The sequence below is a fragment of the Microcaecilia unicolor genome, chromosome 4 (assembly GCF_901765095.1).
Source record: "Microcaecilia unicolor chromosome 4, aMicUni1.1, whole genome shotgun sequence".
In the NCBI taxonomy this organism is placed as follows: Eukaryota; Metazoa; Chordata; class Amphibia; order Gymnophiona; family Siphonopidae; genus Microcaecilia; species Microcaecilia unicolor.
Genome location: NC_044034.1, coordinates 39008043 through 39152221, shown reverse-complemented (window position 1 = coordinate 39152221; position 144179 = coordinate 39008043). Strand labels below are relative to the sequence as shown.

General features: G+C 45.1%; 1 protein-coding gene across 1 annotated transcript; it reads left to right on the top strand.

Moving 5' to 3' along the window:
- The first annotated feature begins 52600 nt into the window (after window positions 1-52600).
- CTSC (cathepsin C) lies at window positions 52601-131336 on the top strand. The gene is made up of 7 exons (XM_030200159.1): window positions 52601-52929; window positions 57648-57793; window positions 78574-78740; window positions 95883-96038; window positions 99448-99563; window positions 112260-112391; window positions 130573-131336. The coding sequence occupies exons 1-7, from the start codon at window positions 52755-52757 to the stop codon at window positions 131073-131075; spliced, it is 1395 nt and encodes a 464-aa protein (XP_030056019.1). The 5' UTR covers window positions 52601-52754; the 3' UTR covers window positions 131076-131336.
- Window positions 131337-144179: the final 12843 nt, after the last annotated feature.

Genomic DNA, 144179 nt, shown 5'->3' with positions numbered 1-144179 from the left:
GAGGCCTCCCACTCAGTTTAGAGGAAACAGTGGTTCTCAATGCCTGCAACTAGCTGTGAGCTAGAACGTATATAAACTATAGCATTCTATAATTCAAGTGCACTTATGTGCTGTGCTCAGACTTCACCCATGTGCATGCCCACTGCCAAAGTATATGCCATCAAATCATGACACTTAGTTGGCATTCTATAAGTGGTCATTTACACAGCTTCTTGTGGATTTGCTGCTTTGCTGTCTTGGGATGCTGTTGCCTGTGCTGATGGAATGCCTAGCATTACAGTCCAACATTGCTTCTCCCATTGATTTTAATGGAAATGAATGGAACAAATTAAACAAATGAGTTCCAGTGCCCCGAACATGAATGAACCGAATGAAATGAAAACTGATCTGAAAACTAACCAAGCCAAATGCATGCAAAGCAGCCCCTTATTATGCAACATGAATAAGCCAGCTTGTGTTAAACTTTGCAAGCTCTTTTATTCATTGAAAGTTAATATCTGAAGCAGTATTATTAACTTTCTCTTGGGAGCATGGCCTCGCTAATCCCGGGGTGCACTAAAGGATCTAGTAAAGATTTTTAAATGGTGCCTAAACAATTCTTTGGTTAAAAACAGCATCACTTGACCTTGATGAATCATTAAAATGCAAAGCCCATCCCTGAATTCATCCAACACCCAAGTGTCTACTATTAACATGCAAAGTCCCACTGGCCATCATCTCCTGTTTCCTCAGCACCTACCAGTATCTCCATGGTGGGTATGGGGGCAGGAACGATCCCTAGTCACTCCTGCCCTGGAAGCTCTCCTCTCCATGTTTCATGTTTTCTACCCTAGCCTGTACACCGCTCTATTCTGCCCGTCAGCTAGAGCGGTATAGAAAATTTTGCAAATAAAATAAAATTGGACAGCTAGCAGTAGAACTGTGAAACTGCCACTAGAGCCTCCAGGCATCATTAATGTAGAGATAGTTTACAGGGCAGAAGCAACCATGGATAATTCCTGCCCCTCACTACACACCAGGGAAACCCCAGTAAGGTGGGGGTGCTGAGGGTAAGGAGGTCAATCCAGGGGATAAGAGGATTTTGCATTTTAATGATTGGCAATCAGGTGTGCATGTGGTGGTGGGGGGGGGGGGGGGGGGGATCCAGAAGCTATTTTTAATAAGGGATTGGGATTTAAAGCTATTTTTAAACCTTGTCCAAGCCCTTTCAAAACATCCTTGGGAGCATTGGCTAACACATTAACAAGCCACGATCCCCAGGAGACAGTTAATAAAGCTTCCTGAGGTGTTAAATTAAAAAGAATAATGCAGCTTTGAAAAATGTAAGGGAATATACTCTTATTTGACTACCACTATGGGTGGGCAAGTACTATTTGCAAAGATGATGATGTCATGGCAGGCGTGACCAGGGATCGTTCCTTCCCCACTACCAACCGGGGGGGGGGGGGGGGGGGGGACACCTTGGAAGGTGCTAGAGAGTACAGGCTTGGTGTAGAGATATTTTGCAGTTTAATGATGGATTAGAGGTCAAGGTGGGGATGAATCTAGAGGAACAGGCTTTGCATTTTCATCAGGGATCAAGGACTGGTTTTAGGAAGTGAGTCTAGGGTGTAAATTTTATTTTTTTATTTTAAATGTGAAGTGGTTTACACTTTAAAAAGAGATCACATTACACCTAAAATTCCCCTATAACAAATCCCATTTTATCTCCCCATTTTATTGATGGAACATGGATTAGGAAGGAGTGAATTCGTGAGGGTGGACTTTGCATTTGAATGATGGATTGGAGACTGGAATGACCAGATCTGGCATTCAGGTGATGCAACCAGATGGCTTACACTGGGCCTCCATGTCACAGGGGTCCCACAAATCTGCCTGAAACTGAAAGAGGTACAGACTGATGGTTGGGTTTGGGAACCCCTCCAATATTTTTGCCCTGAGCCCCACTACATCTAATATCAGCCCTGGGAGTGGAGTGTCAGTCCATGGGAGAGGGCAGAACATAACTTTTTAATGATTGATCATTAATCAGGAGTGGGGAATGGATCTACAGGGGTGCTGTTGTTTTAAAGGGATCAGATGTGAAGGACAATTGCTGTTCCCCCTTTCAAAGATAGCATACCTGAATAGATATCCACTATCTTTACCAGTGGAATAATCACGAGGGTATTGGGGGCCTAGGCTCCCTCAGTTTGGGCTCAGACCACCTCAGTGGCGTCGCGAGGGCAGCTGACATCCAGGGCGGGTCGCCGCTGCGCACCCCCCCGGGTGCAGCGCGACGCACCCTCCCCCCTCCGTAGCGCAACCCCCCCCCCCCCCCGCGAGAACATACCTGGAAGGCGTTGAGGGGCGGGCGGGAGAGCCAATCCGCCGAGTGCACGCCGCTTGGGGGTGTCGGTGCCTCGCTGGTTCCTTGCTCTCTCTGACCCAGAACAGGAAGTAACCTGTTCCGGGGCAGAGAGAGCAAGGAACCAGCGAGGCACCGACACCCTCCAGCGGCGTGCACCCGGGGCGGACCGCCCCACCGCCCCCCCCCCCCTTCCTACGCCACTGGACCACCTCCAAAATTTCAGCAACCATTGCAGGGGCTGCCTGCTGCTTCTGCTATCCATTCTTCCTTTCTCAACCCTGTATCATTCTCTCCCTTCCTTCCCCCCCCCCCACCCCTCCTGTGATGTAAACTCCAGTGGGCGGACACAACAGAGGAAAGGCCTCGTCAAGACTACTACTACTACTATTTATCATTTCTATAGCGCTACAAGGCATACGCAGCGCTGTACACCATACACAAAAAGACAGTCCCTGCTCAAAGAGCTTACAATCTAGATAAGACAGGCAAACAGACAGAACAATTAAGGTTAAGGGAATAAATAGGTGAGGATAAAGGACAGGGCAAGTGAGTGGTGGTTAGGAGTCAAAAGCAGTGGTAAAGAGGTGGGCATTAAGTATGGACTTGAAAACGGCCAAAGACGGGGCTAGATGTACAGGCTCGGGAAGTCTATTCCAGGCGTGAGGTGCAGCAAGATAAAAGGAACGGGTGCAGAAGTCTGTTTCACTGCCTGTGTTGGTCACCCACTGGGACTCTGGAGAACTGTGGGAGGAAGGATGTAGTAGAGAGATGCTGCACCCAATGGGGGGCTAAGTGTCTAGCCCAGAGTCACATGGAGCTGTAGTGAAAACAATAAAATATTTTTAATTGTACGATTAATTGCAATTAAAATTTCCAACTGAAATGCAGCCCTAGTACTGATACTTTAGGACCTCACAGTAAAGCACTGCCTTTTCATATGTAAGATCCTTGTTTTGGAAGTGGCGTTTTAAATTTGGTGTAGTTTCTGAGTAACTTTTTTTTAATACAGATTTTTGTATTACTCCGCAATATGCTGGGACAGAGAGGGTTTATGATTCTGTTACTGAGATTACACTAGAATTAGTTTTAGGGGAAATGTCCTAGCTCTGCTCTGCATGTGTTGGGGGAGGGCTGGGGGTTCTATGGATGTGGAATTTATTTAGCTTTAATACCAAATGGGGGGATAATATATGTGTGTTAGGAGACTGGGGTTCAATGGGTGATGATTAATGTAATCTCTTGTATTTTCCATAGTCCTCAATGCGGCCTGCAGGCACTGAAGCCTACCCTGCTACCCTCACTACAGTTGTTAGGTGGAGTAGGAGCAGAGCAAGAGGTAGGGAAGATTTTTTCTCTTTCAATAAGTTGGCAACACTAACGTCCACACATCCTACCTGTTGGCCCACCAAAAGATTGCCTTCTGGCTATGCTACTGGGACGTTCAGCTTGGAATAAAGATGTTGGTATGTCAGCAGAGGCGCTTGTATTTCAGAACAAGATCTGGAATGGAACGGAGTGGAATGGGTAGACGTGAATCGTTTGTTTACTCTTTCCAAAAATACTAGGACTAGGGGGCATGCAATGAAGCTACAAAGTAGTAAATTTAATACGAATCTGAGAAACTTTTTCTTCACTCAACGTGTAATTAAACTCTGGAATTCGTTGCCGGAAAATATGGTAAAGGCGGTTAGCTTAGCGGGGTTTTAAAAGGGTCTAGACGGCTTCTAAAAGGAAAAGTCCATAGACCATTATTAATTGACTTGGGAAAATACACTGCTTATTTCTGGGATAAGCATCATAAAATGTATTGAGCTTTACTGGGATCTTGCCAGGTATTTGTGGCCTGGATTGGCCACTGTTGGAAACAGGATACTGGGCTTGATGGACCTTTGATCTGTCCCAGTGTGGCAATACTTATGTACTTAAGATGTGCCAATGGTACAGCCTGTTCTAAAATACAGAAGAAATTGATGTCCATGAGTTGATCATGTCCAGAATGAACATCTATTTAACATTCTGGAACATGTAACATTTGAATGGAGCAAAAACTGGGTTCATAGGTAACACTAGAGCAACATAGGAACATCCATGTAATAAAATGGCTACATAGATGTACATGTGCTGGGACTTGAAAATTTATACCACAAAGGTCCATATTTCCTGAAGCTGTGACAGAGCCTGGTATCCTTTGCCACTTTAAAGCATGGAGGGGGGGGGGGGGGGGGATCAACCATTGGGGAATTAAGGAGGTGATGGACCTTAATCCCACCAGTGGACCACTGCTCAATCAGAGCACCTTTCAAACATTTGTCGCAGAAAGTAGTTCTAAACGTCAACTTCCATCTTTTTGGACATAGACATCCCTCCCCTTTCTGAAATCAGAGTTGGACGTCCATATTATAATCTTTTATTACTCCCACCCAAAACATGCCTAGACCATGCCCCATTCCCATGTAGACATACTGTAGTTTTAGTTTTCCCTATCCCAGCATTACAAAATTGGTATGTAGATGTCCATGCAATATGGATATCTAAATGTTGGTTTTCAGGCATCTACAACAAGACCAGAGTTTCCAAAATAAAGCTTATATTATACTTCTACTGCAATTTGGAGTTCACAACCTATTAAGAGTCACATTTTTTAAGTATTACTATTTTTCACTTAAGAATATTATGCAGTATTTGTTTACCCAAATATGAAAGCGCAAAACCCCTAAGAGAGAAACTTCACTGGCTTCCACTTAAGGAGCGCATTGCGTTCAAGATCTGCACGATTGTACACAAAATCATTCATGCAGACGCCCCAATCTATATGCTCAACCTCGTGGACCTACCTCCCAGAAACGCCACAAGATCATCCCGCAAATTTCTCAACCTGCACTACCCCAGCTGCAAAGGACTTAAATACAAGCTGATGCACGCCGCTAACTTCTCTTACAAGAGCACGCAGATATGGAATGCACTACCTACAGACCTGAAAGCAATCAAAGAAACAACTATGCTTCGAAAATCTCTGAAAACATTCTTCTTCAACAAAGCCTACAATGAAAACCTATAACCTCACTAAGTCCACCCAATTATGAACGCACACCCTCTAAAACTACCTTATCACCTATCTTCCTTCTTCCCTCTCCCTTCCTTAAGCGATACACAGTACTAACTGTATCTAATATCCAACTATGACAATGCTATCAAATCTATGTAAGCCACATTGAGCCTGCAAATAGGTGGGGGAATGTGGGATACGAATGCAATAAATAATAATAATAAATACTTACCTCATTAACTGCTTCCTTTTTGCAATCTTACATTGAACTTTCCTGCTCCTTATGGCACAACTGAATCTATCAATGTTATTGCCTCTATTTCTGACAGTTCCCTTAATCACATGGCATATAACAAATGGACTACATTCATTTGATGCTGCGGCTGTGCCTCCTTTCAATCCTGTTGAGCCACACTGTATAATTTAAGAGTTACAGATCATTTGGATAAGCAGTACAGTTTGCAGTAAGGAAAAATGATCAACAGTAGTTATAACAAACTCAAGGAAAGAACAAGCCAAAGATCAGCTCTCTAATGAGAGAGGCTAGAAACAAGTATTCAAACTCCGTATGACCTGACAAAAAGTGAAACATAATCCTAATTGTTGATGTATAATACTTAAGAACATAAGAATAGCCATACTGGGTCAGACCAATAGTCAATCTAGCCCAGTATCCTGCTTTCAACAGAGGCCAATCCAGGTCACAAGTACCTGGCAGAAACCAGAAACCTGCTTCCCCCATGTCCATCTCATTAACAGACTATGGACTTTTCCTCCAGAAACTTGTCCAAACCTTTTTTTAAAGCCCAGATACATTAACCGCTGTTACCACATCCTCCGGCAGTGAGTTCCTGAGCTTAACTATGAGAGGAATTTAATTGGCTTCCTCTCATTTGCTGCATCGGGAATCACTAGCGCAGTTTAGTAAAAGAGATCCTTAATGCATTAATCGCATTATTAATGCACTAGTAAAAAAGGCCCATTTCGGTATGAAATGAAATGGGCGCTAGCAAGGTTATCCCTCCCTCGCTCTCTCCCTCTGTCCCCTCCAAGTCCCACGGCCCCCTTTCTTCCCTTCCGATTTCCAGGCCCTCCCTCTCTCTCCCTCCCTCTCTCTCCTTCCCTCTGTCCCTCCCCCGAGTTCCAGTCCTCCCTCCTCTCTGTCTCACAGACACGTCCTTGCGATGCCTCCACCCGCGGCCCTCCCCTCCCTGACACTGGCCCCGCCCATCCCCCTACGTGCATGTCGCCCCCCCCCCCGCTACCCTCCCCTCCCCCGCTCTTACCGGGGTCCCGGCGGCAGCAGTGAAGAGCCTCGCGAGTCTGCTGCCTTCCCTTCTCTTCGCTCTCAGCTCTGACTCTGATCCCGCCCTCATTTACTGTTTCCGCAAGGGCGGGACCAGAGTCAGAGCTGAGAGCGAAGAGAAGGGAAGGCAGCAGACTCGCGAGGCTCTTCACTGCTGCCGCCGGGACCCCGGTAAGAGGGGGGAGGGGAGGGTAGAAGAGGGGGGTTGGCGATTTTGGAGGGGGGGCGACGTGCACGTAGGGACGTCTCTGCCCGCTCACGCTGTTCTTCAACATGCGTCTCTCACTGGGATCGTAACCCCCTGCTGACGTCAGTAAAGCAGGGTTCTACTGCTGGCCGGTGACGTCAGCAGGGGGTTACGATCCCAGTGAGACACTTTAGAACGTTCACATAGCAAATTATTATATTAGATTGTCAGCAGCCCTACTTCCAAGAATCATTCATTTTGCTACGGATTATTATAGATCAAGTGACACCCCAGTTTAAAAGGGGTGATCATTACTCAGGTGCTTTCTTGCCAAGCAACAGCAGCGTCTCATGTTAAAAGGTAGCCTTATGCTACATTTGCAGTTAGAAAGTTTGGAGAACTCCACAGGTGCTTGTAACCTTCGGTTCTTAAATTTTCCTCTTACTCATTTCTTGTCTCTGATGGAAATGTTTTAAAATGTATATGAAAAATGTTATACAAATGGCTTTTGGAACTTATACTATTACTACTACTACTACTACTTATCATTTCTATAGCGTTACTAGAGCTTACAATCTAATCAGAACAAACAGGACAAATAAGGGAAATACTTAAGACGGGAATGATAAAACAGACATGGGTACTGAACAGGGATTAGGAGTTAAAAGCAGCCTCAAAAAGGTGGAGCTTGACGTACTGACTCAGGAAGTCTATTCCAGGCATATGGTGCAGCAAGATAAAAGGAACTGAGTCTAGAGTTGGCAGTGGAGGCGATAAGAACGGTTTACCCAATGAACAGAGTTCCTAGGGAGGAATGTAGGGAGAGATAAGAGTGGAGAGGTACTGAAGAGCTACAGAGTGAATGCACTTGTAAGTCAGTAAGAGGAGTTTGAATTGTATGTGAACGGATAGGGAGGCAATGAAGTGACTTGAGGAGAGGGCTAATATGAGCATAGCGAGACTGGCGGAATATAAGCCGTGCATAAGAATTTTGAACAGATTGAAGGGGAGAGAGGTGGCTTAGTGGGAGACCTGTGAGAAGCAAGTTGCAGTAGTCTAAGCGAGAGGTGATAAGTGTGTAGATAAGGGTTTTGGTAGTGTACTCAGAAAGGAAGGGACACATTTTGGTGATATTAGAGAGAAAGAAACAACAGGTTTGAGCAGTCTGTTGGATATGTGCAGAGAAAGAGAGATAGGAGTCAAAGATGACCCGAAGGGTACGAACTGATGAGACAGGGTGGATGAGAGTGTTGTCCACAGAGAAAGAGAATAGGGGAAGAGGAGAGGTGGGTTTAGGGGAGAAAATAGTTTCAGATGGCAGGAGACATCCAGGCAGCAATGTCAGGAAGGCAAGCTGATACTTGGGCCTGGATTACTGCTGAAATTTCTGGTGTGGAGAGGTAGATCTGAGAGTCATTAGCATAAAAGTAATATTGAAAACCGTGGGATGAGATCAGAGCACAAAGGGAAGAAGTATAGATGGAGAAAAGAAGAAGTCTGAAGTCAGAGCCCTGAGGTACAGCAACTGATAGTGGGATAGAAGTGGGGGAGGATCCACCAGAGTATACACTAAAAGTTCGCTAAAAGTTCAATGGGAGAGAAGAAAAAAAAACTGGAAAGAATACAGCCCTGAAATCCAAGTGAGGCAGCATGTCAAGGAGTAGGTAGTGATCAACGGTGTCAAAAGCAGCAGACAGATCAAGAAGGATGAGGATAGAAAAAAAGACCTTTGGATCTGGCCAGCAACAGGTCACTGGAGACTTTAGCTGTTTTGGTTGAATGAAGAGGGCGAAAGCCATATTGAATGGATCAAGAATAGCTTGCGATGAAAGAATGCCAAGACAATGGCGGTGAACAGCAAGTTCAAGTAGCTTGGATAGGAAGCGGAGGAGCGAGATGGGGCGATAGTTGGAAGGACAGGTAGGGTCTAAAGAATTTTTTTTGAGGAATGGTGTAACTATTGCATGTTTAAAGGCATCAGGAACAGTTGCCATGGAAAGTGAAAGATTGAGGATATAATAGATTGGAGAGATAACAGTAGGAGAGATACTGCTAAGTAGATGGGTGGGAATAGGATCAGAGGAACAGGTAGTCAGTTTGGAGGAGGAAGGAAAAAGTGCAGTTTCCTCTTCAGTGATTTCAGAAAAGGAAGAAAAAGAAGCAGGGGTTGAAGGACGGTTGAGAGAATGGACTGGGAGAAGGGGAGGTGGTGACTTGGTTGAGAACTCAAGGTTAATTTTGCAAACCTTATTATGAAAGCACTCAGCCAGAGTCTGAGGAGAAAGTGAAGGGGGGTTAGAGGCAAAGGTACTTTGAGTAGAGAGTTCAGTGTGGCAAAGAGACGTCGAGGTTTTGAGCCAAGAGAGTTTGTCAACTGGATGTAGTAGTCTTGTTTGGCAAGTGAAAGAGCAGCCTGGAAGGAGGTCAGCAAGAATTTGAAATGTATGAAGTCAGTATGGGCACAGGATTCAGCCAAAGGTATTTGGCAGATTGGACACAGGACTGTAGTTAGCGGATTCTAGAGGTCAGTCAAGGCAGGGGTTTGGTATGCCTTACAGAATGGAGGATGGGAGGAATGAGAGTATCCAGAGCAGAGGAGAGAATAGTATTATAGGAAGAGACAGCCTCATTGACTGACTTAGATAATGTGGTGGTTGAGAAAAGGTTTGAAACACTGGAGGATAGAGTGGAAGAGTCAAAAGCTTAAAGATTCCTAAATGTAGTGGTGGAGATTGGATGGGTGGAAGGAAGGGTGTTTAAGTGTGAAGGTTATCAGATGATGGTCAGAGAGGGGAAGAGCTGACACACAGAAACTAGAGAGTGCACAGCTGGAGAAGATGATAAGATTGAGACAGTGGCCATTCTGGTGAGTAGAGGTAGTGGATATGTTAAAGCGAGAAACTGAGAAGCATAAGAGTCTGAGGAATCATTAGCATGAATGCTAAAATCCCCAAGAGTGAGGGAAGGAGATGAAGGTTCAAGAAAGAAGGAACGCCACGAGTCAAGGTCAGTAAGAAAGGAAGAAAGAAAGAGACTTATCAGGGGGTTAATAAATGACTGCTACTCGGAGAGGTAGAGGAGTGAATAGACGGATGGAGTGGACTTCAAAGGAAGAAAAGCAGTGAGACTGAGGTGGAAGAGAGGTTGAAATCTACAAGAGGGTGAGAGTAGTAGCCTGACACCACCTCTGTGGCCAACTGAGTGAGGAGTATGAGAGAAAGGTAACCTCCATGACACAGGGCCACAGCTGAAGAAGAGTCTTCAGGGCAAAGCCAAGTCTCAGAGCAAGCAGATGGAGAGTATGAGAGATAAAGAGGTTGTGGATGTAGGAAAGTTTGTTGCAGACAGAGCAGGCATTCCACAGAGCACATGAGAAAATATAAATTGTAGAGAGAAAGTGCCTGGAAGGCAGCTGGTGAAAGCACTAGTCACCTGGAGCAAGGCCCTGGGTGGATCGGGGAGGACCTGGGAGTCACCCCAGAGAAGCCTGGGATGATATGCATATATGCGTGTTTCTTTGCATTTCCAGGACAATCCAATTACGTCATAAAGCCTTCTTACAACTCATGGCTAAGATTTTGGCTGTGGGAGGCACTTTCTTTCTAAACTTTCCCTGCAAATGCCTGGTAACATATGAAAGCAAATCATATATTTTCCTGGAACCTAATCCTTTGGAAATATTTCTGTCTTCTAAAGAAGACAACACTGAGTAAACTGTATTGTTCTGCCAGTTATGTTTGTTTTGGGATATTAGAAGAAAAAGTAGTGTAGCCAACACAACTCTTCTTATTTCGTTTTGGGATATTGAAATTTATTTCCAGGCCTACACTATTGTTTTTCAGATGGATTTCTTTATTGTATTATCTTTTGGTGACTTTAGCTGATCCTGTTATGTGGACTTGATGCAGATATTATTTGCCTGATGGTTATTAATTGTATTGCTTGGTGCATTTGCTTTTTATTTTATTTATTTGTTGCATTTTATCCCACATTTTCCCACCTCTTTGCAGGCTCAATGTGGCTTACAATACATCATGAGTAGTGGAAATACATGAGAAAATATACATTTAGTGATATTAGTGATCTTTATTGTGGATGATAATTCTATAAATCTAATAAAAATAAATAAATAAATAAATAAAAGGGGTGATCATGAATCAACTCCAGCTCAAAAAGAATTTGGATTTTTAGAACAGGCTCAACGTGCCCTGAGGAATTAAATGAAGCCATTGAATGGAAAACTATCATGTAATTATTGTATACATTTTTGTACTAGGTTCTTTTTGTAATAGCTATTGAATGACCCAAGGTTAGGATGATGGGCTTTAATTTAAGGTTCATTTGATTTCGTTTTATTCAGTTTATCTTATTTTTAATAGCTTCCAGTTTTGAATTTTTTTGAAACTCATTAACATGTAGTTTGCTTCTTTTTCTTAAATGTGTAAGTCTCAAGTAGAGCCTTACCCAGAGGGGTGAATTGTTTGCATGGTAAGATGGAAAAAGTAGAGGGAGCCCAGGATTTTTGTCTGCAAGATAACATGTTTCTGTGCGGGAAAACTGAGAATTTGGAAAAATATTATGAGAAGGGAGAATATGTGACTTGTGAGTCTATTCCATGGTCTGAGTATTTTAACTTTCCTGATATGGCTAAGGATACACAGAAAAAGAGCATAGACAGTTTCCATTGAGGGGCATAATCGAACACAAACGCCTATCTCCATGGGCGTTTATCTCCGAGGACGGGTACGCGAAGGGCCGGTCCAGACCGTATTTTCGAAAAAGATGGGCGTCCATCTTTTGTATCAATAATACGGTTTGTGCCGGGCAAATGCATCGCATTTAGGCGGATTTGAGCTGGGCGGTATATCGGTTTTCAGCGATAATGGAAACCGAAGGCGCCCAGCTCAAAAACGAACAACTCCAAGGCATTTTGTCGTGGGAGGGGCCAGGATTCGTAGTGCACTGGTCCCCCTCACATGCCAGGACACCAACTGGGCACCCTAGGGGGCACTTCTAACAAAAAAAAATTAAAATACCTCCCAAGTCCATAGCTCCCTTACTTTGGGTGCTAAGCCCCCCCAAAACCCACTGCCCACAACTCTACACCATTACCATAGCACTTATGGCTGAAGGGGGCACCTAGATGTGGGTACAGTGGGTTTGGGGGGGGCAGTATGGAGCACTCCCATTTAGCAGCACAAGTGTAACAGGTAGGGGGGGATGGGCCTGGGTCCACCTGCCTGAAGTCCACTGCACCCACTAACAACTGCTCCAGGGACCTGCATACTGCTGTGATGGAGCTGGGTATGATATTTGAGGCTAGCATACAGGCTGGAAAAAAAAGTTTTGACAGTTCTTTTTTTTTGGTGGGAGGGGGTTAGTGACCACTGGGGGAGTCAAGGGAGGTCATCTCCGATTCCCTCCGGTGGTCATCTGGGCAGTTGGGGCACTTTTGGGGTGCTTATTCGTGACAAAAAAGGGTCCAAAAAAAGTGACCCAAATTCTCGCTTCTGGCGCCCTTCTTTTTTCCATTATCGGCTGAGCGCGCCCATCTCTCCTTGGCAGATAAACACGCCCCAGTCCCGCCTTCACCACGCCCCCATCAACTTTGTCTGTTCCCACGATAGACTGCAGTTGGAGGTGCCCAAAATCGGCTTTCGATTATACCGATTTGGGCGCCCATGAAAGAAAAGCGCCCATCTCCCGATTTGGGTCAAAATATGGGCGTCTTTCTCTTTCGAAAATAAGCTGGATTGTATCGCTTCATGGTGTGTCTGCACCTTGAGTATTGCGTTCAGCTCTGGTCACCCTATCTCAAAAAAGATAAAGCAGAATTAGCAAAGGTTCAAAGAAAAGCGACCAAAATGATAAAGAGGATGAAACTCCACTCGTATGAGGAAACGCTAAAGAGGTTAGGGCTCTTCAGCTTGGATGAGGGGAGATATAATTGAGGTCTACAAAATCCTGAGTGGTGTAGAACAAGTAGAAGTAAATCGATTTTTTACTTGTTCCAAAAGTACAAAGACTAGGGGGACACTCGATGAAGTTACATGGAAATACTTTTAAAACAAATAGGAGGCAATATTTTTTTCACTCAACAAATAGTTAAGCTCTGGAACTCTTTGCTGGAAGATGTAGTAACAGCGGGTAGTGTATCTGTGTTTAAAAAAGGTTTGGACAAATTCCTGGAGGAAAAGCCCATAGTCTGCTATTGAGATTTCCTGCTACTGGGATTTCTGGTAGTCTTGTCATCATTGTTATGCTTGTAACACCAATTGTATCTTTGTACCCTGAAATGGTGATGCCATGACAGGTTTTTGTAAGCCACATTGAGCCTGCAAACAGGTGGGGAAATGTGGGATACAAGTGCAATAAAATAAATAGTATGGAATGTTGCCACGATCTGGGTTTGGAAAACAGGATACTGGGCTAGATTGACCATTGGTTTGACCCAGTATGGCTACTCTTAAGTTCTTATTCATTAATGAGGTTTAGTACCTTACAATTGGGTGCCACATATTTTCTTAAATTTCCATGCAAGTGTATGATGAGATATAAGAATGTTTCTTATGTGTTTAATGAACTGTCCCAGCTGACCTTGTTTCTCAGAGATAAAAGGGGGGTGGGGAGAGAGGAGCAATGTTTGCACTCCTGTGCTGTGTTTTCCAACATGTTCAAACACAGAAAATAAGACCTAAGTAAACAAAGGAAATCAAGATTTCATCCAAGAAATTCAGGATATTTCAGCATTATTGGAAGATTCAAAGTCTGAGGTGGCTCAACGGCGAACTTTAATAGCTTCGTTTGTATTTGAGCAAGATATGAATTCGGTAATGAAGTTATACTTTAAGAATTCCTTAAAAACATTTTGTGGTCAAAGAATCTGGATGTTTCCTGCTGTTACAAAGACAACACAAGATAGAAGGAAGCAATTCTTAGCTCTTAGAGAAGAGACAAGGGTTTTGGAAGCAACATTTCTTCTGGCATATCCATGCAAGTGCCTAGTAAAGTATCTGGGCAACAAATATGTTTTCTTTGAACCGGAACAACTTAAAACTTTTTTTGGATATGAAAAAGCTATCTAATAGACCGAAGGAATAAGAGACTGGACAACTGATTAAGTAGAGAATATAATGGGAATACTCAGGTCTGGCCATTTTGCAACAGTTATTTTTTTTTACTTCTTATAGATCTCATCTGTTAATCATTCCCTCCCCCCCACACTAAATTTGTGGTCTAAGGAAGTGATAAATTGTAATTCCTTAATGTGTTTCTTATTATTTAGATGTGTTCAATCTCTCACTGTATTTCTATTTGCAAGTTTATCTTGTAAAGTTTGTTAAAAATTGTTAAATAAATAAAAAACAAAGGAAGCCCAAGAATGAAAACAAAAAGACAGTAATTAAATCAAATAGGCAAACTGCCATTTTGAGCAGCCTGCATGTTTGATCATTCATGTGATAGAATCTGTACATTCACAGAACAAAATATATCACTGTTTAAAAATTCACACTATGGACAGGGTACGCAATGCATGCCCCTCAATTAATTAGCCTCCCCATCCCTTCCTTGCTCTTTTTTTTTTTTTGCTACCCCAGTCTCTTCCACTCATGATTGTATCACCGAGCACAAACCAATTACCAGATTTTATGAATGAGAGATAAATTTTATGTAGATTAATCTGGGGCCAAAGAGTGTTGTTTTATTCTGGGAAAGACCTTGTGTGACCCCCTTCCAATTTATGTCGAAAGATGGACGTCCTTCTCTTTCGAAAATGAGCCCCATAGCCTTTTAAGTTAATATTCATCACTTGTTGCCATGGGTTACTGCATAAAGAGGCCCTTTTACTAAGGCGCATAGGCACCTACGCGCATCCAACGTGCATCAAATTGGCACTACCGCCCAGCTACCGCATGCCCTGGATGCTAATTCCATTTTTTACGTGCATCCAAAACACGCGGTAGAAAATATTTATGATTTTCTACCGCACGGCGCTTACTCGGTGGTAATCAGCAGTTTACGGGTGCTGATGCTTGCTGCCTAGTTAACGCGTAAGACCTTACCACTGTCAATGGGTGGCAGTAAGGTCTCAGCCCGAAAATGGACGTGCGCTGGTTTTAATTTTGCCGCACGTCCATTTTCAGGCACAAAAAAATGATTTTTTTCAAGGCGTGTTAGAAAATGGATCTCTGTGCGTCCAAAACATGTGCCTACACCAGCGCAGGCCACTTTTAGGTGCGCCTTAGTGAAAGGGCCCCAAAGATAGGACAAACATTTATGCAGTTCCATTTATGCGCTAACCCTGGCCACTTAATTGCTGAATAATGCGTGCTTACTGCAGCTTATAATGGTGTACTGGGGGTGCAGAGGCATCCCGTGGTCATTTTTGCATGTGCACGCACAAACTGCACGCTAAAATGTTTTTTCAATATTTTTGCGGAGGGGGCGTGTTTGGGGGACAGGGGTGTGTCTATGCAAATTGGTTAGCATGTTGGCATTACTGTGCACTGACCAATTAGTACTGGTTTAGCACAAGAAGTCCCTACCACCTACAAAACAGGCGACGGTAGGGACTTAAACACTAATGTCCGCATGCTGCTTGGAAAATTAGCATGTGGCCATTAATGGACAAATCTGAAATTCAGCCCAGGGCCGTGCCTAGGGTCTCCGGCGCCCCCCCCCCCCCCCCCCCAAAAACGATCGCTACACTACCCGCCCTCTTCTCCCCAGATCCTTTTTTTTTTGTTTAAATTTACCTCTCCGGCGCATGGCAGCGTAGCGTTAGTGAGGAGGCGGCGCTCCCCCGCCCCGACGTGTCTTTTTCCCTTCGCTCAGTGTCCCGCCTTCTTCTGACGTCATTTCTGATGTCAGAAGAAGGCGGAACCGAGCGAAGGGAAGAGACTGACACGTCGGGGCGGGGGAGCGCTGCCTCCTCACTAACGCTACGCTGCCACACGCCGGAAAGTAAATTTAAACAAAAAAAAAAGGACAAGGATCTGGGGAGAAGAGGGCGAGGTAAGCATGGTGCGGCGGGGCGCCCCCCAGAGGATGGCGCCCTACTGCCATGCTTACCTCGCTTACCGTGTCGGCACGGCCCTGATTCAGCCCATTTTACCCCACTGTAAAAATGGTCTTACCACGCGGGAAAGACCCATCTGTGGGCATTATAAGGCCACTTTTTACCGCAATTTGGTAAAAGGGCCCTTACATTTGTAGAGCAAGGGATTTGAAATGCATAAAATTATCCTAAAAAATGACAGGGTTTTTTAGTAGTCTAATATAGGAAGCAAAAACAGGTTGCTGCATAATCTTTCCGTGCATGCTGAGATAAATACTTGTTTGATTAAGAACTAACAGTTTCCAAAAACAAATTCAGATACAGTGCCTCAGTGGTAAGGAGAACACAGCTGTCTGACGAGCCACGATATTCAGCCTGAGATTCAGGAGTCACATTGCAGCTGTTTGTGTTTCACACAGTGCTAATTTATTAAGACAAAAAAAATGGAAGTCAGTTTAAAATGTTAAAATTAAAGGATAATATCAGTAGACTGGTAACAATTGAAGGGCCTCTGAAATTTGGGTCAAGTTCCTACCTTGGCATCAGGAAAGCTCTCAGGGGCTCTTTTACAAAGCTGTGGCAAAAAGTGGCCTTACACAAGTCTTTCCTGCGTGCTGAGGCCACTTTTTCCGTGGCCAGGAAATGGCCAATTTACATTTTTGGCATTAATGGCCATGCACTAATGTTTGCCAGGTAGCAAAATAGAGGGTTGAAAAGTACACAAACACAAATAGCCAAAGAAATGAATCTGAGAAAATTTTTCTTCACTCAACGTGTAATTAAACTATGCAATTTGTTGCCAGAGAATGTGGTAAAGGCGGTTAGCTTAGCGGCAGTGGCGTGCTGGAGCCGACTTGCTACTCTGGCTCTCCTCCCTCCCTCCTCCCTCCCTCCAGATCCGGTCCCTCACTGACTCCTTGTCCTTCGATTCTTCGGGGCAGGCAGTCTTGCCTGCCCACTGCCAGCGCTGACTCTCCCCCGCTGCTGGTTTGCGCTTTAAAAATGGCCGCCGAGACTTCCAGAGGCGGCCTCGTGAGACTTCTGCTGAAGTCTCGGCAGCCATTTTGAAGTGCGATCCGGCAGCGGGGGAGAGTCAGCGCTGGCAGCGGGCAGGCAAGATTGCCTGCCCCAAAGAATTCGAAGGACAAGGAGTCGGTGAGGGACCGGATCTGGAGGGAGGGAGGAGAATTCACTGAACAACTCGGGAAGGGGTGGCAGGGGAAAGAAGGAAGTCGCTGGGCATGGGTGGATGGAGGGGAGAGAAGGGTCGCTGGGTATGGGTGTATGGAGGGCAGGGCAGGGGAGAGGAGGGTCACTGGGTATGGGTGCATGCAGGGCAGGGGAAAGGAGTGTCGCTGGGTATGGGTGCATGCAGGGCAGGGGAGAGGAGGGTCGCTGGGTATGGGTGTATGGAGGGCAGGGGAGAGGAGGGTCACTGGGTATGGGTGCATGCAGGGCAGGGGAGAGGAGGGTCGCTGGGTATGGGTGCATGCAGGGCAGGGGAGAGGAGGGTCACTGGACATGGATGGATGGAGGGCAGGGGAAAGGAGGGTCACTGGGTATGGGTGCATGCAGGGCAGGGGAAAGGAGGGTCGCTGGACATGGGTGGATGGAGGGCAGGGGAGAGGAGGGGAGAGAAAGTAGAAATGCTGGACATGGATGGAGGGGAGGGAAGAGTGAGAAAGGAGATGAGATGAGAAAAGGAAGAGAGGAGAAAAACTGCACATAGGGTTACCATTTTGTGTCCTCTGAAAAAGAGGACACATGTCACGCCTCATGTCCCGCCCCCGCCACGCCTCATGTCCCGCCCCCGCCACGCCCCCTTCAGGTCCGGGTTCCGCCCCTATTGCCCCCCCCGTCACATAGTCCCCTCCCCCCCCATCACATACCCCCCCCCTCACTTACTGGTGGTCTAGTAGAGTCTTCTCTTCGGGGCAGGAAAGAGCCCCCTCTTTCCTGCCCGGAGCGCTGCCTGCCCTTGCCTGCTGCATCCTCCTCGGTATGGCTGGGGATTCAAAATGGCCACCGAGAGTTGAAGCGGCCTCGCGAGAGTTCAACTCTCGGCGGCCATTTTGAATCCCCAGCCAGACCGAGAAAGATGATAGACAGGGGAGGCAGCGCTCTTTCCTGCCCCGAAGACGTCACTAGACCACCAGGGAACATGGTAAGGAAGGGGAGGGGACGGGAGACCAGGTCACCAGACCCACGGCGCCGATCACACGCCCACCGCACGCACGCGCCTGCTCGCACCCGCGCCCACGTTTGTCCAGAAATCCGGACAAACGTGGGCGCGGGCAAAATCCGCCGGACGCCCCGGACATGCCCTCAAAAAGAGGACATGTCCGGGGAAATCCGGACGTATGGTAACCCTAACTGCACATGGATGAAGAAAATAGGCAGAAGCTGAGGACCAGAAATGAAGAAGAAAGGAGGAAAGGAAAGGAAAGGAAAGGAATTAGTGGAAAGGAAGCCCTGGAAACAGAGTTAAGAGGACAGATAGCAGCAGAATCGGATACTGAGCCAACATGATCAGAAAAACAGTCACCAGACAACAAAGGTAGAAAAAAATCATTTTATTTTCATTATAGTGTTTGGAATATGTTCACTTTGAGAATCAGGTGCTCAACATTAAAAGTTTATATTTATTTACTTATTTATGGCATTTTATCGCACATTAAACATGAATTAGATTGGAACCTGGGATCATTTAAAAAATTTTTTCCTGGAGTAATACATTGCCACCCCCCCCCCTCCAGGCTCTCTCCCCAGCTATAGCCAGCTCTGCAATTTTTTTTTGGGGGGGGGGGGCAGTGAGGGGGACGGGGGGGCGCAGAGGGGGACCGGGGAGAGAGCCTGTTGTTAAACATTTACCAGCACACCACTGCTTAGCGGGGTTTAAAAAAAGGTTTGGACAGCTTCCTAAAGGAAAAATCCATAGACCATTATTAAAATGGACTTGGGGAAAATCCACTGCTTATTTCTGGGATATCACAAAATATTTAAACACACATGAATACAAGTGTATTGCTTCTTCAGCTTATTGAGAGTGGAGTAGTCTCATATATAACACACGATAAAGATTATTTGATTTTTCACCCAATGACTGGGTGTATTATCTGTGTGTATTGTCTAATCATTGACTTAACCTCCACCACCCTTTGCTAATCTTGTATATGAAAATATATTTCTGTTTATCAATATGCTATCATCTAATTTTATGCAGCACTTAGCTTGAACAAGTTGGTGCTCTTAAAACCCCGACAGGTCCCCGTTTCGTGGCTACTTTTTCAAGGGGGAGTCACCAGTTCTAAAACCAAAAACAAGATGCAGCACAAAGTTACTTACAAAATTATTCTAAAAGGCATATTAGTTGGATAATTACTTGTATTCTAAATAAAAATGCTGATGGCTTACCAAGTAACTGTCTCAAGTGCAACTGCAGCATTACTCTGTCTCTCTCAAAATGGCCACGGCATCTTTTTGTTAATGCTCAGCCGTGCCAGCTGATTATGAAGCTAACTTCAAAATAAAAGTCCTTCACAAAGACTTCTAACAAAATAAAAGGCTTGTGCCCTGTCTGAGACTAGTGTGGAAAACTACCACTGTTGATATTCATCTTGTATGTCTCAAGCAAACACTCCTTAGTTGACCATTTGTTTGTGGCAAAAGTTTTAACATATCAAAAGATTTTTCTATATGTTAGGAAATAGAGAAAATTGAAAAACATTGAAAAAAAAAAAAAAAAAAAATTATGTTAAACTTAGTGCCTGTTGATAACTCTAGAACTGATATGAGTATGTTCAAAAACCAGTGTGCGTGTTTATTACGAACCATCCAACCAGAGGCAAGAACTGGATTGCTCACTTCTTATATCAAAAGGGGAATATTGTGTTAGAAAAAACAACTCCATTGTGTGTAGGTATTCAAACCCCTTGGTTCTATAGTATCCAATGTAAAGATCCAAAAGGTTTCACGCTGTAAAATTTTTCTGTTTAAATCACCTCCTCTAGTGGAGGGAATCACTTGTTCAATAACCATACATTTAAGATCTTCGATGGTATGATTTTGCGATGTCCAATGTTGTACCATAGGTGCTCCAAAATTTTGTGCAGTAATTCGTGAACGGTGTTCAATCAGTCTCTCATGTAATGACCTCATTGATTTCCCAATGTAGTATTTGTCACATGGACATTTGATGTAGTAAATGATGCCCGTGGATCGGCATGTAGTTCTGCACTTTAATTTATAACTCATGCCGTTACAGACGAAATCTGTCCCTTCAATGGTTGTGGGGCATGTTTTACAACGAGGTTTCATGCATTTAAAGTGGCCAAAGTTGCCTGCGTTGTCAATGGGAACCATAGGTAAAACCGCTGGACTTAAAATTTCTTTCAGATTTTTGGAACGTGAAAATGCCGTCCTGATGTTGTAATTTGTGAACACTGGGTGTGCTTGAATAATGTCCCAATGGCGGCGAATAATAGCAGCAGTAGCCTCTCCACCCGGAGTGTATCTTGTCACAAAAGTCATAATTTGTCCATCATGTTGTGTCCGTGGTGGAGATTGGAGCAGTAATTCTCTATTGTTGTACTTGGCTCTGGTGTAGGCTCTCTTGATGGTTTTATGTGGATAATTTCTCTGCAACAATTTAGAGCCAAAAGATTCAGAATGTGCCTTGTAATCGGCATCTGTAGTACAGATCCGCTTGAAGCGGAGAAACTGAGAAAATGGAAGACTTCGTTTTAATGCTTTGGGATGGCAACTACTGTATTCTAAAAAAGTGTTCCGGTCAGTGCTCTTAACAAATACATTGGTAATAAATTGCTTCTCTACAAGGAGAATCTCAACATCAAGGAAATGTATCTTGGATTCTGACCACGTTAAAGTAAATTGGATTCTGGCATGACATTGATTCAGCCAACTATGGAATGACTGTAATTGTTCGATACTACCATACCACACAATGAATATATCGTCGATGTAACGTTTCCATGTACCTAGCATGTCATTGTAAGGAGATCTAGCCAACCCATTTTGCCACAAACAAATGGTCAACTAAGGAGTGTTTGCTTGAGACATACAAGATGAATATCAACAGTGGTAGTTTTCCACACTAGTCTCAGACAGGGCACAAGCCTTTTATTTTGTTAGAAGTCTTTGTGAAGGACTTTTATTTTGAAGTTAGCTTCATAATCAGCTGGCACGGCTGAGCATTAACAAAAAGATGCCGTGGCCATTTTGAGAGAGACAGAGTAATGCTGCAGTTGCACTTGAGACAGTTACTTGGTAAGCCACCAGCATTTTTATTTAGAATACAAGTAATTATACAACTAATATGCCTTTTAGAACAATTTTGTAAGTAACTTTGTGCTGCATCTTGTTTTTGGTTTTAGAACTGGTGACTCCCCCTTGAAAAAGTAGCCACGAAACGGGGACCTGTCGGGGTTTTAAGAGCACCAACTTGTTCAAGCTAAGTGCTGCATAAAATTAGATGATAGCATATTGATAAACAGAAATATATTTTCATATACAAGATTAGCAAAGGGTGGTGGAGGTTAAGTCAATGATTAGACAATACACACAGATAATACACCCAGTCATTGGGTGAAAAATCAAATAATCTTTATCGTGTGTTATATATGAGACTACTCCACTCTCAATAAGCTGAAGAAGCAATACACTTGTATTCATGTGTGTTTAAATATTTTGTGATATTTTGATGCTCGACAGAGCACAGGCACAATTGTTTATTTCTGGGATAAGCAGCATAAAATGTGTTGTACTTTTTGGGGATCTGGCCAGGTATTTGTGACCTGGATTGGCTACTGTTGGAAACAGGATGCTGGGCTTGATGAACCTTTGGACTGTCCCTGTGTGACAATATTTATGTACTTATGTAAAAAAGCACAACAGAGCCTTCAAGACTGGAACAATCAAGAGTCCTTTATTCGTAAAGACCTGACATGGGCTGTGTTTAGGTGTAATAGCACCCGGGGTCCAATAGTTCAGATGTTCTCAAAAATAAAGACAAAAAACAACAAAAAAAACCCCTCCCTCGAGCAGCTCTATAAACAGACAGGAAACAGGCAATGATGTCAGCGAGGGTGGGACACTGTAGATGGAAGCCTGCAAGGCCAGCGCAAGCAGCAAGGATGAATCGCTGCAGGAGCCGAGGATACCTGTACAGACCTTGAGGAGGGATGGAGTTCAGAGTACAGGAGCGCAGATGCCGGGACGCAGCAAAGGAGCGGGAGAAGACGTGGGGTAGGTGAAAAAATAACCTCTGTTCTTAAATATCTCCAGCAAGATATTTATGGTGTGGTGTGGTGTAGTGTGGTGTGTTTGGGAGAGGAGGGGGCATGTGCGTGTGGAAGGGCCCATCCTTCCAATTTATCTCTGGGCCCATCCAAAATATTGAGTCTGGCTACTCCTCTGAATCCAACTGACACTGTTTACTACGGAGGTTTTGGTTGCGCTGAAACACGGCCCATGACGGGTCTTTACGAATAAAGGTCTCTCAATTGTTCCAGTCTTGAAGGCTCTGTTGCGTTTTTTTCTTTTGCTACCCACGCACTAATGTTGTCATTAGCATGTGGCTGTTAGCACATGGGCTCTTACCGCTACCCATTGTATAGGAGGTTAAGGCTCATGCGTTATTCACGTGCTAATCAGCTCGTGTGTGGAAATGCTGATGTGCTAACTGATTAGGATAGCTGCACCCACTCTCTGCACCCCCTCGGTGAAAAAAATAAAACTCTTTTTTAACGCTGTATGGCTGGTTAGCAGATTAGCTAATAAGCTAATAATTGCTCTGGCTAGAGTTTCTTGCCTCGTCTGTCTGGAGTATGATTTTGCTCTAAAGTGGTCTCAAAACAAAGAAGGTTCTCACTAAAGTTTTGCTGGCAATATGAGAATGCCACACATTTGGAAATATATTACCGTTTATTGGAAATGTAATAGATAGATAGATAGAATAGAGAATAGATATATTAGGGGAGCTTTTACTAAGTCATGTAAGCATCTGCGCTCGCCCAATGTGCGCCAAAATGGAGTTACTGCACTGCTACTGAATGGCCCTTGTGGTAATTTTATTTTTGGCACGCGTCCACTACGCTCACCTGAAAAATATTTTTTTATTTTCTGGCGAGCATCAAGTACGTGCGCCAAAGTGGCATTTGGTGCACATAGGTCGTTACCGCATGAAACTTTACCGCTAGGTCAGTGGCTGGTGGTAAGGTCTCAGACCCAAAATGGACGCACAGCAATTTTTATTTTGCCATTTTCGGCAAAAAAATTTTAAAAGGCTTCTTTTTACAGGTGTACTGAAAAATGGATCTGCGCGCATCCATAACATGCGCCTACATTACTGCAGCCCATTTTTCAGCGCACCTTTGTAAAAGGATCCCTTAACGCGCCTACAGTTAGCGCGTGCTCTAACCATGTAGATGCCTATATGGATATTGTAGGCATGTACACGGTTAACGCACGTACATGGTTAATGCACGTTAAAAACGTTAATACGCGTTAAAAACGTTAATGCACCTATAACGCGGCTTAGTAAACAGGGCCCTTAGTATCAAATTATATTTGTATTTCTTCAGTTTGATATTTCATTTCAACTTCTGTCATAATCATCTTTAAAAAAAGCATTTATTGCAGGTGCACTGAAAAATGATTCTGCGCGTGCCCAAAACACGCGTCTACACTACCGCAGGCCATTTTTCAGTGCACCTTAGTATAAGGACCCCTTAGTATGGCAAAGAAACAAGTAAAGCACTGCGTAAGTCTAGTAGCGCTGTAGAAATTAGTAGTAGTAGTATAATGTGAAAGTTAAGAAGGCGCTACAGAGTATGCATGCACATGTAGGCATGTGCAAGTGGCGCGCAAACATGTTATGATGTCACACACACTTCCTGATTCACAACGTGCTACACTGCGGACATTATTGATTTTGCTAACAACTTTTTGCCAGAGCGGAGACTTGTGGAATGCCACCTAGAAGCTGGAAGCCCAGATTTAAGCCAGCTGATCTCCCTATGCTGGCAAGTTTAGTGTCACGGCACCAGGTACATAACATCAAGATTGGTTCACTTCTTAGTCACAGCACCAAAAGAACTAAACAATACAATGCAAACACTTTTCAAGGTACCACAGTGAGGAAAGCTTTAATTCAGTTCTCAATTAGGCTGTGGATTGCCAAATGAGATGCAGTCTGACAGATCAAAAAACTTCTTATGGCTACACGTGTATCTCTATATAAGGTAAAATTATGTATCATACCTGATAATTTTCTTTCCATTAATCATAGCTGATCAATCCATAGACTGATGGGTTGTGTCCATCTACCAGCAGGTGGAGATAGAGAGCAAACTTTTGCCTCCCTATATGTGGTCATGTGCTGCCGGAAACTCCTCAGTATGTCGATATCAAAGCTCCATCCGCAGGACTCAGCACTTAGAGAATTACACCCACGAAGGGACACTCTGCCCAGCTCACCACCGCCGAAACGGGGGAGGGGAATTAACCCAGCTCATCCCCACACAAGTGGGGGAGGGGAATCCGTCCAGCTCATCCCCGCGGAGCGGGGGAGGGACACCACACCCGCCGATGCGGGGGGATCTGGCTTATCCTGCAACCGCAACCGCGGGAGGAGCTGACTGACCCTAACACCGCCGAAGCGGGAGGGGTACAAAGCTGCCCTACAGCCGCACGAAGCGGGAGGGAGTGCCGGCAGAATTTAAATCTCAATCCAGCCCCGTAAAACGGAGGGGAGAGGAATGCAGCAGCTCACTGTAACACAAACTCGTCTCAACTCTTGAAGAATCCAAGTGAAAAAACTTGAACACGAAGTCTTTCTGAAGTAACTGAAGACTAAACTTGAACCTGAAATGCAACCAGAATAAAAACAGTACAGATATCTGGGAGGGGCTATGGATTGATCAGCTATGATTAATGGAAAGAAAATTATCAGGTATGATACATAATTTTACCTTCCATATCATCAAGCTGATCAATCCATAGACTGATGGGATGTACCGAAGCAGTACTCACCCAGGGCGGGACATTGAAATCCCTGACCTCAACACTGAAGCTCCAAACCGGGCCTCCGCCCGTGCAGCCACAGTCAAGCGGTAATGCTTGGAGAATGTATGAGCCGAAGCCCAAGTTGCCGCCTTGCATATCTCTTCCAAGGAGACGGACCCGGCCTCTGCCATCGAGGCCGCCTGAGCTCTAGTGGAGTGAGCCTTCAGCTGGATAGGCGGCACCTTCCCCGCGGCTACATAAGCCGCTGCAATGGCTTCCTTGACCCATCTTGCCACTGTAGGCTTAGCAGCCTGCAGACCCTTACGAGGACCTGCAAACAGGACAAACAGATGATCCGATTTCCGGAAATCATTGGTCACTTCCAAGTATCTGATGATGACTCGTCTCACATCCAGATATTTAAGAGCAGAGTACTCCTCTGGGTAGTCCTCCCTACGAAAGGAAGGGAGACAGAGCTGCTGATTCACATGGAAGCGAGAAACAATCTTGGGCAGGAAGGAAGGCACTGTGCGAATAGTCACTCCTGCCTCAGTGAACTGCAGAAAGGGCTCTCGACAAGAGAGCGCCTGGAGCTCGGAAACTCTTCTGGCTGAAGTGATAGCCACCAAAAAGACTGCTTTCAACGTCAGGTCTTTCAGAGATGCCCTCGACAAGGGTTCAAAAGGCGGCTTCTGCAATGCTCTTAGCACCAGGTTGAGATTCCACGCAGGCACCACTGAGTGCAGAGGAGGGCGCAGGTGATTAACTCCCTTGAGAAAGCGCACCACATCTGGCTGCGAAGCCAGGGAAGCACCCTTCAGGCGGCCCCTGAAGCAAGCCAGAGCCGCTACCTGGACTTTAAGGGAACTGAGCGACAGGCCTTTCTCCAGACCTTCTTGCAGGAACGCCAACACTGAAGAAATTGGAGCAGTGAAGGGAGAAAGTGAGCCTGCTTCACACCACGCTGCAAATATACGCCAAACCCTGGCGTAAGCAGTAGAAGTAGAGCGCTTCCTCGCTCTCAGCATAGTGGCGATGACCTTGTCTGAGAAGCGCTTCTTTCTCAGACGCTGCCGCTCAATAGCCAGGCCGTAAGACCAAAGGGGGAGGGATCCTCCATCACCACGGGACCCTGATGTAACAGGCCCTGCTCCACTGGCAGCCGCAGAGGATCGTCGACTGAGAGCCTGATCAAGTCCGCATACCAGGGACGTCTGGGCCAATCCGGACCCACCAGGATTACCCTGCCAGGATGCTTTGCCACCCGGTCTAGCACCCTGCCCAACATGGGCCAGGGCGGGAACACATAGAGAAGCTCTTGAGTCGGCCACTGTTGGAGAAGAGCATCTACTCCCAGGGATCGAGGGTCCCGTCCTCTGCTGAAAAAGCGCGGCACTTGGCAATTGGCCGATGACGCCATCAGATCTAGGCTTGGCTGGCCCCAGCGCTTCGTGATGTCCAAGAACGCCTGAGCAGATAGCTGCCACTCTCCGGGCTCCAAGGTATGGCGACTGAGAAAGTCCGCCTTGACATTCATGACTCCGGCAATGTGGGCCGCTGACAGCTGCTCCAGGTTCGCTTCTGCCCACTGGCATAGATTCATAGCCTCCTTGGCTAGAGGGGCGCTCTTGGTACCTCCCTGGCGGTTGACATAGGCCACAGCCGTGGCATTGTCCGACAGGACCCGTACCGGCTTCAACACCAGTACCGGGATGAACTCCAAAAGCGCCAACCGAATGGCTCTGAGTTCCAGGAGGTTGATAGACCACTTTGCCTCTGCAGGAGACCAGAGCCCCTGCGCTGTCCTTCCCAAGCAGTGGGCTCCCCAGCCCGACAAAGAGGCGTCCGTCGTGACGACAATCCACTCCGGGGTCACCAGAGGCATTCCCGCAGACAACTTGTCTGTCTGCATCCACCAGCTCAGCGCCTTGCGCACTGCTGGGTCCAAGGGAAGGCGCACAGCATAATCCTCCGACATCGGAGTCCAGCGCTGCAGCAGAGATTGTTGTAGTGGTCTCATATGAGCCCTGGCCCAGGGCACTACTTCCATCGTGGCCGTCATAGAGCCCAACAGCTGCACATAGTCCCAAGCCCGAAGAGGAGAGGCTACTAGGAACTGGTCCACCTGAGCCTGAAGCTTGACAATCCGATTGTCTGGCAGGAACACTCTGCCCACTTGGGTGTCGAATCGAACTCCCAGATACTCCAGGGACTGAGTCGGGCGCAGCTGGCTTTTCTCCCAGTTGATGATCCATCCCAGGGAGCTCAAAAGAGCAACTACCCGGTCCACAGCTTTGCCGCACTCTGCATAAGAGGGGGCTCGGATCAACCAGTCGTCCAGATAAGGATGGACTTGTACTCCTTCCTTTCGCAGGAAGGCCGCGATGACCACCATTACTTTGGAAAAGGTCCGCGGAGCAGTAGCCAACCCGAACGGGAGGGCTCTGAACTGGAAGTGTCGGCCCAGGACTGCAAAACGCAGAAAGCGTTGATGAGGAGGCCAGATGGGAATATGCAAGTACGCTTCCTTGATGTCCAAGGTTGCCAGGTACTCCCCTGCCTTCACTGCCGCTATAACAGAGCGGAGAGTCTCCATGCGAAAGTGCCGCACTTTCAAGGCCTGATTGACCCCTTTGAGGTCGAGGATAGCCCGGACAGAACCTCCTTTCTTTGGTACCACAAAGTAAATGGAGTAACGCCCCTTGCCAAGCTGACTTTCTGGCACCGGAACGACCGCACCCAGGCGGATCAGATTGTCCAAAGTCTGCTGCACTGCCACAGCTTTGACCGGAGACTTGCAGGGAGAGAGTACAAACCCGTCTCTTAAGGGTCGGCAGAACTCTAGCTTGTAGCCGTCTCTGATGACTTCCAGCACCCAAGCGTCTGAAGTTATTGTGGTCCACTCGCCCAGAAACGAGGACAGCCGTCCTCCAATCTGCACTGGGGCGTGGACCAAGGCCCCGTCATTGGGTACGAGACCCTGGGGGAGGACCGGAGGGAGCACCTCCGGGACGGCGGTCTCTGCGAAAGGAATGCTGCTTGGGGGAGAAATTCCTCTTAAAGGAAGAGGGGGCAGAGGAACCCGACCTGCCCGGGCGGTACCGACGGGCTTCCTGAAACCGTCCTCTGAAGGTACCGGGACGAGTACTAGCCCGAGCCCTGACCTCTGGTAACTTCTTGCCCTTAGACGTGCCGAGATCGGTCACGATTTTGTCCAGCTCGACCCCAAAGAGCAGCTGCCTTTGAAAGGCAATCTAGCCAGGCGGGATTTAGAGGCGTGGTCAGCAGACCAATGTTTCAGCCAAAGCCACCGCCGCGCAGAGATTGTCTGAGCCATGCCTTTAGCTGAGGCCCTCAAGACATCATACAGCAAGTCTGCCAAATAGGCTAAGCCCGATTCCAGGGCCGGCCAATCAGCCCTCAAGGAATGATCCGAGGGGGAAGCCCGCTGCACCATAGTCAGGCACGCCCTGGCCACATAGGAGCCGCAAACTGAGGCCTGCAAACTTAAGGCAGCCGCCTCAAAGGACGACCTTAAGGCCGCCTCCAATCTTCTGTCTTGGGCGTCCTTTAGGGCCGTGCCACCTTCCACCGGCAACGCCGTTTTCTTAGTCACCGCAGTGATTAAAGAATCCACGGTAGGCCACAGATAGGCCTCACGCTCACTTTCAGTCAAAGGATAGAGGCGGGACATAGCCCTAGCCACTTTAAGGCTCGCTTCAGGGACATCCCATTGAGCCGAAATTAAGGTGTGCATGGCATCATGCACGTGGAAGGTTCTAGGCGGGCGCTTCGTCCCCAGCATAATGGCAGAGCCAACAGGGGCTGAGGGAGAGACGTCCTCCGGAGAGGAAATCTTCAAAGTGTCCATGGCCTGTATCAACAGGTTGGGCAAATCCTCTGAGCTAAAAAGCCGCGCTGCAGAGGGGTCATCCGCTCCATCCGAGCGGGGATCCGTCTCCTCCAAGGAATCCGCAAAGGACCGTTGGGAGAACTCAGATACGCTGCCCTCATCTACATCGGAGGAGACAAAGTCCTCCAAGGCCTGGGAATCAACCCGAGGGCGTTTACCTCTGGAAACCTCAACCTCTTTACCAGACGAGGGAGCAGGGGCAGCGTTTTGCATAAGGAAGGCCTGATGCAGCAGCAAAACAAACTCGGGGGAGAAACCCCCCAGACTGTGCACTTCCGCAGCCTGGGCTACAGCCCTAGACGCACCCTCAACCGGCGCTCGCAAGAGCGGGGGAGAGACATGCTGCGCATCCAAAATGGCGTCCGGCGCGACACTCCGCGAAGGAGCCGCGCGGGAAGAACGGCGCTTAACTTTAGCCGCTTTTGTGCCGTCGCCCAAATTAAGGGTGTTCATGGCATTAATGTCTCCAACCTCAAGGGCGGCCCAAGAAGAAGCCGTCCGAGCCGCGTGGCCGGCCAAGATGGCGGAGGCGAGGAGCGGGGGATGGGCGTTTATGGCGGGAAAAACCGCCACTCCGGAGGAAGGACCGGGACATTCATCGGTCACAAAACTGTCACCCAACAAGGGCGAATCAGGCTTTAAGACCCCCGCATCCCCTCTAGAAGCGCTCAAGCGATCCGGGGAGCGACTCTTTGCGCCCTCGCCCTCCGACGCCATATGCCACGAGGAGAAGAATCGGGGAACCCCCTGCCCGCTATAAAAAGGTAAAAATTACCTGCTTGCCGCTCCGAGCTGTAACGACCTGGTGTCCCAGTGAGTAGCTGCAATAAACGTTTAAATAAACGTCGAAATAAACGCCTTTAAGGACGTTCAAAATTTTTTTTTTTTTTTTTTTTTTTAACGGAGCCAGCGGGAGGGGGGAGAAAAGGAGGGACCTGGCACCACCAGGTTTGCACTTGCTCAAAAGAGCCCTCAACCCCAGGCACTCAACAAAACCTAAGAATTAGGCTTGGAGGCCTAGCCAGAGCTGCTGCTGTGTGTGACCACCACCTGCTGAGATAGAGAACATACTGAGGAGTTTCCGGCAGCACATGACCACATATAGGGAGGCAAAAGTTTGCTCTCTATCTCCACCTGCTGGTAGATGGACACAACCCATCAGTCTATGGATTGATCAGCTTGATGATATGGAATATTATTTTATAAATGTGCCTAGTTACCTGACTGACACACTTGATTAATCCTGGTTGTGTAGCTAGCCTAAGTTACCATGAGTTAGTCTATTACCTGTATAGTCTATAGCTTCTTAGGGCCTGATCAAACTTTGACCTTTTCACCTCTGTGTTCTCCATGCATCCTGAGCCCCCGGCCTATATGTTAGGCTCAGGGTAGAGAGTTGCACGGGGACAGAAATCTTACCCATCCCCGCCCGTCCCTGCTGGAATCTTACCCATCCCCACCCGTCCCCGCAAAAATGTAACCCATCCCAACCCGTCCCCACCTGTCCCTGCAAGAATTTAACCCATCCCCACCCATCCCTGCAAGACTTTAACCCATCCCCACACATCACTGTAAGAATTTAATGATACATAAAAGAAAATTCCAGTCAGCTCCCTCAGTCTCTCTCTGGATTTGAGCCACAGCACTGTAGGCAAGGAAGGAATGGAAGCTGAAACTTGGAACACTCTGATGTGTACATGTAAGATTTTTCTCTGATTTACTGGCACTGTGTGCTGACAGGTCACCACATGCAAGCGTGAGTAGGTCAGGTGACATCCAATGCTCATGCATGTGTCAGAGCTGAGGTCTGCTCATCAGCCCGGTAGCAAAGAGGATTAATTGTAACATAGTAAGTGACAGCAAATAAAGACCTGAATGGTCCATCCAGTCTGCCCAATAGTCACACTCATTATCAATTCATGATTAAATCAACGAATGTGATATTATATACTTGATTATGGTCTTTCTTTTGTGTTTCTGGAACATAGACCATAGAAGTCTATCTGGCCCTATCTTTATGTTCCAACTGCTGGAGTTGTCGTTGAAGCCCACTGCAGTCTATGCGTCTTCTCATTTGTGGGACACAGATCATAAAAATCTGTCCAGAACTGTCCTTATGTTCCAGCCACTGAAATTGCTGTCTAAGCCCTTTCCAGCCCATCCTAAACCAGAATTCCATATATTAGACACAGACCATACAAGTCTGCCCGGTATTGGCCCTAGTTAATCACAGCCAGAGTCGCCATCCAAGCATTACTTCACACATCCACATACATGCAGCCATTTAAGGTTAGGTTTTTGATAACTTCCATTTTCTAATTAGAGATCCTCTGTGTTCATCCCGCACCTTTTTGAATTCCATCATCATTTGTGTCTCCACCACCTCCTTAATGGAAGACTTTCCACATTTGTGCTGTTAAAGCAAGGAGGAAGAGGAGGAGGAGGAGACAGCACTCAAAGAACTTGGTACTCGGTAGATGAGAGGCTGGTGCAGGTGTAGCTTACACTTCCACAGAACTGCTTCCATCCCCATGGGAACCCCACAGGAACTGCTTCCGTCCCCACAGGAACCCCACAGAACTGCTTCCGTCCCCGCGGGAATCCCGCCGGTTCCGCGGGATTCTCGCAAACCCCGTTCCCGTGCAGCTCTGTAGCTCAGGGTTTGGCCAGACCTTACTTCCCAATCCTTCCTATCTAATAAAGCGCACCTCCAACGTTCTGAAGCTGACTGCATGGCTGTCTGGCTGAGGCATTCGTGCGCTGCTCTGCTGTAAGGCTACTGAATGTCACATACTTCCGGGAACGTCAGCCGCAGCACTGACCAACCGCATGAGGTCTCGCCCCTGCCACCCTCGCCGCAACGCCACGCCACCAGGCTGGCCCTTCTCTCTCTGTTAGCTCAGATCCCGCCCTCATTTCCTCTTTCCGCAATGAGGGTGGGACCAGAGCTAACACAGAGAGAAGGACCGAGGCTGCACATCTTTAAACGCTGCTTTCCTGTGAAGATGATTTTTAAAACTTGGAGCGAGTGCGGCTGGAACTGGGAGGGAGGAAGGGAGGGACGACAACCCTAGAACTGGGAGGGGGAGGAGGACCCTGAAACTAGGAGGGAGGGGGGAGGGGCGGGGCAACCCTGGAACTCGGAGGGAGGGGGCAACCCTGGAACTCGGAAGGAGGTGACCCTGGAACTCGGAGGGAGGAAGGGTGGGGTGACCCTGCAACCCGGAGGGAGGGCAGGGGGGTGACCCTGCAACTCGGAGGGAGGGCGGGGGGGTGACCTTGCAACTCGGAGGGAGGGAGGGGGGAGCCAACCTGGAACTCGGAGGGAGGGGGACGACCCTGGAACTCGGAGGGAAGGGAGGGGGATGACCCTGGAACTCGGAGGGAGGGGGGACAACCCAGGAACTCGGAAGGAGGGCGGGGACGACCCTAGAACTCGGAGGGAGGGAGGAGGACGACCCTGGAACTCGGAGGGAGGGGGGCCCATGGCACACACTCTCATTCTCACACACACAGTCTCTCTCACAGACACACTCGCACCCAGTCTCACTCTCTGTCACACACACACACACACTCGCACATTCACTTTCTCTCTCTCTCTCTCTCACACACAGTCACTCTCACACACACTCTCTCAAACATACACACTCCGAGGAAAACATTGCTAGCGCCCGTTTCATTGTGTTCAGAAACGGGCCTTTTTTCTAGTCTTATTATAAACAGAAAAGTTTGGCCAGACCTTACTTCCCAATCTTATTATAAACAGAAAATTTGGGTCTGCATTCTTTCACTGCAGACTTCTCTGCTTCCTAGGCTATTTCTGGCCTGGCTCCTGATCTACTTAGATTAACCTGTGTTTCTTACATGAGCTAACATATTAGCTCCAAATCATTTCTAGAATACTAATTTTTTATGTTACAAATCGTATGCTACTGTTATATACACTTGGGTCATCCTCAAGCTGTGATATTGACCTACACCAACCACTGCTTATTTCTACGATAAGCCGCATAAAATCTGTTTTACTCTTTTGGGATCTTGCAAGGTACTTGTGACCAGGATCTATTTTTCAGCACACCTGTAAAAAAGGCCTTTTTAAAACTTTTAAAGAAAATGGACGTGCGGCAAAATTAAAATTGTCCAGCGTCCATTTAATTCTGAGACCTTACCACCAGCCATTGACTTAGTGGTAAGGTCTCTCACGTTAACTGTGCGGTAATCGCCTATGTGCATCAATTTGGAGTTATTACCTGATATTTGCCGTGCGCCAGAAAATGAAATATATTTTCTGCCATGTGTAGCAGACGTGTAAAAAAGAAAATTACCGCACAGGCCATGCGGTAGCCGGGCGGTAACTCCGAATTGACACGCATTGGGTGTGCGTAGGTGCCTATGCGGCTTAGTAAAAGAGCCCCTAAAAATGCTAATGCTCCTTAGTAAACAGGGCCCTAAGATTACCCCCTCTGGGTCTCCATATACCATCCACAAGCAACATCTGATCCTCCCTTTCTTCCCTCCCCTCCAGCACGGCCTCTGTTCCCTTCATCTCCAGCCATCCCACCAGTACTGCCTCTGTCCCCTTCTGCTCCAGCCCTCCCTCCATTCAGCGCTGCCTCACTCCAGCCCTCCCTCCCTCTAGCTCTACCTTTGCCCCTTCAGCTCCAGCCCTGCCCCCTCAGTTCCAGCCCTCTCTCCAGCACTGTCTCCTTCCCCGACGTGGGTCTAGCACTTCCCCCCTTCTCCAGCATGGGTCCAGCACTAACCTCTTCTCCAGCACGGCTCCAGCACTACCCACCCTTCTCCAGTTCAGGGCCAGCACCACCCCCCCCCCCCCCCTTCTTCAACATGGCAGTAGAGAATGACAGGGACCCATGATAATCCACGGTAAAATTTTTTGTTTACCAAGGTTTATCACTGGTGTGGGAGCAAAACCTTTTATCGCCCCACAGGGAACTGGTCCACCACCACCTATATGGTAATGAAGCCATCTGAGTTTGGAAGATCAGTGATGAAATACATAGCAAGATGAGTCCATGGTTTCTTGGGTATTGGAAGCGGTTGAAACGACCCCAAGGACAGCTACGAAATAGCTTGTAGTGTGCACAAACAGGGCATGATGTTACAAAGTCTTTTACATCTCTCTTCAAACGTGGCCACCAATAAGACCAAGAGATTAGCTCAAGTGTACCCTGGATAGGATTCCTGGGTGCCTGGCAATTTTTGATTTGTGCCCCCACTTCAGTACTGCCTCTTGATAACATTTGGGCACTATAGATTTTTCTGGGCGGGACTGGCACCACGGTTGCAGTCAAGATATTGGTAGAGTTTAGGTCAGGCCAGAGCTCGGAAGTCTCTTCAGTGGTCTCCAGGGATCGAGAGACGCCATCCTCCTTAATGTTCTTCTCCGCAGGCTAAAAACCACCTGAAAGTCAAATTGGGAGAAAAGGGACCACCGGGCTTGGCAGGGGTTAAGTCTGCAGGCTTCTTGGAGGTACAAGAGGTTTTATGATCCGTTGTCACAGTGAACAGATACTTGGTTCCCTCAAGCAGGTGATGCCATTCTTCAAGTGCCATTTTTTGGCTAGTAGCTCATGGTCTTTGATCATGTAATCTTTCTCAGCTGGTGAGAACTTGTGAAAGAAATAGGCACACGTCATGTCTGGCATGCTTATTTTAATGAAATTGAGCATGTGCGCATGCTCAGTTTCACTAAAACGAGTTTGCCGGATGTGAAGGGAAGAGAGAGCAGGACAGGAAATGCGGCGGGACCGGAGACCAGGGCTGGAAAAAACGCTTCAGCTGGAAGGGGTAGGGGACCCCCGACAGCCAAACCACGGGCACAGATCCAGTTTGGAGGGGCCCAGGCTGTAGCTACGCCACTGGCTTTAAGGAAGAGCAGTATATCAAGTGAAATAAACCATAATATGTATGTTAGAGCTGCTGTGTTATGTGTATACCACAGATTATATCACACTATACTGGTTTCACTTCTGTCTAGGACGGTAAGGGGACACTGTAATAACATCCCATGCTGACACAGAAAAAAAAAAAAGATGCAACATTTTCTATCCTTATTGTCATGCTACTGACAAGTCAAAAGACATGTGTGCAAACACAGACTGTGAAGTTGTGACTTGCATAATACATTTCAGTCACACTTCATTGCATGAGTTGCAGCCTGACAGCTTCCTAAATATATAGCCAAAATCTAACACACTTTTCATTTTATCTTGACTAGGTATCTGTACTCTCTCTTCTGGTAGACCAGGATCAAATATTGACTTATTTCCCAGTAAAATGAATTTGGTAGTCTCTGTTTACCAGTGATTGTTTGCTTATAAAAGCATTCCACAAGACAGTCTCCTAGGCCCAACACTGGCATAACTGGGGAAAGCCGTTCAGGGTTGCTGTTTTTTCTTCATTTATTTTTCTATTACAATTGATTACCTGCCTTACTGAAAAAAAAAACCACTCAATACAGCACCCAGCTTGTTAAAAACAAAAAGCAAATATGGACATGAGATTGAATGATGCTTACTACATACTGACTTTTCAGACAGTAATATGTGAGAAATAAAATTCATTCTAAGTAAAGAGAAAATCTTCTCCTGAAATAGGTACCACATCCAAAATGTCCTTCCCAAGTTCTTTAGGGCCTCTTTTACCAAACGGTGCTAGCAAACCCATCAGCATTGCAGTGCGGGAATCGCTAGCGTAGTTTGGGTAAGAGAGGCCCTTAATGTGCTGCAGATGCAAGAATTTAAAAACAACATTTTCTTCTTGGTCTGTAATGGTTCAATGTTGTTTTATTCATTGTATTCTGTAGTTTGGTTCCTTGGTTCCCATTCATTTTTGTTCCCATGTTTGATGACTTTGTTCCGTATTCTTTGTTGTATGACATCACAAGGGCTCATGGAAGTGGCATCCAATGAGTGCAATTAATTGAGCCCGTACAGAGTTGGCAATGTGTAGGATCTCTGCCATCATGCACGTCTTATTCTGCTATCCTACCTTGGTATTTTATATGTCAACATTTATATTGTTCTCTCCAACAAAGAACTTTAAAACAGATACAAAAAATACAGGCATAACATTCCTCACTATATTCTTGCTCTTTCTCCTTGCCTTTTGCTCCAGCTTTATCTATTAGGGATATACGTTTTTTTGAAACAAGTCAGAAAAAGTGGGAATGAACTTTGGCTTCCGAAGGACAAACAACGAGAACTCAATAATTTCCAGAATGAGAATTTATTAATAAATGCAGACTCAACACAGTACTGTGTTTCGGCTGTAAGGCCTGACTCAGGAGTCTGAGCACTACTATGAGGTAATCCAATGGTTCAACAAAGACATTGGTGTTTTTAGGCGGCACTTAGTCACAAGAAAATATTAACCTTATATCTTACCAAAGGTATTTTCAAGACCATCCTACCCAGGGGATTCATTTTCTGTAGATCAGTAGTCCTGGACAGGATCAAATATGGCCACCCTGCCCCTTTGAGGTAGTCCACTAGGGAGCATACTTCATATACTTGTTCCCTTGATGTTTTCATCACCATCTGAAACTGAAAGTGGTCAATACTGAGCATCTTATCTTTCCTCCTAAACCCACATCTTCTCATCCTTTATTTTGTATGTATGTGGATAACACTGTAATCCTTCCATCTCCTCAGCTTGTAATATTGGGGAAATCTTTGACTTCTCTCACTTTTTCTCTGCATATATCCAACATAGTACTAAAACCTGTTGTTTCTTCCTCTATAACATCACCAAAATTCACCACCCCCTCCTTTCTGAACACATTACCAAAAATCTTATCCATACTCTCATCTCCTCCCGCTTAGACTACTGCAACCTGCTCCTCACAGGTCTCCCATTAAACCAGCTCTCTTCCCTTCAATTTCTTCAAAATTTTGCTGCATGACTTATCTTTTGTCAATGTCACTACACTCACGTAGCTCCTCTTCACTAGTCCCTCCATTGGCTCCCTCTCTGTTTCCATACAAATGTATTACTAATTCTGCAGCTCCTCAGTATCCCTCATCTCTTCCTACAATTCTCTCCATGAACTCCATTCTTCAGGTAAGTCACTCTTATCTATATCCTTCTCTTCCACCACCAACTCCAGACTCCGTTCCTTCCAGCTTGCTAACGCTACACTTTGAATAGACTTCATGAGTCAGATCATCAAGCTCCATCTCTGGCCCTATTCAAATCCAGGCTAAAAGACCACCTTTTGTGGATGCGTTTAACTCTTAGGCCCCTAGTCACCTGCTTAATACCCATATTAGTTTAATCCTTCCCATAATAAATGAAACCAACTAATTCTTCTTTATTCAGTTTATCTTTCTTGGATAGACTGTAAACTCTTTTGAGAAGGGACTCTCTCTTACATAGTTTATTTATTTATTTATTTAATTGCATTTGTATCCCACATTTTCCCACCTATTTGCGGGCTCAGTGTGGCTTACAATACATTGTAGATGATGGAAATACAGTTTGTTACATTACGATTATGGGTTACATTGTGAATAGTTAAGGAAGACAGAGTCAGATCAATCACCTTTGGGGCGTAGAAACTAAAGGGTATGACGTTGGGGAAATACTACGCTGATCGAATAATAACAAGAGAGCGATGGGGTAGACATTTTTTATCTGTGGGTAGATTGTTGAATGGGAGAGAGTACGGGGAAGTGGAGTACATGGGGTAATATCTTGAGGCGTTGTTATGGTGTATATGGGATTTATATGTTATGTACAGTCCAACATATGCCTAGTAGCCCTATAAAAATGATAAGCAGTCGTAGTTTTCATATTTTCCATAGCATTCAATGTATTCAAATTCTTCCTGTTGACACCAGGTTTTGTGCTACTTATTTAAGTTCTCTGTTTGCTGTGTTCTTTCCTCTCCCTTTCCATAGATAGGTAGGTAATACTTCCAATAAAGCTACAGTCCTTATTAAGGATTTTAGCCCCTACCCCGACTTCTGGAAATCTCTTCATGCTACAAATGTGTTGCTTGTGCTTGCCCAGCTCATTTGTCTCCAGGGGAATGAGGACATCAGGTTTGGGATCCTCACTTTCTTCTCTGATTGCACTCAGTAGTTGTTTTGAATTCCTGCAAGCTTAGGACTATCGAAGGCATTTTACTCTGTTAGAGCCCTTGGACTGTGATCTAAAGAAAATGCCTCTGATAATCAAGTCTCCTTGGAGTACGACTTTTCTGTTTTGAAATGTTTTCTCTGCACTTTGGGGATCTTTTCCATTGAATCTCACTCTATCTCTGGCTCCACCTCAGGTTTCATGTCATAAGCAGCATAACATTTTAGTGGAGAAAAGGAATTTTGTAGGGCCAACAATGGGAGAGTGGAGGCCTCTATCTCACCGGTCATAATCTAACTGAGCTCAATGTAACCCATCTATTCTTGGGTTGTTTATTCTCTGTGGCAGTGGGGGTAAATTGGCCTGATGCTGTGTAATTCTAGAGGCTCTCTAATTACAGCCAATTTCTGTTTGAGTTGGGTGTACTCCTTTTATCAGAGCAAAATGCTGGAGACAGATGGGGCAATATCTAACCCCCAGATGGTCCATTTTAAGATTAAGATGCTACAGTTATTGCACTGAATGAAATCATGATTTGTTGGAATTAGTTAGAACAGCTGTACCATGGTAATGAATATCAAATACCAAGATAACTTGATTGTCATTCAGTAGAGGAATATTGATTATGTGTAGTGAGAATACTGTAGGAAAAGCACGCTAAGGAGTGGGTGGATGAGGGGTAGGGTGGGAAGGATTATAAGTAACAAGATATACTAGGACTCTCTAAATATTTTTGAACAAAGTTGTAACAAGCTAGATGTTTGAATTTCTCAGCCATAAACCCCTTCTGGGCAACTCTGTATTACTTGAGCCTACCTTGGTTACTACCAGCTACAGGCTAAGGTTGTTTTTCTAAAGCTACTGTGTATAAAGGTTGAAATTTGGGCAGTTTTTTTTTCTTTAAGCTCAGTGCATTTTTTCTAGCAAAATAGGTGCTGGTACTCAAATGCTAGTCCACCCTTCAAGGGTGAGGTGATCACTGAGGGACCCACCCCTCAATAGCCAGGCCCCCTGCAACCAGTCACAGAAACTGTGACAAGGCAGAATTGGTGTGTAGAGCCTGAGCTCTTTCATTAAAACTTGGAGTCCATGGGTTAATTTTAGCAGACAATGGAAAAGGTGCCGGTACTCAGTACCCCCTCAAAAAAAGCCCTGTTTAAGCTACAGATTCATCACAGGCAGCAAAGCTAGCAATTGTCTCCTGAAAAACAATGTTGGCCTGTACTTGGTAAATGCCAGAGCTGGGCTCAGGTAGTTCAATTACCAGCAGGGTCTCTGGCTCAAAAATTCAAAAGGAAAAAAAAATCCTAGTTGAAGCAGGCTCCTGAAATTAATAGGTTGTTGCCTAAAAGCTGAGGCAGAATGTGCACTGGGAGAATCAGTATGAGTAAGTTTGCTGAATTTTTAAATATGTCGGGACAGTCTGGTTGCATAAATTCACTTTCTGATTCTTTGCATTAGTTGCCAAAAACAGATTTCCTTCTTTTCTGTTGGTTAACCTTGTTTTTAAAAACTGCTCAAGTTTGCTCTGTGAAAAATCTGCCTAGCAGTTTGCATTTTTTTAAAAAATTGCCCAACAGTCTGTGTTTAGATCTTTCTTGCGATCTAGAAAATAGCTAGTTTTACTGCACTAGTGCTATGTTTGGAATGAAGGACCTGCCTGTGAACCATATGGCAGTAGATTTTGGAGGGACTCAGTTTTAACCATTGCTCAGCATGCCAGCAAACCATAGCATCAAGGTAGGAGTTAAGAGCCCCAAACTCAGAGATGGCCAGATTGGTATATGCAACTAGCTGAAAGTCATCCACATAGTAATATCCTCTTCTACAGAGGTTTTAGACTAATTTGGCTAAAAAAAAAAAAAAAAAAGATTAAAGAGTGACATGATGAATGGAGGATAACTCTCAAAAGCTTGTCCAAGAAACATTGTTACTCCAATGAAAAGGTACATAAGAACATAAGCATAGCCATACTAGGACAGACTGAAGGTCCATCAAGCCTAGTATCCTGCTTCCAACAGTGGCCAATCCAGGTCACAAGTACCTAGCAAGATCCCCAAAAAAGACAATACATTTTATTCTGCTTGAAATAAGCAGTGGATTTTCCCAAATCCATTTTAATAATGGCTTATGGACTTTTCATTTAGGAATATATCCAAACCTTTTTTAAACCCCTCTAAGCTAACTGCTTTTACCACATTCACTGGCAACAAATTCCACAGTTTAATTACACGTTGAGCAAAGAAATATTTTCTCTGATTTGTTTTAAATTTGCTACTTTCTAGCTTCATTAGTGTCAATATACCCTTGAGAAGGCTTTGAGGACCCTGTCACCATAAGTTGACACCCCAGAAGTTGGATACAGATAAAGAGGATACTTCTCTACACATGGTCTAAACTTAGGCGGCAAAATGATGCACAGTAAGTGCAAATTCTATATTAGCAGTTGTGTGTGCAATCGCCGTTATAGAATATTAGCATAAATCCAAAGTTAGGTGCCTAAAATTTGGTGTGTCACATAGAATGGACAAATTCAATTTATGCCTGTGCAGGGACCATCTATATTAATAAATCCCACCTTGAACGTTCTGAAGCTCACTCTAAGGCAGAGAAGCTCACTCCAAGGCAGAGAAGCACAAAAATCCTGTAGTCTTCATAGGCTAGGACCAGTCACCCTCACTCATAGACCCGCCCTCAGCCACGCCCCATCTCTCTATATAAAACGCACCTCCAACGTTCGAATGAAGCCTCACTTACCCAACGTTCCAAAAGTGAAGGGGGTGAGATCGCTTTGTGTCTGCCCCGCCCACGCGTCAAACTTGACGTCGAGGGCGGAGCGTCAGGGAAGGAGGCGGCGCTCCTGACGTCTCTAGCCTTCCCTTCGCTGTGTTCCGCCTTCTTCTGACGTCAAGGATGACGTCAGAAGAAGGATGACGTCAGAAGAAGGCGGAACACAGCGAAGGGAAGGCTAGACGTCGGGAGCGCCGCCTCCTTCCCTGACGCTGCGCTGCCGGAACCGCCACGGAGGTAAATTTAAAAAGAAAAAAAAACAAAAAGAGATGTTGGGGGGAGAGAAGAGGGTGGGCAGTAAAGTTGAACAATGGGAGCGGGAGGGCAGGGGAGAAACGACAGCATCGATGCGAAGGGGGGGGGCATAGATGCGATGGGGGGGGGAGAAGAGGCCGGGCCAGGCTGGGACATGGGAGAGAGAGGAGCATGGATGCGAGGGGGGGACATAGAAGGGAGAGAGGGGAATTGCTGGAAAAGGATGAATGGAGGGGGCAGGGGACAGAGGAGCATGGATGGGCATGGATTGGGAGGGCAGGGCTCAGGGAGAGAGGGGAATTGCTGGATAGGGATGAATGGAGGGGGCAGGTGACAGAGTAGCATGGATGGGCATGGATTGGGAGGGCAGGGCTCAGGGACAGAGGGGAATTGCTGGAAAAGGATGAATGGAGGGGGCAGGGGACAGATGGGCATGGATTGGGAGGGCAGGGCTCACACTCTCTCTCATATACAATGTCTTTCTGACTCACACTCTCACACACTCTGTCTCACACTGTATCACATTCACTCTCTATGTGCCACACAGTCACTCACACACTCGCTTGGTCTCATACACTCACTCTCACAGAGAATCTGTGTCTCACACACACTCTCTCTCTCGCACACACACACACACACTCTCTCTCACACTGTGTCTCACATACACACTTGCACACACTCTCATTCTCACACACACACACTCTCACAAACACACTCACACCCAGACTCACTCTCTCTCTCTCCCACACACACACTCACACTTTCACTCTGTCTCTCACACAGTCACTCTCACATACACTCTCCCAAACATACACACTCCGAGGAAAACCTTGCTAGCGCCCGTTTCATTTGTGTCAGAAACGGGCCTTTTTTACTAGTCTGTACATAAAACGCTACCTCAACATTCTGAAGACAACCTGCTGAAGCCATCTGCAAAATCCCTAAACAGTTCGTAAGTTCATGGTGGTGAAGCCATCCAACTCACCATGTCTCTCTGCCCCGCCCTCGAGGGCGGAACACAGAGAGTAAAGGGATCCATAAAGGCACCCCTACCAACTGGCAAACCCCTCCAACAAACAACGACCCAGGCAGGGGGAGTGTTTCCGTACTCCTCCCCCTGCCTAGGAATCGCTACAGACTGCTGGCAAACTCCCCAACCACATGACCACAAAAGCCACCCGCAACCCCCCCCCCACACACACACACACAAACACACACATACATACACACAAACACACACACATACACAAACACACACACAAATAAACACACACACACACAAATGCAAACACACACACATAAACACACACAAACGCAAACACACACACACATAAACACACACAAACGCAAACACACACACAAACGCAAACACACACACACACGCAAACACACACAAACACACACACACAAACGCACACACACATAAACGCACACACACATAAACAAACACACACACACACAAACGCACACACACATAAACAAACACATACACACACAAACACATACACACACAAACACACACACAAACGCAAACACACACACACACACAAACACACACACATACACAAACACATACACACACACGAACACACACACACATAAACACACACATAAACACACACACACAAACAAACACAAACACACACACACAAACACAAACACACATACAAACACACACACACAAACACACACACACAAACACACACACACAAACACACAAACAAATGCACACACACACACAAACACAAACACACAAACAAATGCACACACACACACAAACACACACAAATGCACACACACAAATGCACACACACACACAAACAAACACACACACATAAACACACACACACACACAAACGCACACACACATAAACAAACACACACACACACAAACGCACACACACATAAACAAACACATAAACACACACACAAACGCAAACACACACACACACACAAACACATACACAAACACATACACACACATAAACACACACACAAACGCAAACACACACACACACACAAACACATACACAAACACATACACAAACGCAAACACACACACACACACAAACACATACACAAACACATACACAAACGCAAACACACACACACACACAAACACATACACATACACAAACGCAAACACACACACACACACAAACACATACACATACACAAACACATACACACACACGAACACACACACACATAAACACACACATAAACACACACACACAAACAAACACAAACACACAAACAAATGCAAACACACACACAAACACACACAAATGCACACACACAAATGCAAACACACACACACACACAAACAAACACACACACATAAACACACACACACACAAACACACAAACACATACATACAAACAAACACACAAACACACACACACATAAACACACACACAAACACACAAACAAATGCAAACACACACACAAACACACACACATGCAAACACACACACAAACGTACACACACAAACACAGAAACACAAACACACACACAAACACACATACATACAAACACACACACACATAAACACACACACAAACAAATGCAAACACACACACACTCACAAACACACACAAACAAACACACACACACACAAGCACGCAAACACACAAACACAAACAAACACACACACACACACACACAAACACACACACACAAACAGCCTCGACGGTGCACCTCTAAGTGCCCCCCGCCGCATCGCCACAACAAACCGTGCAACGGGGCATCAGAAAGCCCCTACCCCCCTTCCCTCCTCGCCGCATCACCCAACCCCTGCCCCGCTGCTTCACCAAGCCCCTCCCCCCCCCACATCGACCGCCTCGCCACCCGCGACCGCTAATACAAACTGTGTCCAGCGGCTGCTGCTGCTGCTTCTATTCAGCAGCAGCAGCCCGTACATAAAGAAAACAAACAAACAAAAAAACAACCTCCTAAAACGCACCTCCGTGGAGAAGCATCTCACATTGGCTGACGTCTCTGCAGCCGCTCCTCCTCTCCCCTCAACGTCAGTGCCCCTGCCGGAAGACCCCGGAGAAACGCCGAGACGTCAGAGGGGAGAGGAGGAGCGCATGCTGAGACTTCAGCCAATGTGAGATGCTTCTCAACAGAGGTGCGTTTTAGGAGGATTTTTTTTTCTTTATGTACGGGCTGCTGCTGCTGAACAGCAGAAGCAGCAGCCGCCGGACACAGTTTGTATTAGCGGTTGCGGGTGGCGAGGGGGTTGATGAGGGGGGGAGAGGCTTGTTGATGTGCCACGGTGGGGGGGGGGGTCGGGTGATGCGCGAAGGGGGGGGGGGACAAGGGGCTTTCTTTGGGTGCTGCGCCGGCTGGGGGGGAAGGGGGGGTCTCGCTGGACATGGGTGGCTGGAAGGAAGCAGGGGGAGGGGAGGGGAGGGTCGCTGCACATGGGTGGCTGCAGGGGGGGCAGGGAACAGGGAGATAGGGATGGGGCTCCACACACCACATGGGTGCCTGCAAGGGGGACAGGGGATACAGGACGGACACTGCAGGGCAGGCAGGGGGACAGAAGGGTTGGTGGTCATCAGGGGGGACAGGTGGGTCGATGGACATGGCTGGCCACAGGGGAGGAACAGGGAAAAAGGAGAGGAGTGTCCTCAGACATGGGTGGCTGCACAGGAGAGGAGGGTCGCTGGACATTGGTAGCTGTAGGGGGGGGGCAGGGGGACAGAAGGGTCGCTGGACATGGCTGGCTGCAGGGGGGACAGGGGAGAGAGGAGGGACGCTGCACATGCGTGCCTGCAGGGGGACAGGAGGGATGCTGAGGGGGGGGCCTGAGACCACATGGGTGGCTGCAGGGGGAGCAGGGGAGACAGGAAGGACACAGCAGGGGGAGAGGAGGGTTGATGGGCATGGGTGGCTGCAGGGGGAACACGGGGAGAGGAGGGTTGCTGCACATGCCTGGCTGCAAGGGGGCAGGGGAGAGGGGGTTCCTCACACCACACACGCAGTCACTCATTCTCTGTCTGCCACATACACTCTCACTCACACACTCACTGTCTTTGTCCCTCTCTCTCACACAGTGTCACACAGAAACACACACACTCTCTCTCTCGCACAAACACATACACTCTGTCTCTCTCTCTCTCTCACATTCTCTCTCTGACACACACGCTCCATCTCTCACACACGCTCTTTCTGAAACATACACTCCAAGGAAAACCTTGCTAGCGCCCGTTTCATTTCTAACAGACACGGGCCTTTTTTACTAGTCAGATAATAATGCTTAATGAACCTTCCCAAGCACAAATTCACTTCTATAAAGCTATTATATATTTTTGACGGATCTTCAGAATTAATGCAACTGTACTGCTTAGTGAACAATTTTCAGGCATTCAAGTGCAAATCATCATTGATCCTGTATAGTATTTTTTTAAGTGATGAGTATTTTTTAAGTGATATATTATCAGTGCAGCAACATTTTCAAATAGATTTTTTTTAAATGTCCTTTTTTTGAAAAGTCGAAAACTCAAATAAAGCTAACTTCAGCGTTTCAAAATATATTAAATCACTTAACTGGCAGCAGTGAAATATAGACCAGGAACCTCAACCAACATGGCCAGGTTTCAAAACTTCGTCAGAGCGGAGATTCTCTATAAGTAACATTTCACTTCGTAACTGCCCCTGGAGCAGGAAGTTGAGATCGACTTCCTGCTACGCTGCGCTCCTCCGGGGACAGAGAGGAGAGAGGAGCGGCTGCAGAGCCAACAGCCAATGCCTGAAGGCTGCCTGTGGTGCCACGCTTTTTAAAAAATTTTTTGTTTGTTAGCTCTTTTTTTTTTGTAGCAGCTGCTGCTCAGGGTTGCCAGGTGGAAAATTTTTTTCTAGCCCAATCCAGCCCAAAAACCAGCCCAAAACCCGCCCAAACACAAACCCCGCCCCTGACGTCATCACCCCCGCCGTCACCGGCCCCGCCTCCCCCGTCATCGGCCCCGCCTCCCGCGTCATCGGCCCCGCCTCCCGCGTCATCGGCCCGCCCAAAACGTCACTAACCCCGCCCAAAAAACGTCACTAACCCCGCCCCCCCGCGGCCGAAAAAGGCAAAAAGCCGCCCGAAAAACCGCACAGAAACCCAAAAAGCCGCCCAAAAAACCGCAACCCGCCGCGGGCAAAAATTTCCCGCGGCGGGTCGCGGAAAACCGCCCAATTGGGCGGTAAAACCGCCCACCTGGCAACACTGCTGCTGCTGCTCAACAGGAGAAGCAGCAGTGGCCAAGAAAGGAAGATCTGGTGGAAAGAGGACTGGGAGGCAGGAGGTAAGATACAGAGAGTGGGGAGAGAAGGAGGGGAGATGGAGAAGGGCTGAAGAAAGAGAGAAGCTGCTGGTGATAAAGATGTGGAGAAAGGGGGGGATCCTGGCTGAGATCAGAAAGAGGGAAAGGAAGACTCTGGAAGGAAGGGTAGGGAGAGAAACAGAAGGATGGGAAGAAAGAGGGGGAAATGATGAATGTAAAATGGTAGAGAGAGAGAGAGACACTGGATGGAAAGAAGGGGAGAGGGGGGTAGATGGATGGATGGGGAGGGAAAGAGGGAAGACAGATGGAAGGATGGGGAAAGAGGGAAGACAGAAGGATGGGGAGAGAAAGATACTGCATGGAAGGATAGGGAGAGAAAGAGGGGAGATGGATGAAAGGATGCAGAGAGAAAGGGGAGAGACTGGAAGGATGTGGAGAGAGAAGGGACACTGAACAGAAAAGGGTAGAGAGAGACACTGGATAGAAGGAGGGGGAGAGAGAGACATTAGATGGAAGGATCAGAAGAGAGGGTAGATGGGTAGAAGGATGTGGAGAGAAAGAGGGAAGACGCTGGATGGAAGAGTAGGGAGAAAAAGGAGACACTGGATGGAAGAGTAGGGAGAAAGAGGAGACACTGGATGGAAGGATGCAGAAAGAAAGAGGGGAGACACTGGAAGGATGGAGAGAGAAAGAGGAGAGCTGCTGGATGGAAAAGGGGAGTAGCACAGGCGGTCGGTGGCCCAACTGTTTGGGGAGGCTAAAGGGGGCGGGGTTAGGGGTGGGGCCAGGGGTGGAGCTTAAATCCATAAATGACTGATAACACACAGAAAAAATAAATAAATAAAAATAAAAGTCACAATTAATACCTTTTATTAAATTTCGATATTAGCTATGTATCATATGTCAAAAAATAAAGTGGTTGCTCAAAGCATATGCTAACCACAATCACTCAACTGCAAAACACTATGCACAACTTTGTGCAAACACGCACTCAGAACCGTACTGTACCATAAATATTACACTGGGCAGAACCTAATACACCAATATACCACCCATACGGAAAATGCAGACTGTCAACAATATGAAACAAGGGATCATAATACATCACAATTCTCATGTAGAGCCACAAAACATCCTAATTCATGTTTAATGTGGGATAAAATGCCATACATAAGTAAATAAATATAAACTTTTAATGTTGAGCACCTGATTCTCAAAGTGGACATATTCCAAACACTATAATGAAAATAAAATGATCTTTTCTACCTTTGTTGTCTGGTGACTTTGTTTTTCGATCATGCTGGCCCAGTATCCGATTCTGCTGCTATCTGTCCTCTTAACTCCGTTTCCAGGGCTTCCTTTCCATTTATTTCTTTTACTTTCCGCCTTTCTTCTTCATTTCTGGTCCTCAGCTTCTGCCTATTTTCTTCATCCATGTGCAGTTTTTCTCCTCTCTCTTCCTTTTCCCTCATCTCATCTCCTTCTTCACTTTTCCCTCCCCTCCATCCATGTCCAGCATTTCTTCTCTCTCCCCTCCTCTCCCCCTGCCCTGCATGCACCCATGCCCAGCGACCCTCCTCTCCCCTGCCCTCCATCCACCCATGTCCAGTGACCCTCCTCTCCCCCTGTCCTGCATGCACCCATGTCCAGTGACCCTCCTCCCCCCTGCCCTCCATCCACCCATGTCCAGTGACCCTCCTCTCCCCTGCCCTGCATGCACCCATGTCCAGCAGTGACCCTCCTCTCCCCTGCCCTGCATGCACCCATGTCCAGTGACCCTCCTCTCCCCTGCCCTGCATGCACCCATGTCCAGCAGTGACCCTCCTCTCCCCTGCCCTGCATGCACCCATGTCCAGTGACCCTCCTCTCCCCTGCCCTGCATGCACCCATGTCCAGCAGTGACCCTCTTTCCCCTGCCCTCCATCCACCCATGTCCAGCAGTGACCCTCCTCTCCCCTGCATGCACCCATACCCAGCGTGACCCTTGGTTCTCTCCCCTCCATCCACCCATGCCCAGCGACTCCCTTCTCTCCCCTGCCACCCCCGCCCGAATTGTTCCGATAATTTTCCTCCCTTCCTCCGGATCCTGACTCTTCGAATTCTTCGGGGCAGGCAGTTTTGCCTGCCTGCTGCGAGCGCTGATTCTCCCCCGCTGGTGCTGCCGGCGTTCGCGCATCAAAATGACCGCCGAGACTTACAGAAGTCTCGCGAGGCCTCTGGAAGTCTCGGCGGCCATTTTTAAAATGCGAACGCCGGCAGCGCCAGCGGGGGGAGTCAGCGCTGGCAGCGGGGCGGGCAGGCAAGACTGCCTGCCTCGAAGAATTCGACGAGTCAGGTTGGTGACCGGATCCGGAGGGAAGAGGGAAGGGGGGAGGGAGGAGAGCCGGCTCTGTGCGAGCCTGCTCCAGCACACCACCGTCGCTTTGGCTGGGGAGGCTTAGCCTCCCCTAGCCTCCTATACCGGGCGCTTATGTAGTGAAAGACTGGAGAATAAGAGGAAGGGGCACGGGGAGAACAAGGGTGAGGAAAAGATGAAAAGTCATAGGTAGATGAAGTTAAAAAAGAAGGAAATTAAAGAATGGATAGTAAGAATGAATTAAATCTGAACAGAGAGGCAGAAAAATATTGAAGAAAGCAAAGAAAAAGGAGAGAAAAATGACAAATGGCCAGGAAACCCTGGCAAAAAAGTTAAGAGAAAACGAAGGCAAGCAGAATTAAGAGACTGGGAGCAACACAATTAGAAAAAGTAAATGGCCATACAACAAAGGCAAAATACTTTTATTTTTAATTTAGGATAAAGTAATATGGTAGCTGTGTTAATAAAGTTTCAGAGACCAATACTTCCTTCCATAGGCGCCCGGTATAGGAGGCTTGGGGAGGCTAAGCCTCCCCAGCCAAAGCGACGGTGTTGTGCTGGAGCAGGCTCGCACAGAGCCGGCTCTCCTCCTCCCCCCCTTCCCTCTTCCCTCCGGATCCGGTCACCAACCTGACTCGTCAAATTCTTCGAGGCAGGCAGTCTTGCCTGCCCACCCCGCTGCCAGCGCTGACTACCCCCGCTGGTGCTGCCGGCGTTCGCACTTTAAAAATGGCCGCCGAGACTTCCAGAGGCTCGCGAGACTTCTGTAAGTTTCGGCGGCCATTTAGATGCGCGAACGCTGGCAGCGCCAGCGGGGGAGAGTCAGCGCTCGCAGCGGGCAGGCAAAACTGCCTGCCCCGAAGAATTCGAAGAGTCAGGATCTGGAGGAAGGGAGGAGAATTATCGGAACAATTCGGGAGGGGGTGGCAGGGGAGAGAAGGGAGTCACTGGGCATGGGTGGATGGAGGGGAGAGAACCAAGGGTCACGCTGGGTATGGGTGTATGTAGGGGAGAGGAGGGTCACTGCTGGACATGGGTGGATGGAGGGCAGGGGAAGGAGGGTCACCGGGCATGGGTGCATGCAGGGCAGGGGAGAGGAGGGTCACTGGACATGGGTGCATGCAGGGCAGGGGAGAGGAGGGTCACTGCTGGACATGGGTGCATGCAGGGCAGAGGAGAGGAGGGTCGCTGGGCATGGGTGCATGCAGGGCAGGGGAGAGGAGGGTCACTGGACATGGGTGCATGCAGGGCAGGGGAGAGGAGGGTCGCTGGGCATGGGTGCATGCAGGGCAGGGGGAGAGGAGGGTCACTGGACATGGGTGGACGGAGGACAGGGGAGAGGAGGGTCGCTGGGCATGGGTGCATGCAGGGCAGGGGGAGAGGAGGGGAGAGAGAAGAAATGCTGGACATGGATGGAGCGGAGGGAAAATGAAGAAGGAGATGAGATGAGGGAAAAGGAAGAGAGGAGAAAAACTGCACATGGATGAAGAAAATAGGCAGAAGCTGAGGACCAGAAATGAAGAAGAAAGGCGGAAAGTAAAAGAAATAAATGGAAAGGAAGCCCTAGAAACGGAGTTAAGAGGACAGATAGCAGCAGAATCGGATACTGGGCCAGCATGATCAGAAAAAGTCACCAGACAACAGAGGTAGAAAAGATCATTTTATTTTCATTATAGTGTTTGGAATATGTCCACTTTGAGAATCAGGTGCTCAACATTAAAAGTTTGCATTTATTTACTTATTTTTGGCATTTTATCCCACATTAAACATGAATTAGGATGTTTTGTGGCTCTACATGAGAATTGTGATGTATTATGATCCCTTGTTTCATATTGTTGACAGTCTGCATTTTCCGTATGGGTGGTATATTGGTGTATTAGGTTCTGCCCAGTGTAATATTTATGGTACAGTAAGGTTCTGAGTGTGTGTTTGCACAAAATTGTGCATAGTGTTTTGCAGTTGAGTGATTGTGGTTAGTATGTGCTTTGAGCAACCACTTTATTCTTTGACATATGATACATAGCTAATATCTAAATTTAATAAAAGGTATTGTGACTTTTATTTTTATTTATTTATTTTTTCTGTGTGTTATCAGACATTTATGGTTTTAAGCTCCACCCCTGGCCCCACCCCTAACCCCACCCCCTTTAGCCTCCCCAAACAGTTGGGCCACCGACCGCCTATGCTTCCTTCCTCAGGTCAGGAGAGGATACCATAACAGCATTATACTGACCTGAGGCAGGAGGTTTTGGCCTCTGAATTTGAAATCTAATTGAAAAGGGTGTTAGGCTATTAAATAAATTATTTTCTGAAATGGCTGTGGGTTTGAGTTGTGCCAGGGGGCAGAGCCATATAGAGTGGGTGGAGCCAATGCAAAATGGGGCGGGCTGTGGGTGTGTACTAAAATCTCCCTCTCAAAAATTGGGACCCCCCCCCCCCCCTTGGCAGCTCTGGGAATGGGTAACTCGGTATCTTTGGGAATAATATTGTCTAGATTCGCGTCATTAAGCACAAGCAATGATTCAAATCCTGCTCTGTAGTCACACTTTACAAGTTTGCCTTTTAGACTATCCATAATAAAAGCGTAGGTACAGCAGTACAGCATATCTGTACCAGCGATCCTCAAAAAAAGTACCAGACAAGACAATAGAAATCAAACAAAATAAAACATGGAAAAGAAAATAAGATGATACCTTTTTTATTGGACATAACTTAATACATTTCTTGATTAGCTTTCGAAGGTTGCCCTTCTTCGTCCGATCGGAAATAAGCAAATGTGGTAGCAGGTAGTATATATAAGAGAAACATCAAAGCATTACTTTGACAGTCTGACAGAGTGGGAGGGTGGGGGTATGCATGGGGACATCAAAGCATTTCATTGATATTCTAACAGAATGGGTGTTGGTAGGTGAGAGGAGGGTTATAAACAGAGAAATACAGCTTATGGTTTATAATGGGTTAGAAAACCCAGATCCTTATTAAGTCCTGTTTGTTGTGTGTCAAAATATTCATTCTTATTTCAAAGGTCTTACGTTCCTGTATTGTTTTAAAATTACCTTTCAGTATTCTTACTGTGAAATCACTGGTGCAGTGTTCTGATCTTGTGAAGTGTTGGCCCACAGGGGTGGGGGGGCTTGACTGGCACCGGCTATTTTCATGTGATGTCTGTGCAGATTGAATCTTGTCTTAAGCATCTGGCCTGTTTCTCCAATATAGCATCCTTCGTTACATTTTTTACACTGAATGATATAGAGCACATTGGAAGATGAGCATGTAAAATAGTCCTTAATGTTGAATATTTTTCCTTTGTGAATGACTGTGGGGTCTTGTGAAATGTTTTGGCATAGTTTGCAGCTGGCTGTGTTACACAGAAACCTGCCCTTTTCTTTTTCCGTCTGTGTTGGAAGTTTACTTCTGATCAGCTTGTGTTTTAAATTTGGTGGCTGTCGGAAGGCCAGCACTGGTGGGGAGGGGAATATCTCTCTCAGTAATTCATCTTCCTGAAGTAGTGGCTGTAGTTCTCTTATGATTTTCCTCAGTTTTTCCAGCTCTGGGTTATATGTCAGTACAAGGGGAATTCTGTCTGTGGCTTTTTTTTTTCTTTGTACTGTAGCAGATTTTCCCTGGGTGTTTTGAGGGAGGAGGCAATATTCTTGGAGATTATTTTGGGGCTGTAGACGAGACAATAAACAGGCACCTGGCGTGGACGACAAAATACTATGTTAAACCTAGGCAAACTGAAACTCCACGCCCGTCCCTCTCTTCAGTAAAACTAGAACTCAACTCAACTCAAGCAAGCTGCTCCTTAGAGCGCCGCTCTTCCTCGGTGCGCCTGCGCACTGGCATCCTCCAGATCCACTCGCATCTCGCAATCCGACCAACTTCCTTGGCGAAACTGCGAGAACTCCCCAGCCCCAGCGCGAGAGAGCGTGAACATAAATCAGAAGTCATGTGATGTGAGAGGCGCGAGGCTGCCCCCCTGGGTCATATGATATCCCGGAAGAAAAGCAGCAGCGGCAGAGGGGCGCGAGGCTTTAGTTTCGTCTTGTGCTCTGCTAGTTGAAGGTGGTTGAAGTCTTGCGCGTCGTCATGGCCACTTGGTGCTTTTATCTTTCGCTGATGATATGTGCGGCCGGGGTCCAGCGGTCGTTGGGCGACACTCCGGCCAATTGCTCCTTCGAAGAGCTGGAGGGCACCTGGCTGTTCGAGGTGTGGAGCGGCAGCGGCGGGGTCCGGGACCAGCGTATCAACTGCTCGCGGATGGGTGAGTGGGGTGGGGGTTAGGCGCCGATCCAAGAAAGGGGCACGGGGAGTTGTGGGTTTGTTTTCGCGTGCCTTAGGATGAGGACCCCCCCCCCCCCCCCCCTGTGGTGTTACAGATCACTCCTGTAGTTCTTAGTTTATCTCACTGTTCGTCACCTGCCCTGAGATATAAATAACTCGCTACGTCTAGAGGAGTTCCAGTGGGGGAGGGAAAAAAAAGCATCGGCCCCACGTGTTCTTTTAATAAAATGAGTTTTAGCTGGTGGGAGATGGGGAGATGGGGGCAGTTTGAAAGCCCATTGGGGACTGTTTAGTCTAGCCGAAGGTGGGTATGTAGGGCGGGTTTAACAGTGGATTCATTTTTCCTCCCGGTTAACCAGGGCACGGGTCTCTCATCTCTGTCTTCGTTTTCAAGGTGGTCTGCCTACAGTACAGAATGGGAATATCTTACAAGTAGAGCGTCTTTGTTTATAGGTTATACTGAAATATAGATCCTTCTTTCTCTGGCTACTGATTTTCTAATTGGCTTAATTAAAACACATCTTTGAAGTGTTGGCTGTGTATAAAATATTTTTTGTAGTATATTATACTCTAATCGTCTCATACTACACTTTTCTCTTTCGTAGACTTTTTTCTCGTAGGGAGTTTTCCGACTTTCAACACGACTGTTTGCTTCTGTTTCTGAGGACTTAGGGTGGTTAATAAAACGTTGCAGATGGTTCGATGTTGGTTGGGGAAATTCCAGCCTGCTGCTTATATTGCACAATCTGCTGACTTCAGAAATGTGGCTACAACATAGATTTGATTTCTATGGTCAGCTTTTGAATTTGAACCAATATTACTTAAGTTGAACCTGATCTATCTTCTTGAGGTACCTTCAGAGTTTATGAACTGGGTGGGGGAAGGGTCTGGAATGCAGATCCAGGCAGCCTGAAGGGACAAAAAGAGAAGGGGTGAGCCTAGGACAAAGAATAGTCACTCTGCTCCCTTATCCAGCTCCTCTTCTGTGGTAGTGTTGCACAGGGGTAGAAATCTAACCTGCCGTCCCCTGCACTAAAATAACCCGACTTGTGGTAAAATAAGTCAACCTATGCCATTGTTCTGGAAATGAAAGATATCAGAGACGCACATTTCATATATCTGACATGATCCAGTTGATAAAATAAAATATATTTTCTACTTTTGTACTCTTTGTTTTTTTTTTTCATTTGATTTTGTCTTCTGATTTTTCTGTGTTTTTCTTGAAGGAGTAGCCTAGTGGTTAGTGCAGTGGACTTTGATCCTGGGGAACAGAGTTCGATTCCCTTTGCAGCTCTTGTGACTCTGGGCAAGTCACTTAACCCTCCATTTCGCCTGGTACAAAATAAGTACCTGAATATATGTAAACCACTTTGAATGTAGTTGCAAAAACCTCAGAAAGGCGGTATATCAAGTCCCATTTCCCTTTCCAAGGTCTTCTGTCTTTTTTCATGTCTGCTATCTGTTTTCTCTGTGTCCCTATCTGACCTGCCCAGCTTCTCTTTTCTGTGTCCCTGTTCCTGTCTACTGATGGTCCAGCCCATCTCTCTTCAGCCTCCTTCCCCAGCTTTAATCCAGTTTATCTCATGCCCCCTCCATAGCCTTCCCCTAGTCTCTCTGTGCCCCCCCCCCCCATCCTTACCACAATCTCTATTGGCCCCCTTCAGCCATTACTCACAATGCTGTGAGTGATGGCATGGTGGTATACTACTGGGGTTCCCACCATAGGCTGGTGTAGCGGTACACTATCTCCCTAATCCTCAGCACTGCTTCAAATCCCTCCTCTTTCCTGCATGGCAGTCAGGCTCTGCGGAGATTTGAGCCGCATGTTGCAGGAAGTTGAGTTAGTCTCAAGGTTTGAAGTCAGAGAATTCCCCAACTTCCTGTACTGTGCGCTCAAGTCTCTGCAGAGCCCGATTGCCATGCAAGGGAAGAGGAGGGGTTTGAAGCACCAACAAGGACTAGGGAGGTAGTCTGGTGTGGTAGTACACTACCCGCAGGACCCATGTCCATCCCATGGGATCCCCTCGGGATTTTCTTGGTCCTGGAGGGGACCTCCATGTTACTCCCACAAACCCAATGTAGCTCTCTATTCTATGATTTCTGTCCCAGTCTGTCTCCTTGTCTTCCTTACAGTTCCAAGGCCCAGATGATCAAAAGCAATTGTGGGCGCTATTGTCCGCATTTGTCTGCACCCCAGGATCAGAGCTGGCCAGATTCAGCGAGCAGAGCACCAAACTAGGGTACTGCTGCCGCTGTAAACCCTACGCCAGCTCAGAGCTGGTGTTGCGTTTACAGAGCATTGGGGCAGAATGAGGAGCCCTGTTCAGCATGCATCTGCATGCTAGCATTCCCCTCCCCCATACCATCAAATGAGGGAGGAGGGAGTAGCACTCCCTCCTTCCAGTGCTGTCTCCAAAATGGCTGCACCCTGCCCTCTCCCGTGCATCTGTACCATATAAGGGAGTTTGGGCAGGGGGCTGCCATTTTGGAGGCAGCGCTGGAAGGAGGAGAGAGTGCTACTTTCAAGGTGAGGAGGGGTTTGATGGGTCGCTACACCACCAGGAAAGAGTTGGAAGTCCTTCTCTCTATTCTGTTGGTGGAGGCCAGGCTTGGGGTGCATCGTCTTCTGTCGGGGGGGGGGGGTCAGGGGGGTCACATCAGGCTCTTTTGTAGGGGGGTCTGGAGGTCCGCTTCCAGCCCTTTGGAATGTTGGCCAGTTCCAGGATTTTTTATTTTTTGGAGGGCAGCAGAAGTACCTGTATGTTCAGAGCTAATAGTGTGCCTAAATTTGCATGCGGTTAGCTTTGATCATAGGGACGTTATTGCCCCGCACTGTTCTGGCCCCGCACTGTTCTGGCGCTAATTTTAGAGTGCTGTTTGTAACAGCATGGGGCTTTTGATCATCTGCAACCAAGTCCTTTTGTCTAAATGAAGCCCTGGGTAACTGATAGATACTATAATCTTCCCTATTTAGAGCCCACTTTCAAAATGGCAATGAATGAGCAGAGCAGCCTGTACTGTTTGAAAGAGGGTGGGATTCTCCTTTGCATGATGCAGTTGGTCCAGTATTGAGGGGTCTACAAAATGACTCGTGCAACTAAACAGTCTACTCACTCACACTCGTAAATCTGTCTTCCCCAAATAAAATCCTCTAATCCCACCTGACCCATACTCAATCCTTATCTGCTTCTCCTACTAGTCAGCCTCTGTTATCCTGTCTCAACCCCTGGCTCTCTTCCAGTGTATTCTCTGGTGGCTTTCTTGGCAGTGCCACCTCCAGAACAGCTGTTCTCTTCTGGCTCTCTCAGTGAGTTTGAACCACATGAATGCCTGATCTTCTGGGCTGTTCTTAGTCTTGCACGAATAGTGTTGGGAGGTTGGGCGTGCTGTGGTTCAAACTCGCTGAAAGCTGTGTGATGCAGGTAGAAAGCAGAAGCATCTGTTCTGGAGGCGATGCTGGCAGCAGTCTCCAAAGAGGGCTATACTTAAAGAGCACAAAAGAAAGTGGGAAAAAAAAAACTTCATCAAGAGATCAGTCCAAACTCAGGGTAAGATGCTCCAATAAGCAATTTTATTTGGACCGTACACGGTATACTGATTGACAGTGGAGCATATGAATTGATCTCTCTAAATGCTAAGAGACCTGGGGGGTGGGGGGGCAAGTTTATTAAAAGTAACTGCATAACAGCATGCATCAGCATAACACACTTTTGCTAGGCTACATGAATCTCAATAGTACCCATTACTTAATGGTCCAGAATGATACATCTTGATCAAGAAGCTGCAATATAAATACATGGAAGCTGTATGCAAAAGGGCACAGGAACAGAAAATAAACAAATACTTTACTTGCATGTACTTGACTTGTATTTACTTTGCTCAAAGCCCACCTATTCAATGTCGCCTTCGGCACCCAACCTTTATGCCTCTAATCAGGAAATCTAGACTGCCCTATTTTGACTGACTGTACATTTGTCCTTTAGATTGTAAGCTCCTCGAGCAGGGACTGTCCTTATGTTAAACTGTACAGTGCTGTGTAACCCTAGTAGCGCTTTAGAAATGTTTAGTAGTAGTAGACAGAAATGGAGAAAAGGTGGGGAAAGCAGCCTCATCCTGTAGTGGAGGATTACTCCTCTTATAGACAAATGACAAAATGGGAGAGGGAACATAGGTTAGCAAGAAGGTGGATAACATGGATCTGTGTGGAGATAGAGGGACTGAGGGTAACTCTTTATAGTAGAAGTGATAAAGATTTGACAGGTAAGTAATATGGACCAACAAATTTGATTCTTTCTTTCCTTATAAAGGTTATGAGCCTGGGAGACTGAGGAGATGGTGGTACACTACACATGAATAAATTAGGGAGATGAACCAACTTTGGCTTTTAGTATAGATTAAAAATAAGCTGGTGGAGGTTGTGTGATCCTTGAGTAGATAACAAAGATAAATCACTTAAAAATCCTGTGTTGAAACTCATAATGCCTTTGGGGAAAAGGATACTAAGGCGATCATTTACTAACAGTATGCATTAGTTCTGTTAGCATTCATTTATCCACTGCAACAGTGCCTGTTGCATATGCATTAATGGTGTTAGTGCATATTGTTAGTAAGTAACTTTCTAACTGAATTAACATACACATCACTTAATATACTGGCTCTGTATATAACCTTGAAATGTTTGTTGCTATTTCTTTTAAGGTCCTGTGGAAAAAAAAGTGGTTGTCCATCTTCACAAACTTGATGTGGCACAGGATGACTTGGGGAATTATGGTTTCTTTACTTTAATTTACAACCAAGGCTTTGAAGTTGTCATTAATGACTACAAGTGGTTTGCCTTTTTTAAGGTGAGTTATGCGTGTGGTGGATGTTAAAAAAAAAAAAATGCTTCAGTTATCAGTAGATGGGCAATAAAAGTCTAGGAATATTTAACTATATTTTATTGCCTTTTCTGTCGCAAAAGTGCACCTTGATATGTCACATATTTCCTAATTCCTTCGTTTTAAGAAACAGTGCTCTCAAGGTAAAATTTTAAACTCTGCTTCTATCACTTGACAAACAGTGCCATGGGCCTTCAGTTGATCCTACTTGCTATTGAGCAAGAGTCATGTGATGTCTTGTTGCAGCAGGATGTTAATCTTGAAGCCGCCATTGCTAACATAGGCAACCGGAACACCCTGCCACAGGCCCTCCTGAACCCAAATAAATAATGACTCATACATTTATTTAAGTGGGAACAACTTGGCAGCAGCTTTATTAAAACAATCAAAACAGGATACCCGAACCAAAATGTAAGCTCTTAAAAGCTATGAATAATGCATCCCAGTCCACCGCCATAAGCAAGACTGACAAACGCACGCTATATGCTGTACCCAGGATGCTGTCGCCATGCAGCAAGGTGTGTCTAACCCAGGTGCAGTTAAACCCTTCTGCAGCAAGCCATAACTTGATGAAAATAGCGCTACTCCCATCAACCAGGCTCGGGTATTCCCGCCCTCCAAGCTGCGACATGCATAGAATAAAACAAACACGACATTGAAGTAAGGGTTGGGTGGGAAGGTATGCTGCTCTCATCTGAGCCCTCAGGGAGAAAGAGAGCTCTTTCGGTAAGCTGTGGGCTTTTAAGCCCATGGCTCTGGCACCTCCCTTCCCGGCATGGATTCCTGCTTTGGCACGAAAACTCTTTTCCGACCACCAGGGCTCCCTGCCTATTACTAGCCTGCCCCCCCCCCCCAGCTTTGTGCAGTGCGGCCCGCCACCTTATTACTTATCACCATAAATTGCTGGGGGCAACATTTTAACCAGACAATGGTGGTGTCATGATAAAATGGCAAATTAGAAGTTAGAAAGCAGCCCTGGATGTATTCATGGTTACTTGTGTTTGTATTTGAATTAAGGGTCACAGAGGAATCATGTTTTAAGCAAAGCATGTACAGTACTCCTGAAGTCATATAGCAGATGTTCTCTATCTTCCATTGATGGCAATATCAACTTCCAGTTCAGAATCTGATCAACTGCTCTAATGTACAGGTTATATATCAAAGCAGGGGGAAAAAAAGCAGCAGCACCCTGGTCCCCTTTTTGAGTCCAAATCACATAAGATCAGAGGCTGTAACGGCTCTAATCAACATGCCTGTCTAAAATGGACAGATTTGTTTTCACTGTAATAGGGAAGTGCAAAGGATGAGTTTTCAGTATTTTTAGACGCTTTTGGTTGTTTGCGCATTCATTTCAACAATTTTTTTAAATCCTTTTTTGAATATTGTAATGTGCACTAATTAATTTGTAGGTTAATACTTATTAAATCCATTCCATCGCTTTGGTGGGACCACAGTTATATTACACAGCAGGAGCTATTAATCTCGCATATAACCACTGCCCAGCACTCCAGTCACACTAAATATTATTCTTAAATCTTTTTGAATATTGTAATGTGCACTAATTAATTTGTAGGTTAATACTTATTAAATCCATTCCATCGCTTTGGTGGGACCACAGTTATATTACACAGCAGGAGCTATTAATCTCACATATAACCACTGCCCAGCACTCCAGTCACACTAAATATTATTCTTAAATATTTTTGAGTAAGATGGATCTTCAGAAGATTATTCATCCAATACGATTCTTTCAAGAGTAGGTAGCATCACAATTTGTCATTGGTCCCAAATTTGTAAAATTATGAAACTTTTTTTTGTTGTCCCATATTAGACATCATTTAGTTTAATTGCTTCACTTATCTGCAAGAACAACTTGCCCATTATTCTGGGGTAGCTAATGCTTTCAGAAGTAAACTAACTGCCAACATGAAGCACATGTCATGTTGTTGTCGCCAATCCTGCATCAGGGTAGTTGCTCACCTATAATTATGGTTACCATATTTTGTCCCCCAAAAAGGACATATGCCCCGCCCCACCACAAACCCCTCCCCTTACTACTGCCCTAGTGGTCTAGTGACCTCTTCGGGGCAGGAAAGAGCCCCCTCTTTCCTGCCCGGAGCGCTGCCCTGCATGCATCTTTCCTGTTGCTGACCTCGGCGCCGATTGAAAATGGCCGCCGACAGTTGAAGTGACCTCGCGAGACTTCAACTCTCGGCGGCCATTTTCAATCAGCGCTGAGGTCAGCAACAGGAAGGATGCTTGCAGGGCAGCGCTCCGGGCAGAAAAGAGGGGGCTCTTTCCTACCTCGAAGGCGGAAGAGGTCACTAGACCACCAGGGCAGTAATAAGTAAGGGGAGGGGAGGCTAGCAATCTGCCCATTTGTCCGGATTTCTGGACAAACGGGTAGACTGGCAAAACCTGCCCGGTTGCTCAGACATGTCCTCAAAAAGAGGACATGTCCGGGTAAATCCGGATATATGGTAACCCTACCTATAATATAACAGCTCTTCATATACATCCCAAAATCTTTCATCAAAAGTCACAGCCTACCTTCCACAAAATTGGCAGCTGCATTTGTGTTCATATCCTGTCATGAGACCTTTACCACCAGTCATCTGCATCCCTCCAAGCTGATTGATTAAAGCAATATATTCCAGTCAATTTCTAAATGTAAATCATGCAGAGTTAGTTTAGTGTATATCCAGCGCTGTTCTTTATAATTTTAATCCTAAAATATAAAGAACAGCAATGTGGTGATTCATCCACTGCAGTTTTTTCAAGAGCACATAACCTCTTCTGAAAGTCCATCTTATAGTAAAAATATATAGGAATAATATTTACTTAGATTGGAGTGCTGGGCAGTGGTTATATGTAATATTAAATCCATTCAGTATGCAGTAATGGTTTAAGGAGCACTAAGAAACTGATTGCATGCTAACAATGTGCATCCCTAATATGTAATAGGTTTAGTGGGTTGTCTTTTATAGTTGCATTACAGATGTTGGTGTTTAGTATCCAGAGTTTCTTATAGAAAATATTTAAGCTACATAGTTCCTTCTGGACCCTCAGAAAGAAAGAATAAACCTTTGCAACAAGCAAGCAAAAACAATAGCAAAGGTGCTAAAAATGTCCCAAAGCAAATGGTGTGGTGCAGAAACTTTATTGATTGGTAAAAAAAAAAAGACTAACACATTGTTTCAGCCACTTGGCCTGCATCAGGAGTCTGTACCCAACACTCACTCTATTGTTTAATAGAAACAAACGTTCAGGCACACTGAAGCATGCGACTTTAGAAACATCAGTGCTATTCGTTGCACTCTTCAACTTTCATGACTGGACACTACCTGCAGTAACTTAAAAACATAATGTGTTTTTATTTTATGCTTAGAATTACACTGACTGTTTGTGGCTGACTTGTAATAGATTTTCACTTTGGCTGTAAACACTTAAATTTTAGACCCTAAGATTCTGTTGCATCAGTCCTGCAATGCACTAAATTAACTCTGTTTCCAGTATGTAACTTCCCCACCCCCCCAATTCCAGAACTTATAGGATAATTGTGTCCATCAATCAGCAGGTGGAGATAAGGAACCGAAAACTGAGCTGGAGATATCTCTTTGAGCATCCAGTCCAGCTCCTTAGTATTTTCTATCTGCAGTAGGAGAATGAATACACTTTTTTTTTCAGCCTCTGGTTCTGAGTGCTTTGCTCCTGGTCCATTTGATTCCCAGTTAAGCTTTGCAGGTGGCTTGTCTGCAGATTCATATCCGGAGGTGTTCAGCTCCGTATCTCTTGTGCGCCACAAATTTACTACTTCCCTCCCTTCACCTCTCCCCTGCTTGCAGTGAAGCTCTCCTTTTCAAGCACAACAACCTTAAAAATAAATAAATGAAAAAAAGGAAAGAGGTTTTCTGGAGAGCATGGCACTGAGTATTGGCCCTGATCCTTTCTCAGCTGTGGTAAGACTTGTGGAGACTGAGCTTGGGAGGGGGAAGCCGGCAGTGGTAAGTCCGACTAAAGTTTGACTCTGAACCACTTGGAGGGCTACGAGTTTATTTTATTTGTTTTTATAGCAGCATTTATATCCCACATTTTCCAAATGTGTTTGGTTGTGTGGCTTACAATGGAAGCTAACAGAGGTAGAGAATTACATAATATTATAAGTGGTGGTGATAGTCACCTTTTAAGATGAAACATTATAATATAAGCAGTGATAATAAAGATATTTAAGATGAACAGTGAGTTGAGATGAAGGTTAGAAAGGGAGTTACCTTTGGGAAGAGATTAGGTGTTTCTTCAGATCACTTAGTGGCAGAGACTGGGATGGAAAGTAGGTAATCAAGGGAAAGTTCCTACTCGGATGAATCTAAGTTGGGAATAGATTGTTTGGGGTGTTGTGAGGTAGAATTGGGTATTACTGATGTGTAGATCGTGATTAGTGGGAGGGGTTGCATTTATGTCAGTGGGGTGATTAGTTCATTTTTGATGGGTGTGGTTGATGCACTTTTGTTTGTGGGTAGGAACTTCTTGAACAGGAATGTCTTGAGGTGTTTCCTGAAGATGGGGTATGTGTGTGTGTGTTGGGGGGGGGGGGGGGTTAGGGACCTTAGCGATTTTGGCAATGCGTTTCACATCTTGGTGCCTAGGTAGGGGAAGTTTGCAGAGTGAACAGAATTGTAGTTGTCTGTGGCAGCTGGGGTGGTGAAGTGTCAGGTAGTCCCTCTCCTCTTTTAGTGAGTTCTTAAGGGGTAGGGTGTTAATGTCCGATAAGTACATAGGCGCTTCGCCATGAATTAAGAGCCAGACCATGGTACAAAGTTTGAAAGTTTTTTTTTTTATATGGGCTTTGATTGGGAGCCAATGTAATGCTTATAAGAGGGGGGTGGCTCTTTCGTATTTTGTCTTTCTGAAGATGAGTCTGGCTGCTGTGTTTTTTAGATTGTTTGGAGTCTCTTTGTGACTTGCTCTTTACACCCCGAGTAGAGTGTGTTGCAGTAGTCTAGGTGCGTGAGAACAGTGGATTGCACAATGAGTGCAACTACTTTGGTGGGGAAGTTGTTTCTGATTCTCAGTTTCCACATCATGCGGAATGAGTTTGTGGCAGCCTTTCTAACCTGAGGTTCAAGTAATTAGTTTTTGATTGATTACTCCCAGTATTTTAAAGTTATCCGAGAGGGGATAAGAGGTCCCTTCAATGTTTATAATGGATGGGGTGGTTTGTTTGTGTGGTGCTGTTATTGCCAGGAATTAGGTCTTGTCTCTGAGTTTGAGCTTAAAGGCGGTGGTCCAGTTTTCTATTGTTCTTAGGATTCTTTTGGTTATCTCTGAGATCTCTTTGACATCGTTTTCGAATGGTTGTCAAGCGTCTTGGCTGGTGGGGTCATCATGATGTTGAAGAGTATTGGAAAATTGAGGATCCTTGGGAGACTCCGGATTGTGCTTTTTTATGTGGAAGATAGCTTGTTTTTCATTTTGATTTGGTATGTTCTTAGTTAGGAATTTCTTAAACCACTGGAGTATTGCTCTGCTTATGCCGATCTTGTCTAGTGTTCGTATTAGGGTGCAGTGGTCGACTTTGTCGAAGGCCGAGGACATGTCAAATTGTAGTAGTAGTAGAATTTTTCTGCCTTGACTAATTTCTCTTTGAAGTTGGTAGTGAGTGCTGTAGGTGGTGGTTCAGTGCTGTGGCGAGATCTAAAACCTGATTGAGAGTTGTGGAGAATAGAAAAGTTGTGCAGGTATTCTGAGAGTTGCTTATTGACAATGCTTTCCAATAGTTTTGCCATGAGAGGTATGGAGGCTACTGGCCTGTAGTTGTGACATTTTTGCTTGATTTAGGATTTTGAGGGATGGGTGTTAGGATGATATTGCCTTTCTCTTTGGGGAAGGTGCCTGAGGTTAGTAGGTCAGTTAGGTATGCTGCAATGCTTTCTAGGATTTGTGCAGGAGTGTCTTTTAGCAGGTAACTGGGGTAGGTGTCCAGTGAGCAGTGAGATTTGGTTGCTTTGAGAAGTAGTTGCCGAATTAGTGTTGTATGTGGGAGTGAGAAGCTGACCTGGATCTGTCTGTGATGAATGTCTCGTCACTTCTGGTGAATTTCTTGTAAATACGGTTCCAAGTCCTGGTTATTTTTCTGGAAGGAGGCTGTCATTAATATCATGTTTTATCATTGAATTAGTTAGCGAATTCTTGTGCTCCAGGAGAGTTTTCTGATTCGGAAGTCTGATGGTCTGTGGTTAGAAGTGAATTGATTATGCTGTAGAGTTGTGGGTTTTTTGTGTTTTGTTTTTTTTTCGTGTGTTTGTTTTTGTAATCTGATTATTTGCTTGTAGTGGTTGAATTTGATCTGATTTCACTTTGTATTGTCCGAGTTTTGTTTTTGTCTGTTTTGTGTTTTTACCATAGCCTTGTTCTGCTTGATGTAGTGGAGGGATCCTGACTCACTGCTTGGGACACGTGCTGCACTTGTGACGGAGTGAATGACGACTCCCACAGAGGCAGTAAGTGGTTTTTCCGCTGTGGAATCCGCCAGCTGGCGTTAGGCCATTGTAGTGCAGTTCCAGAATCCCACGGGATGTAGAGGAAACAGCACATCTGTGGATTTGGCACAGCATCCGAATATGCCGGGGTCTTCAGCCTCTCCGGCAGGGCTGGTGTACAGTTTGCAGGAGAGCTTTGGAACGGACGCTATTTTGTCTGGGTTGACTGGTAGTGAGGAGCAGCCTCTGTGTAATCACGCATGGAGCACAGCTGCCATTTGAAAACAAAAAAAGGAGGTAAAAACCTCATGCTGCTGTGAGATATAAGATAAAAAAAGTGAGGAAAACCAAGGAGGATACCAAAAAAACTTTAATTGGGTTTCTAAAAACCGACCTGACATGGCCATGTATCATTCCTTAGTTGTTTTTTATTATTTTTTTTTTTAGATTTATCAAGACCCCTGAGACAGGCCTTAGGGCCAAAACACGGCCGTATTGGGTTGGTTTTTAGAAACCCAATTAAAGTTTTCTTGGTATCCTCCTTGGTTTTTCCTCACTTTTTTGTCTTATATCACACAGCTGCCATTTTACAGCCTCGGGACCTGACAAAGCATTCAGGTCATTGGGATCTTTGTTTTCTCCGGGGTTGATATTGCTCTTACACCAACAGAGACAGTCAAGAGTTGCTGAAAGGTGTTTGTTTCTTGCTTCTGCTCCTAAGAGATCTAGTCCTCCTCTGTCAGCTAGAATGCCCAATGCCTCCAGAGCTATGCAACTATGCGAGGCTGGTCCACTCTTCTCTTCCTCCAGTGGGAGGATGTCTTCAGGAGTTTTGGGAGGAGTGGGTTCTGGATATTCTTACAGAAGTTGGAATTCTCCCACCTGGTCACTTCTTGCAGTCTCCTTGTCAAACAGGAACCAAGGTGGTCGAGGTTCAGGCCATCGTAGATTCCTTGCCGGTGCTTCAAGCCATTGTTCCAGTTCTCTTGGCTGAACAGAGACCAGGCAGATACTGGCTACTTCATTGCCCCAAAGAAGGAAGGCACCTTTTGTCCTGTCTTAGATATCAAAGGTCTAATCCGCTGCCTCCCAAGTGTCCTGCTTTTGCATGGAGATACTATGAGCAGTCATGGTCTCGGTTTATGTGAGAGAATGCTCATCGCCCTTGATCTCAAGGAGGCATACTTGTATATACCCATATGGCTGCATCGTCAGAGGTTGTGTTTTGTGATACTGGGCTATCACTTCCAGTTCAGGTCTTTGCCCTTCAGTCTCACCATGGCTACAGGAACATTTCCAAGGTATATAGTGGTGGTGGCATCCTTAGGCACCAAGTAATCGGAGTTCACCCATATCTCCACAAGTGGCTCGTTTGCGTGTCGTGCTATTTGGACATGACTGGCTTATTTGTGTGTCGTGCTATTCGGTGACGACAGGCACAGTTGTCCATCTTTTACAGTCAGTTGAGTGATCAATTTCAAGAAGAGCAGACTAACTCCATTGCAGGTGCTGGAGTATCTGGACATTATATTTGACACACCATGGGCGAGGATCTTCCTCACAGAGTGCAGGAGGTCGAAGCTGATTCAACAGATTCATCCTCTCAGTCAAGGCAGTCCCAGGTTCTGGGGTCAATGACAGCAGCGATGGAAGTGGTGCCATGGGCAAAGGCTCTTTGCTTTTTGGAGGCAGGGGTCTCTGCAAACAGTTCGTCCTTTCTTCCAAAAGTGGTATCAGCATTTCATCTCAACCAGTCTGTGGAGCTTCCATCCTTTAACAGGACGAAGAGGCTCAGTATTGCTTCTTGATGAGTGTAAAGTCCTTGGTAGATATCTGGAAGTCATGAATGGGTTTCGCAAATCGGACAGACTGCTTTTTGGTAAACAGAGGCCTGGCCTCATGGCTTCCAAGTCCACAATTGGTAGATGGCTGAAGGAGACCATCACGTCAGCTTATTTGCTTGCAGTAAAGCTGGCTCCTCAGGCCTTGTGGGCTCATTCTACGAGGTGTACAGCAACATCCTAGGTGGAGACTACCTTACTGACTGGTGAATATTTGCAAGGCAGTGACGTGATTGCTGCATACCTTTTGCCAAGCACCACAGGGCAGATGTTGCTGTGCGCTTGGAAGGCTGGTTCAGGGCATTGGCCCTCAGGGTGGTGGCAGTGGTGCCAGGATTCCACCCACTCTAGGGATTTGCTTCTGAACATCCAACAGGTTCTGGAATAGTGGGAAGTTGTTAAATGATTATTTTCTTTTCATTAGTCCTTTCCATTATTCCAGAGGCCTGCCCAAGGTTTCTGAGATGTTTAGTTGGTGCAGAGTAATGGGTCAAATAACTGTCACCTTACATGGTGCTTTCGTATCTCTTGTTCTCTACAAGTTATCCAAAGATGAGAGGTCTACACATGTTTTCTTGTCTGGTTAGTGTTAGGTTAGCGATGAGTTTAAGGTTGTGTTTGAGTTTCTCCTTATTGCTTGTCTGCATAAGTACTGAGGAGCTGGACTAGACGCCGAGAGATGTCTCAGCTCAGTTTTCAGTGTTCTGTCTCCATTTGCTGGTTGACACAACTATCCCACAGATTCTAGAATAGTGGGAAGGGCTTTTGGAAAGAATCATCAGGCAAGATCTAATTTCTTTTTTTTTTTTTGAGGGGGTTGGTCAGAATTTTGTGCTGTGATTTGCTGACTTTAGGGGTGGTAACTCCCTAACTCTTAATATGGTCAGTGGCTAAATAAGGTTGATTATTGAAGTCCAGAAATGTTTGTTTAGTAGAAAACTGTAAGAGTCGATTCTACGGTGATGGCTTTCTCAGTTCCAAGGTACATAGCAGCAAACAAGCACAGTCTGAAATCTAACTCTTATCCCCTCTCTCCAAGGAAAGTAAAGTATTTAATAGAGGCCGCAAGATAATACTCTTCCACCCATATTAATAAATGTGTATCGCCATTTTAAGTGGACCATAGCTCTTATTTCCAGCAGTGTGATTCACCTTTCTGAATAGGAATGGATATATGTTGATAAAAGGGCTCAAGGTTGTTTTTTTTTTTCCTTCTATATAAGGTAATTTTCCTCTAAGCGTGCAGGTGAACTTATCCATTGTAACCTCATCATATATTGTTGAAACCACTGCCACCTCCAAAACGTCTGCTAACAGATTATACTAAAGCTAATAATTTCTTAGAAAATTGAGGCCCTGCACCCCATTTTTATTCTCAATGGTTTTTATTGATGACTGAGCAAAGCGCAATACAAGTACAAGCCATTTGAAGAAATTTCCATTAACACTGAATAAGAAGTGCAAACATAGTGCCAACAGTCATATGTTATTTAATAGATGGAAACCCTCCCTTCTGCCCCGTTGCTATCCCCAAACAGCAGGCTTCATAGGAATTCCTAGCCCTTAGAAATTGCAAACAATATCTCACAGGATATTGAATACCAACTGTCCAGGAATTGCCTCTCATGAGAGAATGGGCACTTAGGAATCAATGTCGTCCAAGGAAGATATCCATTTGTGGGCCAAAGCCTTGGCCCTTATGGCTCCTGCCCTTAGCTGGATGCCCTTGAAATTGGCAGAATCTTTGTCCTGTTCTCCTCCCCCCCCCCCCCCCCCCCCCCCCAAAGAAAAAGTAAAGTTCAACCCTGCCCCGTCAATGCATTATAAAGTATTCAATATCCCACTGCAAACCTGTGGTGACAAGGATTGGATATAAGGATACCATATCGCCAAAACGTCTTGCTACACCAGGGGGAATGAACCCGCCAATCTTTTTTTAGAAAGCATCAAGGCATGTAGTTGGTTTTGCCACTTCCAATAAGATGGCGAATCTGGCGCAATCCAAACCCCCAAAATGACTTTTTTTTTTTTTTTTTTACACCCACCAAGCTGGCTTTCCTAATGAGCTGACGTCCTCCCCCTCTGTTAATTTGTTTTTAATAACACGTTTTCAATTTCATGCTTATAAAGTGTGATACAATAGGTATGGAATAATTTATAAAAACTACTTTATAGACAGGAAGTGTGTACAGAGAAGTACATTTATATCTCCACTAGTTGAAAGCACCATCAACTTAAAAAAATAATTAAACTTTCAATAACACTGTACTACTACTACTATTTAGCATTTCTATAGCGCTACAAGGCATACGCAGCGCTGCATTGACTGTATTGACCTCAGTACTTCCAGAGAGTGACCATGGCACATGGAAAGTTTCTTAGTTGTGCATTCTAACCAGACTCAAATTTTGATTGAAGGCACTGCCAGGAAATATTAATTGGTTGATCGTAGTGTATGTAAAACAGCATATGTCTTTAAGTGGGTCTGATGATATGTATGTCTTTGGTCATTTTGGGCCTTAAAAAATTAGGGCTTTAAACAGTGCCCTAGGAGTAGCTGAAAACTAATGTGGGGTCTGAGCACTGTTGTGTGCCTTTATCATTGTTCTGTTCTGACTCTAGCAGTTATTTTCTGGACTAGCTGCAAGTCATGCAGTGCCTTCATGACATCTCAATATACAAGTTGTTACAGTAGTCCATTTTAAGATCTCATACTTGTGATATAAAGCTCAATAAAGTAATTATGAGCAAGCATAGTTATTGCAAGGATGTAACTGCAGTAGTTTATGCATATCCTTTGCATAAGAGATCAGTGTGGCATATGAAAGCTGAATCAGACAAACAAGTTGTTCATTTGACAGTATATGATTGGGCCTTAAGTTCTCATCTCATGGGCAGACAACAAAGACAACCCTTTAAAGTATTGACAAGCATGTATTTTTATTCTTGATTTCACTTTTAGATAGTTGTGTTCGTATTTGACTTCCCCTACCACCCACCATCACTGGCCGCCAAGAAAACTACTAACCAGCAAGTTATTCAGAGAAATTTAGAATAAGTACATTTTAGATAGCAATAGTAGCTTTCTCTCCCCTCCTTAATTAAAGGAACTTCTCTCTGTATAAAACGTACCTCCAACGTTCTAATGAAGGCGGAAGGACGCCTGAAACCGGAAGATGTAGTTGTGTAGATCGCTTTTTCCCCAAGAGTGTCTGCCCCGCCCTCGCGTCACAACGGGACGATGTCGAGGGCAAAGCACTGACACCGAAAGCTTCATTACAACGCTGGAATGGCGAAAGGGACAAGGCGGAGGCGGAGCTACACAGAAAAACAGAGCATCACGACCAATACAACAACACGGGTACGGGCACAGGGGTGGAGGCGTACCTTCAAAGAAAAACAGAGCGTCGCGAACAATAGAAGAACCCGGGTAAGAGCGCACGGCGAACAGGAACGTTTCACTGAAACTGGGAGGAAAGCAGTCTGAACGTGGGAGGGAGGGAGCCAGCCTGAACTTGGGAGGGAGGGGGGCAACGACCCTGAAAGGCGGCGGGAGGGGGGCCACGACCCTGAAGCTGGGAGGGAAAGGGGAAGGAGGGGGGAAGACGGGGGGGGGGGAGGAGGGCGGGAGACGGAGGGGGGCCCCTGCTGCACACTCTCAATCTTTCTCACACACACAGTCACACAGTCTCACTCGATGTCACACACACACACACACTCGCACATTCACTCTGTCTCTCTCTCACACAGTCACTCTCACACACACTCCCTCAAATACACACACTCTGAGGAAAACCTTGCTTGCGCCTGTTTCATTTGTCTCAGAAACAGGCCTTTTTTTACTAGTAGTATATAACGTTTCTAAATCAATGCATGCTTTTAATTGGCACTTGCTTTATGTACAAATATCAAGTCTTTGATTTAAGTATGGTAATGTCATATGCGAATTAAGGTGAGGTTCAAAGACTGCACAGACTTTTCTGATGTAACAGAGCAAACAGCATAAGTGCTTCAGCTTGTCCTGGCTCTTGTTCTGTCTTCTTTTCTTGGCTTTCGTTGAAGGTACCATGCAGTAAAGTTCTTCTAGCTATCATTAAACATACAGGATGATGGTGTTTGGCATCACCTAATGGAATGCTTCTCTTCAGAATCATGAGAATATGAAAGACATCTTGTTATTTTCTAAAATCAAACCTCACCCATTGTAACAATTTTCTTAGGATGTCACTGATTTTGCGAGTCAGTTGTTCTTGCGCTTCGGGACTGTGGGGAATTATGATTTGGCACATCACAGGAACGGATTGGGTGAGCTTACTAATATAACTTGTAGCACCGCATGTTAAGTATTAGTCTGTATTATTTTTCTGTTGTCAGTAAGAGATTGTATTAGCCATAAGCTGCATTGGCTCCATTTTGATGTGCATGTACAGTAAAAGTCCAAAAATACGGACCTCTTCAAATTGTGAGTTCCGGACTTCCTGAGAATGTAGACTCCCTTTTGCCCCCCCTCCCCCATGTGGCTCGGTGTCTCTCTCTCTTTCCTGGCACTGCCTGCTTGCTTTGGGCCTCCGCGTGACTATGGCTCCCTGCACAGTTACACGTGTTTTTCCCACACCCAGCTCTGCCTATTCGCTCTCACCTTCATGCTGCAGTGGCAGCCTTATTTACAGTCTGCCTCCGGGGTTCAATGTGCCTTTAGTTTCTGGCCTGTCCCACCCTTCCGGTAATAGGATCAGAGGATAAAGGCACATTGAATGTCAGAGGCAGCCTGTGAGTAAGGCTGCCACTGCAGCACGAAGACTTTGGGAAAAGGAGAGAGTAAGCGGGTAGAGCTGGGTGTGGGGAAAAAATGCCTGACCGTGCAGCGAGGAAGGGAAGGAAGGAGGGAGACATAGTCACAGGGGGGCCTTGGGAGTCTCAGATGCCAGGTGTGGAGGGAAGGAGGGGAATGAAGGGGGGGAGGTGTAGCAATGGGGGCCTGGGCCCCTCCTTTGGTCACTGGGGATTCTGGAAGGTGAAGGGGAGATGCAGGCGCTGCATGGGAAGGAGAGACGCTAAAATGTGAATTACTGCCTGAGAATCCAGAATTCTGGATTAACTCAATCCTGGAGCAGTCCAGATTTTTGGACTTCTATTGTATTTAAAAACATTGCGGTCAAGGCTGCAGTGAAGCCGCTGAAAAGTCTGTGTTGATTCTGTATTCTTGCACAGAATAACATTACCTGTAATTTTAAAAAAAATGATTGAATCATTTCACTGATATTTCAAAAACTTGTTTCCAATATGTTGGCCTCTGACTCTGTGAACATTGTATTCCATACATTCTTTTCATGTTTCTTGCCAATATGTTACATCAAGTTATCCACACCTGATAGAGTTAAATGCATGAAGAGCTTTTAGGTAAAGATGGTGGAATTCTTGTTCATTTCTGTATGCTGCTGTTAATGTTTGCTTATATGCTGTCAGACATGAGTACAAACACCCTGTGGCTTCAGTGTAACCATGTTTACTGTGCTGCGTGAATGGGGGTCATAGAGAGCTTGTCCGGCAAGAAGCCACCTGCCCAACAGTAGTAATTGCAGGCCTGATAGGGAGATCTAACCTTGCTCAGGCACAGGTTTAGTAAGCTTTTGGTTTAATGCAGACACAGAATGAGGGGAAGGCCTTAATAAAAACCTGGGTTGACAAGGAGACTTGAGGTGCTAGGTAAGTATGAGAGGAAACAATAGAGTGGGGGAGGGGGATTTTCACTAATCTATGTATAGAATCAGATCTGATTATTTCCTGACCTTGTGAATTAGGGCTAACACCTGGTGAAATTCACTAGTAGGTGCCTGCTCTCATCATCCATCCTTGCTGTTGCTGGATCCCAGTTCCCTATCAGTAAGCTGGTCTGTAGCCTTCCTGGCCATACCCAGCTACCAGGCTCACCCACAGAACTGGGCTGGCTCCATCCATCTGCCTGCTCCATTGTGAAAACCAGTGGAGTATGTTTGCCCAGTGCCGGGTACATGTGCCTATAGCTGCCATTCTACCCAGTGCTCTAAATAGATCATTTTTCAAATGGTAATGGCTGTTGTGTCACTTCATTGAAGTAAAGTTTAAAATGACTATTGCAAAAAAAAAAAAAAAATTTCACGTCAAGGTAGGAACAATGTTTAAAAGTGCAGTGGTTTTATTTTATTGTACAGTTTTGGGTAGAAGAGTTAACAGATAAAAAACAGAAAAATGTAGGTAAAGACTATATGGTCTGTGCAGTCTGCCCATCTGCTCTATCTTCCTGTCCCTATTGATCCCATAAGAACATAAGAATAGCCATACTGGGTCAGACCATTGGTCCATCTAGCTCAGTATCCTGCTTCCAACAGTGGCCTATCCAGGTCACAAGTACCTGGCAGAAACCCAAATAGTAGCAAGATTCTGTAGTCCCAAAGAGTAGCATAATTCCATGCTACCAATCCCAGGGCAAGCAATGGCTTCCCCTTTGTCTATCTCAACAGTAGCCTAAAAGCTTGACGAGCAGACCTTTCCTGCTCCTCTTCTGGGCACAGGAGGAAGACAGGGCATGTTTGGGAATTGAACCCAGGACCTCACGCACCCAAAGCAAGAATCATAGCCCTCCAATGATACAATAGAATTGAGATTTGGTGGGATTTGAACCCACGTCCCTTGATTTGCAGGTCACACCATACTACTAGGCTACTTCTCTGACCTTAGAGATCCTTTGTACTTGTCCCAAACTCTCTTGAATTCAGATACCTTTTCATTTCCACCTCTTCCACTGGGAGACTGTTTTCACTAATTCACCATCCTTTCTGTGAAGAAGGATTTTCTCAGGCTAATTCTGAGTCTATTCCCTTTCACCTTTGTCATATACCCCCCCTCGTTCCAGAGCTTCCTTTAAATTAAAACACTCACTCTTGTGCATTTATGCCATGTAGGTATTTAAATGTCTTGGATGTAACAAAAGAGAGGGAACAAAGTACAAACTAAAGTCCAAACAAAAAAAACAGCACCACGGGCCTTTAAAAATGGAACACAGTTCTTTAATGAATGAGCCTTGACAAAAAGACCCGACACGGGCCGTGTTTCGGTGACTAGCACCTGCGTCAGGGGTCACAGTGATGACGTGGAAAACTTAAGTTAATTAAAAAATGTTTCCACCCTGTGTGACGTGGTATTAAAAGCAGAGCCTTTTGAGAGCACAGCTTTTCATCCATTTTGATACAGAAAGTGAAAGTGCCTTGGTGCTTTGTAGCTTTTACTACATGAGACGTGGGGTAAGGAATAATATATTGTAGAGGAATATATTCGAGTTATTCCCCAAGTTTTCCACGTCATCACTGTGACCCCTGACGCAGGTGCTAGTCACCGAAACACGGCCCGTGTCGGGTCTTTTTGTCAAGGCTCATTCATTAAAGAACTGTGTTCCATTTTTAAAGGCCCGTGGTGCTGTTTTTTTTGTTTGGTATTTAAATGTCTGTCATATCTTCCCTCTCCCGCCTTTTCCCCATACACTTTATGATAAAGACCACTGACCATTTTAGTAGCCATCCTCTGGACAAACTCCATTATATCTTTTTGAAGGTTTCAGTCTCTAGAATTGTACACAATATTCTATAAGAGGTCTCATCAGTCTTGTACAGGGGCATCATCACATCTATTTTTTTTTTTTTTTTTTTTTTCCCCTACTAACCATTCCTCTTCCATGCACCCAAAGCATCCTTCCTGATTTCGTAGTTGCCTTTTCTACCTGTTTTGGTTACCGTATGATCACACCCATATGTGCCCCTCTTGCATGCACAAAAGTTCTTCACCCCTTATTATGCTGTTCTTTTGGGGTTTTGCAGCCCAAATGCCGAACCCTGCAATTAGCTGCCAGATTCCAGATCATTCATCTAGCTTCACTTAAGTCCTTTCTCATGTTAACCACGCCATCAGGGGGTGTCTACTCTGTTGCAGATTTTGGTATCCTCTGCAAAGAGGCAAACTGTACCGGACAGCCCTTCAGCAGTATCACTTAAAAATGTTAAAAAGAACCAGCCCACGAATTGAACCAAGCTCCATTTACCACTACCACTCAACCAGTTCCTAACTCAGTCAGTCACTTATGGCCCATACTGAGGACACTCGGTTTATTTGCCATCTATGTAGAACTGTGTCAAAGGCTTTGCTAAAATCTAAATGCATCACACGTCCCTCAGTCTAACTCTCTGGTCACCCAAAGAAGTTAATCAGATTTGTCTGACAGTCCTGCCTCTAGTGAAACCATGTTGCCTCTGGTCCTGTAATCCATTGGTTTAATATGTTTAATTTCTTTATTCAGTAGTTTATCTTTCTAGACCTATTTTTTGATGTAAACTTTACTATATGTAACTAGTTTCCTATGCTTGCTCTCCTTGCTTATAAGTTCTGATCCAAGGAGTGGAATTTGAGTGTCCCAATACTAGCCCAAGTGCCATTTAGTCTGTTTTGTAAATGATGTAAAAGATGACATGAGTAAGTGTAAAATTTCACCAAAGATGCTCAACTATGCAGAGTGGTTAACACACATTGGTTTTAGATCTTGCTACAGTTGCATACGAAGTTTGGAAATGAGACTTCTACGCTCTGTGCCCTGAGAAAGACAAGGACAAATCAAACTCGAGTATACATATAAAGTACCACATACCATGTAAAACGATATCTTGTTGGGCAGACTGGATGGACCGTACAGGTCTTTATCTGCTGTCATTTACTATGTTACACATAAGTAGAAAAGGTACCCATACACATGGGGATAGTGCTGTAAATAGATATAGAATTACTGTGGACCACATGCTGAAGCTGTCGGCTCTGCAGCTATAAAAGCCACCTCTGTTAGTGGTGCCATGGAAGGACATGAATAGCAACTGTATGACTTATGTCTTTCGGACAGGTTGATAGAGCAGTTCTGGTATCCCCTTCTTGAAAAGAATATGGTGGAGCTCAAACTATGAAAAATAAGGAATAAAAATGTTCTTTAACCGTAGAAGATAAGACTCGACATGGCACCATGACACTAAGATTTGCAACAGAGTGGACACCCCGGAGGGAGTGGAAAGCATGAAAAAAGATCTGCAGAAGCTAGAAGAATGGTCTAACGTTTGGCAATTAAAATTCAATGCGAAGAAATGCAAAGTGATGCACTTAGGGAGTAGAAATCCACGGGAGACGTATGTGTTAGGCGGGGAGAGTCTGATAGGTACGGACGGGCAGAGGGATCTTGGGGTGATAGTATCTGAGGACCTGAAGGCGACGAAACAGTGTGACAAGGCGGTGGCCGTAGCTAGAAGATTGCTAGGCTGTATAGAGAGAGATGTGACTAGCAGAAGAAAACAGGTTTTAATACCCCCGTATAAGACGTTGGTGAGGCCCCACCTGGAGTATTGTGTTCAGGTTTGGAGGCCGTATCTTGTGAAGGATGTGAAAAAAATGGAAGGGGTGCAAAGAAAAGCTACGAGAATGGTATGGGATTTGCGTTACAAGACGTATGAGGAGAGACTTGCGGACCTGAACATGTATACCCTGGAGGAAAGGAGAAACGTGATACAGACGTTCAAATATTTGAAGGGTATTAATCTGCAAACGAACCTTTTCCGGAGAGGGGAAGGCGGTAGAACGAGAGGACATGAAATGAGATTGAAAGGGGGCAGACTCAAGAAAAATGTCAGGAAGTATTTTTTCACGGGAGAGAGTGGTGGATGCTTGGAATGCCCTCCTGCGGGAGATGGTGGAGAGGAAAACGGTAACGGAATTCAAACATGCATGGGATAAACATAAAGGAATCCTCCTCAGAAGGAAGGAATCCCCAGAAGCTTAGCCGGCGGTGGGAGGCAGGGCTGGTGGTTGGGAGGTGGGGATAGTGCTGGGCAGACTTATACGGTCTGTCCCAGAGCCGGTGGTGGGATGCGGGGCGGGTGGTTGGGAGGTGGGGATAGTGCTGGGCAGACTTGCACAGTCTGTGCCCTGAAAAAGACTGGTACAAATCAAGGTAAGGTATACACAAAAAATGACACGTGAGTTTATCTTGTTGGGCAGACTGGGTGGACCGTGCAGGTTTTTTCTGCCGTCATCTATGTATGTTACTATGTTTTGGCGAGAAACGCCTGCTTTAGAAGTCTGTATGTGGTAAACGCATTTTGTTCACATGAGTCTCCTTTCAGTTTAGCGTGTGCTGTCTACCAACGTATTCTGCATATCCACCAATCATTAGTCTTTTTTTAAAGGCTTGATTTGGTTCAGTTCCACCTACTGGCGTTTAACGTATACAGACTCTTGAGGCAGGCGTTTCTCGCCAAAACACAGTGCCGTGTCGAGTCTTATCTTCTACTATTAAAGAACATATTTTCTTTATTTTTCGTCTCCTTGGTTTCTTTGGAAGTGTCCTGTTGATTACACTACTCCTCTATTTCTGTACTTTCCCTCGTAGCGTATCCAGTTTCTCCACTTTCGTGGTTTGTTTTTGTTGGGAGCTCAAACTATAGCAGGTGATCATGAGAGTATCAGTCTATTTATCATGAAGAAAGTCTGACAGGACATCTAATAGAAATGGAGTGTACAAAACTTCTAGGACTGTGAAAACGGGCCATTTTTCAAGATGAATGCAAGAAAATATGTATCTTTAGCTAGTGTGTGGATTGATTTTTATTTTTAATTTGGATTTTGCTCACATTTTTTTCATTAGTAGCTCAAGGTGAGTTAATTGTGCAGTCTGGTATCATGGGATGTAGTCGTAGCAAGCAGCTCACTAGGGTTCAAGAATGGTCTGAATGTGTTAAGGATATAAATAAATGTGTGTGGGGGGGGGGGGGTGCCTTTGCTGTGTTCACAATGGGAAATAAATGAGGCCATATCTAATGGTTATAGTTGGATTCTTTTGTAAAGAGAAAAAAGGTTTTGTGTTTTTTTTATTTTTTATTTTTTTAAGCAGCTTTTAGGCATCATAATAATACGACCAATTTTCAAAGCAATTTAAGTGGGCAGGAGAAGCAGGTCAGGGATGGTACAGAGCTTGGTATTGGGGAGGAGCGCGTGCCAGCAGACTTCAGTGCCAGGACCCATATAGTTATCCTGGCCAAGTTAGGACAGTTGAAAGCTGGGGTAGCTATGCGGGTCCCGGCACTGAATATCGGCAGAGAGCCTCAAATTTTTATTTTATTTTTTTTAAACTCTCTGAGCCCGCAAAGCAGGTCTGGTACCTAGCAAATTAGCTCCAGATATTCAGTGCTGGGGGTCCCACACATGGCCTATTGTTGATTATCTGGGGATAAGTAATTTGGCTGGCCACAGTCAATGTATTTATATATATATATATATATATATATATATATATATATATATATATATATATATCTATCTGACTACTGCCAGCTGAATATTAACCCATATTGCCTAGCAGACTTGATAAGAAATCAGAATAATTCCTTCATTTTTGCATCTTGGTATTTTCAAAGTTTAAAAGATATGATGCAGAATCCCGAGTTGCATGTTTTTTTTTTTCCGGCCTTGACTGCTATTCAGCACATTGTTAAAAAAAAAAAAAAAAAAAAAAAGTTTAAGAAACTCATCAGTGAACAGTTTCCCCTTTCATGCAGTACGGAGCATCACACTATAACTTGATTTGGTAGATCTTTCATGTCTCTTTTTGTAAGCTTCAGTAGTTTTAACATACTTTAAACCCCACTAAGCTAACCGCCCTTACCGCATTCTCTGGCAACGAATTTCCGAGTTTAATTACACTAGCAGTGGACCTTGGCTCTTCTGGTCTTTCTCTGTTGTATTCCTGGAATGTATTTCAATGAATCTGTGGCTTTTCCAACTAGTTGGAACTTCTCCATTTCCTTTAGTACTGGTTGAAAGAGCACAGGATAGATGAGTTACATACTTGACTGGTCACAGTTGAAGTGGCTGAGAAAAAAAGGTTGTTCCATTCCATTTTTATTTAATAAGTCACATATAGTAAGACCTTCAAAAGGCAGAAGGTACTTCACATAATGTACTCCGTTACATAGTAATCATAGTAGATAGCTGTAGCCTTGATTGGTTTGAGTATTAACAATCGTTATTAGAGCAGCCACATTGGTTATGAAACACTGCTTTTTTTTGGTGTGGGGGGGGGGTTGTTTTTTAATAAAGCAAAATAAAAAAAAGGGCAGATTATGGCAATTACACAAAGGGGATGAGTTACCTGAAGTATGGTATGAAAGTCGCTCTTGACCATTCTTTATAATGGTCTAAATTCTACACAAATCCAGTTTCTTACCAACTTAGTGACAACCAACAACAGCATAAAGGTTTTCAGAGTTAGGCAACCCCTATAGTCTAACTAGTAATATATTCCTCTGGAATTTTTGTTTAAAAAATTTGTAATGAATGAAAGACTGAACTACTGTTTTCTTTGGTACAGTATAAAAAAGAAGGTGAAAATGTGACGAGTTACTGCCATGAGACACTTCCTGGTTGGGTGCATGATGTACTGGATCGTAACTGGGCATGTTTCGCTGGACATAAAGTTTCACCTGCCCGTTCTTATGGTGGTGTAAATACAGTACCAGTCTACAAGCCTCAGAAAGGGTAAGTGTGTAGCCACAGGTGGTTGTCAAAACGAGAACACAACAGTAGCATGGCGAAGCTTTAGTTGAAATCTCCAAATACTTGAATTCTTTTAGTTTTCTTCTAGAACTATTGTGAAGCTTAAGACTGGCTCTTTTCCTTTTATAATGTTCTAATTTCTAGCAATAGCTGATTTTCCTTAGGAAAGCTGTGTAGTTGGGCATTTTACTAAGTGGCGGTAAGCCCAACGTGGGCTTACTGTTCGCTATTCTGGGGCTACCTCCAGGCTACCACAGCAGCCTGACACTAGTTCCTATCCCCAATGCGTGCCGTTTTCTGGCGCTACAAAAATACTTACTTTTGTACCCCCGGGTTAGTGCAGGAGCGCTTACTTAAGTTGGCAGTAAGTGCTCCCCCCTGAAATGGCTGCATGGTAAGTGGATCACCTACCGCACAACCATTTCTTTAAAGAAAAAAAAAAAACACAACCTTTTACCTGCTGTGGTAAAGGGTGACCTCGGTATGTGTCAAAAAGATGCACTAACCCTAATGCAGGCCCCCTTTTACCGAAAAGGGGCCCACAATGTCTAACATCAGTCTGGGAACCATTTATAAAGCTGTCTGATCTGCAGAAGGACCAAGTGTATAGTAAGATTGACTTAATCATTAGCAAATTTTTGTGCACTACTTTGCGTTTTGTGTGTAGTTTCTTTTTTTTTGAGAAAATTTGGAGCAAGAAGCAAGTTTAAATACCACCTTTATAGCTGCTTGCTTTTATTTTTTTAAGCATCCAGAGTTAATGATGCCACATGACAGATTCTGTAACCGAATCAAACATATAAACGGCGAGTGACTGTACTCACTCGCAAATGCGCAGTAGAGACCTCTGCCCCGCCCCCACGTCAATACGTGATGACGGGGGGGCGGAACACAGAGGGTCTGTACTGCGCATTGCTGAGGGAGGGACACCGCCGTCTAACGCTCCCCCCACCCGAGTCGCCGCCGCCACCCACCTTCTACCCGGTCGGGCCCTCGCTCCACTATTGAAACAGCGAGGGTCCGGGAACGCAGCACTGAGCTCTGCTGAGCTGCTGACATCGCCCTTCCTTCTTCTTCTCTGCCTCTGTCCCGCCCTCGACGACGTTAAGTCACACGAGGGCGGGACAGGCAGAGAAGAACGAAGGCCGACGTCGGCAGCTCAGCAGAGCTCTGCTGCGTTCCCGGACCCTCGCTGTTTCAATAGCGGAGCGAGGGCCCGGCCGGGTGGAAGGTGGGTGGTGACGGCTCGGAGGGGGAGGGGCAGCGGTGAACTTGGCGGTGGGGCGGGCCTTTCAACCCCCCCTTCCTATAATAGCCCGTTTTTACGGGCTCAAAGTCTAGTACTAGTATAACCTAGCATTGGCCTGTCTTACATAGTAACTTAGGGATCTTTTACTAAGCTGTGGTAGAGCTAACTAGTGTTGAAGTTAGTGCACGCTGTTTCCTGGGCTAGAAAATTAATTTTTGATTTTTTTTTTTTTTTTCCCCTACTGTGAGGAATGTTACTGGCGGTAATCGACACGCGGCCACATTAACTCACACTGATTACCGCAGGAGTAGCGCATGAGCCCTTACCACCAAATAAATAGGTGATGGTACTCGGGCAGTAAATTGCCATGTGCTACTTTTCGTAATAGCACATGGCCATTTGCCGCCCCATTAAAAAAAAAAAGGCCCTTTTTACTCACCATGGTAAAAAATGGCCCACAAGGCATTAATTTCATGCATATAAACTAACGCAGTATTCTTTTTACTACAGCTTACTAAAAGGGCCTCTTAGTAAATTAATGTCAGACCTGAACAGTTCATCAAGTCTGTCCAACAGTCACACTCATCAAGTCATGATTAAACCAACAATGAATGGGATATAAAATACTTGATCATTGTCTTTCTTTGGCATTTCTAGGACATAGACCATAGAAGTCCGCCTGGCCCTGTCCTTAGGTTCCAGCTACTGAAGTTGCTGTCAAAGCCCACTGCAGCCTATCCAAATCTGTCTTGTCATTTGTGGGACACAGATCGTCCATCACTGTCCTCATGCTCCAAATTTCTGTTTCCATCAAAGCCCTGTCCAGTCCATTCTAAACCATATTGCCATATACGGGATCCAGACCATGCAAGCTTTCCCAGCACCGGTCTTAGTTCTTCACAGCTGGAGTCGCCATCTAAGCGCCACTCAACATGCAAGCATGCATGTAACCGTTTAAGTTGTTTTGTTTTTATCATTCACTTTCTAATTGGAGAACCTCTTTTTTCATCCCATGCCTTTTTGAATTCCATCACCATTTTTTTTCTCTCCACCACCTCTGGAGGGTATTCCAGGCATCAATCACCCTCTCTATATCATATAGGTTACCCAAAATACTCAGTTAGACCAGCCTTAGAACCAGCATAACTGAGTATGCCTAAAGGTGACATAACTTACATGCACCTTTTAAGTTGCACGTGTAACTGGGAGACTACTACTACTACTACTTAACATTTCTAAAGCGCTACTAGGGTTACACAGCGCTGTACAATTTAACATAGAGGGACGGTCCCTACTCAAAGAGCTTATGATCTAAAAGACAAGTGAACAGTCAGTCCAATAGGGGCAGTCAAATTGGGGCCGTCTGGATTTACTGAACGGTAGGAGTTAGGTGCCGAACACAGCATTGAAGAGGTGGGTTTTAAGCAAAGACTTGAAGATGGGCAGGGAGGGGGCTTGGCGTATGGGCTCAGGAAGGTTGTTCCAAGCATAGGGTGAGGCGAGGCAGAATGAGCGGAGCCTGGAGTTGGCTGTGGTGGAGAAGGGTACAGAGAGGAGGGATTTGTCCTGTGAACGGAGGTTTTGGGTGGGAACGTAAGGGGAGATGAGGGTAGAAAGGTAGTGAGGGGCAGCAGACTGAGTGCATTTGTAGGTAAGGAGAAGCTTGAATTGAATGCGGTATCTGATTGGAAGCCAGTGAAGTGACCTGAGGAGAGGGGTGATATGAGAATATCGGTTCTGGCGGAATATAAGACGTGCAGCAGAGTTCTGAACACATTGAAGGGGGGATAGATGGCTAAGTGGGAGGCTGGTGAGGAGTAAGTTGCAGTAGTCAAGGCGAGAGGTAATGAGAGCGTGGACTAGAGTTCGGGTGGTGTGTTCAGAGAGGAAAGGGTGAATTTTGCTGATGTTAAAGAGGAAGAAGCGATAGGTCTTGGCTATGTGCTGGATATGAGAAGGAGAGGGAGGAGTCAAAGATGACTCCGAGGTTGCGGGTAGATGAGACGGGGAGGATGAGGGTGTTATCGACTGAGATAGAAAGTGGAGGAAGAGGAGAAGTGGGTTTTGGTGGAAAGACGATGAGCTCGGTCTTGGACATGTTCAGTTTGCGGTTGGACATCCAAGCAGCAATGTCGTGTAAGCAGGCTGATACCTTTGCCTGGGTCGCCGCGGTGATGTCTGGTGTGGAGAGATACAGCTGGGTGTCATCAGCATAGAGATGATACTGGAAACCATGAGATGAGATCAGGGAGCCCAGGGAAGAGGTGTAGATTGAGAAGAGAAGGGGTCCAAGGACAGATCCCTGGGGAACACCAACAGATAGGGGGATGGGGGTGGAGGAAGATCCATGAGAATGAACTCTAAAGGTGCGGTGGGAGAGATAGGAGGAGAACCAGGAGAGGACAGAGCTCTGGAACCCACATGAGGACAGTGTGGCAAGAAGTAAGTCATGATTGACCGTGTCAAAAGCGGCGGATAGATCGAGGAGGATGAGGATGGAGTAGTGGCCTCTGGATTTGGCAAGGAGCAGGTCATTACAGACTTTAGAGAGTGCTGTTTCTGTCGAGTGTAGAGGGCGAAAACCGGATTGAAGTGGATCGAGGATGGCATGAGAGGGGAGAAAATCAAGGCAGCGGCTGTGAACGGCACGCTGAAGTATTTTGGAGAGGAAGGGTAGGAGGGAGATGGGTGGTAGTTGGAGGGACACGTAGGGCCAAGTGATGGTTTTTTGAGGAGAGGTGTGACTACGGCGTGCTTGAAGGTGTCAGGGACAGTTGCAGTGGAGAGAGAGAGAGGTTGAGGATATGACAGATGGAGGGGGTGACAGTATGAGAGATAAGTAAGTTGGTGGGGATGGGATCAGAAGAGCAGGTGGTGCATTTCGAGGAGGAAAGAAGGCGAGCGGTTTCCTCTTCGGTGATGACAGGAAAGGAGGAGAAATAGGCCTGGGTTGGTTGGTTGAGGGAGAGGGTTGAAGGGTGAAGAGGAGGAGATGGCTTGGTAGAGAACTCAAGGTTGATCTTTTGCACCTTGTCGCGGAAGTAATCAGCCAGTGATTGAGGAGAGAGCGAAGGGGGGGTGGGAGCGGAGGGCACTTTGAGGAGGGAGTTAAGGGTGGTGAAGAGGCGATGGGGGTTGGAGCTGAGAGAACTGGTCAATTGGGTGTAATAGTCCTGTTTGGCAAGGAATAGGGAGGACTGGAAGGAGGATAGTATGAATTTGTAGTGAAGGAAGTCTGAATGGGTGCGAGATTTCCTCCAGAGGTGTTCAGCAGATCGGGCGCAGGAGCGAAGGTAACGGATGGAAGGGCTCAGCCAAGGCTGGGGATTAGTACGCTTTGTGGGACGGGAGGTGGATGGTGCAAGGGTGTCCAGAACAGAGAAGAGAGTGGCATTGTAAGCGGAGACAGCCTTGTCGACAGACTCAGAGGACATGATGGAGGGGAGGAGATTAGAAATACTAGAGGATAGGGTGGGAGGGTCAATAGCCTGGAGATTCCTGGAGGTAGTGGTTAAGGTTGGATGGGGCTGAGGGGGGGTGAAGAAGTGTGAAGGTGATTAGGTGATGATCGGAGAGAAGAAGAGCTGAAGTGAGGAAATTGGAGAGAGAGCCGGGAGAGGACGAGGTCAAGACAATGGCTGTCACGGTGAGTAGGGGTGGTGGAGCATAGCTGGAGGTTGAAGGAGGATGCTAGAGTGAGGAACTGAGAAGCGTGAGGGTTGGATTAGTCATCAACGTGTATGTTAGTCTTTGAGAATGAGGGACGGAGATGAGGGTTCAAGAAAAACGGAAAGCCAGGCATCGAAGTCGGTGAGGAAGGAAGAGAGGGATTTATTAGGGGGGCGGTAAATGACTGCCACTCTGAGTGGCAATGGGTAGACTAGCCAGATGGAGTGTGCTTCAAATGATGAGAAGCAGTGAGACTGCGGTAGGAGGAGGGGTTGGAAGCTACAGAAGGGCGAGAGTAGTAGCCCGACGCCTCCACCGCGGCCAGCTGGGCGGGGAGTGTGGGAGAAGATAACCTCCGTGACAAAGGGCCGCGACTGAGGCAGAGTCGTCAGGGGAGAGCCAGGTTTCAGTTAGGGCGAGCAGTTGAAGGGAACGAGAGATGAAGAGATCGTGGGTGAAGGGCAGTTTGTTGCAGACCGAGTGGGCATTCCACAAGGCACATGAGGAGGGAGGAGGGGAATAGAAACGAGATTGGAGACATCACGGAGTTGTTTGCATGGATAGGAGGAGGACAGGTGAGGGGGGGCCTGGATTTGGATTAATGTCTCCTACGGACAGTGCTTTTTTTGTAGAACAAAAGGTGCTGGTACTCATTATGGGCGGGGTCACCACATATGGCTCCACCCCTATGATAGCCACACCCACATTAACCACACCCCCTATACCAGCCATGGCGCATATAAACAGACATCATTGAAAATATTACAGTACTATAGGAGAAAAAAATAACGTGATTTGCTAAGTAGTAGCAGTAAATAAGACAGCCAATGTACAGTGGGGGAAATAAGTATTTGATCCCTTGCTGATTTTGTAAGTTTGCCCACTGACAAAGACATGAGCAGCCCATAATTGAAGGGTAGGTTATTGGTAACAGTGAGAGATAGCACATCACAAATTAAATCCGGAAAATCACATTGTGGAAAGTATATGAATTTATTTGCATTCTGCAGAGGGAAATAAGTATTTGATCCCCCACCAACCAGTAAGAGATCTGGCCCCTACAGACCAGGTAGATGCTCCAAATCAACTCGTTACCTGCATGACAGACAGCTGTCGGCAATGGTCACCTGTATGAAAGACACCTGTCCACAGGTGTCAGTGAATCAGTCAGACTCTAACCTCTACAAAATGGCCAAGAGCAAGGAGCTGTCTAAGGATGTCAGGGACAAGATCATACACCTGCACAAGGCTGGAATGGGCTACAAAACCATCAGTAAGACGCTGGGCGAGAAGGAGACAACTGTTGGTGCCATAGTAAGAAAATGGAAGAAGTACAAAATGACTGTCAATCGACAAAGATCTGGGGCTCCACGCAAAATCTCACCTCGTGGGGTATCCTTGATCATGAGGAAGGTTAGAAATCAGCCTACAACTACAAGGGGGGAACTTGTCAATGATCTCAAGGCAGCTGGGACCACTGTCACCACGAAAACCATTGGTAACACATTACGACATAACGGATTGCAATCCTGCAGTGCCCGCAAGGTCCCCCTGCTCCGGAAGGCACATGTGACGGCCCGTCTGAAGTTTGCCAGTGAACACCTGGATGATGCCGAGAGTGATTGGGAGAAGGTGCTGTGGTCAGATGAGACAAAAATTGAGCTCTTTGGCATGAACTCAACTCACCGTGTTTGGAGGAAGAGAAATGCTGCCTATGACCCAAAGAACACCGTCCCCACTGTCAAGCATGGAGGTGGAAATGTTATGTTTTGGGGGTGTTTCTCTGCTAAGGGCACAGGACTACTTCACCGCATCAATGGGAGAATGGATGGGGCCATGTACCGTACAATTCTGAGTGACAACCTCCTTCCCTCCGCCAGGGCCTTAAAAATGGGTCGTGGCTGGGTCTTCCAGCACGACAATGACCCAAAACATACAGCCAAGGCAACAAAGGAGTGGCTCAGGAAGAAGCACATTAGGGTCATGGAGTGGCCTAGCCAGTCACCAGACCTTAATCCCATTGAAAACTTATGGAGGGAGCTGAAGCTGCGAGTTGCCAAGCGACAGCCCAGAACTCTTAATGATTTAGAGATGATCTGCAAAGAGGAGTGGACCAAAATTCCTCCTGACATGTGTGCAAACCTCATCATCAACTACAGAAGACGTCTGACCGCTGTGCTTGCCAACAAGGGTTTTGCCACCAAGTATTAGGTCTTGTTTGCCAGAGGGATTAAATACTTATTTCCCTCTGCAGAATGCAAATAAATTCATATACTTTCCACAATGTGATTTTCCGGATTTAATTTGTGATGTGCTATCTCTCACTGTTACCAATAACCTACCCTTCAATTATGGGCTGCTCATGTCTTTGTCAGTGGGCAAACTTACAAAATCAGCAAGGGATCAAATACTTATTTCCCCCACTGTAAATTCTCAAATTGGACATATTACAAACACTAAAATGAAAATAAAATGATTTTTTTCTACCTTTGTTGTCTGGTGACTGTTTTTCTTTCCATATTGGTCCCAGTCTGTGATTCTCCTTTCCTTTCCTTTGTTTTCGCTTAACTCTTCTGTGCCATTTGTCATTTTTTGTCTCCTTTTTCTTTGCTTTCTTCAATATTTTTCAGGCTCTCTCTATGTCCAGATTTAATTCATTCTTACTGTCCATTCTTTAATTTCCTTCATCTTTTCCTCACCCTTGTTCTCCCCATGCCCCTTCCTCTTATTCTCCAATCTTTCTCTATTCCCCTTTTCCATCCAGCAGCTCTGCTTTCTCTCCCCATCCTTCGTGTCTCCCCTATTTCTTTCTGCATTCTTCCATCCAGCGTCTTCCCTCTTTCTCTCCCCATCCTTCCATCTGTTTTCCCTCTCTCTTTCCCCATCCTTCCATCTGTTTTCCCTCTCTCTTCCCCATCCTTCCATCTGTTTTCCCTCTCTCTCCCCATCCTTCCATCTGTTTTCCCTCTCTCCCCATCCTTCCATCTGTTTTCCCCTCTCTCTCTTTCCCCATCCTTCCATCTGTTTTTCCCTCTCTCTTTCCCCATCCTTCCATCTGTTTTTCCCTCTCTCTTTCCCCATCCTTCCATCTGTTTTTCCCTCTCCCCATCCTTCCATCTGTGTTTTTCCCTCTCTCTCTCCCCATCCTTCCATCTGTGTTTTTCCCTCTCTCTCTCCCCATCCTTCCATCTGTGTTTTTCCCTCTCTCTCCCCAATCCTTCCCTCTGTTTTTTTTTCCCTCTTTCTCCCCATCCTTCCATCTGTTTTTCCCTCTCTCCCCTGTTTTCCCTCTGTTGGTTTCCCGCGAACGGCGCGAAGTCGCGACGCACGCGGCACCAGCCCCTATTTCCGGCCGCTGCTGCTTCTCCTGTGTTGAGCAGCAGCGGCCGCTACACAAAGAAAAAGAAGATTTAAAAAAAAAATTTGAAACCTGGCTGAAACGCGGCACCCCGGCACTGTAGACAGCCATTAGGCATTGGCTGTTGTCCCGCAGCCGCTCCTCCTCTTGCCTCTACGTCACTGCCCCTGGAGGAAGACCCCGGAGGAGCGCAGTGATGTAGAGGCAAGAGAAGGAGCAGCTGCGGGACAACAGCCAATGCCTAATGGCTGTCTACAGTGCCGGGGTGCCGCGTTTCAGCCAGGTTTGAAGTTTTTTTTAAATCTTTTTCTTTGTGTAGCGGCCGCTGCTGCTCAACAGGAGAAGCAGCAGCGGCCGGAAATGGGGGATGGCACTGCGTCCGTCACGGGGCGGGGGGAGCAAAAAAAAAAAGGTGCCGGTACGCCGTACCGTTGCGTACCGGCACAAAAAAAGCACTGCCTACGGATAGCAGGAGGAGGAGCAAGAGAGTGCGGAGGAGGGTGGGGGAGGTCGGGGCGACGAAGACGGGGAGACACACCCATGCTCTGCCCACATGCACACCCCTTGTATTTGTGCATTAAAGCACATACGTGCAACCTTACAAAATAGCACTCAAGATGCTTATGCTCATAAAAGGATACCTAGTTAGAGAATTACCCCTCACATGCCCTTTGATCAGTGACTTAATTAGCTACCAAAACTGAAGAGGACAGCGGGAGAAAAACTCCTCTCCTATAACTGTGTACATCCAGCGAGGGCTTACAATTTATGGATATTTTGTGCGGTGTTGCTATGCATCTAGGACCTCTTGTCATTTTTAGGTTTAGATTATTCTGCTCTTTATTGAGAACATTGTTTGCCGAAGGACTAGACCAGGGCTTACCAAATGGTTCGTAGCAACCCCAGAGCTGTTGGATTTTTAGAATACCCACAGTGAATGTTCATTGTCAAATTTGCATATACTCTGATGTATGCTAATTGACATTGTGAATATCGTGAAAGGTTTGGTAGGTAGATTTTTGTTCGAGTGGATGAAGATTTTGAATAAAATCTGTTTAAATGCCTTGTATTTCTTCAGCAGAGAGGCTTTAAAAGGAATGAATCGTTGGAACAAATGCAATTTCTTTTGGGCACATGTCAACTGAAAAAACACTTCCAAATAAATTGATTATAGTTTTCAAATAAAAGATGGTTGCAAAGTTCCATATAAGTAGCCAAAAAAATTAATTCTCATTCGTATTAACCAAAGTAGCCCTCAGATATCATTCAAATTTTTGTCCAAAAGATTGTGCTGTTTCTGTAAAGGAAAATATCTCTAAATTTTTGTGCAACTATGCCATGTAATCCACTCTCACCTTGCATTTTTATGCATTATTCTGTATAAATATTTACCTAGCTAACCGCTGTGATTATGAAACCACATATAATTGCTGTGGTAGAATTGGAAAGGGTTATGTAAACTGTGACAGTAATAATTTCACCTTTTAAAATGAAAATGGGAAAGAATCTGCCTAATTCTCGCACAACTTTATCTTTTTCACATTTATTTTATTTAGACGTACAGTATATTTTGTTTTTCCGTGTCCATTGTTCTTTTCCTGACATGCCAGTTTTAAATGCACTCCTCCTCTAATTGGAATATATGCTTAACCCTTCTGTCTTTTTTTTTTAGAAAGGGGGGGGGGAGCAAACCACGGGCAAGAACAGAAGATAACAAATCTTGTAGGAAATGACTGCTTCCATATCATCAAGCTGATCAATCCATAGACTGGTGGGTTGTGTCCATCTACCAGCAGGTGGAGATAGAGAGCAAACTTTTGCCTCCCTATATGTGGTCATGTGCTGCCGGAAACTCCTCAGTATGTTCTCTATCTCAGCAGGTGGTGGTCACACACAGCAGCAGCTCTGGCTAGGCCTCCAAGCCTAATTTTTAGGTTTTGTTGAGTGCCTGGGGTTGAGGGCTCTTTTGAGCAAGTGCAAACCTGGTGGTGCCAGGTCCCTCCTTTTCTCCCCCCTCCCGCTGGCTCCGTTAAAAAAAAAAACAAAAAAAACCCCTTTTGAACGTCCTTAAAGGCGTTTATTTCGACGTTTATTTAAACGTTTATTGCAGCTACTCACTGGGACACCAGGTCGTTACAGCTCGGAGCGGACAGCAGGTAATTTTTACCTTTTTATAGCGGGCAGGGGGTTCCCCGATTTATCTCCACGTGGCATATGGCGTCGGAGGGCGAGGGCGTAAAGAGTCGCTCCCCGGATCGCTTGGGCACTTCTAGAGGGGATGCGGGGGTCTTAAAGCCTGATTCGCCCTTGTTGGGTGACAGTTTCGTGACCGATGAATGTCCCGGTCCTTCCTCCGGCGTGGCGGTTTTTCCCGCCATAAACGCCCATCCCCCGCTCCTCGCCTCCGCCATCTTGGCCGGCCACGCGGCTCGGACGGCTTCTTCTTGGGCCGCCCTTGAGGTTGGAGACATTAATGCCATAAACGCCTTTAATTTGAGCGACGGCACAAAAGCGGCTAAAGTTAAGCGCCGTTCTTCCCGCGCGGCTCCTTCGCGGAGTGTCGCGCCGGACGCCATTTTGGATGCGCAGCATGTCTCTCCCCCGCTCTTGCGAGCGCCGGTTGAGGGTGCGTCTAGGGCTGTTGCCCAGGCTGCGGAAGTACACAGTCTGGGGGGTTTCTCCCCCGAGTTTGTTTTGCTGCTGCATCAGGCCTTCCTTATGCAAAACGCTGCCCCTGCTCCCTCGTCTGGTAAAGAGGTTGAGGTTCCCAGAGGTAAACGCCCTCGGGTTGATTCACAGGCCTTGGAGGACTTTGTCTCCTCCGATGTAGATGAGGGCAGCATATCTGAGGTCTCCCAACGGTCCTTTGTGGATTCCTTGGAGGAGACGGATCCCCGCTCGGATGGAGCGGATGACCCCTCTGCAGCGCGGCTTTTTAGCTCAGAGGATTTGTCCAACCTGTTGGTACAGGCCATGGACACTTTGAAGATTTCCTCTCCGGAGGACGTCTTTCCCTCAGCCCCTGTTGGCTCTGCCATTATGCTGGGGACGAAGCGCCCGCCTAGAACCTTCCACGTGCATGATGCCATGCACACCTTAATTGCGGCTCAATGGGATGTCCCGAAAGCGAGCCTTAAAGTGGCTAGGGCTATGTCCCGCCTCTATCCTTTGACTGAAAGTGAACGTGAGGCCTATCTGTGGCCTACCGTGGATTCTTTAATCACTGCGGTGACTAAGAAAACGGCGTTGCCGGTGGAAGGTGGCACGGCCCTAAAGAACGCCCAAGACAGAAGATTGGAGGCGGCCTTAAGGTCGTCCTTTGAGGCAGCTGCTTTAAGTTTGCAGGCCTCAATTTGCGGCTCCTATGTGGCCAGGGCGTGCCTGACTATGGTGCAGCGGGCTTTCCCCTCGGATCTTTCCTTGAGGGCTGATTGGCCGGCCCTGGAATCGGGCTTAGCCTATTTGGCAGACTTGCTGTATGATGTCTTGAGGGCCTCAGCGAAAGGCATGGCTCAGACAATCTCTGCGCGGCGGTGGCTTTGGCTGAAACATTGGTCTGCTGACCACGCCTCTAAATCCCGCCTGGCTAGATTGCCTTTTAAAGGCAAGCTGCTCTTTGGGGTCGAGCTGGACAAAATCGTGACCGATCTCGGCACGTCTAAGGGCAAGAAGTTACCAGAGGTCAGGGCTCGGGCTAGTACTCGCCCTGGTACCTCCAGAGGACGGTTTCAGGAAACCCGTCGGTACCGCCCGGGCAGGTCGGGCTCCTCTGCCCCCTCTTCCTTCAAGAGGAACTTCTCCCCCAAGCAGCAATCCTTTCGCAGAGACCACCGTCCCGGAGGTGCTCCCTCCGGTCCTCCCCCAGGGTCTCGTACCCAATGACGGGGCCTGGGTCCTCGCCCCAGTGCAGATTGGAGGACGGCTGTCCTCGTTTATGGGCGAGTGGACCACAATAACTTCAGACGCTTGGGCGCTGGAAGTTATCGGAGACGGCTACAAGCTAGAGTTCTGCCGACCCTTAAAAGACGGGTTTGTACTCTCTCCCTGCAAGTCTCCGGTCAAAGCTGTGGTAGTGCAGCAGACCTTGAACAATCTGATCCGCCTGGGGGCGGTCGTTCCGGTGCCAGAAAATCAGCTTGGCAAGGGATGTTACTCCTTTTTCTTTGTGATACCAAAGAAAGGAGGTTCTGTACTAGAGAGCTGCACGGTTTCCGTCCCCGCGGGAATCCCGCGGAACCCGCGGGATTCCCGCGGGGACGGAGGCAGTTCCTACGGGGTTCCCGCGGGGATGGAAGCAGTTCTGCGGGGTTCCCGCGGGGACGGAGGCAGTTCCTGTGGGGTTCCCGCGGGGATAGAACCAGTTCTGTGGGCTTCCCGTGGAAGTGTAAGCTGCACCTGCACCAGCCTCTCATCTACCGAATACCAATTTATTTGAGTGCTGTCTCCTCCTCCTCCTCCTCCTCCTCTTCTTCCTTGCTTTAACAGCATAAATGTGGAAAGTCTCCCATTAAGGAGGTGGTAGAGTCACAAATGATGACGGAATTCAAAAAGGCGTGGGATGAACACAGAGGATCTCTAATTAGAAAATGGAAGTTATATAAAAGCTAACCTTAAATGGCTGCATGTGTGTGGATATGTCAAGTGACACTTAGATGGTGACTCTGGCTGTGATGAACTAGAGCTGATACCTGGCAGACTTGTATGGTCTGTGTCTCATAAATGGCAATCTGGTGTAGGATGGGCTGGAAAGGGCTTAGACAGCAACTTCAGTGGCTGGAACATGAGGACAGTGCTGGACAGACTTTTACGGTCTGTGTCCCACAAATGAGAACATGAATAGGCTGGAGTGGGCTTCGATGGCAACTCCAGCAGTTGGAACATAAGGATGGGGCCAGATAGACTTCTGTGGTCTTTGTTCCAGAAACACGAAAGAAAAACCATAATCAAGTATATAATATCACACTCGTTGATTTAATGATGAATTGATCATGAGTGTGACTATTGGGCAGAGTGGATGGACCGTTCAGGTCTATTTGCTGTCACTTACTATGTTACTATTAATCCTCTTTGCTCCCAGGCTGGTGCACAGACCTCAGCTCTGACACAGGCACGAGAATGAGATGTCACCTGACCTACTGCCGCGTGCATGTGGCGGCCTCTCAGCACACACTGCCAGTGAATCAGAGACAAATCTTACATGTGCGCACCAGAGTTCCAAGTTCCAACTTCCGTTCCTTCCTTGCCTACAGTGCTGTGGCTCAAATCCAGAAAGAGACTGAGGGAGCTGACTGGAACTTTCTTTTATGTACTATTAAATTCTTACGGGGATGGGTTAAATTCTTGCGGGGATGAGTGGGGACGGGTTGGGATGGTTTAAATTTTTGCGGGATGGGTGGGGATGGGTAAGATTCCAGTGGGGATGGGTGGGGACGGGTAAGATTCCAGCAGGGACGGGCGGGGATGGGTAAGATTTCTGTCCCCGTGCAACTCTCTATTCTGTACGGCCTATCCTCGACCTCAAAGGGGTCAATTGGGCCTTGAAAGTTCGGCACTTTCGCATGATGATCCTCCGCTTTGTTATAGCGGCAGTGAAAGCAGGAGAGTTCCTGGCATCCTTGGACTTCAAGGAAGCGTGCTTGCATATTCCCATCTGGCCTCCTCATCAACGCTTTCTGCGTTTTGCAGTACTGGGCCGACACTTCCAGTTCAGAGCCCTCCCGTTCGGGTTGGCTACTGCTCCGCGGACCTTCTCCAAAGTAATGGTGGTCATCGCGGCCTTCCTGAGGAAGGAAGGAGTTCAAGTCCATCCTTATCTGGACGACTGGTTGATCCAAGCCCCCTCTTATGCAGAGTGCGGCAAAGCTGTGAACCGGGTGGTTGCTCTTCTGAGCTCCCTGGGGTGGATCATCAACTGGGAGTAAAGCCAGCTGCGCCCGACTCAGTCCCTGGAGTATCTGGGAGTTCGATTCGACACCCAAGTGGGCAGAGTGTTCCTGCCAGACAATCAGATTGTCAAGCTTCAGGCTCAGGTGGACTACTTCCTAGTAGCCTCTCCTATTCGGGCTTGGGACTACGTGCAGCTGTTGGGCTCTATGACGGCCACGATGGAAGTAGTGCCCTGGGCAGGGCTCATATGAGACCACTACAATAATCTCTGCTGCTGCGCTGGACTCCGATGTCGGAGGATTATGCTGTGCGCCTTCCCTTGGACCCAGCAGTGCGCAAGGCGCTGAGCTGGTGGACGCAGACAGACAAGTTGTCTGCAGGAATGCCTCCGGTGACCCCGGAGTGGATTGTCGTCACGACAGACGCCTCTTTGATGGGCTGGGGAGCCCACTGCTTGGGAAGGACAGCGCAGGGGCTCTGGTCTCCTGCAGAGGCAAGTGGTCTATCAACCTCCTGGAACTCAGAGCCATTCGGTTGGTGGTGTTGGAGTTCATCCCGGTACTGGTGTTGAAGCCTGTACGGGTCCTGTCGGACAATGCCACGGATGTGGCCTATGTCAACCGCCAGGGAGGTACCAAGAGCGCCCCTCTAGCCAAGGAGGCTATGAATCTATGCCAGTGGGCGGAAGCGAACTTGGAGCAGCTTTCAGCGGCCCACATTGCCGGAGTCATGAATGTCAAGGCGGACTTTCTCAGTCGCCATACCTTGGAGCCCGGAGAGTGGCAGCTATCTGCTCAGGCGTTCTTGGACATCACGAAGCGCTGGGGCCAGCCGAGCCTAGATCTGATGACGTCATCGGCCAATGGTCAAGTGCCACGCTTTTTCAGCAGAGGACGGGACCCTCGATCCCTGGGAGTAGATGCTCTTCTCCAACAGTGGCCGACACAAGAGCTTCTCTATGTGTTCCCGCCCTGGCCCATGTTGGGCAGGGTGCTAGACCGGGTGGCAAGGCATCCCGGCAGGGTAATCCTGGTGGGTCCGGATTGGTCCAGACGTCCCTGGTATGCGGACTTGCTCAGGCTCTCAGTCGGCGATCCTCTGCGGCTGTCAGTGGAGCAGGGCCTGTTTCATCAGGGTCCCGTGGTGATGGAGGATCCCTCCCCCTTTGGTCTTACGGCCTGGCTATTGAGCGGCAGCGTCTGAGAAAGAAGGGCTTCTCAGACAAGGTCATCGCCACTATGCTGAGAGCGGGGAAGCGCTCTACTTCTACTGCTTACGCCAGGGTTTGGCGTATCTTTGCAGCGTGGTGTGAAGCAGGCTCACTTTCTCCCTTCACTGCTCCAATTTCTTCAGTGTTGGCGTTCCTGCAAGAAGGTCTGGACAAAGGCCTGTCGATCAGTTCCCTGAAAGTTCAGGTAGCGGCTCTGGCTTGCTTCAGGGGCCGCCTGAAGGGTGCTTCCCTGGCTTCGCAGCCAGATGTGGTGCGCTTTCTCAAGGGAGTTAATCACCTGCGCCCTCCTCTGCACTCAGTGGTGCCTGTGTGGAATCTCAACCTGGTGCTAAGAGCATTGCAGAAGCCGCCTTTTGAACCCTTGTCGAGGGCATCTCTGAAAGACCTGACGTTGAAAGCAGTCTTTTTGGTGGCTATCACTTCAGCCAGAAGAGTTTCCGAGCTCCAGGCACTCTCATGTCGAGAGCTTTTTCTGCAGTTCACTGAGGCAGGAGTGACTATTCGCACAGTGCCTTCCTTCCTGCCCAAGATTGTTTTTCGCTTCCATGTGATTCAGCAGCTCTGTCTCCCTTTCGTAGGGAGGTCTACCCAGAGGAATACTCTGCTCTCAATTTCTGGATGTGAGACGAGTCATCATCAGATACTTGGAAGTGACCAAGGATTTCCGGAAATCGGATCATCTGTTTGTCCTGTTTACAGGTCCTCGTAAGAGCCTGCAGGCTTCTAAGCCTACAGTGGCAAGATGGGCAAGGAAGCCATTGCAGCGGCTTAGGGTCCGTCTCCTTGGAAGAGATTTGCAAGGCGGCAACTTGGGCTTCGGCCCATACCTTTGCCAGGCATTACAGCTTGACTGTGGCTGCTCGGGCGGAGGCCCGGTTTGGAGCTTCAGTGTTGCGGTCAGGGATTTCTATGTCCCGCCCTGGGTGAGTACTGCTTCGGTACATCCCACCAGTCTGTGGATTGATCAGCTTGATGATATGGAAGGTAAAATTATGTATCATACCTGATAATTTTCTTTCCATTAATCATAGCTGATCAATCCATAGCCCCTCCCAGATATCTGTACTGTTTATATTCTGGTTGAATTTTAGGTTCAAGTTTAGCCTTCAGTTACTTCAGGAGGACTTCGTGTTCAAGTTCTTCTTTCACTTGGATTCTTCAAGAGTTGAGACGAGTTTGTGTTAGTGAGCTGCTGCATTCCTCTCCCCTCCGTTTTACGGGGCTGGATTGAGATTTAAATTCTGCCGGCACTCCCTCCCGCTTCGTGTGGCTGTAGGGAAGCTTTGTACCCCTCCCGCTTCGGCGGTGTTAGGGTCAGTCAGCTCCTCCCGCGGTTGCAGTTGCAGGATAAGCCAGATCCCCCCGCATCGGCGGGTGTGGTGTCCCTCCCCCCGCTCCGCGGGGATGAGCTGGACGGATTCCCCTCCCCACTTGTGTGGGGATGAGCTGGGTTAATTCCCCTCCCCTGTTTCGGCGGTGGTGAGCTGGGCAGAGTGTCCCTTCGTGGGTGTAATTCTCTAAGTGCTGAGTCCTGCGGATGGAGCTTTGATATCGACATACTGAGGAGTTTCCGGCAGCACATGACCACATATAGGGAGGCAAAAGTTTGCTCTCTATCTCCACCTGCTGGTAGATGGACACAACCCACCAGTCTATGGATTGATCAGCTATGATTAATGGAAAGAAAATTATCAGGTATGATACATAATTTTACCTTTATGTGTTCTACAGATTATCAAGCAGGCCATATTTGTACCACATGGACTTTGTGAATGCTATCAATTCAGTTCAGAAATCCTGGACAGCTAAGAGATATAAAGAATATGAGCTGCTCACTCTTGAGGAACTGCACCGGAGAGCTGGTGGTCGTGGCTCTAGGATTCCGAGGTATTTAAATATATTGGGCATGTTCTCTTAACGGATGTTCTCCTCTTCTCATTTGAAAGGGTTTTTGAAACTTGCATCAAAACAAGGATCAGTTAAAAAAAAAAAAAGGGGGGGTTACTAAACCCCCTATTTAACAAGTTCAATCATAGCATTGTCTACACCAGCCTTTAGGGATTGCTCTCTGATTTGTGGAAATAGTCAAATGTGCTACCTCATTTGAGAAATGGCATCAGACCAGCTTACACTTACAACATAGTACTGAGACCACTCTGCCAGATAAAATTTGTTCAAAAAATTAAAAAAAAAAACCCTTGATGCTGGCATGGACATGCTGATAATCTCCTGTGATCTATCTGCAGCATTTGACCTAATAAATCCCAACTTGCTGCACAATTTCAGATCTTGTTGTCCAAGTAATGGCCTTTGGCTGTTTTTTTTTTTTTTTTTTTTGTGTGTGTTACATTTGTACCCCGCACTTTCCCACTCATGGCAGGCTCTATGCGGCGGGCAATGGAGGGTTAAGTGACTTGACTCTGGCCAAGTCACTTAACCCTCCATTGCCCGCCGCATAGAGCCTGCCATGACTGGGAAAGTGCGGGGTACAAATGTAACAAAAAAAAATGGCCTTTGGCTGGTATTGTTCCTTTTTAGAGAACAGTACCTTTTCTGGCAAAACAGCGCTCAGTTGATTTTTTATTTATTTTTTTTTTTTTAAATCTTTGTAGCCCTGGTATCCGCTGTGTTTCAAACCTTAGGTTCTACTTTCTTTTTTTTTTTCTTTTAATATATATACAGATGTTCAGCTGCTTTGCAGTTTTGATCTACATAATCCTCTTGACAGTTTCTAGTTATACTTCTAAATTTGGTGCTATCGCAGATTGGTTAGGTGATTACAAGCTACAATTTTCTCTAGTCCAGCATCATACCTGGCTTACCATTGCTGATATTCAGGAGACGTTATCCAGGTAGAAGCCGACCTTACTTGGATAACTACCACTTACTGGGTCTAACCTGGATTTTCAGCAGCACTTATGCAGCTAGTGCTGTTGAAAATAATGGGCAGACCTGTCTCAGTACTATCTGTGCAGTCTAGAGGCAGAGTCTGGAGTTGTTCAGGCACTACCAGTGTTCCACGGCTGTATCTGGATGTCTATCCAGTTAACAAAAGGCTGTCTTAACTAGGTCATTATTCAGGCACTACCATTGAATATTGGCAGTACCAGAAGTTCTGGCAGCTGCTAAACACCCAGTGTTCAAAAACGGTAGATGGGTATGGTTCGGCATTGAATATCTGCATCTAAATCAGCCCATGGCAGCAAGCACTTAAAAGAAAAAACTGACAGCGCAGGCTTTGTTGACCAGCAAGTTTTTCTATGCATACAAGGTAATAGACTGTACTGTTCACACATTGTTCTATGCCTTAGTACTAAATCAAATGGAATGTTGTAATGCTTTACTACAAGTCGCACATGCTATCGGTATCAGATGATTACAGCCAGTAAGAACATCACTTTAAAACTGATTTCAGGCGGTAAAAAAAAAAAAAAGTGATCGTGTTACTTTGCTTTTAAGAGGAACATTGGCTGCCACTTGCATTCCTGATCACACATCTTTCTGTTCTGGCTTACTCTTGTTCTTGCTGGTTATATTTCATCTCGGAAGACCACAACGTACAAAACTTTGATAGTCTTCAGTAGGTATTTTTTTTCTGTCCCTGGAGTGCTCACAATTTAAAAATTAAAAAGAGCTGATGTGGGATTTGAACCTTGGGTCCTTTGATTTTCAGCTCACTGCATTAATCATTAGGCTCCTCATTTCTGCCAGGAAGTATATTAAATTAATTTTTAAAAGATTTTACTGCCATGAATGTTCTTGGTTCTGAAGGTGTCATAGAGCCCGGTATCCACTGGAAGATCAAACTGACCACGTTGTAGCTGTGAAAACAGATTTTAATTCTAGGAGGATTAACTAAGCATTGCATTACAGAAAAAAAAACCCAACCTCTCTACAGCACGGTGGTTAAACCTCTCCTGAAGGCACACCTAGCCAGCCACGTTTTTTGGGATTATCACAGTGAATGTTCATGAACTATATGCAGACATCTCCTGTATATTGTGATAATTCTCAGAGCCTGACAGGCTAGGTGGTTCTAGAGCAGTGCCTCAGCATTCAACAAAAATTCATTGCCAAGCTGGAAAAAAAAAGTATGCTTAGCACACACAAATTAAAAATTATGCACAGTTTATTTGAAAATTTTCTTGTGCAGAATTTCCCATTATAAAAACTGACATCTCTTTCCCCCCCCCCCCCCCCCCCCATCATCACCGTTTCCCATGCACCTTCGTGCAGACCTCCACCCCACACTCCTTCCACCTTTTCCAGCCCACTCTGGGTTTTTTTTCCAGGCCCCCCCCCCACCCCCATTTACTCACCGCTCTAGTGCAGCAAGAGGAGGAGCTGCAAAGCCGCACATAAGGCTGCAGCTTGTTCAACTACCATCCTAGATCCAACTTTTCTTTGAGCCGTTCCGGCCTCCTTACAGCTTGGAGACGAAGGAAGCAGCCCAGCCACTGGCTGTGTAGCTCCTCCTCTACTGTTCTGGAGTGCTGAGTGTGCAGAAGGGAGTCAGAAACGCATAGAACAGATACTCCCAACAGCAGAGTTAGAGGTGAGGAATTCCGTGCTAATTCTACATTGTGCAGTAGCGTGGGATTCCCCAGGAGTAAAACTAGACTTTAACCATTGTCGTCCTGCCTGTTACTCTTTCGGTTAAGTATTTCTCCATTTATACCGCAGAGCCAGTTGGTTTTAGTTACACAGTTGTTTTACTCGTGCAAGAGAATCTGTGTAAGTCACTAGAGAATTCCACTTATATTTTAGTTACTTTAGTCTGGATAATTCAGCAGTGAAATGATGGTGATTAAGGTGAAGACTGTATGCTGTCAAAATACCCTGTGGTGGGTTCCCCTCTTCCCCCCCCCCCCCCCCCCCCCCCAGTTTGAAGTTCCACCCTGTACACCATTTTCTTTAGTATCTCTGCATTATAGATTATAATCTTACATTTATAGTAATATTTACAAACACACACATTCCTCTTTTTTTTTTTTTTAGTCATAATTGATCTCTAAAATACTTGTTGCTCGGTCCTGACTGTGTGTATTGTTTAGCTCTGTGTAGCACAATTGCATGTATTTTTAGAACTTTAATGAAATAGCTGAATACTAATTTTGATAAAAATGAATTGGTATAAATGCCATTTAAATATTACTGATCAACAGAATTCTTTCATTTTTAAACTTATTTACAAAATTTTCTATTTTGTAGTAACTTTTAGTTTGTATCTGAAAGTGAAAATACTTACCATGTTAAGCCTAATTGCGTTTACATATTGAACAACGTTTCTTTATAGACGACCAAAGCCTTCACCTTTGAGCTCCGAAAAGGTCGATCTTTCAGGAATACCAGAGAGTTGGGACTGGAGAAATGTTAATGGTGTCAACTATGTCAGCCCTGTCAGAAATCAAGGTACAGCTCTTTCCAGGGCTTTTTTGAGGGGGTACTTGGGGGTGCTGAGTACCGGCACCTTTTCCATTGCTAAAATTGACCCTTGGAACCCAAGTTTTTATGAAAGATCTCTGGCACTACGCACCAATTCTGCCTTGTCATAGATTCTGTGACCGGTTGCAAGGGGCCTGGCTATCGTGGGGTAGGTTCCTCAGTGATCACCCCACCTCTGAAGGGTGGCCTGGAATTTGAGTACCGGCACCTTTTTGCGCTAGAAAAAAATGCACTGGGTCTTTCCAAACACTACCCAACAATTGTTAATTTGTAAATTCTTTATGAAGAAACAGAAGGGCCATAGTACCGTGTTTCCCCGAAAATAAGACACTGTCTTATATTAATTTTTGCCCCCAAAAATGCGCTAGGTCTTATTTTCAGGGGCTGTCTTATTTTTCGGGGAAATATCGGGGTTGGCCCGCCCGCCCTCTGTCGCTCCCGGAACTAACCTTAAACGCCTCCTTTCACCTTTGCAGCAGCAGGGCAGGCCGCTCCTTCCTTCCATGTCCCGCCCTCGCCTGACGTAATGTCCGCGAGGGCGGGGCACAGAACGAAGGAGAGGTCTGCCCTGCTGCTGCTTGCTGCGAAGGTGAAAGGAGGCGTTTAAGGTTAGTTTCGGGAGCGACGGAGGGTGGGTGGAGGGGGGGCCTGGCGACCTTAGGTGGGGGGGGGCGGCCTTGTCCGGCTCTCGGCGTCCCTGCTTTCAAAGAAAAATTTGCTAGGTCTTACTTTCGGGGGAGGCCTTATATCTACCAATTCAGGAAACCTCTACTAGGTCTTATTTTCGGGGGATGTCTTACTTTCGGGGAAACAGGGTATGTGGAGGAGTGGCCTAGTGGTTAGGGTGGTGGACTTTGGTCCTGAGGAACTGAGTTTGATTCCCACTTCAGGCACAGGCAGCTCCTTGTGACTCTGGGCAAGTCACTTAACCCTCCATTGCCCCATGTAAGCCGCATTGAGCCTGCCATGAGTGGGAAAGCGTGGGGTACAAGTGTAACAAAAAAAAAAAATTCCTATTTATTAATTTGGTCTTCCTTATTGAAGGTAACGTAGAAGATCCTGTTGTCAAAATGAAAGGGGAAAACTGACTTTGTACTGCCAGAGTAACCAGATCACAGAACCCAATGTGGTGCTCTGTAGTCACTTTAAACTTAAGAACTTTTTAGGCTTATAAGTACCAAACAATACTTCTGAGATTTGTCCAGAGTATTTGAAAATAGTAAGATAAGTGAGAAGTTGGTACTGCTGCTGGAAGAGCAAATACTTTTAGGCAGTGGGTAAATAAGTTCTGCGGAAGGCAGGTAACATCTCTCTTTACCTATCATTAGAAACTGTCAAATCAGGACTGCTCATAATTCCCACTTGTTATGCAACTTGCATAATTATCTACTATAATAAAACTCACCCTCAATGTTCTGAGGACACTGACGTCAGTGAAGCCAAGCCCTGACTTCCTTCAAAAAGGTTCGAAGGTTCATGGTGGTGAAGCCACCAAAATCGCTCCGGGCCCCTCCCTCGAGGGCGGAGCAATGGCAGAACAACGAAGGGGTTGGCAGGGAAGGAGGCAGGGAGGCGGGGGGGGGTGGGAAATCGCTCTGGGCCCCGCCCTCGCGTCAAACATCATGACGGGGGGCGGAGCAATGGCAGAGCAACGAAGGGGTTGGCCAGGGAGGGAGGGGGGGTGTTGGCGACGAAAACCTTGCTAGCGCCCGTTTCATTTGCTCTGAAACGGGCCTCTTTACTAGTGTTCTATATTTTGCATCTGCTTTAGTAAATGTGTGATAAGGAATAAATCCTGTAAGTTTAAAGTGTGGGCTTCAGCAGCTTCTTTTACACATTTGATTTCATCCTTCAAAAAGCTTTTCAATACTTAATTTCTGGGTCTTTGGAATCCTTCCCCCCCCCCCCCCCCCCCCCCCCCCCCCCCCCCCCCGTGTTAAATATCAAAGGAGCTGGGTGTACATGTGTAAGCTACTGAAAGCTTGGTGTTTTAAGTATCTTTTCGTAGATACATTCTCAGGGTTGTATATTTTAGATATCTAATCTAGACTTTTATAAACCACTTATTCTGTGAAGGTCTTGAGCAGTGTATAGCCAAAAAAAGCCAATTATGATAACATAAACTAAAAATAAATAAACTGAATATACATGGTTACAAAAATGTACAAATTTTTTTTTTTAGCAACTTACAGAATGCGTTATAAGAGGTTTCCTGCCTAATCGTTAAGGAAAGGCTATTCCAAAGATGTGCAGTTTGAAGACGGAAAGAGCTATGCAAGTGCCTTAGAGACTCCTTAATGGATAGGAAACTGAGGGGTCCTTTTACTAAGCCGCGGTAAAAAGTAACGTGGTAGCATGAACATGTCTTTTAGGCGTGTGCTGGGCCATTTTTTACCACGTCTAGGAAAAAGGGTCTTTTTTAGGGGGCTGGAAAATGGACGTGTGCTAAAATTGAAACTAGCGCACGTCAATTTTTGGCCTGAGACCTTACTTCCATCCATTGACCTAGCGGTAAGGTCTCGCACGCTACCTGCGTGGTAAGCATGCAGCACGTGCCAACTGCTGTTTACTGCCAGTAAGCAGCCAGCAGTAAAAAATTAAAAAATTCTTTTCTACCATGGGATTTGGTGCATGCTAAATTTGGAATTACCACCCGGCTCAGTGCTAGCCAAACGGTAGTGCCGGTTTGGTGTGTGCTGTATGCGCATAGGCCCTCCCACGCCTTTGTAAATGGGTCCCTTATTTTGTACTGTGGGATTCGGTGCATGCCAAGTTCAGAATTATCACAGTAGTGCTGATTTGGCGCCCACTGTACATGCATAGGCCCTCCCGCGCCTTTGTAAAAAGGCCTCTAACTTCCAGTCTTGAACAAAAAGAATGAGTTGAGATTGGCTGTACCACATGAACTTTTTATCTTATCTCAACATCACTTTGTATTTGTTTACACTGGAGTCTGCAAACGCATCTCCGGTACTGTGTAAGCCACATTGAGCCCGCAAATAGGTGGGAGAATGTGGGATACAAATGTAACAAATAAATACGGGCTTTGTGTCTTCAAGAGAAAAAAATGATGATTGGGGAAAAATACCAAAACAGTTCTTCTCCCACCAAATATTTTATAGAATCTGAGGTGGGGGGGGGGGGGGGCACACATTTCCTCTGTGCTCCCCCCCCACCACCACCCCGTACCTTGGCTGGTGAGGATGTCAGATCCAGTACCTGGAGCCCCCCCACCTCCCAGTGCTGTCTAAGCAGCAAGGAAGCCGGTAATATGCTTCAGCCACCAAGAAGGCACTCCTCACACTTGAATTGATCATGCACAGGATTGCCATTATTAGCAGTTGAAGCATGCCGATGACTTTCTGCTCAGGTAGCACTGGGTAGGTGTGTGGCAGGGGGGTTTCAAGTGGTGGATCCCTTCAACTGGCAGGGCTTGGGCATCCCCACCAGCTGTTCAACTGTGGAGCAGTTTTGGAAGGGGCCTGAGCCCTCATGGCTATGCCACTGAGTCTTTCCAGTAGTATGGGTTGGTGCTTGCCCGCGTAGATGTCCATCCTCTTACAGGTTGCAATCATGTTGTCATACGATTTGGCATAAAAATACTGAAGAAATTTTTCAAAGTGCTTAATCTATGGGTGCAATTTACTCAGACTTTGCACCTGTTTCAAAAGGGAAAATATGTTCTTACTAAAACATTTTGTGGGGGGAGGGGAGAATTTACATGTGTAATAAAATCAAATCCTATATAATAATTCTCACCCCCCCAACGTTCTATGCGTCTTGCTGCCTGTGTCCGTGGCTTTCTTCGGAGTTGGTCTGCTAGGCTACATAGATCCGGCTGATGTCACGTAGAACGCCAGAGCCGGAGGAGGAGGGGCGAAAGGGGCAGGGCGGAGGCGGAGCTTGAAAGAGAAACAGAAGCATTGAGGGGCGCAGTAGCCGAGAGCGTCGCGACCAACAATGGCAGGGAAAGAAAAGTCGGAGTCCTCGGGCGTGAGCGGAGGGGGCAGAGCCACGGAGAGCGTGCGGCATGCGGGTGCGCTCGCACATTACTGCGTGGGGAAGGGGGGGACCTCAGGAGTCTGAGTAGCGCTGCAGAGGAGGAAAGCAGGCGACGGCTGCCCCTCCGGGCCCCATGGGGAAGGGGTGTGTGGGCAGCCGCCGCAACTCCTTGGGGAGGAGGAACCTTGAAACTCGGAGGGAGGGAGGGGGGGGACCCTGAAAGTCGGAGGAAGGGAAGGGAGGGAGTGGGGGGGGAGGTGGGCCCCTGACGCGCGCACGCGCACACACACTCTCTCTCTCTCTCTCTCTCTCTCACTCACTCACTCTCTTACACACACGCACACACGTTTCATTTGTGTCAGAAACGGGCCTTTTTTTACTAGTTATATCCATAAATGAGAACCTTGCCTTGCACCAGCCCCAGCAAGCGTGTAAAAGCTTCAGTGGAAACATTCATGTAGGGATTATACATATACTTTTTATTCACAGAAAAGGAGGATGGTGTTTTTATAAAAACTTTTTTCCGGTAAAGCACTGCTTTACTAGCTGACATCTTTTTAAAATTACCCTCCCTATGCACAAAAAATGTAACTGCAGAAACCGCATCACCTGCGGAAGAAATGTCTGATCTTCAATTGTTCTTTAGCTCTCATTCCTTTCCATTGAATGGGGGCCTAAATAGGCTCAACCTTTGTCACCATTAAACAATTTTTTCAACCTATTTTGTAACAAAAGAGAGATTTCACAGTAGCTGATTACTTCTTAAACCCTTAAAGCAGCGGTGGTGGCAAAAGTATATAATTCTGTTTTGTAATCATGGCAACCTCTTTCATTCTGTCATTTTCCCTCAGGTGATTAGTGATCAAAGCTTTTGATAACACTTCATGATTAGTCACTCTTGCCATTATAAGTCTAAATAAAATGGGATTCTGCTGTGCTGATCCTTAGCAGAATTTTATGTAGGCATCCAACTGATCATGTAACATGTATTTTTATAAAGCTTTTAACCAATTAAATTGGCAGACCCCATTGTCCTACACAGTACTGAAATAGCTTTTAGACCTTTTAATAAGAGGAAGGTATGAACCTTTCCCTCACAATAACTGTCATATTGTATAAATCTGTGAATGTCCTTGGACTAGAAGCGTTCTGCTCCCATCTCTAGCTCATTTGTTAATAAGGCACAGCATCAAGTCAAACTGAGCAAATGTACCCAGAATTATGACTCTCAAGTGCACAAAAATCTTTACTTAATTTATTCAAAAATTGTAGGAAGTAATTAAATTATTTTGCACAGGGAACTATTGCCAGCTGAGCTGGCTGACTAAGAATGTGTGTGGGGGGGGTCACTATTTTATTAAAAATCTCAATTTCCATACAGCAAAAACTCAAACATAACAAATCTAATAATACAAACCTAGGTAGCATATTCATAAGCAAATATATGAGTCAATAGCTACTCTGAGTTTTACTCAGCTACTGGATGTTTAAAGCAGCAGAGGGAACACTGTTCCTGTACAAACACCACTCACTGTCAGGAAAAAAGGGACAGTTGGGGGCATTTTTTAAACATAGCAGGGAAGGACCCCATCACTGTCTCCCAAGCTGCCTGTCCCAATACTTCTGCTATTGATGGTACTATACATTCCAGGGAATGATGTACACCAAAATAATACAACATATTAAACAGTATTTGCAGTATTCTGGAAATATATGCAGGTAATTTAACACTTGGGATTCCTGTTGGCATCATGTGAGCAGTGATGCTCAGCAGCATTAGAACAGAAATCCTGACGTTACTGGCAACCATAAAATGATTTACCTATCAATGTTTTTGGTAGGTTGCCAAATGGCTACCAGGCTTCAGCTCTGTTAGCCTTTAATTTACAGCTGAGTTACTAAACATCAAGTACAGCTAATATAGATAACATTTGTTTGTATTTAGCTCTACCTAATACAGCAGCAGACTGAGAACCAGGTAAGCCAGGGTTCAAATTCCACTGCTGCTCCTTGACATCTTGAGCAAGTCACTTATCCCTCCACTACCTCAAGTACAAAACTTAAGGGCCCTTTTACTAAGCCACGTCACGTGCCAGAAAATAATTTTGGGTGGTAAAGGCATTGTAAGCACCTAGACTATTACTGCCTGGTTAACGTGTGAGACCTTACTGCTAAGTCGGTGGGTGGCGGTAAGGTCTCGGACCCAAAATAGACGCGCGCCAATTTTCATTTTGCCGCACATCCATTTTCGGCCAAAATTTTAAAAAGGCATTTTTTTATAGGTGCACTGAAAAATGGATCTGCGCGCGTCTAAAACACGCGCCTACACTAGGTCAGGCCATTTTTCAGCGCACATTAGTGAAAGAACTACTTAGCTTTTAAGCCCTCCGGAGATAGGAAAATATCTACTGGTCTGAATGTAACTTGCCTTGAGCCACTACTGAGAAAGGTGTGATCTAAATGCAAAAACATCTGACATACTGTAAAGTAATACAAAACATACAAATGTTACTCAGGACCTACAGAGCAATACTACCATACACTAATAACAGTAACTTCTATGAGCCACAAAACAAGGGCCTACCTAGGAAAAGGCAGCACCATTAATATTGTGGTGGGCACTAGAACATTAGTGCACCTGTTTTCATTACAGAAGCAAGATAAAATTTACTCATACTTTGTAGAATTGCACTGGTTGCCTATTGAAGCGAGGATTAGGTTCAAATTATTTTGTTTTCTATACAAAATTTTAAATGGTGAATGTCCAGACTATATAATCATTTGGGTTTTACTCCTAGAATTAGGGACAGAACATGTCATAATTCACTTTTTGTCTTACCATCTATGAAGGGAGTAAAGAGATTTAAAATATTTGATAGACTTCTAGCAGCTCAAGCATCAAGGCTTTGGGATGTCTTCTACACTTGTTTCAATGTTCAATCATCTTTCTCTCAATTTAAGAAAAATGCAAAAACCCATCTTTTTTTTTTTTTTTTTGTTACATTTCTACCCCACACTTTCCCACTCATGGCAGGCTCAATGCGCCTTACATGGAGCAATGGAGGGTTAAGTGACTTGCCCAGAGTCACAAGGAGCTGCCTGTGCCTGAAGTGGGAATCAAACTCAGTTCCTCAGTTCCCCAGGACCAAAGTCCACCACCCTAATCACTAGGCCACTCCTCCACTGTTTTTGCTTTTAGTTTACCTCCTCAAGCTATTGTATTGGGTTTTTTTTAGTTATTGTAAACTAAACTCGTGGTAATGTATTGGAACCTAAACAGGCCGGATTAGTACAGTTTCATCCTGCAGAAATAGGCAATGCTAACAGAAAACCATGTTGCTTTCACACAGGCAAAATGAGGTTGCACTCTTATAGAATATCTAACCACAAACTAAAATTAGCAGTATGGTAGACATAAATTAAATGGAATCCCCAATAAGTCAGACTCTCTGCATACAGGGACTACAAGAGAAACATGATGCATACCCACCTGTACTGTGCAAAATATACAGATCAAATGTAAAGTTCTAAAATGACAAATTCCAATCACAAAACAAAAATATGGAACACAAGATAGAATTTTATTAGACTAACTTAATATATTTTTCAAATAGCTTTCAGAGTTCATATCTGGACCAACAATTTTCAGCCCTCGGGTCAGGACAATCAGCTGCTGTTATGGTATCCTGACCTGAGAAAGGAAGCCTTAGTTTCTCATCAAACTTTATTAAAATTAGTCCAATAAAAATATCACCTCATTCCTAGTTTCTGTTTATATTAACATTTATTTACATGACTATCAAACTACTTTATCCTAAGCTAACAATTATTTTCTACCTTATGTGGCCATTTACTTTTTCTATTGTTAGTCCCAGTCTTTGGTTTCTGCTTTCCTTCATCTTTTAACTCTCTTGCTAAAATTTCCTATCCATTTGTCATTTTACTTGCTTCTCCTTTTCCTCTTCCTCTTTTTATTGTCTCCCTACAGCTTTCAATCTGTCTTAGCTTGGCTCTCTTGTTCCCCGTCCTCTTATTCCACAGTCCTCACTTACCCTATCCTCTTTCACTCCCTCCCTTTATAAATAAATAGGTTTGTTTGTTTGTTTTTTTTTTGGGGGGGGGGGGGGTGTTGAAAACTTTGGGCCTCTTATCAAGCCACGCTAGCAGGTCCCACACAGCAATGCCTGTGGAGCCCATTCAAAGCTAATGTGCTTTGTCGGCATAACCGAACCAGGAGCCGCTAACATGGCTTGGTAAGAGGCCCATTATGTAAATGCCCTGTAAGAAATGTGCCCCCACCACCACAGCTGCGTATAAGCATTTAATATAGAATCCTCCTACAGTTTTACTCTCATCCCATTCACTAGGGGCTGGAACTGACTTTTTCGATATTTAACCTGTCCTCTCAATAGCACCCAGAAGGGATTACATAATTTACATATTTGATAAAACAAATGGAACAACATACACGAACCTCAGGCCATAAGCAAAATTAAATATGAATAAAACACTTGCCTAAAACCAAACGGAACTATCCTATTCCTTACTGGGAAAAATATATACAAAACAATTTCACAAGAGCTCCCTTCTTCAAAACAAAACTACCACAATCTTACTGGCTTCTAAAATATCCATATAAATTGCATCTCCCAACTAAGGAAAAAAAATTCCTGCCGTTCATAGGGTCCTCTTTACAAAGGCGCTGTAGCGTTTTTAGCACACGCTAATGCTAGACACCCATATATTCCTATGGGTGTGTCTAGCATTAGCGCACACTAATTTTTAGCACATGCTAAAAATGAGAGCGCGTGCCTACAGCGCGACTTAGTAAACAGGGCCCTTTTACTAAACCACGTAAGCATCTACACATGCCAAAATGGAGTTATCAACCAGTTACCGCGTTGCTTGTGCGGTAATTTCATTTTTGGCGCATGTTTGATACGAGCGGCTGAAAAATAATTATTTTCAGATGCGCGTATCGACATTTGCCAAGTGGCATTTGATGCGTGTAGGTCATTACTGCCCGGTTACCACGTGAGACTTTACCGCTAGGTCAATGGCTGGCGGTAAGGTCGCAGACCCAAAATGGACACGCGGCAATTTTGATTTTGCTTCGTATCCATTTTCGGCAAAAATTAAAAAGGGCCTTTTTTACGGGCACGCTGAAAAATGGATCGGTGTATGGTCAAAACCCCGTGCCTACACTACCGCAAGCCATTTTTCAGCGCACCTTAGTAAAAGGACCCCTTAGTGACTTCCAAAGGGAACTCCCAGTGGTCACAGTTAGGCCTATGAACAACATTCAGTAACAATGTAAATCATCTGCTTAGTGTAAAATAGTTTAAAGGTTCGCACGAGTGATATACTTGCCCAAAGATTTAAATATAAAATCATAAGTGTTCAAGGTTTCTGTAGATGAACACAGAGCACACGGGGACAGAACCTGCGGGAATGGAGACAGGGTCTACAGGGATGGGGTGGGGACAGGGACAAACTTTGTCCCCGTGTCATTCTCTAGTCCAGAGGAAAGCAACCAAAGTGATGCAGGATCTGCACCACAAGATGCAGGAGAAGACTTCAGGACCTAACATGTAGGGGGGTAAGAACAGATGGCAGATGTTTAAATACTTGAAATTTATTAAACCCCCCCCCCCCCCCCCCCCAAATGAATATTTTCTAAAGGAAAGGAAGCTGTAGAACTGGAGGGACAAGATATAAAACTGCAAGAATCTAGATTCTAGAGCACTTTCATGACTTATACGGTCTGTGCCAGAGCCGGTGGTGGGAGGCAGGACTGGAGGTTGGGAGGCAGGGATAGTGCTGGGCAGACTTATATGGTCTGTGCCAGAGCCGGTGGCGGGAGGCGGGGCTGGTGGTTGGGAGGCGGGGATAGTGCTGGGCAGACTTATACGGTCTGTGCCCTGAAGAGCACAGGTACAAATCAAAGTAGGGTATACACAAAAAAGCAGCAAATATGAGTTATCTTGTTGGGCAGACTGGATGGACCGTGCAGGTCTTTTTCTGCCGTCATCTACTCTGTTACTATGTTACATTAGTAAACCGGAAATAAAAAATGTAATCTCCCTCCTTGCCCCCTAAAGGATTTTTCATGTTCTTTATTCATGTTTCTCAATGATTGTGTTGCCAAGCAACATCCCATTTAGTTTCTAATTGACCTAGAGTTGAATTTGTGAGGCACATCAGAAATATAACAGAGCTGTGGTCATGGGCTTTAGCAAGAATCCAGTTGTATGGATTTGTCATGCATTAACTTAGAGATAAAAACGAACAACGTATAAAATAAAAACATGACCTTCACGAACTGGAGAACAAAATTCTTTATCTCTGAATGAAGCTATGCACTAACTTTTACTTTCTCAACTAGCAACTATCGTCTTTAGAAATAGAATATTTCTTCTACATTTGTCAGCAGCTTGTGTAATGGCATTATTGTTCAGGGTATGAGCAATTGTATTTCAAGATAATTGTGTATTCAGCGTGAGATTGCTCTGTGTATCAAAGATTTTGCCCACACTTAAGCACACAAGGTATATATATATATATAGTAGCAGAGATGGTTAAAGTTCTGTTTACACAAAAAATCTATATAGCACAGTCCCAAGAGGTTGTTTACTAAAATGTGCCGATATTATATAACCATCTAAAACCTGAAGCCATATTTTTCTGTCTGTCTTGATCCATCTTAATTTTGAGAGGGGACTTGTCATAGATAAAGGTGCTATGGATGCAGTTGTAGACCTCACCCTAGGAAAAATAAAGACCCCACCCATAAGTACATAAGTAATGCCATACTGGGAAAAGACCAAGGGTCCATCGAGCCCAGCATCCTGTCCACGACAGCGGCCAATCCAGGCCAAGGGCACCTGGCAAGCTTCCCAAACGTACAAACATTCTATACATGTTATTCCTGTGTTTGGTCCTCACTGTGGTTCATAAGGATACAACCTAGAAAAAGAAACCATCTGAAGCTCCTTCAGTTGCTTCATGGATTCAGAAGCATAAAATTCACTTCTAAATATGCAAAACGTATTCTGAGAAAATGAGGCTGTCTCTCTGGGTAGGTCAATTACAGCTTGGATCAGCTGTTGATGCCAATAGAAATCTTGTGCTTTTAAACTAAAAACACTAGTTATTGTGAAGTTCACCTTCATTTTATAACCCATCTCATTTCATAGAATGCGTGTGCTGCTTCAAAGTTGCAATTCTGTCAGCTATGTTCATATGGCAGACAGCTCCATATTTTTATGGAAAAAGGTGTGATTTCACAAATTGTTATGGCCCAAATGCACGTGGGGGTCCTTTTTACCAAGCTGCGGGGGAAAAAGGGCCCTGCGCTAGCAGCAGAGGCCGTTTTTCCCGCATGCCAGAGCCCTTTTTACCGCAGTGGGTAAAGCATTACCCAGCACACATGACCATGAGGTGAGAGAACTCTTACCGCATGGCCACACGGCAGGGAGCCCTTACCATCACCCATTGATGTGGCGATAAGGGCTCCTGAGCTAACCCGGCAGCTATTCCTGGGGGGTTTCTTTTTCTCCCGGAAATGGCGCATATTCGGGGTGAGGCTACCGCTGTCAGCTGCAGTGGGCCGGCCAGATGTAGTCCCAGAAGAGCGAGCAGTAAGCCCGTGTTGGGCTTACGACCGCTCTCTAATCCTTGGATTCTTATTAACAAACCTGAAAGCTCAGCACTCAAATATGTTTCATATTTGTCTTTGGGAAAGGGTTTATAACCCATTCTTATGAAGGGTGTGTTAGTTGCAATAATTACTTGCAGTTGGAGTGAATAAAACTTAGCTCAAACACCATAAGGCCAGTCAGAAGAAAAGCCAGCATCTACATTTGATCAGCTGCAGTGCTTAAGTAATTCAAACAATTAAACTTTTAAATGGGAGCATATCTTCTATTTATGTTGTTGGGGTATACAACAAATGCAAATTTTAATAACATGATTTGGTAGAACGTGTGTATCAGCCTGGACTGCCCGTCTGCCAGGAATGTGTTCTTCTGAGTCTTAAATTCTCTTGTGTAGATTCCGAGAACACTTCTGTCTGGCAGTTTATTACATGTGGCGTGAACTGTTTTTTGGTGGGAGAAGAGAGGATGAGAAGTACAGATATGTCATGTTTGCCCTCCCATAATGTAGTAGCAGCATCATGGGCGTACTATGGGCTATGATTGGGTAAAATTGAGTGCTAGCTAGGCGGTGGTTTTGGGGTAGGAGGAGGATTTAGAACCGAACCATTTTCTTCCCATATAACTTAAGAATATTTTTCTTAGAGTTTACTTTGTACATGTAAACATTTTTTGGAAGTTGGGGGGGGGGGGGGGGGCAGAGAACAGAGGAAGCGGGCTAGGTATGTGTCTGAAGTAGCAAAACTGACAAAGGCTGGTGGCACCTTTTATGGACACCAGTTTTTTGACAAAAATGATTCTTCTGTAAAAGTTTGGTTGTAAACTGAGCATAACTCCTTTTTTTTTTTCCCCCCCCCCCCCCCCCCCATATGTTTCTGGAACACTTGAGCTCTTCACTCTGCCAGGGGAAGTGGTGGTTTTTTTAAACGCATATGCTATAGATACACGGGTAACATAAGTTGGTTTCTTTTGTTTCTCCTTGCTTCTTTCCCTTCCCTATATCCAGCATCGTGTGGAAGCTGCTACTCCTTTTCCACAATGGGTATGTTGGAGGCTAGAGTTCGTATCCGGACCAACAATACTCAGCAACCAATTTTCAGCCCTCAGCAAGTTGTGTCCTGTAGCGAGTACTCTCAAGGTATGTTGGTTACTGCAAACTAGAGAAGGCAAGACCTGACTTACTCCCGATATTAAAGTTTGGGTTAATAGTAGGGACTGAATGTAATAAAACAATTTTAAAGACATGGTTCTGTTTTAACTAGGCTTTTGAGATATAATAGTACACAGACACATCGGTGTATCCTTTTAAATTCAGAGTTTACAGAAGTATTAGTGGTGGTAAATTCTGAACCATACAATGAAGCGTATTATAATTCAGACTGGTTCTAAAGATCTAGCCCAACGTCGGAGCATTTCATCATTTAAAGCAGGCTTTAAAATGCTTATTTTATTATAGAAGGTTTGAGTTTCATTGTATGCTTTTTGTTAAAAAAAAAAATCAGAAAATAAGTACTATGTAGTTCAAATCTTACAGCAAATGCTGTCGTTTTGTCCTGGATGGCTCTAATGAAATTCCCTCAGGCAGTTGTGCATATTTGGTATGTCGTGGTATCTTGAAAGTCTGTGTTAAATTACATGGAAATATTTATGCTGCAGATCTGAAATAAGTGAAGGAAAAAAAATCTAAGGTGACTAAAATTCTAATAAACTAAAAAAAACTTTCTTGATCAGCTTGCAGAAGCCAGCATTCCTACATCAAGCAACCACCCTGCTTTGGGCCCTTCTCAATGAATAAAGTTCTAATTTAATCTGAGACAACCTACAAGTGCATGTGTCCAATAATAGAAATACAATTTATTGAATTTTGATGAATGCAAAGGCATTATTTTCAGTACATACATCACATTTTTGGTTTTGTGGATTATTTTAGTTGTTTGAAGTTATGAAAATAAGATTATAAAATTAACTTATAGGGCACTTTTACTAAGCCGCGTTCGATGTTAATTCGCACCTAACACAACTTAAAATGGTGTCCCACTGGACGCTCTGGGCGTTTAAAGGGTAAAGGGTCATAGATTTGATATACCACCTTTTGTGGGAACAACGAAGTTTACATATATTATAGGCAGGTACTTTCTCTGTCCTTAGTGGGCTCATAATCTAGGGGCACTATGTACTAAGCCGTTCTGTAGGCATGCACACTTCTTAGCGTGCGCTAAAATTCAGCATGCTGTAATGATGGACACACCCATTATATTCCTATGGGTGTCTCTAGCATGAGCATGAACTAATAGTGCGTGCTAAAAAGTGTGCACTCCTACAGCATGGCTCACTAAACAGGGCCCCAAGTCTTTTGCACCTGGGGCAATTGTGGAAGGGGTGTGTCCGTGGGGCTGAGAAGGTTTTTTTGTTTTGTTTTTAATTGCTGTGTTCTAATGACCACAAGAATTCTAAATGGAGAGAAATGATCACATCCAACAACTAAACTCTCCAAATATCCAATAATCAAAACCTTAACAAAAAGAAGGGTGATTGGGTAGACAAAACACCACCTGGTATGAGAATGAAGTCCTCGGTTGTCAGCGTGAAAGCACTACCCTCGTTCAAAGCCAATTATGCAGTAGAGGTTCGGAAAACAGACCCATCTGCTTAGGCATTTAAATCGCTGAACTTCACAAACTTATCCTTGGACTTTAATTCACATAATCGCCCTCTCTGTGAACATAAGTGTGTAAAATGTGGCCCGATGCCAATCATTACATGAATAAGGATCAGTCTCAAATAGCACTACAATCAGCATACATCTTAAATGAAATGGCAGCTCAAAGTCCCAAAGAGAAGACCTCGAAAGTACCAGCCGGGGCTTCTGAGGTCTTTTCCTCTACATGTTTAATTTAAATTATGTAAAAGTAAAAAAGTGAATCATTGGTGGTTAGTGATAATTACTTCTCACAGTTTTGTTGGTGGTGTTTCCCCCCAATTTTGTTTAAATACAAAAGGCCATTTTTTTTTTTTTTTTTTTTTACAGCTGTGGTAAAAATGGCAGTAGCACACGGGAAAAACCAGCATAAGGGCATGCTAAGACTTAGTAAAAGTGCCCCATTATTTGTTCAGTGTAATATTGCAAGTTCTTTCCCCCATAGCGCCCTATTTTTTTTAAAATCCATCTTACAGCGAGATCTTTATCCAAGGACATTCAGAAATTCCTCTAAGTTGTTTGTCGATCCTTTTTTTCCAGCTTCTCAACCTGCCTCAGTACAGTTTGCTAATATATTAGAGGATCAGGCAGTCTAGCGAGCATCCATTTAGAAGCATGTCTAGCAGTACTCTTAGCAAAGAAATGGTAAATCGACAATTTCCTAGCAAAGGTAAAATATGAGTTAGGCTTTAGTACCACTATATTATGTAGAAAGTCTATTGTATAAGTTTATATATATTGAGAGAGAGAGAAAAACTAACTGCGGGGTCCTTTTACCAAGCTGTAGGAAAAAGGGCCCTGTGCTAGCGACGGGGGTTTTGTTTCCCACGTGCCAGGGCCCTTTTTACTGCAGCGGGTAAAGAGCCCCCAGACAAACATGACCATGCGGTAAGAGAACCTTGATATAATCAAACTTTTTGGAACAAAGTGCTTAGAACGGAAAACAGAGTTAATTGACCTACACCTCTACCCAGGAAATCTAGACTGCCCAACTTGACATTTCGTTCTTTAGATTGTAAGCTCCTTTGAGCAAGGACCGTCCTTCTCTGTTTATTTTGTACAGCGCTGCGTAACCCTAGTAGCGCTCTAGAAATGTTAAGTAGTAGTAGTAGTAGCTCCATAAGATACATTTAGAGAAAAACACCATTTCGGGTTTTGCACTAGAGGCTGGAACTATTATATTTTGGGGTTGCTCTGGCAGTCAGTGGTCCCTAAAGGAAAAAAAATATATAAATTATATATCTGTATGGCTGATAGAATATATTCAACTAAATAACATATCCTGGATGCTCATGCCTCAATCAATGAAGAAATTGAAAAAAATGTCCTTTATTTCAGCAAGACAATCTGAAACATACTTTATCAGCTATGAATTACTTACAGGACAAAAACATTCTTTGAAATGGCCTTCACATACATAGAACTGAAAATATGTGGGAAGACGTCAAACATGCAGTACATGCACAGACCCAAGAATATTTCTTAGATATAAAATCTGTAAAAAGGAGTGAGGAAATTATCCCAGAAACAAAAACAAAGAATTCTTAGCTAGCTACAGAAAACATATGGAAGCTGTTATTTCTGAAAGTGGAGGTTTTACAAAATAATACCTGAAAGTGATATTTTAAAAATACAAAGAACTGCAACAGTAATTGCAATATTGCAAAATATCATGATGCTTAACTATGAAGAGTGGTGTTAGCTTATGTTTGCTCAAGGATTCATTGAAACTTTGTTTGACCAGAGGTGCATATATCTTTGCACACAACAGAAATATTTAGTTCAACTGTTCATGAGGGCATTTTCAAGTACTAACATGATACTGGGGAAACTGGAAGGGAAAACAAGAACCAAATGTTTTTTAAAATTACAAATATTTGCACCAATATTGCTCAGGCTTTAGTTTTTAGATGCTGCACTGGTGCATGTGTGTTGCATAGGGTGGTATTTATTATACCTGACAGAAAATATGTCCTTTATTACTGAAGGAAATTTTATTAGGTTTTAAGGGTAACAAACATCCAAATACAATACAAAAATAACAATCTATATAAATTCTCACCTTCTCTCTCACCTGCTGAAGCTCAATCTGTGCTGAAGCTCACTCTGTGGGAGGCAAACACAACACTCACTCTCACACTCAGGCACCACTGTCACTCATAGACCCGCCCCCCCAGCCACGCCCCTTCCGGACATAATTCGCAACCCCAACGTTCTAAATGAAGCCTCCAAATTGCTCCAAACCGGAAGTGTGAGACCTCAGAGATATCCTGTTTGCCCAGGCCTCCAAACCGGAACTCAGAACTCTGAAGCGCCGTATGCCCCGCCCTCGCGTCAGAACGTCATGATGACGAGGGCGGAGCACACTGCAGGAGCAGGACACAAACTCAGTCTCCCGGCTGGGACAGCGACGCTGCAAATGCTATCTCCCCGTGCCCGGCCCTCAGCGACTCGGCGGCCATGCCTCACACCGAACCTGCATCACAGAGGGGTTGCGGGGCAGCTGCCTCGCTGACGGTACGTCGATGCTGAAAACCCGATCTCCCCGTGCCCCAAAACCTTGCTAGCGCCCTTTTCATCTCTCCAAGAAACGGGTGTTTTTTAACTAGTGTTTTATAACTTCCATTCCATAAGAGAAACTATATAATAGACAGTTCTTATAAATGTAAAATAATAAGACATGTAAACTGGATAAAAATTGAATGTTATAGTAGTTCAAAAGTTTGAATTGAGTGAATACAGATCGAATTGTTATGCACTTTAATGGATGTTATAGGAATAGTACGTAAGACAAACAAGGAGGAAAAGATTTACTGAAGGACTGAATCAATTTCTTTGACTCTTGCCTAGTTTAACTAGACCATAAGCTTCACAGAGCAGGGACTATCCTGTATCTCTAAAGTACTGCATGTCTCTGGCAGCCATGAATAATCAACATCCTTGGCTAGAAACAAAGTTCATTAGGCCCACTGCTGGTTATTTCTTCAAACGATAAAGAGCAGAACGTCATACAATTCTCAAATACTTTCATTAACACATCCAGCATTAATTTTGATGATTGCATAACAGTGAACACATGCGCCTCATTTTCTTTCATCTTCATGAGAATGCGTTCTTGCATCTCAATTACTGAAATGTCTGTAGAATATACATCTTACATCTAACACACTGGCAAAAGCCATGATTACATCTGAAGTTCAGATCACTAAATATTTCCTCATATCAGCAACAACTAATTCTTCAGCTGTTAACATTCGTAGCAACCATCTCTAGGCAATAAGCAGCTGATAGGAAAGCCCAAAACAGATTAACAAGTCTTCTGCTGTTAACACTAGTACATACCATATTATTCTTCCTTAAAACTGGCTGGGTTCGCAATAAGCACATATGCGAAAGAAAGGTTTGATAAATGTCAATTCCTTTTCTCTTATATCTTATTACTAGTGAAAAAGGCCCGTTTCTGGAACGAATGAAACTGGCGCTAGCAAGGTTTTCTTGGGAGTGTGTATGTTTGAGAAAGAGAGCCAGAGTGAATGTGTGGGTGTGTGACAGAGTGAGACTGTCTGTGTGACAGTGTGTGTGTGAGAATGAGAGTGTGTGACAGGGCCCCGTTCCCTCCCCTCCTTTTCCTCCTCCTTCCCACACTTTGGGTTCCTTAAGGCTTTCAAAAGTCTATGTACCCCCGTGGCCCTAATGCCCAGTATCTGGATACCCCACCGCTTTCCTCCTCACCCCTCCCCCAAGATGTAATACTTTCACGTGCTTCATTTTTTTTTTTTAGTGTCCTATCTACCCTGTGTACAAATGCCCGGCATTCAGATTGTGTTCCTCTCGTAAATTTTCATTTCTTTCATTCATTCAGAACTTGCCCCCCTCCTCCCCTCCGAACACTTTTGGTTCCTTCAGTCTTAAAACTGTGCTATGTACCCTGTGTGCTAATGGCCAGCATTGAGATTGTTTTCCTGTCCCAAATTTGCATGTCTTTCAGTGGTTCAGAACTCCCCCCCCCCCCCCCCCCCCCTTCTCCAGTTTAACACTTTCGGTTCCTTCAGTCTTTTAAAACTCTCCTATCAACCCTGTGTCCTAATGGCCAGCACTGAGATTGTTTTGCTTTGCCAAATTGTCTGTCAGTGAGGTCACTGAGGTCAGTGCTTGCCTGCCTAGCAGACCACTTCCGGCAGGCACGGATGTTTGTGCAATTTACACAACACTTTCCAGTAATTGAAAAGAAAAGGTGTAATCAAAAATTAGGAAAACATTTTAGAGTCCCAGAGATTAAAACAGAATATATTAGATCTTGGTTAGTGGGGGAAGTAAATCCTACATAATACATAAAGAGGAAAAGGAAAGAGTAATGAAGTCATCCATATTCAGAGTGTGGTTCACTGAAGACTAAATCATGCATTCAGGAGCTAGTTCTTGTATCAAAAGGCTTGAACTGAGTAAGATAAAAATTAGAGCTGTACCAAATAGATTTTACTATTCGGCTCAATATGAATAATGAGCTTTGAGCTTTAACGTAACAAACAATAAAAGAAGCAATGTCAAGCGTTTTATTTTAGTAGGATTTAGCACAGTCGAGCCCCAGCTTATTTGTATTTGAATTTAAATCTCTACTTGGCCGAATACAAATAAACGCATTTGGGGGCGAACTGAATACAAATATTCAATACAGCCCTAAAATAAATAAGTTTTAACAATTACCTATCTATCCATCCATCCTCCACCGCCCCATTCCCACCCCCAATGTAATACAATATTTGTAGGAAAAAAGTAAAAGGTTAGCCCCAAGAAGGTAACTAAACGGTATCCAATCAGAATAAAGTGAACCCAGAATCATTAAATTTATACAGGGGGTCTGTTACAAAGCATCATCAGTAAGCCCAAAGTGGGCTTAATGAATGTTAAATCTGGACTACCGCCAGGCCCAACGGTAGATCCGCCATGAGCACGCGCCATTTCCAGGAGAAAAAGAAAACGCCCAGAAATTGCTTGCGTGGTGGTAACCCGGTTGTAATCGGGCATCGCTGCAAGTTTGCCCCGTTAACCGCAGGAGCTCTTATTGCCACCACAATGGGTGGTGGTAAGGGTTCCCTGCAACATGGTTTTCTTTGAATACTTAAATGACTCTTTATGATGAGGTCAGAAAAGATTGCCTTCTAATAACGCTCCCATGCTGATCTTTAATACTGGGGGGGGGGGGTCTTTTATTAAAGTTTAGCTTGAGTTACCTGCAGCAGGGCCCATTTTATTCCTATGAACCCTGCTGCAGATAACTCAAGCTAAGCTTTAATAAAAGACCCCCATTGTGCTCTGCACTCGTGGACAACTACTGTACTTGGCGCCTAAAAAAAAAAAAAATGGGCACTGTAATTAGTGCTGACTAAGCGTGTTTTATAATCTTTGCCTAGATTTAGGTGCCGATTTATAAAATACGCTTAGTTGATATTTTAGTGCCTAAATCTATGTGCATCCATTTACACCAGAAAAAGCTGTGTAAATCCCCATGTGCAGATTTAGGTGGTGTGCCATATTCTATAACTAAGCGTCAATTTCGGAATGCCCACGAAACACCCATTTCCCCGCTCATAACCGTTCCACTTTTTGCCTGCGCGTTAGAAGTTCGGTGCATATCGTTACAGAATACACTTAGCGATTTTTATGCCTAAATTCGGTGCCAATTAGTGCTCATTATTGCATGTTAAGTGCTGATAATCAGAATCTGTGCCAATTTCAGCACCTAAATCTAAGCACACTATATAGAATCTGGAGGTAAAGGGGGTAAGTTATCAGGGTGATCTATTTAGTACAGGGTTCCATTTTATGCAACGAGACCGTGTGGTAAAATAACTTTGTCTTATTATTAACCCATGTTGATGATGACCCCCCCCCCCCCCCCCCCCAAATAAAAAAAACCTCCTTTGAGTTTAATCAATTTTAAAATGTTAATCATGGTACTTGCCATGTTCTTTATTTTCAACATTTTACATTTTTTAGTTTTTATTGAATTTTTGTAAACAGAGTAACAACAAAAACAAAACATTAAGCCAGAGCACATTCTGAAATGTTTTCAACCCAGTCCTCAGGGCACACCTAGCTAGTTGGGGTTTTCAGGATATCCCCCTTGAATTTAATGGTTAGGTGTACTCCAAGGACTGAGTTGAAACCCTCTGCTTTACGTGACCTGTCTAGTAGACAGAATATATAGTGACAGATATAATGTAGGTGTTGCACACATTTTCAGGAAATAGTAATACATGTGTATTTGAATGATTTCAACCATTCTGTCCTAAACGTCCAACCAGTAGTACTTTAGTGTACCTATATCCTGTTAAGACCAACACAAATTTGACAAAACACTAGCTTTGTTGCTTAATAGGGATCCATGATTCCTTATAAATTAAGAATAGTTTGCAGTATTCGTGCAGAACCTAAAGGCCTATTGACTGTGGACCAAAACCGTAACTACTGTTTCTGACAACAGAGAGAGGCTACTTTATAAAACTTTATTTTAGTAATACGTATGTCCCAATAGTGCACCAAAAATCATTTAAAGAATAGAGAAGACGTATATTGCATTTTTTGGGACGTATGGGCCCCTTTCACTAAGGTACGGCAAAAAGGGCAGGTGCTGGCCTCGGTGTGGGTTTTTCACGCGTGCCGAGGGCCCCCCCCCCCCCCCCCCTTTTTACTGCAGCAAGTAAATGGGAAGTCTCTCCTGCAGGAAATGGCCGCGCGGCAAGTAAAGGTGGCGGTAAAGGCTCCCTCTCTAACCCAGCAATAACTAGGCAGTGATTACCGCTCGCACGCCTGGTTCTTTTCGCTGTCCTTTGGTTCATGTTGTCCTGCCGAGCTCCGAGAAGGCTGTGCCTGGGTGTGAGTAATGGTGACCTGACATAGCTCCTACCTGCCTTCTCCAGCCTGCATCGTCTGTTCCTGCCTGTGTCCTCTGCCCCGGCCTGCATCGTCTGTTCCTGCCTGCGTCCTCTGCCCCGGCCTGCATCGTCTGTTCCTGCCTGTGTCCTCTGCCCCGGCCTGCAGCTTAACCGAGAGGATTGGGATTTTAATGGATATACCTTCATAATTGCTCACAACTAATGTTTCTGGTCGGCTGCTGCCTTCTATCCATTATCTTCATCTCACTGTTCTTCAAGATCTTACTGACTCTTTTGCTAGTTACTCTCTACTACTGCTTCTGCTCTGCATATTGCATTACCCTATTTTGTATTTCTTATATTTATCTTTTATTGAATTTTATTTATCATATTATTGGCTACTACCTCTTAATGCCTTTACTATCCCCCTCCTAGTTTGCTCTGAACCTCCACCCCCTTCAGCTTATTCTGAGCATTTCTGAAGGAGATAGAGCAGCTTTTAAACTAGAAATGGGGGGAAGGCCGACAGTCGCTCAAAAGAGCATGGTTCGGGATAAGGTATCTTTCAAAGATATCACCATAACAGGGAAGATAGAGTATCCTGATAGTGAGGTTGCAAAAGAGATTGTAGTAGATCGGGTATCTTTAAATAACAATAAAAATCAGACAAAAGATTGCCAATTAATACTGTCAAGTACTAAGCATGATGTACTTAGGAACAACAAACATAGTTTGAAATGTCTATATGCGAATGCCAGGAGCCTAAGAAATAAGATGGGGGAGTTGGAATATATTGCACTAAATGAAAAATTAGATATAATAGGCATCTCTGAGACCTGGTGGAAGGAGGATAACCAGTGGGACACTGTCATACCGGGGTACAAATTATATCGTAGTGATAGGGTGAATCGGATTGGTGGAGGGGTAGCATTGTATATTAACGAGAGCCTTGAATCAAATAGATTGAAAATTCTGCAGGAAACAAAACACTCCTTGGAATCACTGTGGATTGAAATTCCATGTGCAAAGGGGAAAAGGATAGTGATAGGAGTGTACTACCGTCCGCCTGGCCAGGACGAACAGACGGATGCGGAAATGTTAAAGGAAATCAGGGACGCAAACAAACTGGGCAACACAATAATAATGGGGGATTTCAATTACCCGCATATAGACTGGGCTAATGTAACATCTGTACACGCAAGGGACATAGGATTTCTTGATGAAATCAAGGACAGCTTCATGGAACAGCTAGTTCAGGAGCCGACAAGAGAAGGAAAAATACTAGACTTAGTCCTTAGTGGTGCTCATGATCTAGTACAGGGGGTAACGATACGAGGGCCGCTAGATAACAGTGATCATAATATGATCGGTTTTGATATTGGCATTGAAGGAAGTGAAACTAGGAAATCAAGTACGCTAGCGTTTAACTATAGAAAAGGTGATTACGACAAAATGAGAAAAATGGTGAAAAAAAGACTGAAAGGAGCAGTTCGCAGAGTAAAAAACTTGCATCAGGCGTGGATGCTGTTTAAAAACACCATCCTGGAGGTTCAGGACAAATATATTCCACGTATTAGAAAAAAGGGAAAAAAGACTAAACGTCAGCCGGCGTGGCTAAACAGTAAGATAAAGGAAATCATTAGAGCCAAAAAACAATCCTTCAGAAAGTGGAGAAGAGAACCAACTGAAAGTAACAGGATAGATCATAAGGAATGCCAAGCCAAATGCAAAGCGGAGATAAGGAGGGCAAAAAAGGACTTTGAGAAGAAATTAGCGTTGGAAGCAAAAATACATAGTAAAAATTTTTTTAGATACATTAAAAGCAGGAAACCGGCCAAAGAGTCGGTTGGGCCGCTGGACGAAAATGGTGTTAAAGGGGCGATCAAGGAGGACAAAGCCGTAGCGGAGAAATTAAATGAATTCTTTGCTTCGGTCTTCACCGAGGAGGATTTGGGGGGGACACCGGTGCCGGAAAGAATATTTGAAGCGGGGGAGTCGGAGAAACTAAACAAATTCTCTGTAACCTTGGAGGATGTAATGGGTCAGTTCAGCAAGCTGAAGAGTAGTAAATCACCGGGACCTGATGGTATTCATCCCAGAGTATTAATAGAACTAAAAAATGAACTTGCGGAGCTACTGTTAGAAATATGCAATCTGTCCCTAAAATCGAGTGTAGTACCGGAAGACTGGAGGGTAGCCAATGTTACTCCGATTTTTAAGAAGGGTTCCAGAGGAGATCCGGGAAATTATAGACCGGTGAGTCTGACGTCGGTGCCGGGCAAGATGGTGGAGGCTATTATTAAGAATAAAATTGCAGAGCATATACAAAAACATGGACTGATGAGACAAAGTCAGCACGGATTTAGTGAAGGGAAGTCTTGCCTCACCAATCTAATGCATTTTTTTGAGGGGGTAAGCAAACATGTGGACAATGGGGAGCCGGTTGATATTGTATATCTGGATTTTCAGAAGGCGTTTGACAAAGTGCCGCACGAAAGACTCCTGAAGAAATTGCAGAGTCATGGAATCGGAGGTAGGGTATTATTATGGATTAAGAACTGGTTGAAAGATAGGAAGCAGAGAGTAGGATTGCGTGGCCAGTATTCTCAGTGGAGGAGGGTAATTAGTGGGGTCCCGCAGGGGTCTGTGCTGGGTCCGTTGCTTTTTAATGTATTTATAAATGACCTAGAGATGGGAATAACTAGTGAGGTAATTAAATTCGCCGATGACACAAAATTATTCAGGGTCGTCAAGTCGCAGGAGGAATGTGAACGATTACAGGAGGACCTTGCGAGACTGGGAGAATGGGCGTGCAAGTGGCAGATGAAGTTCAATGTTGACAAGTGCAAAGTGATGCATGTGGGTAAGAGGAACCCGAATTATAGCTACGTCTTGCAAGGTTCCGCGTTAGGAGTTACGGATCAAGAAAGGGATCTGGGTGTCGTCGTCGATGATACGCTGAAACCTTCTGCTCAGTGTGCTGCTGCGGCTAGGAAAGCGAATAGAATGTTGGGTGTTATTAGGAAGGGTATGGAGTCCAGGTGTGCGGATGTTATAATGCCGTTGTATCGCTCCATGGTGCGACCGCACCTGGAGTATTGTGTTCAGTACTGGTCTCTGTATCTCAAAAAAGATATAGTAGAATTGGAAAAGGTACAGCGAAGGGCGACGAAAATGATAGTGGGGATGGGACGACTTTCCTATGAAGAGAGGCTGAGAAGGCTAGGGCTTTTCAGCTTGGAGAAGAGACGGCTGAGGGGAGATATGATAGAAGTGTATAAAATAATGAGTGGAATGGATCGGGTGGATGTGAAGCGACTATTCACGCTATCCAAAAATACTAGGACTAGAGGGCATGAGTTGAAGCTACAGTGTGGTAAATTTAAAACGAATCGGAGAAAATGTTTCTTCACCCAACGTGTAATTAGACTCTGGAATTCGTTGCCGGAGAACGTGGTACGGGCGGTTAGCTTGACGGAGTTTAAAAAGGGGTTAGATAGATTCCTAAAGGACAAGTCCATAGACCGCTATTAAATGGACTTGGAAAAATTCCGCATTTTTAGGTATAACTTGTCTGGAATGTTTTTACGTTTGGGGAGCGTGCCAGGTGCCCTTGACCTGGATTGGCCACTGTCGGTGACAGGATGCTGGGCTAGATGGACCTTTGGTCTTTCCCAGTATGGCACTACTTATGTACTTATGTACTTATGTACCAAAAAAAAAAATCTGTTATGGTTCCAGTACACCTGCCCTTCTTGGCACTATCCCTTCCCAATCTGTATCTCCTTACAAAACCTCTTCCCACCATTGGAGCACATTGTCTTCCCTCTGTATTCACCATCTCTTTCCCTCTCTTCACCATCTCTTTTTTCCACCCCCTTCACAGCTCTCAACCCTCAACACTTCCTTCCTTCCATTCACCCCTCGCCTTCTTACCTGAATACATCTCGTCTTCGTTGCTGTCGTCATACATCTCCTACTCCTTCTGCTCTCCGCTGGTGACATTATTCCCAATCATGGTCCCCCTCATCAGCCCTCAACCTATTCGTGTAGGCCTTACTGTGATACCTCCAATCTTATTTCTATTCCTTTCCATGCCCCTTCTTCTCAACCCTTCTCTTGTGCTCTATGGAACGCCCGCTCTGCAACAAACTCACCTACATCCATGACCTCTTTATCTCTCATAACCTTCATCTGCTTGCCCTAACTGAAACCTGGCATCACCCTGAAGACTCTGCTTCAATTGCGGCCCTATGCCATGGAGGTTATCTCTTCTCCCATACTCCTCGCTTGGTTGGCCGTGGAGGCGGTGTAGGACTACTACTTTCACCCTCCTGTAAATTTCAACCCATTCTTCCATCTCAATCTCACTGCTTTTCTTCCTTTGAAGTCCACTCAGATCTGTCTCTTCGCTCCTCTACCTCGCCAGGTTGCAGTCATTTGTTGACCCCCTGCTAACTTCCCCTCTTCCTTTCTCACTGACTTTGATGCCTGGCTCTCCTTCTTTCTCGAACCTTCATCTCCTTCCCTCATTCTTGGGGATTTTAACTTTCATGCTAATGACCCCCCTGACTCTTATGCTTCTAAATTCCTTGCCTTAACATCCTCCTTCAATCTTCAACTGTACTCACTGCCCCTACTCACCAGAATGGCCACTGTTTTGATCTTGTACTCTTCTCCAACTGCTCACCCTCCAATTTCCTTGCCTCAACTCTCCCCCTATCTGACCATCATCTTATAACTTTCACACTTCAACACCCTCCTCCCCAGTCCCGTCCTATTCTAACCAACACTTTAGGAATCTACAGGCTATTCACCCTTCTACCCTGTCCTCCAGTATCTCAAATGTCTTCTCTACTGCTATGTCAACCAAGTCCGTCAATGAGGCTCTCTCTTCTTATAATACTATTCTGTCATCTGCCCTGGACACTTTCGCTCCTCCCGTGTCTTGTCCCATTAATCGTACCAAACCCCAACCTTGGCTAACCCCTACAATCCGCTACCTACGCTCTCGTGCCCGCTCTGCTGAATGCCTTTGGCTTAAATCTCGTGCCCTTGTTGACTTCATTCACTTCAAATTATTGCTGGCCTCCTTCCAATCTGCTCTCCAACTTGCCAAACAGGACTATTACATCCAATTGACTAACTGTATTTTTTTTTTTTTTTTTTTTTTTTAATCATTTATAATTTTTCATTTTACAAGGGTCACTTGCAAACACTAATACAGAGATGATTGCACATTAATACAATATAAGAAGAAAACAATCCCAACTAGATATATGGATTATATACAATCTTTTTTTTTTTCTTAGACAACAAAGTGAAGAAAAATAGGGAGAGTGAAATAAGACAAGGAGATCAATTAAACAGTAAACAGAAAAAAGAAAACATGGTATTAACCTGATTATCCCCAGATATTACTCATCTAATACATTATTCCACATTGATCATCTGGTTGGCTTCCTCAAGACCAAATACGGCATATAGTCAACTCATTTCATCGAGAACATACTTATTGTCCAGGTTTTAGTTAGAAATAATACATCTGATTACATTCTCTCTCTTAACGATACATATACTCAAGTCTCTAATTGAAATCCCACTGATTAAAGCAATCCCAGTTTTCACAGGCTTCACTCCTTTCGAAGTAATAATTAAGGAAATATTTCTGAGGATAACTTTAGGAGTCATACCTGGAACTCTGGGGAAAAAAACAATCTTGACATTAATCATCCACAAAAACATCCACCTTATTATTCATTTCTGGTTTCTGGTCCATTATCATTTTCAAGATCATAACCACTTGTACAGAACTTCATCTGTCATATCAATTTTTTCACTCTCAGAGGGTTCAGTCAAATTGTCCATGCAACTCTCCAATAAGATCATATCTGAAACAAAGTTATTTACTACCGCCGTTAGGTCCCGAAGCGCCTTCCAGATGGTATTCAATGTAATCTCCACGGAAGCCAAAAACTCCAAGATGATTTCTCTTGAGGTGTTTAGGAGTGGTTCCGCCGATTTGGGTTTTGCTGTAAACGTTCTTCGTTTCAGCATATGCCTCTAACTCACTCCTCCACTCCTTTGGACACGGTGGTTGAATAATTCAGGAGCCAACCCTTTCATCTGTGGGCAGTTCGATGTGCAGCGGTCCCACACTTGCTGCTCAGGGGACAAAACGCTGGCCATCAGCGGCTGACCGCCGGTTGTTCCCTTCCTCTCGGTTAAGGAAAATGCAATTGCAGAGAGAAAATTTACATAAAGACAGAACCTCAGAGGGCAGCTGGGCCGTTGGGCATACGAACTCCAGGTCACCATCTCACCACTCTCCCAGTTTGGGACACTGTCTGGTTTCTCCTCAGAGGCTTGTCTGATATGGGTAGCCCTTCAGCATAGCCCTCTGAGTCATTGAAACACAGAAGCCCCTCCACCACTACAAGGTGGTGTCCCTTCGGAGGGGCAATTGACTAACTCTATTGGTTCAAACCGTTAGACGTCTCTGCCATGCTAAACTCTCTCCTCAAAGTGCCTTCTCCTCCAGCTCCCCCTTCACATTCTCCCCAGACTCTGGCTGATTACTTTCATGATAAGGTTCACAAGATTAAACTTAAATTCACAACCAGCTCTCCTCCACCCCTTCTTCCCTTAGTCCACTCTCTCAACCCTCTTACCCCTGCCTCCTTTTCTTCCTTCTCTGAAATCACTGAAGAAGAAACTACTTCTTCTTTCATCCTCAAAACTAACCACTTGCTCCACTGACCCTATTCCCACTCATCTACTCAACACTATCTCTCCTGCTGTCACCCCTCTCATCTGTCAATTCTTCAATCTGTCACTTTCCACTGCGACTGTCCCTGATGCCTTCAAACATGCCGTGGTCACCACACTCCTCAAAAGACCTTCTCTGGATCCTACCTCTCCTTCCAACTATCGCCCCATCTCCCTCCTCCCTTTCTTATCCAAGATACTAGAACGTGCTGTCCACCGTTGCTGCCTTGACTTTCTTCTCAACTTATTCTTAACCCACTCAATCTGGCTTTTGTCACCTTCATTCAACTGAAACAGCACTTGCTAAAGTCTCTAATGATCTATTCCTAGCTAAATCCAAAGGGCTCTATTCTATCCTCCTCCTCAATCTTTCTGCTGATTTTGACACTGTTGATCACAGCCTACTCATTGACACTCTGTCCTTACTTGGATTTCAGAATTCTGCTCTCTCATGGTTTTCTTCCTATCTCTCACAGCGTTCTTTTAGTGGAGCCTCCTCTATCCCGCTGTCAGTGGGTGTATCTCAAGGATCCGTCCTAGGACCTCTCCTTTTCTCCATCTATACTTCCTCCCTTGGTGCTCTGATCTCTTCCCACGGTTTTCAGTATCACCTTTACGCTGACTCCCCCCAGATCTACCTCTCCACACCAGAAATCTCGGAAGAAATCCAGTCCAAGGTATCTGCCTGCCTCTCTGACATTGCTACCTGGATGTCGCACCGCCACCTGAAGCTCAATGTGTCCAAAACTGAGCTCCTTATCTTCCCACCTAAACCAACCTCTCCCCTTCCCCATTCTCTATTTCTGTCGACAACATGCTCATTCTTCCTGTCTCATCTGTTCGTAACCTTGGGGTCATCTTTGACTCCTCCCTCTCCTCTGCACATATCCAACAGATTGCTAAAACCTGTCGTTTCTTCCTTTATAATATCGCCAAAATTCGCCCTTTCCTTTCTGAACACGCTATCAGAACCCTCATCCACACTCTCATCGCCTCTCGCTTAGATTACTGCAACTTGCTTCTCACAGATCTTCCACTCAGCCACCTCTCTTCTCTTCAATCTGTTAAGAATTCTGCTGCATGACTAATATTTCGCCAAAGTCGTTATGCCCATATCAGCCCTCTCCTGAAGTCACTTCACTGGCTCTCCGTTTCCGTATAACATTCAAGCTCCTCTTGTTGACTTACAAGTGCATTCACTCTGCAGCCCCTCACTACCTCTCCACCCTCATCTCTCCATACACTCCTTCCCAGGAACTCCGTTCACTAGGCAAATCTCTCCTAGTTGCACCCTTCTCCTCCATCGCTAACTCCAGACTCCGTTCCTTTTGTCTCGCCGCACCTTATGCCTGGAATGGACTTCCTGAGCCGTTACGACTAGCTCCATCCCTGGCCGCCTTCAAATCCGGGCTAAAGGCCTACCTGTTTGATGCTGCTTTTGACTCCTAACTTGTCACTTGCTCGTAACCTTTATCTTGTCTTCCTGTCTTCAGTAGCCCCTTTCCCTATGTGTCCTGTCTCTTAACCTTATCCTTATTGGTCCTGTCTGTCCTGATTTAGATTGTAAGCTCTTTTGAGCAGGGACTGTCTTTTCTTCATGTTCAATTGTGAAGCGCTGCGTACGACTGGTAGCGCTATAGAAATGATTTATAGTAGTAGTAGGGTACACTTCAGCGCTACAAAAATATATATTTTTGTAGCGCCGGATATGACTGCGCACTACGGGTGGGAAGTACCACCCAGGTACCACGGTAGCCCGGCGGTGGTACTTGTTTAGCGAGCAGGAAGCCTGCATTGGGCATACTGCTGCTTAGTAAAAGGGGCCCGTTTACTTTGAATGGGCTGAGTCGGCATTGCTGCGCGGCTTTGTAAACGCAGGGGGGGAAATTAGCAAAACTGTTCTCTTCCATGCTGCTCTTACCAGGAACATTTATTTTGTTTTTTATTTATTGGTTTGTTTTCATTTTAAAAAAATTTGCTTCTAATTGAGGGTGCATAGCTTAAAGCAGGGTTTTGTGGCTTATTGTTTTTTACTTTGGTTCATTGATAGGGTTTTTTTTTTTTTTTTTTTTTTTTTTTTTTTTTAGAAAAAAAAAAATTACGCTGAAGAAAATCAAAAATCAATGTATATGTGGAGCTTTCACTGTCATATTTCTTAAAGCTCCAACTACTTACAAATTTAGGGGTATGTTTACTAAAGAGCATTTAGGATTATGCACTTTTAAACATGGACTAACATGCAAAAGCAAAGTGCCTTACATGTAAAGGCTCTGTCAGCTTTTGGTGTGTCCAGCATGCCTCCTGCAGTTTCCGCACAGACAAGTACTCTTGATACATCTTCCATTCAGGCATGAGCATGGATGCATACAATACCATTAGTGTTAAGTGAACCTGCATTAACTACATAGTCCACACCCATCCTCCACCCATACTTGCTGAGTCCCCGCTGCTTTCTGCACTAAGCAGTTATTGCCGGACTTCTACCACACTGGTTGTTTTAACGCATGCTAGATATTGGAATGTGCTAAATCTCATATGCACCTTAGTAAATATGCCTCTCAATATGAATAGTTAATCATTATTTTAAAGTTCTAATTGCTTTTTAATTCATTTTTGGAGGCAAACCTAGCCGTTCAGAGTTTTAGGGTTACTGTCTTCATTGTATGCATATGTTTCTTATTCATATCCAATGTGGTGGTCTCACTAAGTGTGCCTCCAGGAAAGGAGTGAGAAGCACTATCCTAATAGCTGAGACTCTCTAAAATCAATGTCTCCATAGATATGCTTTTGATCTTGGAGAGCAATTGAATTGATGTACCCATAAGGTCATTTCATATGAATGTAAATAAAATGGAGTAAAAACAGATCCAGGGAGGGAGGAGGGGCAGGAAGGTGCTCTTTCAAATGATTGTATTGCTGCTTTTATATCAATTTATAAATGGATAAATATTCTTATATGTGAAACTTTATTTCTCCAGGTTGTGATGGCGGATTTCCCTACCTTATCGCAGGAAAATATATTCAAGACTTTGGCATTGTAGAAGAGGAATGCTTCCCCTATCTTGGTAGAGATTCCCCATGCACTGTGAAAAGTGACTGTTACCGATACTACACTTCAGAATATCATTATGTTGGAGGGTTTTATGGAGGTTGCAATGAGGCTCTCATGAAGCATGAACTGGTTAAGTCCGGGCCTTTGTCTGTGGCGTTTGAGGTTTATGATGATTTTCTACATTACAAAGGAGGAATCTACCACCACACTGGTCTACGGGACCCTTTCAACCCTTTCGAGTTAACTAACCATGCTGTCCTGCTCGTAGGGTATGGTAGTGATCCACACACAAACGTAAACTATTGGGTAATAAAAAATAGCTGGGGAACCTCTTGGGGTGAAGAAGGTTACTTCAGAATCCGAAGAGGCAATGATGAGTGTGCAGTTGAAAGTATAGCAGTAGCCGCTTACCCTATACCAAAACTGTAATGAGTAAAAGTGGTATATGGGTTTAATTTTAAGCAGCAAAATCTGTTTTGTGAAATATTTTCCCAAATTATGTGCCAAACATTTTATGCTGATTTCCCTTACAAAGGTGTGAATCAGATTTTTTTTTATATATAGTAATCATTAGGTGCCTTGAATTTTTATCAGAATGCTGATGTGTTCACTATTAAGCCATACGGTTTTTTATGTATTTTTTAAAAAGCTTTTAACAATACATGCCTGAACAGAGGCGATTTTATGTGACTGTTTTGTACTTTGTCTTCATCCACCAACTTTTAAGTTATGGATTTTAGGCAATGATTTAAAATCTGAAAGGGATTATTGTGCCTTTAGTTTCTATCCAAAAAAAAAAAAGTTCAAGACTTCTATGGGGCTCATTTTCAAAGCACTTAGAGTTACAAAGTTCTATAGGTTACTATCCAGCTTATTTTCAAAAGAGAAGGGTGGCCATCTTCCAACACAAATCGGGAGATGGCCGCCCATCTCTCAAGGCCAGCGAAATCGGCATAATCGAAAGCCGATTTTCGCCAGCCTCAACTGCTTTCTGTCGCAGAGTCGGCCAAACTTCAAGGGGGCGTGTTGGCAGTGTACAGAAGAAGGGACATGGGCGTGCTTACGAGATGGCCGGCTTCAGCTTATAATGGAAAAAAGAAAACTGGCCCTGATGAGAATTTGCTCCGCTTTATTTGGTTCCTTTTTTTTTTTTTAGGTCCAAGTCCCAAAAAAGTGCCCAAATTGCCCCGATGACCACTGGAGGGAATCGGGGATGACCTCCCCTGACTCCCCCAGTGGTCACTAACCCCCCTCCCACCCTAAAAAAACAAACTTTAAAAACTTTTTTTGCCAGCTTCTTATGCCACACTCAAGTCATACATCGCAGTACTACGCAGGTCCCTGGAGCAGTTTTAGTGGGTGCAGTGCATGTCAGGCAGGTGGACCCAGGCCCTCCCCCCCCCTATCTGTTACACTTATGGTGGAAAATGGGAGCCCTTCAAAACCCACCCAAAACCTACTATACCCACATGTAGGTGCCCCCCTTCACCCCTTGGGGCTATGGTAGTGGTGGATAGTTGTGGGGAGTGGGTTTTGGGAGGCTCAGCACCCAAGGTAAGGGAGCTGTGTACCTGGGAGCAATTATTGAAGTCCATTGCAGTGCCCGGTTGGTGTCCTAGCATGTCAGGGGGACCAGTGCACTACGAATCTTGGCCCCTCCCACGACCAAAGGACTTGGATTTGGTCGTATTTGAGATGGCCGGCTTCGGTTTCCATTATGGCTGAAAATCGAGACTGACCATCTCTAAGTGCGGCGATCTCAACATTTCGACCTAAATGTTGAGATTTGGCCGGCCCCAACCGTATAATCAAAATGAAAGATAGCCACCATCTCGTTCGGTAATACGGTTCGCTCCGCCCCTTCGTGGCGCCGTCCTTGGAGATGGCTGCCCTTAGCCATGGCCGGCCCCGTTCGAAAATGCCCCTCTGTCTCATTTTCAATTAAGAAAAACATTCAAAAAGTGAAATAAAGCTGCATCTGGACATTTTTCTCACAAAAACATCCAAATTAATATTTTTAAAACCATATTTTAGATGTTTTTCTGTGAAGTCTGTCTAAAGTGCATTCAAATCACAAGGGGGGGGGGGGTGTCGGGGGTGTTTTGAAGGCTGGACTAGGGTGTCCCTAACACTTGGACATTTTACAGCCATAATGGAAGAAAACAAAAATGTCCAGGACTAAAACCAAGATAATTTTTTCAGAACGAATGTCACAACAAGGTGCCCTAAATGACCAGATGACCACTGGATGGAATTATGGGTGACCCCCTCCCACCCCAAAAAAAGTGAATAAAAATATGACTTACCAGCCTCTGACAGTCTTGGATGTTAAAATCAGGTCTATTAGAGCAGCATGCAGGTCCCTGGAGTAGTCTAGTGGTTGGTGCAGTGCACTATGGAGTGGGGAACTCAGGTCCCTATCTCCATCTACCTGTCACACCCCTCCCAAAGTCACCAAAACCCTGCTGTACCTACATATAGGTGCTCCCTTCACCTATAAGGGCTATTGTAGTGTTGTAGATTGGGGGGAGGGGTCAGTGTTTTGGGTGGGTTTTAGAGGGCTCAGGGGACAAGACGAGAGCAAAAGGTGAGATTAGTACCTGGCAGCTTGAAGTGCACAAAAGTGGGCTCTAGGGTGCCCCATTGCTCTCTTAGGATGTCTAGGGGACCAGTCTACTAAAAATGCTGGCTCCTCCTACATCCCAATGGTATGAATGTGTACATTTTGCACATATTCAAGTGTTTCTGTTTTGTTTCTTCAAAAATGGACCAAAATAAGTCCAAAGCACAAAACCTTGTTGATACAGTATTTTTTTGGGGAAAAAAAAGTTGTTCTTTTTTGAAAATGACCATCTTTCCTATTTGGATTTTGGACATTTTGTATATAACATCCAAAATCGGACTTGATGTCATGCCCCCTGTGTAACGTTGTAAGTGTTTTGAAAATATGCCTCCTTTTAAACTTCCCCCTCCCCCCTTTATTTTTGGAAAAAACAGCAATAAAGTATTAAGAATTTACCCTGATCCTAGAGTAACATAAATAAAATGAGTTTTTCTGCTTCACATTTTGCTTTGACTTTGCATTTTCTCCCCCAGGTGCAACAACTATAACTGTTGCCAGCAGCACGGTGACACACATCAAGTACAACAATGTTAAAAAGACTGACTAATCCTCAAAAGTTACTCAAGCATGTTAGATCAGTTCAGTTAAATCATAGACAACTTATCTCCTTTCTTCTCAATTAGAGTTTCTGGATTTCTTTTCTTATAAGGCCGTTTGTACGACAACTTTCTTTATACTCCTTTCAGGCTCCTATTCCTCTATCCCTTTTCCAGAATTAACGATCAGCAAGCAACTTGCTTAAAACATGACATTTTAAACTTAATTTGTATGAAAGAATTCCCTTAGGCCTTTCATTAGTGGCTTTCAAAACTGTTCATGCTCCATGTTGCGTACAGCATAGGAGAAACTTTTGGCAGCAACTGGACCTTCTTTCAACTGTATGTCTGCCACTTATGTTAAATTAATTATATACAATACATTTGTTTTTATGTGCAGGATATTACAAGTGGGATCAGCACACTGATCTGAATTTTTAAAAAAATGTGTTGGAACCTGTTAGCCTAAACTATGTTCTACCTCATCCTTGAGTGTGTATATAGTAGGTTTCAGAAGCAATGTACTACCTGGTACCAATTTTTAAATTTGTTTAGTAGCTTGTTTCATGATTTAATGAATCCTAAATAATTAAAAAGAGAGCTGCCTTGCTAATGAAACTGGAGATGGTCATCTTTTCAGTGCATATTAAGGGATTCTTTTTTTAGGAACTCAAAGCTCTTGTACAAATCTCTCTATATAAAAGGCAACACCAACGTTCTATGAAGCCTCCAGCCGGAAGTGTGAAGGGGGACAGATATCCGGTTTCCCCATGAGTGTCTGCCCCGCCCTCTGTAACAGAAACAGTCAGTGAAGGAAAACACAGCAAAGCAGTGAAGGACTCAGGGGGGGGAGGGGAGAGAGAGCAGAGGGCAGGGACACACACACTCCCACATGCACACAGAAGAAAACCTTGCTAGCCCCCCCCCGTTTCATTTGAATCAGAAACGGGGATTTTTTTTACTAGTGAAGCAATAATATTCTCCAGAGACATGCCTGTTATCGCCTCTTCCCTCCCCAAAAAAGTTTTTAAACTGGCATACCCTTAAAGTATTTCTTTTGTAGAGATTCATTAAAATGAAATTTGTCTACATTTGTGGGTAATAGCACAATCTCTCCGTCCACAACGCTGCCTCCTGTTTTCTTATGGTGGTAAAATGTAATAGTTTTCCTTCAGAGTATTACCACCACCAGTCTGGTGACCTCTACTGAGTTTTCTTTCCTGAAGGCTCACTTCACAATCTAGGGGCTTAGTATAAGATACAGACCTTAGACACAGGCTTTCAGGTTGGAATAAGTACTGCAAGAATCTTATTGCTTTTCTCAGTAACGTACACCTGTATTACTACTAGGTTCTGAAAATGTATGCAGCACCTACACTATATCTGGCTGTCACTATATGTATTCTGCCTACTACTGGTTATGTAAAGCAGACGTACTAGGGGTCAGGTTGCACTAGTAGGCTCTCTCGATCTTAAATAGTGGCTTTCAGTCTGACCACAAGTTGTTTACTTGCTAGACTGGCATCTTTTAGAATGAGGGGTTTAGTCTGGGACTGGTTTGCATCATGAAACAGAGCTGTATATAAAGCCCAGTGTGCATTATTACATCAGCCCCCAAAGAGACAATCTGTAAAAAATGCTGAGATGAGTAGCGTGCTGTTTCAGATTGGTACCAATGTAGCAGACTTTTTAAATGCTCTATGCCAAATACCCTTCAAAGCTCTTAAGCCAGAGGACATTAAAATGCATTCTGTATTCTATTGAAAGCTAATACAATGCAGTCCACATCCCACAATGTTGCTACATTTTGACCAGTTTGTAAATATACACATAATTTTAGAAGACAAATTAAAGTGCAGATTCAGTTTCATATTAGTTGTACCCTTAGAAGCCCTGGTCAAACATGGCACTTAAGGTTAGCTCTCCTAGAATCAACTTGCCAATGTGTCTTTTTTTGTAACAATGAAAGGGAGTATTCTATAAGAGCGCCAGTGGTGGAAAATCATATGAGACTACTCATAGCGTACAAAGAAAAATAATAAATTTGCAAGGAAATTCAGCAATTAGGCATCATAACGCAAGTATATCGGCTACATGATATATAGCCTCAAGCTATTTCAAATCTGCAGCACTATATACAGACTAATCATCTACCTCTTGAGCTGTAAAACCTTTCTATATTTAATTTTTAGTTTGCACCATCTTTAGAACGCATTGAAAAAGAAAACAACAGCAACCCTTATACTTAACTGACATCAATCTAGCGTAGCGCTAAGACTAAAGCTCCTGCTGCCCACTACATAAAGAGCATGGCGTTTCAGTTCTGTGGAACCTGCTTCTGGGGTGATAACAGGCTAGGTCGCTGAGTACTAGAACACAAGAAAATAAAGACGTTTTAAAAATTGAAAACATCTAACAAAATCTGGACCACAAATAAACATGAAACTAAATTTCACCATTGGTGCTCAAAAACCGCTACAACGCTATGAAAAAGAGTTTTTCAGTACTTACATATGCCAGCTGTGGTACTCTAGTGGCAACTGTCAAAAAGACGCTGAGGCTGAAAGCGCGAGAGCACGCACATCCTGGTCTTTTAAAGATGGCATAATGACGTCCTGAAATCAGAGGTTTGTCTAGCCATATGGTAATCAAATTAAGACATCCCATCTCACTGTATGAGAGGAGCTCAAAATGTCATCGGGAAGAAATATAAAAAAATGAAAATATATAAAAATATATGAATAAAGTGTATACTGAAAAATGACCTGAAAAATAAGGATAAATGAAGGGGGTAAGGGAACATAGTTCAAAATTCCTAAAAAGGCAACAAAATCCATTCAAGCATCATATGTGCTATTCAAACCTGTGGGTTCCATGGTAGAAAGGTGGTGGATCCAGTGGCGTTCCTTAAGACAAAGGCATCCAAGTTGCCACCCCGCAGGTACTGCAAGACTTGTTCCAGAACCACAAATAATAACTGGGTAAAAAGATGATGATGATTATGCAACCAAGGGTGCAACCAAGTCTTGACATTTAATACAGCTCTTGCGCTCTAAAATTCATACTTTGATGGGGCATAAAGTTTTGCCCACATATACCAGCTGACAAGGGCACCAAATGGTATACATGACCTGGAGTTGCAGTCGGTGAAGGAATTAGCAATTAGTTGCTAAGAGACTGATTGAGAGAGGACCCTGACTCAGAGCTACTCTCCCATCTCCTCTGCTCATTATCTTATCACTGAAACCTGATCCAGTACTGATCTCAACAGCTTGAAAGGCAGACCCTCTTCTTAAGTCAGTAAAGAGAGGGAAGCAATTGCAAGCAAGTCCCAGCACAGCTTTCATAATGAGTAGTCTGTACACCTCTAGCCTCCCATGATACAAGAGCAGACTCCTCACCTAATCAAGGAAACAAACAGAAGTGACCAGTCAGAACAGCTGGCAAGAAAATCAACGGCAGGATCTAAGGGAATTTTGAACTGCAGATCAAATTCATCAACTAACGAGGCAGACAATGAAAGTGGCCCAAAACAGCCCAAACAGCTGTTTGGGCTGTTACACATCGCCTAACCCAAGGAAAACATACTGAGAAATAGTGCAGGCAGACAAGATCACAAACAGTCATACACAAACAAAAACCAAGTCATGCACTAACCTCATGCACACACACATATATTTAACCCCACGATATTAACCAAAGACTAAGCCTGAAATAACACACAAGACCAAAACACCAGACCCCACACCAAAGAAAAAAAGTCTTATCACGTATCCAGTCATCAAAACTCGGACTTAGTAGTAGCCCACAGCGAAAAGAAACTAAAATGAATACCAACTACTAATAACTCCTTAACACTGATCCACTTAACACTAACCACCCCTCTTGCAGAAAGTAACATTATACGCATACTATACAATCATCAAAGATTGATCAGATACACCACACCTCATCAAACTGACAACAACTTAAACAAAGGAAGAACACCAACATGCGGACAACCACCACAATGCAAAGAAGGGTCCAAACAAACTCACCTCAACAAAGAAACAACAACTAATAAAAGTCCACACAACACCAGACGCAGAAGACCCATTGCAAACAATCCACACGGGCTACATCAACGCCAGATCCACAGTAAACAAAACAGCAATACTAACAGACTGGATCATGGCAGAAGACCTTGACCCTACTCTTCATCGAAACCTGGGTCCACGACCTGTGCCCTCCAGGATACAAAATCACACACTGGACCAGAAAGGAAAAGAGAGGCGGAGGCATAGCACTAATCTATCGATCCCACTTTACCACTGAAACCACTGCCGAGTCCATGACACCTCAACTTGAAATTGCCTCAATCAGAATCCACAACAAAACCCTACGCGATCATTTGAATTGTGTCTTGTTTTACAGACCTCCAGGTAATTGGAACGAAGGCCAGACTAACTTCATGGACTTCATTTCAAGAACTCCAATCATCTGGTGAGCCACTCTTATCTGTACCCTTCTCTTCTACTACCAATTCCAGACTTCATTTTATTTATCTTCCTGCTTTGTATGCCTGGCATAGGCTTCCTGAGTCAATATGTCATGTTCCTTTTCTGGCTCTATTCAAATGTCCTTATTCAAATCTAGTCTAAAACTCACCTTTATGAGGCTGCTTTTAATTCATAATCTCCCTATACCCCTATTCTGTACCCAGATTTGTATTAATCATTCCCACAATCAATAACTCCCTACTCTCTTGTTTGTCTTTCTTGAATATATTGTAAGCTCTGTCAAGCATGCAATGTCTCTTACATGCTTTGTGTACAATGTGAATACATTTAGTAGCACTATAGAAATAAGTTGTAATAGAATAGATACTGAATCTACCACTTTTCTGTGGTACAACCAAAAATGTTCTCTGTATTACATACAGATACTTTCCCTGTCTCAAATGGGCTCACAATCTAAGTTTTTGCATCTGGGCCTTTGGAGGGTTGAGTGACTTGCCTAGGGTGCCAAACAGCTGCAGTGGAAACCAACCAATTATGTACCTGTGCAGTGTCACCAATGTAAATAACAGGTTGAATGTGCAGATTACTGTCCATGTTGGTGATATAAGATGCTGGTCAACAAGACACAGCTGATAAGTAAACCCAGCATATGTACTCTTATCAACACTGTAGGCAGTAGGGCTGTGTTAGCTCTGACGCATAACACAGTATACTAGAAGGATAGTGCTGCTAAGATTGAGTCCCTTTACCTGTTTATTTATTTAATACATTTATAACCCACCTATCCAAATGCTCATAAAAAAACAAACCATACATAATCTCACAGGTAACAAACTCTAAAAGCTCAAAACCCACCTGTCAAGCAAATGCCCTGGAAAACAACCACGCTTTCAACAATTTCTTAAACTGGGGCACAGATACCAATTGTGGTGTCCTGGCATGTGAGGGGGACCAGTACACTACAAATGCTGGCTCCTCCCATGGCCAAATGGCTTGCATTTGGCTGGGTTTGAGATCGCCGGCATTGGTTTCCATTATCACTGAAGGCCAGTGCCGGCCATCTCTAAAGCCGGCCCAAGTGTTGACATTTGGTCAGCTCCAACCGTATTATCGAAGCGAAAGATAGCCGGCTATTTTGTTTCAATAATACGGTCTGGACACTGCTTTACGGGGCCGGCCTTGAAGATGGCCGGCCTTGTAGATGGCCGGCCCCGTTCGATTATGCCCCTCTATGTTGTTTTAGTGGTATACTAGATTGTAAGCTCTTTGAGCAGGGAATGTCTTTCTTCTATGTTTGTGAAACGCTGCGTACGATTTGTAGTGCTATAGAAATGCTAAATAGTAGTAGTAGTAATTGGCACGTAGCCAATGGCAACAATGTTCCATAATGAGCCAGCAATAACAAAAAAAAAAGTCTGCTGCGAAGTTCCTCCAACCACAACTGATGAAATGACGGAACCACCAGTAAATTCTGATTGGGAGACCATAACACCCGAGAGAGACTATGTTACTACGAGCTGCACACTAAGGCTGCAGGGGCAACACCTTGACGTGCCTGGAACTCCCCTGATGAAAGCCAAGCAGAACAGGGGTCCTAGTCAGGAGCTGCTTGTTAACAAGACTCTTTCAGCCTTATAATTACTGGATTCCTCCTTCATAATGCTCTTTATTATTTATTTAGTTAAGTATGTGGTTCCGCTTTTGTTTAGTACATTGTTTAAGCCAGATTGAATTGCATTATTCATTTTTTTTTTTGTTAGAGCTGTGAATTATAAATGGAGATTTTCTGACCAATTTATTTATTTGTGACATTTATATCCCACATTATCCTAAATAAGTCTGAGTTCAATGTGGCTTACAATAAACAGTATAGGATACATAACAAAGAATAATGCATAAGAAAGTAATTTGTTGTAAGAGCCTAGTTTTACAATGCAATATCATAAACATACTGGGATAACTATGGATGTTTAACATTTAGAAAAATCTGTTATGAATGAGAAGTTGTACATGAAGCAAAGAGAAGGTTAAATGGTCAATAGTATTTACTTGTGGTGTGGGTGAGAAAAGCAGACGGTAATGCGTTGTAAAACTGCAAGCTTGCTGCCTTATCAGATCTGAACTTGCTGAGGCACTGTTCATCAGCGAGGTCTTGGGCCTGTATATTCTTTCCTAGGCTGGCTCCTCCTAGCCCTCTTCTCCTCCCTATGGGTCTCGTATAGCAGATCCAGCACCGCCCACTCAGTCGCTTAGTAGCTACGAGTGTAGTCTCTAGCCATCACCAACCTACGTGTCCCACCGCTACCATCTGTATGCTCCCAATCAAGGTGTACCCCTACCAGCATGGAGCACCACAGTCTCACCACACCTGCACACTGCAACACAACAATGCAACACCAGCAATCACCATGGTGCCACAGCTACAGAGCCACTTTAACAGACAGTCACAGGGCAGAGTATTTAAAGAACAAGTTAGCCCTCTACACACCTTTGAGAGCTCCAAGGTCCTCTCAAGGAGCATCATTATCTGTCCCCTTGTCAAAAGAAATTGCATGATGTGATACCTGCCAGTGGGAGCCGTAGTAGCCCCCACACTCTGGAACTTATTCCTGGATGGGCAAGGTCTAACTCAAGAGTACCTCTATTTCAGGAAGCAGGTGAAAGCCTGGCTCTTCTCCCAAGCTTTTAGTACATCTGATGATTGACTAGCCACGCACTGCACACCCTGTAACTTAGGCCAGTCCCTCATATCATATTCAACTGTACATATAATTTGCCTTCAGTTTAGCCACTCATCTATGTATCTTAATACACTTTGCACTACCCATCTTGTTTCATCTATATATCATAACTGCACTTGTCCCCCAGCTACATAGTAAGATGTTTCAGTGAGTGGAGGAGTGGCCTAGTGGTTAGGGTGGTGGACTCTGGTCCTGGGGGACTGAGGAACTGGGTTCAATTCCCACTTCAGGCACAGGCAGCTCCTTGTGACTCTGGGCAAGTCACTTAACCCTCCATTGCCCCATGTAAGCCACATTGAGCCTGCCATGAGTGGAAAAGCGTGGGGTACAAATGTAACAACAACATGGAATGTTGCTACTATTTGAGATTCTACATGGAATGTTAATGTTGCTATTCCACCAGCAACATTCCATGTAGAAGCCTGCCCTTGCAGCCGCGCAGGCTTCTGTTTCTGTGAGTCTGACGTCCTGCACATACGTGCAGGACGTCAGACTCACAGAAACAGAAGCCTGTGTGGCTGCAAGGGCAGGCTTCTACATAGAATGTTAAGGAGTGGCCTAGTGGTTAGAGTGGTGGACTCTGGTTCTGGGGAACTGGGTTCGATTCCCACTGCAGGCACAGGCAGCTCCTTGTGACTCTGGGCAAGTCACTTAACCCTCCATTGCCCCAGGTACAAATAAGTACCTGTATACAATATGTAAGCCGCATTGAGCCTGCCATGAGTGGGAAAGCACAGGGTACAAATGTAGCACACACACAAACAAAAAAAACAGCATTATATATATATATATATATATATATATGTTATTTCAATATTCTAATGCTTGCCTATTAGGTGTTTCATTGGTGTTATGCTGACATTTTATCGTATCTATGTTGTTTGAATGTTGTTCCATTCTATTATAGTATCGTTTGTGTTGTACTGACATTTATCATATTTCTGTTATATTATTATGCTGTAGTGCTTCATGAACGCATACATGGACATCCTTTTACTTAGTAATTAACCTAATTTTCTTTACTTGTGCCGCAACCTCCATTTTGGATCCAGTAGCTTCATCTTGGTACAAATTAATACAAATGGTCAATTCCTCTTTCTATAATTCTCCTAAATAACTACTTAACACTTGGAGAATTTCTTTCTTCATGGAAACATGCTGTCTTCAGACCAATCTTAAAACAAAGTAACGATTCATCTATACTCTCTAACTACTGACCCCATTTCTAATCTCTGTTTCCTATCAAGGCTGACTGAAAAGGATGTATTTCAACAGTTGTTACAATATGTTGAGAAAACATAAATGTCATTCATCCTTTTCAGTCAGGTTTCTATCCGTTCCACAGTACTGAAACTGTGATAGGTTTGCTAAATAGCACTTATGTTCCTTCTGAGAAGGGTGAGATTGTTCTAGCAGTCTCACTAGATTTATCGGCTGCCTTCAGTTTAGTTGACCGTACAATCTTGCTTTCCCATCTGAAGTCAGAGATATCAGGAACAGTTTTACAGTGGCTCACCTCATTTCTTTCTGAAAGAACATTTACTGTTTCCATCTTCAATTCAACTTCAAGTCAATACCCTCTTTCTTGCAGTGCTCTGCAAGGCTCGGTTTTGGCTCCGCTTTTATAAATATCTTTTTAACTCCCTTGATTCTGCTTATACAGGAACATAAAATCAGCGCATTTTATTATGCAGACTAGTAAAAAAAAGGCCCGTTTCTGTAGGCAAGGAAACGGGCCTTAGGCAGGCAATTCCCCCCCACTCCCCCCCCCCCCCCGTGCTACGGCCCTCTTGAACCCCCTCCTTCCGCGAACCTGTCGTTCTCCCCCTCCGTGCCGGCGAAAACTGCCCCCCCCCCCGCCTCCGCCGCTGCCGTTGTTGTGCTACCTGTTCTTACAGCCGAAGTGTTGTTCTTTCCTTCCCGTTGGTTCTTCAATCATCTTGTCGGGAAGTTCCTCTGCATGCGTCTGACGTCAGATGCACGCACGTCTCCTTGCCTTGGAATCAGCTGTTTTGACGTCATTGACGTCCGTGCGTGTCTGCCTCGCAGACCACCTGCAGCCAGGGAGCCACGGTCCCAAGCATAGAACGTTGGAGGTGAGAATTATTATATAGGATGATATTTTTCTTCTTGATTTCATTAATCCATTGCAGCCTGGTTTGTCTAAGGTCCAAACTTGTCTTGACTCCATAGCATCCTGGTTATCTGTTCACCATTTGGTGTTATATCCATTGAAAACGGTCACAATTCGGTTTACCAACAGTCTGCCTTCTCTCCATAGTTTTAAACTCTCTGCCTTTTACTTTAGTTACCCACTTGCAATACCTTGGAGTTATTTTGGATCCAAAATACCACAAAGGCACCAGGAGCCTTCAGAAATGGGGCACGGTTCTTTATTAATAAATGTCAGTTTTCCAATATGGACCCGACACGGGCCGTGTTTGGGCGCACAGCGCCTGCGTCAGGGGTTTGTTAGGTTAAAGAGAATTGACTCAATGCGTTAGGATAATCCAGTCCGTTCATCCCTTGTTCAGATGATGGCTCGCTTAGTTAAAGCGCAGAGGGGGGTGACCTCCTTGCGAGACTTTACTGGAAACCTTACTAATAACCCAGCGTGTATTGAACAGACATTTACTCAATATTTCACTTCATTATATAAGGCGGGGCCTCAGCCCAGGGCTCAAGACCTAATCGCTTATCTGCGAGACTCGGGCATACCTAAGCTCACTATGCAGGAGATTGACTTCTTAAATGCCCTATTATCATTATCGGAGTTACAAGGGGCGATTAAAGGCTTTAAAGATGTCTTCTGCTCCCGGCCTGGATGGCTTAGCTGGAGAGTACTATAAGATTCTGCCCCCGAGGGCTTTGGGAGCCCTTTTGGCATATTATGATGAAGTAATTGAACAGGGGGCAATTCCCGCAATATGCTAATTCTTCATTGATAACCTTAATTCCAAAGCCAGGTAGGCCGCCTGAAGTAGCAGATTCATATCGCCCTATCTCTCTATTGAATGTAGACATCAAATTGCTTTCTAAGATCTTAGCGGATAGACCGGTACATTGTCTTCCCAGACTTATAAGTTTAGACCAGGTGGGGTTTGTAAGACAGCGGTATTCAATACTCAAGGTGC

Bases quoted from the DNA above. Each gene is read 5' to 3' on its own strand.
- CTSC (XM_030200159.1), top strand. From the start codon at position 52,755: ATGGCCACTTGGTGCTTTTATCTTTCGCTGATGATATGTGCGGCCGGG. The intron at 52,930-57,647 runs GTGAGTGGGGTG...ATTTCTTTTAAG, and splicing joins TATCAACTGCTCGCGGATGG to GTCCTGTGGAAAAAAAAGTG. The intron at 57,794-78,573 runs GTGAGTTATGCG...TCTTTGGTACAG, and splicing joins AGTGGTTTGCCTTTTTTAAG to TATAAAAAAGAAGGTGAAAA.